The following is a 115,513-nucleotide window of genomic DNA, read 5'->3' as shown; positions in this document are numbered from 1 at the left end:
TCTTACGAAAGTATGCAGTAATCTTAATCCCAAATAATGTTTCTTATAAAATTAACCTATTAATTAAACAAAGTAGTAAAATCATTTTGATAAATAAAAATTATTTAAATTTTTATTGACCACAAAACTGGTACAATTTTATGTATAACAGATTATTTATTTCACTTATTTAAATATTTTTAATTTTATTAATGATATAATTTTTTTACATAATTATTTTTAATATAAAAATAAAGTAAATAATAAAATGTATGCTTAAGTGACTGTTTTATTATTAACTAAAATGAAAATATTAATAACATGAAAGAAATAAGTATAAGTTGAGGGTGAAGATTAAATAAAAAATTCTGTAAAAGTTTTTAAACTTAACTAATATAAAAAATATTTCTTTTATTTATACATATATGGTTATTTAAGAATTGATCTTTTGTGTGGTCATCTTCTGCATTCGCAAACCTACTTTCTGATAAACTCTATCATTGACCACGTGAAGTATCAATGCACGAGCTGGTCTCCATGAAGCGTTGATGCAATGACCTGGCACAACAGGTTTTCGATGTCTTTCTTTTTATAATAGTTTTAGGTTCTTCATCTTCTAAAGAAAATAATATGGAATTAAAAATCATGTGCTTGCAGTATGTATGCCATCATGATAATTTAAAAGCTGAGATTCATCCCCACAATATGTACGATTCCCTCCATAACGTGATCTCGTGGTAGTTGATAACAAGAGTTAAATTTATGCATGACTCTACGTTAGAGTCAACTTTGGAAGATGCATGTGGCTTCACTTTAATTAATGCGTTCAGAAAGTATGAATTCTTTTGTATCCCTGTCGAAATGGAGTGTCTGAGCAAAGGATATGCCCAATGAATAGCACAAGAACAAACCCCCCCTTCTAGGGTAAGTCTCCTCAATTTTATCTTTTAACTAATATATATTAAGGTAAAAAATTGAATCTTAATAAATTGCATAGAATATCTATTTATCAATTGTATTGGACTTCATTAGTTACTTAAATAAAATATTTATTCTTAACATGTATTTCATTATAGGTTTCGTTATTGGTAATATCGAACATACACACACATTTAAAAAGTTAATTACTAGTTCTTAAAAAATTTAGATGTATTTTTCAGTTTTAAATAAATAATATTTAACTATTTATATTTATGAATCTCTTTAATTATTATTTACACACACATATATCAAGATCAAATGATATCAAGTGTCAAATTTAATAAAATTAAATATTCAATTACTTTTTTGTATAAAAACTATTTTATTAATCTTTCAATTTAAATTTTTATATAATAAATTAAGTTTATAAAATTTTATACAATTTAAATATTTATTAATATTTGATTATCTCACTGTATTTTAATGAATAATATATTATTTAAAATATAAGTAAATAATTATTAAAAGCTTACCTAAATTTAAAATGCCCCTCGATTGCATAGAAATCTAGTTAGTTAATTAATAAAAGCTTGAAAAGGGAAGTGTCCGTCTTTTTACTCTAAAAAGGAAAAAGGAACACTTGCTAAGAGTGAAGACTTCTCTTATTTCCACACATACAGCTTTTTCTACATAAGGCTTCTTGCATTATGTAATTTATTTATTTATTTAGTTATTCAAATGTCATTATGTAAATTCAATCAATTTTCTACAAAACTTGCTTCAAGCTTTAGTAGGCGTTCGCTCAACGGCAAGCTAATAAGACAAATTAACCAATATATACCATCTTTGCATTATAATAAGACAAATTCACGCATTTATCTTTGGAATGACACCTTCAGTTGTTCTTCTTAGTATCTATACACAACTCTTCCTGCAAAAGATATCGATTACCATATACTTTATATTTGGTTGCTTATACATTGTAGCTACCTAACCATCAAGTTGACATAAGTTCAACCTTGAGCAGAACTTTTAGTAGTGTTTACATTCGAGGTTACAAAGAATTCAAGTTATGTGTCCTAGCTACAAGCTAATTTTATTGTTTTAAATATCTAGAGAGGAGATCATTCATGAAACCATTTTCTGTTTCCATCCCATTGACAACACTCAACATATAGACATATTTCCAAACGTAGTATTCCATTACTTGAGTCAATCATATGAACCTTATTAACTGTCACACTTTTACTATAAATCCACAACCAACTTATACACAAAACTTGCCCCTATAACAATTCACAATTCATTCGTGACTCTAAGAAGATCCAGCACTAAAGTCTCTAACCCTTACTCATCACCTAAATGGTTACTCTTGCTCCACCTTCCACTCAATTCACAATTCATACAGAGATTTTTTCTTCGATCTCTCCACCAAATATGAAGCCCATTTTGAGTTGTCAAATTTCTTGAATGTAGATAGAAAAACTTTGGGCCCTAGAAGCAAACAACACCCGCTCACTTGTCCCCCTCTTAGAAAGTAAACAATGCATTGATTGTAAGTGAGTTAGAAGGTAAAATATAAGCAAACGAAAATATTGATCACTAGGGTTTAGACTAGCTAGTGATCAATATCTTCTATCTATCTTCCATGAACATGTTTGGTTGCATATGGATTGAAGTACCATATTTCATATCAATCGACCCGCATTGACTCTTACACCTGCTAATGGATCTCAACGTCAAACTAACTATATACATTACGGAGACTTATTGCTAAATCCTTCTTTACGTACAAGACTGAGTAGTTACCTTATCTTTTTGGCCATCTCTCGGCCTAACATTTTGTTATGCAGTTCATCAACTTAGTCTGTTAATGTCTTTTCTTGTACTCCATAGCTTTCATGGAATTCATCTACCTAAAATTTGCACCCTACTATATTCATCCCTTAAGATCACTGCTTTATGCAAATGTTGAATAGGGAAATTGATTAGATACCAATGGACTGTCCACTACTAATTTCTGCATGCTTCTTGGTGATGCATTGATACGTTGAAAAACAAAAGTAGGCCAGTGTCATGATCTATAGTTGACGCTGAATATAGGGCATTAACTTTTGTTAAGCTGTCACTAAATTTGTTTGGCTTCAATGTCTTCTCGATCACGTTAAATTTCGCATTCCTCCAACCATGCTTTTTTGTGACAAGAGCTTTACTGCATCTTTCTATACATTTTCTTAATATATATTTTTTTACTTTATGAAGTAAGTATTAAATGAAAAAATAAATACATTTATTGTCTTAAAAACATGAATAACGTTTACTTTTTTTATATAACAATTATACAAATTTGTCAGTATATAAGATATAAGGATCCAGAAGTATTAATCGTTATGATAATAAATTAGACGCATCCATCTTACTTCCAATCCTACATTTCACGAGAAATCAAACCATTTTTCATGATATAGACTATCATTCAATACGTGACTTCGTTCAAGTTGAGTCATTGACAAATGCATATTTTTTAATTATAAATAATATTTTAATCTCTTAAATACGCACAAATATCCAAGATAAACAAATAGATAACCCAGATACGACAGTAGCAGGGCGTTGTTAATAGACTGACAATGAGTAAAGATGTACGTCGGCAACTGCGCATTTTGGTGAATCATTTACTTCCCTGTTTTCTTTTATTAAGATGTAACGTCTTACGACACATTTCTTATCTTCTAAACAATAATATTTATTAGTTATTAGGGTTTTCAGTATTTTCGTCATAAACAGAAAAGGGAGAAGGGAAGAAAAAAATTATTCTCAAGGTCTTTGTTCTTTAAATTAATGTGTAGATATTCTCTTCATTTATAATTGAAAGTTATTCTTTTCAAGACATTAAACTTCTTTAATCATTATTTTTAAATAACTATGTTTAGTTTTCTTCCAATAATGTTTGTTATACAGTAAATCTGACCTCTCATATCCCACGAGCAATTAAATTTTATATTTATATATCTACAAATAAAAGTCTTATCAATAATGGTTGTCTTGTAACCATGGACATCGATGTGATGTTAAACACAGGAACAAAGACCGATAAATTGGGTCATGGGCAGAGATAAAACCATTTTAAAAATAATTTTGATAATAGTTATTTATTTAATATTTTTAAATATTAAATTTTATTAGTTTAAAATTGTTAAATTATAAGTTAATTTTTAAATAAATATAATCTATAAAAATTATATAAATCAGAAATTAATTGATAATTTATTAAATTTTTAATATTTAATATATTTTAAAAATTAAATAAATACTAATTACAAAATTATACATTTATAAATATTATATTTAAAATTTAATATGTACAATTAATATGAAAAATCAGGTTATTCACCAATTAAATTTTATTATTTAAATTATTAAATTATAAATTTTTAAAAAAATTTAATTGATTATTTAACTTTATAAAAATTATTCAAATTAAACTTAATTTTTATATTTTTCTTAAAAATATAATATTTATTTTTATAAAATAATATTTTTAGTCCTTTAAACTAACATAATTCTCTAAGATATTATTTAGCGTCAATTTTTTGTTAGACCATGTTAATTTGAGAAATTAAAAAAAAATTTATAAAAATGTAAGACAATATTTTTTAAAAAATACTATAGGGAGTACATATAAATTTTACAAATTTTACATTAATCAAATACTTAATTAAGTTTTTTTTAATATATATATATATATATAATTTATAAAATTTATATAAATCTTTAATTAATTGATAATTAATTTTACTATAAAATATTGATAGGAGAATGTTAAAAGGTTATAAAATTAATTTATAATCGACGTAATTTTTTAATCTATATTAAAAGTTATCAAATCATAAGAATTTTGTTAAAAAAAAGTATTGAATTAAGGTGGATATCATGCTCGCCCATAATATATACAGAGCAGGAGAGCAGGGCACAGAGGGTGGTACAAGGGTAAGCAATTAACTTGGGAGAGAGAAGAGAACACAAACAGTCCCAAAAAGAAGTAATAGTACAGTAAGGCCCAACACAGAAGCTATGGTGATGGTGTGGGAAGATCTAACAGTTGAATGCTTTGGAACACACAAGAAGAAGCTGCTTAATGGAATCACTGGTTTTGCTGAACCTGGTCGTATTATGGCCGTCATGGGTCCTTCTGGCTGTGGCAAAACCACTCTCCTCAACTCTTTCACTGGTCTCTCTCTCTCTCTCTCTCCATATTTTTATATATAGCTTTAGATGATTCATGATATCTTGCTTCTCGAAACTGAAGCTCTTCTCTATGGCTATGCTGCTCGCTGTTATACGATGAATTCTTCACTTACTTTATACTAAAAAAGTAAATAAAATAGTCGACCAGGTGAGAACTGAGAAGAACTCTTTATAACTATGTCTACACTGATCAGGTTATAGTAACTTTATTTTTAGTGATAACTGATTAATTTTACATATTTTACAATATTAATTTTTTATGGAAAAATTGATGGTCAGATCACATTTATTTTACCTTATAGTAAGATGATTTTTAAATGTCCTGAATCGGGAAATTAAACTTTACTTTAAGAATCGTGCGCACAACAAATATAATATCTTGGAGAATACATACAACTTTTACCAATTCTCGTATTCAATATACACGTACACAAGCCTTAAAAGTATATATGGTGGGTGTAAAAGGAATTAAATTAAAATTACTTTTATTTCTTTTTACGTTTTTATTTAATATTACTTAATTTTAAATTTGTATTAATTTACAAGTTTGATTACTGCATAGGAATATTCAATTACAATTAGAGAGGTTTAAACCATGGTTTTTTTTCGTGATTTATTTAAAATCCTGGAAAAAAAATTGAGATAAGCTAATGGATAGTGAAAGTAAACACCAATAAAAAGGTTAGAAGCTTGTTAATTTTATAGGATTTTCGTGTTGAAAACTTAACCTTAAAAACGTATTTTTGAGCACTTAAAGTATCAAACTTACACGTTTATATGTTTTGCATTTTCTGTCTTTTTCATGAAATTAAATAGAAAGGTTGATAGATTGATTTAATAGAAAGATTTTTAACTTAATTCACTTTTACTTCTTTTTTTGTGAAGAGGAAAAGAATAATTCACTTTTACTTCCTTTAATTTGTATTGTGTGAGATTTTGGTCTCCTTATAATTTTTTAGCTAAGTTTTACTATTTTAAAACTTCAGTTAATTTGATTTCTCTATCAATTTCCTTCTACTAAAAACTTTAAAATTGTAATTTTTCTTTCAAAATATTAAAAATTAAATCAATTAAATTATTTTAAATTATAAATGGTGAGAATATTTTTAATATTTTGCATTCAAAACTCACTAAGCAAAGCATCAACTGTCATCCAAAATTAAAATATAAATAAATCTAATCTTATATCTTATTATGACTCATTTAAAAATTTATTAAATTTATCTTTGTTTTTTTTTTAAAATATTTTTTAAAATTTTATTCATTATAAATCTCAAATATTTAAAATAAATAATAATAATTTATGAATTTTTAGTAAAAAATAGTTGACAAGCAAATAGCAATTAAAACTTAATTGTAGCAAAAAATAGCAATACTTAAATTTATTTTTAAAAAACACCATATTTTTATTCAAATATTCATTGTGAAAAAGTTTAAGAATACTTACAGTTAAAGATGCTAAATATCAAGAATATTATAACAATATACAATAAATACATAATAAAAGATCAAGTATCCATGCTCAATATTAAATACAACTTAGCAATCCTTTAAACATTAAAGACTTGTTTTGTAAATACGATAAGATAAATCAATAATAAAAATAGAATATAATAAGAGAATAATAACATTATGACATTCTTTTTAATGTTTGAGATAAATAAAAACTAATAAAATAAAATATAAATTATATTAAAATAACAATATTACTCTTTTCCTAAAATTAGTATACATTTTGTTTAAAACTTATTTTTTAATTTTTTAATATATATATTAAAAATAATATTTTTATTCACATATAATATTAAAATTTAATATTTAATTATAATAATTTTATTCACTTTTTAAAATTAAAATTTAAGTTTAGGTATGAAATTATTCTTAGAACCAAAAAATTATAACGAAAATTTAAATTATACTTTATAAAATGATTAAAATGTTTTTTAAAAAATATAATTTTCTGAAAAAATATAGAGTTTTTAAAAATATTTTTATTAAAAGTTTTAAATTTTTTATAAAATATTAAAATTCTATTTTTTAAAAATAATTAATTTTTTTATAAGATATTAAAAATGGTATAAAATATAATTAAAAATTCATCTTATCTCGATGTTCCCTTACACATTATCTCTTTAAAATAAGAATTTGAACCATAAAATTATGATAAAATAACTAGGTAGGATAAACTATTATATCATTTTAATTAACAAACATTAAGAATAAAATAAAATAGAATAACCTATTTTATCTTTTCATCTTATTCTATCTACCCAACAAATCCTAAATATAATAAAACTAAACACAACAAACCTAAGAAATAAACTTATCATTTTTCTTTTTTTTGTCATTTTAAATTAGCAATGACTCCAAAAAATTTAAAGTTAAGAAAGAAAAGAAAAAAAAATAAAAATATGATAAATAATAAAAAATTAAAAAACAAATTATCATTAAAAAGAACAAAAACCTACCTACGTAAAAAAATGTTTTAAAAAAATTCCACGCGGGAAGGAAGGCTTCACAAGTGGAAAGTCCCCAAAGTGAGTAACTGCCCTAGAACTTCGTTAGGCAGGGCCCAAAGAGAGGAACTTTGCTCCACTAAGTTAACTTTGCATGCGTCTGCACATTTTCTATTTATTTAAGTCCCTGAAATTTTAATATTTTGAATTTAAATCTTAGTTCTAAATTATTATTCTTTTTAGCTTAAGTCATTTAGACTTTTCTCTTATCTCATATTTAGACTGATTCAATTCATTTAAATATAAAATGTGAATTTAAATTGAACTGAAACTTCTATTTTGAAGTCCGAATAAAAATTAAATTTTTAAGTGCTAGTTTTAGTTCCTGATTTCTTCTTTGGATCATGATGTGTGAACCTGAACTTTTCTTCGACAAAAACAAAATGGATAACATCTTTTTATATATTTTTAAATAAACCATATTATTCTCAATACTATATAGTGTAGTGTTGATCGAAATATAAATAAGTAAATTGATTAAATTGACTTTTACTTAAAACAAACCAGTAAGAATATCATATTTAATCCAAAATTGAAAAGCAACGAATGTTAACATTTTCTGCAGGAAGACTTCCAACAAATGTTGTAGTAAGTGGGAACATTCTACTCAGCGGGAAGAAGAGAAGCTTCTATTCCAAAGATGTGGTAAGATAACAAAACATACATGTTGCTAAATGTAAATGCCATGATAGGAATAACTCATGTCATTTGTTTAACTAAGATAATGTGGTCATGTTAAAAAAAGAAAGATATAGTTTTTATTATATAATAATTTGTCATAATTGATTATAGAATTTACTTGTTAAATGCTTTTTCTTTTTAACATGACTACATTACATTTTATTATTTGATAATATGAGAAGATTGAAATCCATAATACCTTTATCCTATCTCTTGGTTTGCTTTAAAATATCCACATGTATGAGTGCTCATGTTTGTAGAATTGTTGAATTTGCAGTCTTACGTGGCTCAAGAGGAATTTTTCTTGGGAACTTTGACCGTAAAAGAGACCCTCGCATTCTCCGCAAACATGAGGCTTCCTTCTAAGATGACCAAAGAAGAGATAAATAAAGTTGTTGAAGAGACTATAATGGAAATGGGTTTAGAAGATTGTGCAAATAATAAGATTGGGAATTGGCATTCACGGGGTATAAGTAATGGTGAAAAGAAGAGACTTAGTATTGGCCTTGAAATTCTAACACAACCCCATGTCTTGCTTCTTGATGAACCTACTAGTGGACTTGATAGTGCCTCAGCTTTTTATGTGATCCAAGCTCTATGCAACATTGCTCGTAAGGGAAAAATTGTTATTTGTTCCATTCACCAGCCAAGTAGTGAAACTTATAATCTCTTTGATGATTTGCTTTTGCTTTCAAGTGGGGAAACTGTTTATTTTGGAGAAGCAAAGATGGCTCTAAAGGTACTTAACTGTTTGACTTTGACTACACATACAATGAGTGTGATAATGTTTGTTGACAATTTTCTGAGTTACTAAATAAAGTTTGGGAATAGTTTTTTGCTGATTCAGGGTTCCCCTGTCCAACTAGAAGAAATCCTTCCGATCATTTCCTTTTGTGTATTAATTTGGACTTTGACTTGATTACTGCAACATTAGCGAACACACAATTATGTTTGGTAAGTGTGAGAGCTCTGCAGAGTGTCTATTACCACTCGTATTACCACTCTGCAGAGTATTTTAGACAAAATTTGCCTAAATGGAAGTGACAATGGACACTTGAGAGTGTCTACAGACACACCTAAGACATTGGAGCTTTATTTTTTTAGGTTTTCAATTAATAATGCTTTTGAATGTGGATTTTAATGTCCTAATTGACAGTCTACATCCAATTCAACAATGGAAATGAGAACATCAGAGATCAGAAGGACACTCATTGGGAGTTACAAAAGTTCAAAGCTCATGATTACAAGAAGAATTCAACAACTGAAACCCAATGTAATGATTTGTTAACTCAATGTTATAATTCAAAATACAGTTTTCTTTTTTACACAAATCCCATCTTTGTTATCTTTTATTTACTTACTATAGAAAACCAATTTATTGTTTACCAATTACAAGATCAATCGGGATAAGCATAGAAAAATCACGTTCCTTCTTGAATCCCTAGCTAACTCTTCCTTCTAGAGAACAATTGAAAAATCCATCAATTCATTTTAAACATAAACCATTCAGAAAACAATCAATTTCCTTTTCTTTTCTTCCATTTTTCGGATGGAGTCATTGTCTTAGGTAATTTGTTAAGTGTACTACTTAGCTGAGAGATGCAAAGTTGCAGGAAGAGCAACAAATTGAATCCAATGTAAGGAGCAATAGCAGCTGGTGGAGGCAACTGTGTACATTGACCAAACGATCCTTCCTGAACATGACTAGGGATATTGGTTACTACTGGCTGAGGATAATATTCTACATATCTGTGGCAATCAGCATTGGCACCCTCTTTTTTCATATTGGCACAGATAACTCCTCAATATTGGCTAGAGGAAAGTGTGTCTCATTCATCTATGGGTTCATGATTTGCTTGTCATGTGGAGGATTACCATTTTTCATTGAAGAATTGAAGGTAAGAAAATTGTTCCTTATACTTAAAAAATTATTAAAATCATACTATAAATTTTGCTGCATATCTAATCACAATATAAATTAGGTGTTCTATGGTGAAAGGTCCAAAGGGCATTATGGAGAGGCTGCATTTGTACTATCAAACATCATATCATCATTCCCTTTCCTTGTTCTAATATCGCTCTCCTCTGGAATAATCATTTACTTCATGGTTCAATTTCATCCGGGTTTAACTAATTGTGCTTTTTTCTGCATCAACTTATTTTGCTGCCTATCTGTTGTTGAGAGCTGCATCATGGTTGTAGCATCAGTGGTCCCAAATGTGCTAATGGGCATAGGAACAGGAACTGGTGTAATAGTAAGCAAACCAATTTTCTCTTCTCCTTAAATAATAAGGTTTATTAGAACTTGATGATCAATTTCTTTGATTTTGATTGTAGATCTTCATGATGATGGCCTCCCAAATCTTTAGACCACTACCTGATATTCCAAAGTTCTTTTGGCGTTATCCCATGTCCTATCTCAGTTTTGCTACTTGGGCAGTACAGGTAAAATCGTTAGTGCTTTTGGAATTAAATCAAAACTAAATAAAAATTAAAAAGTGGTTTGGCTTTAGAAAATATTTTTATTTTTATTTACTTTTAATTGAAAAACTGTCACATTATTTTTCTTTTAAAAAAATTGTATAAAAAACAATAAAAAATTACTTTTTTTTTTGTTTTTGATATTTCTTGTACAATTTTTTGAAAATGTGAAATAGAATAAAAATGAAATGATAGTTTGATATAATTAACAGTGAAAGCAATATAAAAAAAAAACGTTTTTGTTTTAAAACCAAACTACCTCTTTCAATACACTAGCTCATGACATTGTGCTTTCTACATTATACAAAGAAGTAATTAATCTCCAATTACCAGTGTTATAGCATTGATGATGAGATTACCTTCAACTGAATGATAATACTTTGTCATGTTCTTTATAACTACAGGGCCAATACAAGAATGACATGCTGGGCGTTGAATTTGATCCTTTGCTACCTGGGGACCCAAAAGTTTCTGGAGCACAAGTCTTAACATTTGTATTCGGGGTTCCATTGGATCATGATAAATGGTGGGATTTAACAGCATTGTTGACCTTGTTGTTAGTTCACAGGTTGGCTCTTTACTTAGTACTTCGGTTTGTGAAAAGACTTAAATCACCTGTGTCATGGTATTATGCCAAGGAAAGTCTACACTTTGCAGAAAGATGTTTACTCAATAAGAAGCCTTCTATCTCTTCCAAGAAACGAGAAGCTCTGCATCCTTTATCGTCTCAAGAGGGTCTTATGTCCCCAAACCTTGCGATATAATAATAGTACTTTGATACGGTGATGTAAATTAAGTGTCAAAATTTTGACATAAAAAAGGACATGCTAGCTAATTTTCATTTAGTCCATATTGCCTAAAGGATATATTAGACACATTTTATTAGTCAACATTTAGAAAATAAACATATCAAATTTTTATATTAACCTTCCAACTGTCAATAATTCCTAATTTACTATCATTCGTTGCGTGGTTAATTGGGTGTGAATTAAGTATGGATTAGTTATTCAAAAACTCTAACGATGCATTTTATAATTTTGAGACATTCACTTAAAGATAAGGATTACAATAATCATCTTTTGTGTTCTGAGTTAATTTTCTACGAGATTCTAACATGTTATAGTCTTAAGTGCATAGATTATTATGTATTGCTGTGTTAACCTTAGTGAACAATTCTGAAATCAAGTTGCATCGAAGGATCAGTAAGAATCTTACTTTCAATAGAGTGTTCTTCCACGACATAACATTCTTGTTCCTACTCTTATTAATAACAATTTGAAAGCAAGAATTTTTTAGACTATGGTGGCAATGGAAACTTAACAAGAATGTTCTTTTTGATATATAAGGGTTGAGCCTTTACGACACCAATTACAAATGTTGGTAACAAGAACTCCTTATGTTGATGTTGGGTATTGAAAACTTGTCATAAGAAAATGACTTCAATTTCATATGGTGGTGAAAAACTAACAATGAAACACTTACATGTTTATTAAAATTCAGTTGCAAATATTCTTAACAAAAGAATATCTAAATGGTGTCCTATATGTGTGGAAGCCAAACATACAATAATAATAATAAAGTAAAACCTCTTAAAATGTGATAAATAGACGATCTGAGTTGCTCATTAATCTATTATGATTTAATAAATTTTAAAAATTTTGTAAGCAGAGGGGTAAAAAATTTGTTACTTTCATTGATAATTATTCCAAATATACTAAAATATATTTACCATAGACAAAAGATGAAACTAAAGTAATAATTTGAAAATATAAGGCAAAAGTAGATAATTAATATTAAAATATTAATGTTAGACAGAGGTGGATATAGTAACAATTTGTCTTGGAGAATTTTGTGAAAAAATTTATAAATTTACAACATCATATTCATATACACAAAATGGAATAGGTGTGAGAGAAAAAAAAAATAGAATCTTAAAGGATATGATGAATATTATGCTTACTAATTTTAGTATGCCTGACAATATGCAGAGAGAGGGGAGGAATTATCTTAATTGCATGTTATATTTTTAATAAAGTATCTCATAAAATTCTTGGTGAAACTCCTTATAAATTATGGAAATGCTATTCTTCTAATTTAAATTTCTTGAAAATGTGGGAGTGTTTAGCAAAGGTAGAAATAAAAAATAAAAAATAAATAAAAAGGTGCCAAATTGTTAATAGTATTTTTATTGATTATACTTGTGATGTGTTGCTTATATATTTTTGTGCCTTATTGATATTATTATAATTGAATCTAGAGATACCAAAGTTTTTTAGAATATTTTTTCTTTTAAAAATGTGATTAATTTTTTCTATAAATGATGTTATTTCAATTCTTAAATTTGTGAATGTATCTCGTTCTAATATTTTTCTAAAAATAGAATGTAGGAGGAGTAAAGACAAAGAACTAAAACTAGTTTTGGATCATATTTCATTACCATATTTTTATACTAGAAGATCCTAAAACGTATGATTGAAGCAACAAAATCACAAAATGTGTTAACCTGATATTTTGGAAAGAAAAATATATTCTGATAAGTAATACTTGAGAACGGGTTGATTTGTCTAAAGGTATAAAATCAATAGGCAGTAAGTGTATCTTTAAAAAAAAAAGGACTTAATGAATCTATAAAAAAATTTAAGGAAAGACTAGTAATTAAAGGTTTCACACAAAAATAAGACACATATGTCTTTCATACCTATTCATCAGTTACAAAAATATGTATTATTAGAGCTTTTATTACTTTGGCTACCATACATAATTTGTTTATACATAAGATGAATATGGAAACAACTTTTTCAATAGAGATTTAAATAAAAAAAAATTGTATTAGTCAACTTAATAATTTTGTTGTTTTAGTATATAAAGAGCATAAAGTGTCCAAAAATCTCTATATGATTTGAAATAAGTACTAAAGTAATGATATAAAAAATTTAATAGTGTTTTGTTAGAGCATAATTTTATTGTGAATAGCTCTTATGCATATTTATATTTAAAATTGATTAAAAATGAATGAGTTTTTATATGTTTATACGTAGATGATATGTTAATTTTTAACACATTTTGAACGTAATAACTTAGACAATTTTTTTTTTAGTTCCAAATTTGAAATGAAGAATTTCAAGGACTCTTATGTCATCTTGGGTATATAAATTAAAAGAACTAAAAATAGTTTTACCCTAAATCAATCTCATTACATTACATTTAGGAAAAGTTAAGAAAATTCAATTGTTTTGAAGATACTCCTATAATTGCAATGTGACATGCAAGTATGAGCCCATAAAAGAGTAATAAAGAAGTGAGTGTATCTCAATTTGAATATGCAAAAAAAATTGGCAATGTTACATTTACAATGAATTATTCTAGACTTGTTATGAGTAGAATGAGTCGTTATACTCATAATTCTAATGGTGATCAATCTAATGCTTTAAATTGATTGTTTAAATATTTAAAAGTTATTATGGATTGAAGTTTGCATTTTTCTAAATTTCCTTCAGTTTTTTAAGGTTTTTGAGATGCTAATTAAGTCACAAATAATCATGAGGTAAGCTCCATTAGTGGGTATATTTTAACCTTAGGTGGATGAATTATTCTTTGAATCTACAAAACAAACATGTATGGTGCATTCCACTGAGGAATTTGAATTTATTGCTTTTAGAAGGTCAAGAAGCAGAACAGTTAAGAAGTTTGTTGGTAGACATACTATTATAGGGAAAACCTACATCAACAATATCATTGCATTGGGACTCACTATAACGTCCTTAATTCTATTATAATAATTTATAATGAGGAAAAAAAAGTGAAATTTATTTATATTCATGACGATGAAATTTAATAAAAATTTAAAATTTTCATTTCTTTATTCAATTTATGAAAAAGTAAAGGTATTTGAGTTGATAAAGAAAGTTAATTGCCATTACATTATAACTGGATAAATAAATTTACATTGAAGCAATAACAAAATATATGCACATAATATCCTTTAAATACAGACGTTTCAGAAGTACATATTACAATCCAAAATACATTAGGACTCGATTTAGATAATTACAAATATCAAAATAATTTAAGTCCTAATGAGCAATTTATCTTTTACACTATGATACTTAAGATATGATTGTAGTCATCATCCTCAAATCAGCCATCTACCTCTTTCAACTCTTTCGGTGTCAGGTCTTTATCATAAAGGTCTCCAATATCAGCAATGACCTCTATACTAGTCACCTGGTCTTGGGTGAACATGACCAATCTTCTCATCTAATCATTAACATGGAAGGTGAAGGTGCATACGTAATTCACTGCATCTAGCATACAGGCTATCCCTTTGTATATTTACAAGTTAAGCAGGTTAAGGGTGTGGTGAATCCTACCACTAATAGGGTAATGAAAAAGAATACTATACCCTCTTGTCATTTCTAAAGTAAAAATATTTTTAGATCTATTTTCACTATCTATTACAAATTTATAATGACAGATCCGCTATTATTCTCTAAATACATAGTTTAGTTTACTATTTACAAGCCATTCAGTTAATCTAACAGGTCTCTGAGAGATAGTCATCCTTATTTCCTAAAAATATTAGTAAGGATGAGTTCTCTGTTCATCACTAAAACATAATCAATTTAAAATATCATAATATCAAACACAATGATTAAAAAAATCAACTAATACCATAATACATTGATTTCAACCACATAAGCAATAAATTTCTCACTCAACAACGCACTTTCTCATACACTGTGGTTAGAGTCTAATGTTGCTTCCTGCATTTTATAAGGTCTTACACAAATAGATAAATAGTCGCTGGTAGCCCATGTACAAAAATACAACATACACAGTATCGGACCCTTTAGCAAAGTTTAGCCAAGAGTGTTAGTCAGGAAATGAGTGTAAGACCATGTGACTCATTTGCGTTTAATAAATTGTATACATATACGAATGTCATTCACCACCCTATATTTTTCTCAGATTTCTAAAATCGGCTCTATCTCCTATACCTCAAGTGTATCTCTATAGCTATTTACACTAATTCCTTTCATCATAATTACTGATAATACACTTTCCTCCATCTTATTTTCATCATTCAATTAAATAAATCTTTCCTAAGGTCACGCACATCCAAACTTAGTTCTAGTCACATATACATAATAAAAATACATTTCATCATTCAAGAATAGTCAAACACTCTTCATTAATCTTACACAAACAACCAAAAATCTCATTTTAAACATATATTTATAAGACAAGAAAACACACCATCGTACTTTCATGAGCACAAAATATATACTATGTTCTAATGATGGGATATAACTCTCTTTACTTGATGAGAAGATTCAGAAGAAAGTTTGTGAAAGAAATTGTCTAAAAGACTAAGCTCTTCCTAAATCTTACAAAGTAAAGCACTTTTTAGAAAGGAGAAAATAGGAAAAATAGAAGGGAGTTTGAAAAATTAAGCTCTGAGAAACTTACTTAAAGTCAATTAGAACAAATATTCAAATTTGGATTCAAGACAAACTAGGGGTTTAGGGGAATGTTTTTGAGCAAGACAAGTGAGAGAGCATAGAGAAATGAGAGAAAACATTGCTTGGCTTACAATATAAGTTTTAAAACAAGAAATCCCTTAAATACCCTTTTTAGCTCATGACTTCTCACTTGCGCGAGCAGACTCTCACTTAAGCAAGATCCATTCTCGCTTGTACGAGAAAATTAGACAAAAATTTTTACACAAGTATTTGGTAATCTCGCCTGAGCAATATGCCTTTTTCTTGAGTAAGAATTGCTCTAGGGAGCTCTTATCTTTCCTTTTGCCTTTTCGCTTAGGCACACAAGCAAAATCAAACCGAGTATATGATTGTGGAGGATTAGGAGGGTCACTCCACACTAGTGGTTCCATTACCACTTCTTAACATAAAGCTAATTTGGTTAAGTTTTGTCTTTCTACTTTTAAACATTACTATAAAATTTGTTTTGTATCATGTAGTAATTTGTAATTTATGTCTATACACACTTTGTATTAATATGTATTATTGCATTTGTTTTAGACAAAGTTAACTAGAAATGCTCCTACTCCATCAGAGTTATTTCAACCTACACACCAACATAAGAAGGATAAGACGTGGGTGGATAAGAAATATGCGCATGTAGATGTAAGTCACACTTTTGTGTAATTTTTTTGTGTTTAATGTATGCTTTTACAGTTATTATCTAATATTATTGTTTCTACCAAGCACAATTTACACGCACGTGGGATAGAGTGACACAAATATCATCTTCTCAAGGAACTTCTCTACCAAATGAGTTAGATGTGTGGCGTGAGGTAATTGGAACAAAAAAGGGAAGAGTATATGGCCTTGGATTAGGGTCCACTGTGGTAGCTGGGAGACCCTTTTATCATGGTTCAAGTTCTTCATCATCTGAGTGGGTAGGAAGAGAGGAATTTTAAGAATTAAAAAAGAAATTAGAAGAAGTTCAAACTAAAAGAGATGAACTTCGTACTAGAGTGGCAAATACTGAGAGAAATATTCAATTGAATAACCAATTGTTACAAAAAATGATGGAAAAGATGAACTTCCAACCTTCTAGTTTACAATCAATGCAACCTATTTGTGAAGAAGCAACAAATAAAGAGTTAGAATCAGAGTCAAACTAAAATATCTAATATCTGTTATTTTAAATTCTTCTAATTTAAAATAAAATGCAGTAATAAATAAATAAAATAAATATGCCACAATCGTAAGGAAAAAGAGAGTGTTATAATAACAAGAAACAATTGGAATAACTAACAACAATGCATATATAGAAACGAGGTAATTTTCCTTAAATGTGTAAAACTTAATGAAATTTAGCTAATCCTCTTACAAAAGAATTAACAAGGAGAGTAGAGATTCATCAAGAAGAATAGAACTAAAACTCTAAGTTGAAGAAAGTATGGTAGATACCTAAATTATTGGTCAACCTAAGACGTGAGATCAAAATATATAGGTAGAATATAGGGGTTGGAATCAACTTACCTTACCTGAAAATAGGTCTCTGAGATTAAATTCTTCATGAGATCTAGAGGGAAATGTGTCTTAACAAAAGATACTACTCAAAGACCACAACTCTTCATAACATAACAGAGTAGATTACTTTCATGAAAAGAAAGAATAGAGAAATAAGAATGAGATTGAAAAGTTAAGCTCTGAAAACTTACTTGGAATCAAGTGAGAAAAGATGCTCAAGCTCATATTCGAGGAAGATTTGGAGAGTAATGAGGTTTTCTCTAAGAACAAAAGAGAGAGAACAAAGAGAAAATGTTGTTTAGCTTGTATTATGAGTTTTAAATCATGGATGTTCCTTAAATACTCCTTTTTCTCATGAATTCTCGCTTAACCTAGAAAACCAGAAAAAATTTGCTACCCTTTGCTAATATTTTTACTTGAGCGAGAAAATTCTTGCTTGAGCAAAAATCTACCTAAGAGCTCTTATTTCTGTCACCCATTTTCGCTTGAGTGAGAGATTTTTTGCTTGAGCAAAAATATGGTTAAGAAATTCTTATCCATTTTTGCTTAAGCTAAAAAAATTTGCTTGAGATAAAAGGAATCTTTTTTTTTTTTAGAAACTCACTCATTTTGAAAACAAAAACAATGAAAATTAGGGTGTTACAACTTTGATTCCTCGTAGACATTCACAAAGACGTCTTTCTTTCTTGGATATAATATAAGAAGTTATTACTAAATATGTTCGCTTAACTACTTAGTATGGACCTAATTCCTCTTATACACCCATTACAAGTCAATCTCAGCAAGAGTTTAACATGTCTTTTGTCTTATACTATATGTTAAGGAGTGTTTTAATAAGAGTGTTACACACATTTTTTTTCCATATGCATCACATCAATATTGTATCTTATATCAAGATAACACCAATATGGAATATCAAACAATATTGATCTTTTCTTCCAAAATTGTTTATCTGTGGTAAGTTTCTATGTCTTCCTAAATATAACATTGATGTATTTCACCTTTGAGTATATTTCTTATCTTGTTAAGGATTTAAGAGCAATTTTAGCTTCGAGAGCCATTAAAAGCCTTTTCTATTCTTTAATATGGGTGATTTTGTTTGAGAAATCTCTAATGCCTAATGTTCATTATCTTCTTTCTATGTTTCAATTGGTGATACCAAGTTCCCTTCATACAAATAAGGCATGTATTATAACCTTCAACATTGTATCCACTAAAGTTTCCATATGCTGCAAAGTCATTAATCGAACAAATAAATCATGGCATGCAACTTAAAGTAATCATTGCAGGAAACATAAAAGACATCAACACTTTCTTCCTACAATGTTTTCAAGTTTCAATCAAGGGCATTAGATAAATATCAAAGTCATTTTCTGGTTGTTTTAGGCCAAAAATCATCATAAAAAACATAACATTTGCATTTCATGCATAATCGATGAGAGAAATTATAAATTACTAACAAAATAGGCCAAAGTTTTCAAAAACATGTCCAATCTCAAAAGATTCTTTCTCAAGATCATGGATCAAATTTTTTAATCGATCGTTCATATCTACACCAACTTCAGTTGTTTGGAATAAGGTAGGAATATCTACTAACTCTCTATGCCATATCTATGTCATATAACTCTTGCAAAATCCATCACAAAGCACATGCCCTCTTATATCCTTAACATTCAAATGTCTTAAATTCAAACACTCCAAACAAGGACAAAAATTTTTTTTTTTTATTATTAGGCACATTTCTTTTAGAAAATTCTGAAAACTCTTTCACCTCATTCTTATACTTATACTCGTCATATGTACGTCTAACATTTATCCAACAATGATCCATAGTTACAAAAATAAAATAATTGAATGGCGGTTGCTTAAGGATATTTCATAACTTATATGACAGAACTTAAGAATATTATTTCTCTTTGAAAGATTAGATTTCTTGTGCTGCTAGAGTTTTGGGAAAGACCTTTCCTCAGCTGTGTTGCTGAAGGTGGAGTCTTTCTTTGTGGTAGGCTGATTTCTAACTTGGAAATCTCTTTAGTGTTGTAGAAAGGAGTCTTTGGATATGGATGAGTCTTATCAAGAGATTTTGGAGGTCGAGGATGGTATCATTCAAGGCTCGGTAAAGCAAAAGGAGATGAATATGTAAGAGTATGCCAAAAGGAAAGCTTTGATTACTCAAGATGTAGAGCATTTGGAGGAAGGTTCACAGAAGAAATCTGATCTAAGGTCTCTACAGGGAGTAGACATGACTGAAAAAAGCAACAAGAAGACCAAAGTAGTAGTCGTCGAAAACGAGGAACAATCCCATACCATGATAGATCTTGAAGAAAAGTGAGGCGCTCTATCATAGGTGTTATCTCCTCTACATCTATGTGTGACGATGCTATTTCTCATAAGGATGGGCTATTAGGGTCAAATAATATGGATTGCATGTTTAATCATAATGAAATAATTTTCTCTGTTATGGATGATTTTAATTTGCCTACTAATTATGATGATCCTTCTGCTGCTATGCATGATAAGGTTTCTCTTTGTCCTAATCTTGAAGTATCTTTAGAGGACTATGAATTATGGTGTTTACCTTGGAAATATAATTTGGTAGTAAATTTATTAGGAAAAATGTTAGTTTTAAATACCTAGAACAAAAAATAAAGAACTTATGAGGGGAAGAATGGGGAAGTTGAAGTTTTAGATCTTAACAATGAATTCTTCTTGATTTGCTTCTCAGAGATGGCTGACTATAGGATAGCTCTATTTGATAGACCATGGTTAGTTTTAGATTACTATTTGCTTGTCTAAAGGTGGAAGTCCTTTTTTAGAACTAGGGATCAATCTTTTAGGAAAGTTGTTGTTTGGCTGAGGATCCTAGACCTTTTTATCAAATTGTATAATGATAAGTTTCTTTGGTAGATTAGTTTTGCATTAAGTACTATGCTTAAAATTGACTCTCATACAGCTATCCAGTCTAGGCATCATAAGTTTGCCAAAATATGAATTGAGATTGATCTCCAGAAGAAACTTATACCTTCTTTTCAAGTCTTAGGTCAAAAGTTCAATGTTCAATATGAGGATTTGCATTTGATATGTTTTTCCTGTGGAAAATATGGCCATAGGAATGATAACTATACTAAAAGTAGGATGTATGAAGATATGGGGCCTCTTATGGGACTCAATTTAGAAAATAATTAGAAAGATGTTATTAATAGTTTGGAGGAAAAATATAATTCTAAAAAAGTAAATGAAAAAGTTGCACTTCTTAAGAAGGGGGAGGACCCACAAGGTTTTGGTCCTTGAATGATAATGAAGCGACCTCAAAGGAGGAAGGTAAGGCGGAATAGGTCTCAGATAAGTGTAAGTAATGGTCTATCCCATACTGAAAAAGTCTCTGAATACATATTTGAGTCTCTTATTAATAATGAGATAGATGACTCATTAGAATTAAAGACGCAAACTTAGCAAATTAGTCCCCAATTGAAATGTCTTCTTTTGCCTCACCTTCTCCATCCCAAAACCATACGCGGTCAGGTCTTAAATAGGTTTTAGAAAGCAAAAAAATTGAGTAACCTTAAAGTCTTAGGAAAGCATAAGTTGATATCTAAATATATTAAACAACATAATAAATTTGAGGCTCAAGTCTCAAGAAGTAGTTTGTGTGATAAATCTCCTGTGTTTAATTCTATCTTGAAAGAGAAAATTAGTAGGGATAAAGAGGTTTTAATGTTAATGTCAATGCTCCAAAATGATCTTAACAATAAATATAAAAAGGGGGGATCTATCTAGGATATTTTAGGTGTGGGTGAGAAACAAAATCTTACTGTATAAAAGGTCAATATCCACTTCCTGATAAACCTCCTAATCTTGATTATGAAATTACTATTATAAACAATTCTATTACAAATGATAATATGTCTGATTTAGATAAATTCTTAAATTTGTATTGTGCTAATCCTGCATAAACAAGCCAATTAAAATATTAACCAATGAATGTTATGTTCTGCAATTGTAGGAGTGCTGGGGGAAAAACTTTTTGCAAATTAGTAAATGACCGAGTGAAATTATACAACCTAGTTTTCTTGCCCTTTTATAAACTAGAGTTAGCAAGGATATAGTTGATTCTATTATAAAAAAGAGTGAATTTAGATTATTGTATTAAAGTGGATGCTTGTGATTTTTTTGGAGGTATCTGATGTTTTTGGAATACTAAAAAGTTAAATATTTCTATGGTTTCCACATATAAATATGCTATTCATTTGAAAGTTAGGATAGGTGGTAATGAGTATTGGCTGTTGTCAACTGTTTATGCTAGTTCTTAAGATCACCTTAGACCTATATTATAGGATGAGTTGATTACTATCAGTAATAATTTAATATGCCTTGGTGTTTTGTTGGGGACTTTAACTATATTTTGTTTCATAACAGAAAGGTTGGGGGGTCCTATGAAGTATAATAATATTGCTAAATTTGAAACCTGCCTTGATACTTATAGCTTAGTTGATTTAGATTTTAAGAGTGCTCCTTTTACTTGGCAACGAGGAACCTTAAAAGAAAGACTGGATAGAATAGTAAGTAATGTTTTATAAAGAGAAAGTTTTCTGTCTAATTCTCTTATAAACGTCGTGATTCCTAAGTCTGATCATGCCGCACTTTGGTTAAAGATTAGACCTTTAAATCAATCTAATAAGTGTTGCTCTTCCTTTAAATTTTTGGCCCCTTCGTTGCCTCATCCTAATTTTCCTAATCAGGTCAAAATGTTTTGGTCTAATAATTGTTCTTGGTTTGAGAATATTGTTAAATTTAGTGATAACATATCTGTTTGGAATAAATTTGTCTTTGGTAATATTTTTAACAGCAAGAAGCAAATTTTAAACAGAATTAATGGGATTATTTGTAAGCTGGCTAGTGATGAGAATAAATATCTCTCTAATCTTATGAATAATTTGTGGTTGGAATATGAACAAATTCTTGATCTAGAAGAAATATATTGGTTCCATCAATATAAGTCTAATTGGATTAGGATAAGGGATAGAAATACCAATTATTTTCATAAGACTGCAATAAACATGAGACACCATAATATGATTGAAGCTCTGAGGAATTGTGATGGAAGTTGAGAATTTAATTCTAAAATTATTAAGCAAATGGTAGTTAGCTTCATTAAAAAGTTATATATGGACTCGAGTTCTAATCCTTGTAAACTCTCTAGTGTTAATTCTTTCTCTCTCCCCATTAAAGATAGTGATATAGATAGTTTGAATAGTTGAGAAAGTTAAGGCTGCTTTATATAATATTGAGAATGTAAAATCCCTTGAATTAGATGGTTTGAATGCTGTGTTTTTTAAATTCTAGTGGAATATTCTTCATCCTTATATTTTCAAATTTGTGCAAGATGTGTTTCAGCAACCCAAAACTTATAGAAATAGTAAATCAAATTGTTATTACCTTAATCCATAAGGTTAATCACCCTGAATTTCTCCATCAATTTAGACCTATTTCTTTTTGTAATGTTAATTATAAAATAGTTACAAAAATTTTGGCAAATAGACTTAAAGGATGTTTATGTTATTTAATTTCTGAAAATCAGAAAAGTTTTATTGCTTGAAGGCAAGGGATTGATAATGTTGTCATCTTGCAAGAAGTTGTTCATTATTTTAATAATATTAAGAACCAAGGAAATTTTATGATTTTGAAACTTGATTTGGAAAAGGCTTATGATAGGCTAAATTGGGATTTTGTTAAAGATACTCTTTTGTTGGCTGATTTTGATAATAAGATTGTTGATCTTATTTACCATTGCATTTCCTCCTCTTTTATGTGTGTTAATTGGAATGGTAATAATACTGATACTTTTTCCCCTACTAGAGGAATTAGACAAGGAGATCCTTTATCTCCATATTTGTTTATGTTATGTGTTGAAAGACTAGCCTATTGTATTAAGGATGACATAAAAGATGGGAATTTAATACCTTTCTCTTTTAGTATAAATAGCCCTAAAATTTCTCACCTCTTTTTTTGCATATGATATACTCTTAATTACTAAGGCTTCGATTGATCAAGCCATTAAAATTAATCAGATTCTAGAGAAGTTTTGTTCTGCTGGTAGTCAACATGTTAATAGGATGAAATCTAGTATTCTTTTCTCACATAATACTGATGGAATATTAACTAATCAGATTAGTGATCTTTAGACATAAGAAAAGTTATTATTTTTTATTCCTACCTATTCTACCTATTAGATCTAGTAATCAACGTTATAATGGTTTAGTGGATAAAATCAAGAAATTTTCTCTTTGGAAAGCTAAGTCTTTATCAATGGCTGGGAGAGTTATTCTGGCCCAAGCTAGTCTGATGAGTATACTTGTTTATTATCTTCAAACTCATATAATTCCTATTATTATATGTAAATAGATTAATAAACTTTGTAGGCATTTTATTTGGGGCTCTATGCAACAGAGGAAATGTCATTTAATTAGTTGAACTACCACGTGTACTCTTAAAGAAGATGGGGGTTTAGGGTTCAAAGATATTTAAAATTTAAATATAGCTTACTTAATGAAATTAGGTTGAAGATTTATTACTTCTCCTAATGATCTTTGGGCTCAAACTCTAATTGCTAACTATAGATTTTAGCTTAGGAGATCTTTTGTTGTGAATAAGAACCAAAAAATTTCAAGTACTTAGAAAGCTTTAGCTCATATCTGGCATAAGTTCTATATCTGTCTTGAATGGAAGATTAGGGATAGAATGTGTACAAGTTTTTGGACTGGTAATTGGGTTCCTAGTTTTAACAATCTTAAGGAGTTTTCTGTTTGCCCTATTCCAGAATCTAATTTTAATCTTCCTCTTTGCTTATTTGCATCTCCTGCAGCATGGAATTTGGACAAATTTAGTCATTTGTTGCCTCCTTATATTTGTCAAAGAATTGTCACCTTAAATCCTCCAAATAAAGAGTTAAGAAATGATATTCCTCTTTGGTCACAGTCTATGGATGGTGAATTTCTATTAAATCTGCTTATTTTTTTCTGTATAAGGATAGTCATCCTGTTAGTAATAAGAATGATTATTTCAAATTAGCCTAGAAATGGCCTAGCCCATATAAGATTAATTTATCTTTTTGGAAAATTGTCCATGGTAAGTTATTAAATAATGTAGAAAGAGTTTATAGAGGTATTTCTAACTCTGATCTTTGTTCTAAGTGCTCTATGGCACCTAAAATGGTTATACATGTTTTACGAGATTGTCCATATGCTTCCGATGTTTGGAATTTATTGATTTCTAATACTGATTGGTATAGATTTTTTAGTGCTGGCTTAAGTAATTGGTTGATTGGTAATCTATCTAAGTAAAAAGCTAATAATATTAAGCATTGGAATTTGATTTTTGGCATTTTGCTTTGGAAAATATGATCTTATAGGAATTCTTTCATTTTTAATAATACTTCTTATTTAGTCCCTTCTTATAGGGACTCCAGACCTTTTTCTTGGCTGAAAGATTTTGCAATTGTTAATTAGTCTCCTCCTCTCATAAGTTATGTTAAACTAAATATTGATGGTTCTGTATTGGCTAGTTTAGGTGCTACTACTTGTGGGGATCTTGTTCAGAGTCTTGATGGAGTTTTCCTTAAAGACTTTATGTGCAAAGTGGGCTATTGTTCTCCTTTGGATGCTGAATTATAGGCTGTTTTTCATGGTCTTCAATTTCTTAGAGCTAATGATTACTTAAATGTAATTTTAGAGACCAACTCTAAGGAAGCTCTCCAAATTATCAAAAATAACCATGACCATCCTTGTTTGGTTAAGAGTATTCACACCCTATTGCAAGATTTACCTTTCATCTATTGTTCTCATGTATATACTAAAGCTAACCATTGTGCGAATAAGTTAGCTCGATTGGCTCATAAAGAACATCTCTACTATAAGGTATTAGTTAGTGTCCCTTTTCCCTTAGTCCACCATATTAGGCAGAATTATTTAGGCATTAGCTTTCTTAGGTCTTGTAATTAATTTTTTCTTTGTCTTTGGGCGTTAAAGCCCTATTGATTAGCAAACAAAAGAAAGGATGTTTCATAACTTCTCATTTTCTTCTCATTAGGTATGACCCTATCCCATTTGAGAAAGAATCTTTCCATTAAGAAATTATAAATTATTTTTTAAATCTTGTATATTATACAAGACCAAATTTCTACAACATTTCACATTAGTCTTCAAGCATACAACTTGAAAGTGATATGATATACCTCAACTAAGTATACACCTAGAGACAATGCAAAGTTTAAGAAACTAAAATTTTATCAAGTATATTATAAGAATTATAAAATAATTATAAATATTCAATGAAAAAATTTGTTTCTAAACTGACCAACTTGGACAATTCAAGATTCAATACAACAAGATGAACAAGGTATTGTATTAAATCTCAAACAGAAAACTAATGTTTAATTTACTAATGAAAAGAAGTGTTTTAAGTTAGGTAGTCATTATCATCAACATAAACAAATCAACTCATTTATAACTTCAAGAACATAGCATTAAGGCCCATTCAAATCAACCTATTTTGTGTTATGTTGCATTTCGTGTCATTCATCTCATAAGTAGGATACCTAACAAGGTATTAGAAGGAAAATAAATATTTCTTGTGTTTTTGGACCATGCTATCCCACATTTTTTATTGCATTCCATTCTAAGATTTATCACACTAGTAATACTATTGAAATTTTACTTTCTTTATTTCTATTTTCAACCTTAATGGTTAACAAAATATTTGAATTAAGGATTTTAGAAAGAAATGCTTATTTGAGTGAAGGATTCAAGACTTATCTTACTTCTCTAAGTCTATTCTTGACTTATTACAAAGGATTCTAGATTATTTTTATGCTACCATTCTTAAACGTCTTTGTTGTCCTTAAACATGGAACTTATAACATATAAAGTATTTTAATTCTAAAGTGTAATAAACTAAGGTACTAAGCTTTTCATTGAATATATTGTGTACAATGATACACTTCAAAATACACAAATATTGCAAGATAAAAGGAATAACAAAATAAAGACACTATATTAAAGCAAGGTTGCATGTAGCAATATACAATTTTATGACATATTCAAAGTAAGCAAAGTGATATAGTTATACTAACTTGAAATGTCATGATTAACTTTTCTTCAACAATGTAGATGAATGTGTATTCTAGAGGTGAAAAACAATGACAAGATCTTCAAAAAGAAAAGAATATTTTACTAGTATCATTGACATTTTTATGTTTTAAATAAGCATAGAAATAAAATATTATGTATTGTACGCAGTGATTTACGTACCAATGACGACTTTTCAACAAGATTCACAAGAATATAAGATTGTAGTGAAAATTCTATTGCTTAGGTGAGACAAAAATGAAAATCATAAAGTACTTTATGTACTAGACGCAAGAGAAATGATTGTTTGAAGGCAGTAAAGTGCACTGATAAACATTTTTCTACATCAGTTGTATAGTACAACTGATGTGAAAAATACTTTTTATATCATTTGTATTATACAATTTATATAGAAAGTCTCTTAATAAAAAAAACTTAAACATCATTTTTACATCGATTACTTTCAAAATCAATGTAAAAAAGGTATTTTCTACTCAATTGTATAATATGTAAAAAATTTCCTCCAAAATAAAAAAAAAAAAAAAAAAACTCCAACTTTGTTTTACATCAATTCTCTTATGATTGATATAAAATTTATTTATTACATAAGTTGTTTACATCAATTATAGGAGAATAAATATAAAAAAAGTTTATATAAATTTTAAAAATGTCACTATGATTTTTTCTTACATTAATTATTTTTTAACTAATATAAAATTTAACAGTAGAAAGTCAATTTTTGTACTAATGTGAAAATGCTACCGTAAAAAACTGTTTTGTGCTGCATAATATTGACGGCTAGATAAGTGGTTTATTAATTGAAAAGTTCGTGAGAAAGCCTTGTAATATATTGAAAGTTGTTATGTCATAGTAGGATAGTAAGTTAGTGTTAATTTGGTTCCAAAAAATAGATAGTAAAAAACCTACCTTGGATGAAGGAGAAAGATCATTAAAAAAGAGAAAGAAAATATTAAAATAATGAAAAATGAAATAGAAAAGAAAATAAAGACAAAAGAAATGTATTAAATAAATAAAAATTAAAGCACCTAAATAAAAGAAAATTTTTATTTATTTTTTGTTTTGAGTGAAAATTTGGGTTATTAGCATGAGTTTATCTGACCCCATTTATCATTACCACCTGCTGTTGTGATATATGGTTTATAACTATTTTGGGTAAGTACTCAAGAATAAGTCAATACAAAAATAATAAAAATTTCAAAGTAATTTATATTTTTTAGATTTTTAAAAAATTAAATAAAAATAATTTAAAAAATAATAAATATAAATTATTTTAATTTATGAGAAGAATTTTATTAAATTTTTTATTCATATAAGTAATAAACTTATTTAACTCAATCTTAAATCTTAATTAGAGCCGATAAAATGGGCCGACCCGATGGATTGGGCCAAAAAAACCTGTTAAATGGGCAGGTTTGAGCTATAAAAAATAAGATCCGAAATTACCTTGATTTTGGCCTAGTCTAAATAAGCCCAGTACTGATAGGACTTTAACTAGGTTAGCTCATGCAGGTTCGGGTAGCCCGTACATATATATTGAGATTAAATTCGGAGTTTTAAGGAGTTTGGAAGGGAATATATTTTAATTTCAAAACCCTAAAATATATGTTAATGGAAAAGAGACCATTACTCTTGATGATTCTAAGCTTTCTCAAGAAGCTTCATGTTCTTAAATTTTGATATTTAAATCTTTGATGGACTTTTTTTAATCTTTGTGAACTTGTTTTATATTTTTGCAGACTTTTTATATGTATGAAATTTTTGGCCTAAAAAAATTTGTGTAATTATGAACTTATTTATATTTTTGTAAACTTATTGTGTGTATAAAAAAAATTGGCTATTACAAAAATAAAATAAAAAAAAAAGAAATCAGTGGCCTATTACATTTAAAAAAAAACCAAATAAATGGTCTAATATAAAAATTGGACCAAAAAAAACAAGTGGTCTATTAAGCTCTTGTAAAAATAACTTAAAATAGCCTGTTATAAACACTAAAAACAATAATAAAAATAATGATTTGTTATTATAAAAATAGTAAAAAAAATGACATGTTACAAAAATGTGAAAAAGAAAAAAAATTATTCAAGTTATCAAGCCAACTCGTAAAAGTTCGTAGCCTTCATAAGATAAAGCTTAATTAATAAAAATATAAACTTATTTTTACCTTAAACTAATTAAACTCAATCCATTTGAGCCCATTACCTATATCAAGCCGGGCAGCCCGTTTTGACATGCTCTAATTTTAATGAAAGAGGGGACACCTTCCAGCTATTAGTACGGTCAAGGTCCCAACATGGCCAGAATTTATTGAAATGGGATTGTATGAGACGAGGGACATTCTACCACTAATGTTTAGGTAAAAGGAAAACAAAAAGAATAAAAGTATTTTTATAGGTAAAGAAAATTAAATAAAATTAAAAATTAAAAATTAAAAATGTTTCAATTTTTTAATATTTTTAGCTTAATTTAATTTATTTTTTTTCCTTTTGAAAGGGTTGAACTGAATCATCGGTTGTCTAATTAATTTGAATGATTAAAAATTAAGAGAATTTAACGTGAACAATTTAAAATTAGAGAGAAAAAAAGTATACCTAAATTAACATATTTGACCAAAAGTACAGCTAAGAAAACAATTCTAATTTTGGAGAGACATTGAGTGAGTTAAACGTATTAAATCATATATGGATTCTGATCAAACTGAGACATCGAGTCAGTTAAACGTATTATCAACTCATACACGTGTAGAATTTGATTTTTATATTTTTATTGAATCACAAGACTGATTGAAACGTTTGTTGTAATAAACGATATAATTTGCGTACATATATACTTTTATACGATATCTATGATCAATTCTTATATTATAAGTTTGATAAATAAAATATTTAGAGAAGTTATTTTCTTTTAAAATTTTTAAAACTAAAATTAATTAAGAATTATTTATGAAATTTATTATTTTTTATAGCATTAATTTTATTTTTATTTACTTTTCTTGTTAATTTTATTTTAATTTTTAAAATAAAATTTTTATTATTTTATGTAAACTTTCACTTTCAAATTTTTTGTGAATATTTATGTTTATCTTCGTAACTTTTTTATTCTTTTATATAAATTTTCATATTTTTCATAAATGTGTTGTTTATATTTATAAAATTTATAATATTTAATTTATTATTTGTAATATTTTCAAAATTTTCAACAACTACTATCATTTTTAGTTTTGTGTAAAAACATCTTCTTCTATTAAAAATTCTTGAATTTATTACTTTCATTCATGTTTTCTCAAAATTTATTAGTATTAGTATGCCTTTCACTCTACTATCTATTATAGTATTATATGTATAAAATGTAATTACTTTTTAACGTTTATATGTTTAGACACGATACAATATATGTAATTTGTCCTTTTGTTCAGAATATCATTATTATATTTATCTAACATTTTTCAGTGTACTATATTTAATTAATTTTATTATCATGCAAATTTTTTAAATTTTTACGTCTTTTAATCTTTATAATGAACTATATATATTTAAGATTTATAATTTTACAGAAAATTTCCATTTTCTCAAATGATCCATTGATATTTAATTTATATTTATATGATTTTTACGAGATAAGTGCCATACACTATTAATTTTATATTTTTTTATAATATTCAAAAATTATTCTAAAAATACAGATGATTCACGTATACACGTTTTATTATACTTAAATATATGATATTTTAATTTTTTATAATAAAAAATTATTTTTAATAATATAGGTTTAAAAAAATGTGTCACTTTGAATATATTAATAAATATTAATTATAAAATTATATATTTACAAGCGTTATATTTATCCAAAACTTGATATGTATGATAAAATAAATATATCACATTATTTGATATTTATAAAAGGTCATTAAATGAAATAACTCTTATTAGAATTATTCTTGCATTAACTTTATCTCCACTATCTCTTAAAATATGCCTTATATAATTATGTATAAATTTTATATAATCTATATTAAAATTTAACAAAGCATAAGATTTTTGTTAAAAAAAATATTGAATTAAGGTGAATATCATGCGCGCTCTAATATATAGAGAGAGCAGGAGCAGCGTGGTACAAGAGTAAGCAATTAACTTGGGAGAGAGAAGAGAACACAAACAGTCCCAAAAAGAAGTAATAGTACAGTAAGGCCCAACACAGAAGCTATGGTGATGGTGTGGGAAGATCTAACAGTTGAATGCTTTGGAACACACAAGAAGAAGCTGCTTACTGGAATCACTGGTTTTGCTGAACCTGGTCGTATTATGGCCGTCATGGGTCCTTCTGGCTGTGGCAAAACCACTCTTCTCAACTCTTTCACTGGTCTCTCTCTCTCTCTCTCTCTCTCTCTCTCTCTCTCTCTCTCTCTCTCTCTCTCTCTCTCCATATTTTTATATATAGCTTTAGATGATTCATGATATCTTGCTTCTGGAAACTGAAGCTCTTCTCTATGGCTATGCTGCTCGCTGTTATACGATGAATTCTTCACTTACTTTATACTAAAAACGTAAATAAAATAGTCGACCAGGTTTAAACCGTGGTTTTTTCTTTCGTGATTTATTTAAACTTAATAGATGGTGAAAGTAAACACAATAAAAAGGTTAGAAACTAGTTAATTTTATAGTATTTTCATGCTGGAAAATTAAACTTAAAAACTTTTTTCGAGCACTTAAGGTATTAAACTCACATGCTTATATGTTTTGCATTTACTGTCTTTTCCATGAAATTCAATAGAAAGGTTGACAGATTGATTTAATAGAAAGATTTTTAACTTAATTCACTTTTACTTTCTTTAATTTGTATTGTGTGAGATTTTGGTATACTACTTTTTTTTAGCTAACTTTTTTTATTTTAAAATTTCAGTTAATTTAATTTCTCTATTAATTTTCTTCAACTAAAAACTTTAAAATTGTAATTTTTATTTCAAAATATTAAAAAATAAATAAATTTAATTATTTTATATTATAAACATTGAGAATATTTCAACTTTTTTGTATTCAAAACTCACTGACCAAAGCATCAACTTTCATCCAAAATTAAAAAAAAAAAAATCTAATCTTATATCTTATTAAGAATCTTTTGACAAATTATTAAATTTCTCTTTATATATCTTTTTAAAATTTTATTTTTTAATTATATTCGTTATAAATTTCAAATATTTAAATAAATAAACACGATGCTCTTTTTTATCAAATATTCATAGATGAAAAAGTTTAACAATATACAGTCAAGAAAAATATCAAAAGCATTACAACAATTCATAGTAAATAGACAATAAAAGATCAAACATGTATGATCAATGTTAAACACAACTTAGCAATCTTTTAAACATTAAAGGCATGTTTATCAAACATGATAAAATAAAGAAATTGATAAAGATAGGATATGAAGAGAATGATAACATTATAATTTTTTTTAATGTTTGAGATAAATAAAAAATTGGTAAAATAAAATAAAATTATATTTAAATAATAATCTTACTCTTTTATCAAAATTATTCAAAATTTTTACTTTTCCATATATATATATATATATATATATATATATTTTATGTACATATAATATTAAAATTTAATGTTAAATTATAATAAATTTATTCAATTTTTTTACTATTAAAATTTAATTTTAGGTAAGAAATAGACTAAAAAATTAAACTACAATAATATGATAAGATAACTTAGTTGAATAAACTATATCCTGCTAATCAACAGACACTAAAAATAAAAGATAAAATATTTTCTCTTGTCATCTTTTTCTTGTCTACTAAAAAAAGTGTTAAATATAATAAAATTAAACGCAATTTTTTAACTTTCCTACGTAACGAACATAAGAAGTAGGCTTCTCATTTTTTTTCTTTTTTCTTTTTTTCTTCTTCCAAATTAGTGATAACTATAATAAATTGGAAGTAAACGAAAAAGGAGTCAAATATAGTAAATAAAATGAGAATAAGGTAAATGATAAGAAAAGAAATAAATAAAAAATAAACCCTCCTTACAGAGAGACAAAAACTCACACTATATATAATAAAAAATAAATAAGAAAAAAAAACTTCACATAAGAGGGAAGAACCTACAAGTGAAAAACTCTTAAAGAAGTCAAGGTTTTTTTTTTTTTGGGCAAAATAAGCAAAATTTAAAAAATTACTAAAATAGAATATTAGTAAAACATATTTCTTATCTAAGATAATTTTTGTCATATCACTAATATTATTCTAGCATGAGACAATACTTATTTTTTTAATAATAAAATAATAAGTGTCACATTTTATGAAGACAATACTTGTTTTTTATTATTATTAAAATAATAACAAACGATAAAAAATAAAAGATTAAAATATATAAGAATAAAGTAATAAGATAATAATGAAGAATACTAAAAAAAATATTATTATTATATATTTTTTTTCTAAAAATAAAGACAAAATTCACTTATTTTTGACTTGTTTGTTTTTTTTAAAATATATTTTTTATTTTAAAAAAATAGAAAATATTATTTGTTAAGGTAAGTTTTAAAAACTACTTTTAAAAATAAGCACTGCCTACCCACTAACCCAATTGATGCTCCATCGTCAATTTAGTTATCTTTTTGTGACATTAGATTTTAACTCTTTCCATAAACATAGCATATCTATACCAATTCAAAGTCCCAACGAATTAAAAGGTATGTAAAAGATAAGTGGTATGGTAGAAATTTGACTTCACCGTTACCCCAAATGCTTGGACTCCATTGGTATCAAAAAAGAACTCTTCATTAAAGGTCTGTCCTTTATTCAAACGATATTTGTTATTAAGATACGACACTTATTTTTATTACTAAAAAATAATAAATCTATATTTAAAATGATATGACCAAAATTATTCTAAACAAAAAAATATATTTTATCAATATCTTATTTTAATTTTTTTTAGTTTTACTCTATTTTGGAAAAAAAAAAAAAAAACCTCATACGGAGTCACAGCTCTCGAACTGGATGTTAGGGTTAAAAGCTCATGACAGCCCACCCTTTATCTTGGGTCATTAGAGTAAAGGGCCCAAAGAAAGGAACCTTACTCCAGTAAGCCACACCTAAGTTAAATGGGCATGCGTCTGCAGATTTCTTATTCATTTAAGTCCGTTAAATTATAACATTTTGAATTTAAATCTTAAATCTAAATTATTATTATTTTTAGGTTAATTCATTTAGACTTTTCTCTTATCTTAGATTTAGAGTGATTCAATTCATTTAAATATAAAATGTGAATTTAAATTAAACTTGAACTCCTATTTTAATGGCCGGATAAAAAATTAATTTTTAAGTGCTAGTTTTAGTCCCCAGTTTCTTCTTTGGATCCTTATGTGTAAAGCTGAAATTTCTTCGACAAAAATAAAATGGATAACATCTTTTTATAATACTACAGTGTAGAGTTGATCGAAATATAAACAAAGTGTCATCTCTTATGAATATGAAGACGACAGTGCGTGGAAAATATTATAGTGAAAGCAACGAATGTTAACATTTTTTGTAGGAAGACTTCCAACAAATGTTGCAGTAAGCGGGAACATTCTACTCAATGGGAAGAAGAGAAGCTTATATTCCAAAGATGTGGTAAGATAACAAACCATACAATGTTGCTAGAAGTAAATTCCATGATCGGAATAACTCATGTCATTCGTTTAACAGATAATGTGGTCATGTTAGAAAAAGAAAGATATATTTTTTATTAAATAACAAGTTGTCATAATTGATTATAGAATTTACTAGTTAAATTTTATCAAAATTATGGTTTTTTCTTTTTAACATGACTATATTACATTTTTATTATTTGACAATATGAGAAGATTGAAATCCATAATAGCTTTATCCTATCTCTTGGTTTGCTTTAAAATATCCACATGTACTAGTGCTCATGTTTGTATAATTGTTGAATTTGCAGTCTTACGTGGCTCAAGAGGAACTTTTCTTAGGAACTTTGACTGTGAAAGAGACCCTCGCATTCTCTGCAAACATGAGGCTCCCTTCTAAGATGACCAAAGAAGAGATAAATAAAGTTGTTGAAGAGACAATAATGCAAATGGGTTTAGAAGATTGTGCAGATAATAAGATTGGGAATTGGCATTCCCGGGGTATAAGTAATGGTGAAAAGAAGAGACTTAGCATTGGCCTTGAAATTCTAACACAGCCCCATGTCTTGCTTCTTGATGAACCTACTAGTGGACTTGATAGTGCCTCAGCTTTTTATGTGATCCAAGCTCTATGCAGCATTGCTCATAATGGAAAACTTGTTATTTGTTCCGTTCACCAACCAAGTAGTGAAACTTTTAATCTCTTTGATGATTTGCTTTTGCTCTCAAGTGGGGAAACTGTTTATTTTGGAGAAGCAAAGATGGCTCTAAATGTACTTAACTGTTTGACTTTGACTACACATACAATGCGTGTGATAATGTTTGTTGACAATTTTCTGAGTTACTAAATAAAGTTTGGGAACAGTTTTTTGCTGATGCAGGGTTCCCCTGTCCAACTAGAAGAAATCCTTCCGATCATTTCCTTTTGTGTATGAATTTGGACTTTGATTTTATTACTGCAACATTAGCGAAGACACAAATATGTTTGGTATGTATGAGAGCTCTGCAGAGTGTCTATTACCACTTCTTTGTGTCTATGTCACTTTTATTTATGAAATTTTTATGTGAAATACTCTCATTATTAGTATGATTATAAGAGAAAGAAAAAGAGTATTTTAGACAAAATTTACTTAAATAGGACTGACAATGGATACTTGAAGTGTCTACAGACACACAAGACATTGGAGCTTTATTTTTTTAGATTTTCAATTGATAATGCTTTTGAATGTGGATTTTAATGTTCTAATTGACAGTCTACATCCAATTCGACAATGGAAATGAGAACATCAGAGATTAGAAGGACACTCATTGGGAGTTACAAAAGTTCAATGCCCATGATTACAAGAAGAATTCAACAACTGAAACCCAATGTAATGATTTGTTACTCAATGTTTATCATTAGTTTTCTTTTCTACACAAATCCCATCTTTGTTATTTTTTATTCACCTACTTTAGAAAACCAATATATTGTTTACCAATTACAAGATCACTAGGGATGAGCATAGAAAATCATGTTCCTTCTTGAATCCTTAGTAAGTCTTCCTTCTAGAGAAAAATTGAAAAATCTATCAATTCATTTTAGACATTAAACCATTCAGAAAACAATCAATTTGCCTTTTCTTTTCTTCCATTTTTGGGATGGAGTTATTGTCTTAGGTAATTTGTTAAGTGTACAACTTAGCTGAGAGATGCAAAGTTGCAGGAAGAGCAACAAATTGAATCCAATGTAAGGAGCAATAGCAGCTGGTGGAGGCAACTGTGTACATTGACCAAACGATCCTTCCTAAACATGACTAGGGATATTGGTTACTACTGGCTGAGGATAATATTCTACATATCTGTAGCAATCAGCATTGGCACCCTCTTTTTTCATGTTGGCACAGATAACTCCTCAATATTGGCTAGAGGAAAGTGTGTCTCATTCATATATGGGTTCATGATTTGTTTGTCATGTGGTGGATTACCATTTTTCATTGAAGAATTGAAGGTACGAAAATTGTTCCTTATACTTAAATTTTTTTTAAAATTATACTATAAATTTTGCTGTATATCTAATCACAATAAAAAGTAGGTGTTCTATGGTGAAAGGTCCAAAGGGCATTATGGAGAGGCTACATTTGTACTATCAAACATCATATCATCATTCCCTTTCCTTGTTCTAATATCGCTCTCCTCTGGAATAATCATTTACTTCATGGTTCAATTTCATCCGGGTTTAACTAATTGTGCATTTTTCTGCATCAACTTATTTTGCTGCCTATCTGTTGTTGAGAGCTGCATCATGGTTGTAGCATCAGTGGTCCCAAATGTGCTAATGGGCATAGGAACAGGAACTGGTGTAATAGTAAGCAAACCAATTTTCTCTTCCCCTTAAATAATAAGGTTTATTAGAACTTGATGATCAATTTCTTTGATTTTGATTGTAGATCTTCATGATGATGGCCTCCCAAATCTTTAGACCCCTACCTGATATTCCAAAGTTCTTTTGGCGTTATCCCATGTCCTATCTCAGTTTTGCTACTTGGGCAGTGCAGGTATAATCTTTAGTGCTTTTGGAATTAAATCAAAACTGAATAAAAATTAAAAAGTGGTTTGGCTTTAGAAAATATTTTTATTTTTATTATTACTTTTAATTGAAAAACTGTCACATTATTTTTATTTTAAAAATATTGTATAGAAAACAATAAAAATATTACTTTTTCTTTGTTTTTGATATTTCTTGTACAATTTTTTGAAAATGTGAAATAGAATAAAAATGAAATGATAGTTTGATATAATTAAAAGTGAAAGCAATATAAAAACAAAAACAAAAAAAGAAACGTTTTCTTTTAAAAAACCAAACTACCTCTTAGAATACACTAGCTCATGACATTGTGCTTTCTACATTATAAAAAGAAATAATTAAGCTCCAATTACTATTATTATAGCATTGATGAGGAGATTATCTTCAACTGAATGCTAATACTTTGTCATGTTCTTTGCAACTCCAGGGACAATACAAGAATGACATGCTTGGGGTTGAATTTGATCCTTTGCTACCTGGGGACCCAAAAGTTTCCGGAGCACAAGTCTTAACATTTGTATTTGGGGTTCCATTGGATCATGACAAATGGTGGGATTTAACAGCATTGTTGACCTTATTGTTAGTCCACAGATTGGCTCTTTACTTAGTGCTTCGGTTTGTGAAAAGACTTAAATCACCTGTGTCATGGTTTTATGCCAAGGAAAGTCTACACTTTGCAGAAAGATGTTTACTCAATAAGAAGCCTTCTATCTCTTCCAAGAAACGAGAGGCTCTACATCCTTTATCGTCTCAAGAGGGTCTTATGTCCCCAAACCTTGCCATATAATAGTAATTTGACATGGTGATGTAAATTAAGCGTCAGAATTTTTACATGAAGACATTAAACATTAAACACCTTTGAGTTAAATATGTTGATTAATTCATAACATTAAACATGTATATTGAGTATTGAATAATAATATTGTTGTGGTGAAAAAATAATAGTCTATTTTATTTTTCATAAATATAAATTTTATTTTAAAAATATCCATGATATTAAATAGTATAATTAGTAATTTGTATATTTAATAATACTAATAAAAAAAGATATAAAAGAAATTTAATAATTAATATATTTTAAATTTATCATTTATTTTTATAATAAAGATAGAAAAATATTTAATTTTATTTTTTATAAAAAAATCGGAAAAAGTATTAGTTATGAATTCACTAATTATATTTTAAAAATATTATATGCTGGTTTTTTAAAAAGAACATGTTTTATCATTCAACAACACCTTTTTCCCATGCTTGAGCAAGCTACAAATTATCAGTCTCAGCTGCAATCGCGTGTAGCCATCAAAGACATGGAGCATTGGCAATATGAGTACTTGCTTTTGTGTCCAACCTTTTTGATGCTGCAACTAATAATTGACCTTTGTCATATCTAATAACTGCACCAAAGCCAACATTTATATCTAGTTTCACAAAATTAGTTAGAGGTAACCATCATGACTAAAATGCAAGAGCATTAGGGATAACATATGTATTTTGTTAAGTTGGTTCCACCACGTACATTAGTTGATGGAACCATTTGTTTCTTCTGTACCATAGTGCTCAGGTAATGTTAAACATGCACATTATAGCCTCACAGCTGATGGATAGAAAGGGCTCAACCACTTCTTGAAATCTACATCATCCTGGACTTCAATACACGGGCCTAGTGGAGAAGCAAACCAAATTTGCTTTGCATCTTCCCAAGTTACCAGAGCATGAAGTGTTGACTCTTCCTTTAAGCCACAAAATGGACACTATTCTTCTACTTGCATCCCTTTTTGGCCCAAATTATGTTGAACTTGGAGGATATTTAGGCATGCTCTCAATATAATATCTTTACAATACTGAATAGTACCTACTTTCCAAATTTTCTATTGTTGGATATGAATTGGATTTGGATTAGAAGTGCCCTCAACAGGATTGTTCTTATTCATAACAAAACTATTCTATTTCCACAAAATATTCACCATCTTACTATTCCTCTTGGTTTCTTATTATACCCAATGGTACTTACAAGGTTTTTTCAACTTCATGGATTGAGAAAATGGAGTAGAGAGCTATTTATTCCATTGCCTATTGACATGATCAATTAAATGCTGAACCAGAAACACGTAGTATAACACTTGGAAGAAATTCGCTGCATTAGGGATCCACTTGTGTCTTCAAATTTTTACATTAACCCTCTTCCGGTAAAACCCTTCCACGATAACCCATTTGGCTACACAGATTCTATTCCATGTAAAGCTTACGCTTGGAATGATTTCCTTCAGAAAAATATTTTTCCCTGAACATTTTTTCCATCATTGAGTTCTCCATTTTCAAAATTCTCCTCCATTTTTCCCAATCCTGTAGGTTTCTTTGGCTTTGGTAATTTGCTTCTGTAATAATTTAAGCACGTGAGGAGAACACAAACCAAAAAGATAGTCCACTTAGGTAGATAGGCCCATGACTTAAATATCATGTCAAGCTTCTTATTCTTAAATATCACATGATTCTAACTATCCAATAATCACTCTTCAATCTCCTACTCCAGAAGCCTTTATAACTCAACAAATCAGCATATTTTGAGTAAGATAATTCTATTTTTTCCAAATTGATCTTTCGGAAATAGAAATTATTGTTTGAGGTCCTACAAGATTTGCTCTTGCGGAAATTATGCTATCATTTGCAATAAATAAAAAAATGCCATGACAAGCACAAGGTAAAATGTTAATTCCATATAAGAATTTATTTGCAATTGCTTTATTAATCATAACAGAAAAAACTTAAGCACAAAGTATAAGCATATATGAGAATAAAAGATCTCCCTGTTTGAGTCCTCACTGAAGAAAGTGAAAATTAGAAAGAGATAGTAATAACGCCCTTCATGATAAGAGACATTCAATGCACCGGGAAGTCAAGTTGTTGAAGAGTACTGTACAAAAAAGCCATTTCATTGTTCCAAGGCTTTGAGATATCAACTTTAGAGCCATCATCATGCCTTTTCTTCCTTTTGTTCTATGTTTATACATATAAAATGAAAAAAATTTAAACGCTATTAAAGTATTATTTGTGATTGATTAATTTTGGCACAAAATACTCTGACTTTCATAAACTATATAAGACAAAATATAATTTAAGCCCTTGTAAGTTTTTATAAATATCCTTTAGACTTGAATACATGTCTTTATCAAGGGTTGCTAATATTCTCAAGTATTTGAGAAGAAAAGTTTTAGAGAGGATAAAAGAATAAAATTTATATTCTAAATAAATATATTTAAAATTAATATTTTTAAAATTAAAAGTATAAATTAGTAGATTAATATAAACTTAATATATTAATATAAATTTAATGTATTTCTTCTTTCTTTTTTTTTCAAATATTCCTTCCCAAACGTTCTTAAAAAAGATTGCTTGGGTCTCCTAGAAGATATTTTGAAGCGAATCAGTAATAATGACCTTTCTAGATAAGAGTTCAAATGACTTTTGTGCAAGTAGAAGGACTTGTACTATATTGAAAGGTGTTAATTTGGTTTTTTCAAAAATTATTAGTAATCGTGGAAAAACTCTCTTTATAACATTTCTAAATTAATGGTGTATATACCTGAGATAACGGAGATAGATTAGTAGAAAAGAGAAAGAAAGTGATAAAATAATGAAAAACGAAATAGAATAGAAAATAAAGATTTAAGAAATGTATAAAATAAGTTAAAATTAAGGTACGTGAATAACAAAATTAAAATTTTTTATTTAATTGTTTCTTTTTTAGTGAAAATTTGGGAAATATGATATGTAACTATTTTAAAAGTTACTTAACGAAAAGGGGACCTTTTCCCGGTGTCAACGAGGGACATTCCATATATATTAAAGGTAAAAAATATAAATTAATAATATTTTTAGTTAAATAAAAACAAGATAAAAAAAATAACTTTTGAAACACGAGGAAAATTATTTAAAAATATGAGTAATAATATTTTTTTTGTTAAAGAAAGATAAAAAAAGATGAAAATTATTTTAGTATAATTTTTAATTTTAATTTTTTTATTTCCTTATTTTCTTCTTTAAAGAAACAAGGGGCAGAGATGTTCAAAATCAAATCAAAAAATTTTTAAACAGTTAAAATAATTAAAAAAAATGAAAATGGTTAAATTGAAAATTAATCAAACTAAAATGAAAATTTTATTTTATATTATATTTTAGTTTAATTTTTAAATCATATTCTTAAAATTGAAATAAAAACGAATAAAACAAAATTTATAATAAATATATTATTTTTATATATAACAAAATTTTAACTCTATTTTATTGTAACATTGTATAAATTTATTACATTATTTTTATTTATTTTAATTTCTCATTTTTTAATTAAATATTTTTTTCTCTAATAATTTATTTTTTACTTATTTATTTTATGTTTTTTGCAACTTATTTTAATTTTTAAAATACTTGAACTTTAAAAATAAATTAAAAATCATATAATGGTAAATGAAAAATAATATAAATTCAATTGATATTTTGCAATTTTGACTTTATTTAATTTATAAATTATATTCAAATTAAATTACATATTATTTTTATATACGATTTTAATGACTTTCTCTGTAAAAATTTAACCAAATCCGTAAACAATCGTAACAGCTGAACTGAATCACTGGTGATTGGTCAGACCCGCATCAAACATAAAAAGCTCAGTCAATTGAACATTCAATGCTCGTGACGTGTGAACAGTGTGAATTATCAGCTTTTATTGCACGACCATAACGTGTTCTGAATCTTCTGCTAGAAATTGTTAAGACCATTTATGGAATCTATACGCCCAAGAAAATCCTTTTTTTCAAATTTTATTCTTATACTTTACGTTACGTTACCTCTAAATTTTTTTATTATTTTTATTTTTATTTTATTTTGTTTATTTTATTATTTAAATTAAGTTGTTATCTTAAAATTTTAAATATTACAGATATAATATACCATTAACTTATATAAATTTACAAAGTAAAAAATATAAATAATTAAATAACACTCTAAAAATATTTATTATATTTTATATATTTCATTTATTATTTATACAAATTAATAATATATAACATTTTATTATAACTAAAATAAACTTTTAAGAGGAGAGATTTAATTTAAAAACTAAAAAATGAAATATAAATAATTAAAAAATTAAAGAGATAAAAATTATATAGATGTAGAACGCAATATATATTAATTACTTAATTATATGTTATCATATTAGTGTAATATTTTAATTTTTAGTAATTAATATAAAAATTATATTTACAGTCTATTTTAATTTATTGACAGATTAAAAAATTTACAGTGCACTAAATTAAACTCTTAATTTTTATTTTAAAAAATGTTTTTAAACTTTTCTTTTATCCCTTTAAACTACAAAATTATTCATCAAAATTTTATATTTAAGTAACAAATATTTCTCCAAAATTATATAGTTAATTCATCTAATACATCTTAATTCTTAATAGATAATTGATTTCAATAATCTTAATTTGGCACAAACTTTGTAGTGAAATGTTGTGAATAATATTATTTAAATAATGTACGTAATTATGAAATAAATATAACTTTTATACAATTTAAACTTTTCATAAAATATTATTTTATTATACTATAGTTTTTTATGATTTAAAATTTATTCAAAATTATTCATATTAATTGAAGAAATCAGTAAACTACGTCAAATTTACAAGACTTAACACTTATGTAACCCATCAATCCAATCCTTCACAGGATTAGAAAAAATGGAATGTATTATTGATGCATGGATTGCAAGAGAATAATAATTAAAAACAATTATAAAAATATAACACTTAAAATAGAAGAAATTTATATAAAAGAGAAAAAGATAATTAAGATCTTAGATCCTCAACAAATTTTAAAAAATTATGAAAAAATAATTGATCTATAAAAATATTAAAAATGATCTCAATAACTTAGGTGTAAAACTAAAAAGAATAGTGTTTTTTTTACAATAAATTAATTTTATTAAAATAATTTTAAAGTAACTTGTTATTTATCAACTTAAATTTAGAATGAGTAAAATTTATTAAACTAACAAATAAAATTTACAACCTTAAATGACTTGGAAGCTTAAATATAGTATAAGTTTATAATTTTAACGTACAATTTTAATATTATATATAGTTTTCATTTAAAATAAAATGATTAAAAGATGTAATACGTTTATAACATTAAATATTATAAATTTTAATAAAATATTATATAATAATTTTTATTATGTGTTTTTAAATAAATATTAAAAAAATAACAATTTTATGACATGTATTTTTATTTTTATTTTTTATAAACAGGAGACATTATTACAAGCGTGGAAATGATGACTATAAGATTATCAGGAGAGAGAGCGAGCAAAGCACACCAACACAAGTTGACGGGAGTGAATAAGGAAAACGAGTAGAAAAGAATAATATCATAACGTAAATAATAGGTAACGGTAAGGCCTATTGGCACCCGCGCAGCGGAGGCCGACTCCTGTCTCCGCACCCTATGTTCTTCCCTGTGAAGAAATTTTTCTCTCATTCCCGTTTTTCGCTTTCTTGCGGATCCTCACAAATTTCTCTAAAAATACATTAAAATTATATTTTTTAAAAGAACGGTACTTTGAGAAAAAATAAAAATGCTAACTGTAACACATCTACTCAATTGAGTATGAAACTTAGGCTTTTTGATATATTTTTTATTTTAAATAAATAAGTAAGTTATTTAAGTATTTTTATATATACTTGACAACCTGCGGGTGGAGGAACTGGTCCCTATCCATGTCCCCGTCTCCGAATTAGCCGCGGAAGAATTTTCATCCCCATCTCTATCTTCACGGATGAAAATTATGCGGATAGGGATGGCAATGGTAGGGTACTACAGTACCCATCTTCATAGCCGCATTTTAAAGAAATACTCGTACTCGACCTCATACTCGCGTGGGTATGAACATTAATCCTCGTACTCGTATCTTCTGGGTACCCGTATACCCGTCTTATACCTATTACTCGCGCTTGTTTGAGAAAAAATTATTTATAAAGAAAAATATGTTTATATAATTTCACATAAGTAGTATAATAATACAAAAATTCAATATGTAGTTGTCGAACAAGGTATAAATATAGATAAAAAAACAAATATTCAAAGATCGTAAATGTTAAATGTATCTTAATATAATAATTTTCTAAACTAAAATTCTTAGAAACAATAAGCAAAATTAAACACACAAGTTATTTTTCAGTGATAATCCTATCTTGTGTGAGATTTGATTGATTGGTAATGTCAGAACGACAACGAAATAGATCTGTACAATGGTTGTCCCTTCGTGTGGGATCACTTAGTAACCTCTTGTGACGGCATTAACAACTAACTCTAATGAATAACATTTCATAGTTATTAAGTTTTAATGAGACAAACATTGAGAATAAGAATAGAGTTAGAGTAGAGAAGTTCAATACTAACAATAGAAAGTTGATACATAAAATATTTTTTTTTTACTTTTGAATTTGAAATTGTAAGAAAAATAATAGATTTAATTAAAATAATATAATATAATTAATATATATATATATATATATATATTAATACTAGTATTTTTTAACTCATATACTATACGAAAGTATTTTATCAAAAATATAAATTTTTGAAAAATTATTTTAGTGAATTAAATATTTCTAATGTATATAAATTTTAAAAAAAAGAATTTGAATAAAAGATAAATAGTTACAATAAAATTTTATAATAAAGAAATATACGTGTATATTAAAAAAATTATACTTTTTTATCTTAAAAAAATTAACAAATAAAAATTAACAATAATTTTTTATATTTATATCTTTTCAAAAACTTCTTTGAATGTGAATAAATAATAAGAATAATATTATTTAGATTTAATAAATTATAGTTGTACTTGTAATACATATGTTGCATCGAAAAATATTATTTTAAATTAAAATATAAAAATAAAATTTAAATATTATTAATAAATAATAATTTTAAGGTAATAGTAGGTGATTGTAAAATTTATAAAATATTTATAATATATTTATTATTTATCATTCACTTTATGATTTAAACATCAATATGATTTTATTAACAAAAATATTTGTGTAAAAAATATTTTATGTGTGTCATATATAAATAATATTTTTAAAAAAGTCAATCTCATATTAACTATGTAATAATTAAATTGTGTTAGCCGAATTAAATGATATAAAATAGTAAATAAATTTTTCTATTAAAAATATAAACCAAAATAAATTTTTTGGTTTACTTTATTATTAAATATATTTTTATATTAATCTTATATAACTTCACATAAGTAATATAATAATACAAAAATTCAATTCATAATTGTAGAATAAAGTTCAAGCATATATATATATATATGCGGGTATGGGACGGGGTGGGTACTTAGATACCCATCCCCATTAAAATTTGCGGATTTTTATCCACACACCATACCCGTACCCGTATAGCGGGTAAATACCCTACCCATTGTGAGTAAATTTTACGGGTGTCCATCGGATACTTTACCCATTGTCATCCCTATCTCCGGAGTCCCATTTAGGGCGGTCCCCGCGGGATCCCGCAACTAGAGATTAATTGACACCCTTATAATTAACACAAGTTAGTTAGCTACAATGGTGCTGGTATGAGAAGATCTAGCAGTGGAGAAGAGAAGAAGAAGCTGCTTAATGGAATCACTGGTTTTGCTGAACCTGGTCGGATTATGGCCGTCATGGGTCCTTCTGGCTTAACTCTTTGGCTGGTCTTTCTTTCTCTCTCTTTCTCCCTATTTAGCTTTCCAAGTTATATATATAATCTTGCTTGTGAAAACTGGACTTCTATTGACAATGTAGCTAGCTTGCTTTTCAGGTGGATTCTTGAGTTTTTTGGTACAATGGATTCTTCATTTAGTTCATACTAGAATACTACTAATGTGTAAAATAATGTATTTCGAGTTCCTTGACTTTATCATGAGTTAAGGTAATTCTCCTGCAATAATAATATTCACATGTCCATATAATTTTTTTTATTACATATTATATTCTTTTTTCTCTTCTTTCTTCTTTCTGACAAAATATAAGCCACTCGATTGTATTTATATTATTGAAATTAAAACGTGGCATTTTTGCTCATTATCTTTCAAAAAATTTACAATATCAATTTTCTATATAAACTGATTTATCTCACATCTCGTATATAATATAAGATAACTTTTTATGTTTGAAATGTGTCAAATAAGAAAGAGTTCACTTTTTAGTTTAACATTTTTACGCTTATAAGAATTTATAAGTTAAAATTATATTTTTGGTCCTTTGAATTTAAGTCAAGTTTTAATTTAATTTTATAATTTTTATTTAATTTATTTTTTAAATTTAATTTAAATTTTACTTCAAAATTTTAACTTCTTTTTATTTAATTCAATTTTAATTATTTTTAAGTAAATTTTATTTTTTTATATTTTAACTTAATCAATTTTTTTAAGAAATAATAGTATTTTAGAGAAATTTTTTTATTTTACTGTTAAGTATTGTTAAATATTTTAAATCACCACTAAATTTAATTTATAAAAATACAAATTTGTTATTTTGTAAATAAATAATATACATATTAATTATAAAAATGAATGAATAATAAAAAAATGTTAAAATATATTATTATTTTTTTTTGGCTAAATATCAATATTTTATTAAGAATAAATTTAGAGTATAAAGGCACTCTAATCCATTACAACTCTAAAGGAAATTAACTATACATGTTAAGGGATTATTAATCCAATTCATATATAAAATCGATCTTCTCAAAGGCTTTACTGTAAGTCACTTCTAAGAACGATACTTAATAAAATTAAATATTTCATTAATATTTAATATATTGTTATTAAAGAAAATATTATTTAGAATATTATTTTGTTGAAGCTAAAATTGTCTATACTACTGCAAATCATATTATTACAACTCTCTTCTATTTCTTTTTTTCACATTAAATTTCATACATACTTAATAATATTTCATGCAAATTTTCATATAAGCATAAATCGACACCAAATCATTCATATACCATGTACCGCAATTTCATGGAGATACTGCAATGCAAAAAAAAGATGTAATATGTCATCATCTTTACTATTACACAATCTACAAACTTTTGAGGGAATCATCAATTCACGTTTGCTTAAATTCCTCTATACTAAACTGCATTAAGCAATAGACGTCAAATAAATATTACTGTTTTCCTCGGCTAATATTAAAAACATGTTTTCTAATTCATTTGAAGAAAAAGAATATGATCCTTAGTGGGCTTAATAAATTGGCTACATCAAGAAATTTTCAAGTCTATTTTTTTCTTTTGTTTGTTTAAATTCTTTCTTGCATTTTTATAAATAAATGTTGAGTTATAATAAATATTATACTTATGAGTTAAGATTTGTTGAAACCAAATGTTAAATTTAAACACTTACATCATTCCATAATTTTGTTTATATAAAACAAAATTAATCAATCTAACCGTTTAATAGTTTTATATTATTTTCATAATTATTCATATTAAATTTTACATAATTTAAATTCTCTAGACATGTTATATAAAATTTGAAATTTATTTATATTTTAAAATTATATTAAAATAAAGTAATGAGATAAAATATATCTATTAATTTTGTTTTTATATAAAATTTTATAAATTTATCTACTTGATAAAAAATTTCAAATTAATAATTAAATTGATTAATTTAATATTTTAAATAAAATTATTAAGTGATATAATTGTTTAAATTTAAAGATGTTACTGTTTGCTATATTTTTTCTACGATGAAATATTAGGGTGAACCTTTTGTGCAGGGAGACTTCGGTCAAATGTTCTAGTAACCTAGAACATTCTAATTAATGAGAAGAAGAGAAGTTTGTATTCTAAAGAAGTGGTAAGCAATGGAACATTATAATAAGATACTACCTTTATTTTTTTTTTTATAAGAAATAAAATAAAATATTTTTATCATAATTATAAAAAATAAAAAATAAATTTAAGATACATTAATTGATAATTTTTTTATATTTTTTTTATTATGTTATTAAATATACAAACTACCAATTACAGTATTTAATATGTGAGTATTTTTTAAATAAAATTTATATTTATAAAAAAATAATTAATTTGATTTTTTTTTAATCCTAATAATTTAATGTCTTTAGATCTTAGTAACCGAGAGAGTTTGTGGCTAACATAAATGCAATGATAGTAATATATCTTTATCCGTTCTTCTAGTTTGCTTTAAAATATCCACATGTATAAGTACTCATGTTTGTCGAATTGTTGAATTTGCAGTCTTACGTAGCTCAAGAAGAACTTTAATAAATATAAATTATTTTAATTTATGAGAAGAATTTTATTAATTTTTTTATTCATATAAGTAATAAATTTATTTAAACTCAATCTTAAATCTTAATGAAAGAGGGGACCCCTTCCAGCTATTAGCACTGTCGAGGTCCAAATATGGCCAGAATTTATTGAAATAGGTTTGTATGCGGACGAGGGACATTCTACCACTAATGTTTAGGTGAAAGGAAAACAAAAAGAATAAAAATATTTTTATAGGTAAAGAAAAGTAATAAAAAATAACTTTTAAAAATGTTTCAATTTTTAAATATTTTTAGTTTAATTTTAATTTTTTTTCCTTTTGAAAGGGTTGAACTGAATCATCGGTTGTCTATTTTGTTTAACTGCGAGTGATTTCCTGGTTCAGACCCATAATGATTCAAACCTCCCTAGCCGTGGGAATTGTCGGTGAGATTTTATTGCACGATCTTTCATTTAGAAATTAAAGAACATACATGTAGAATCTTAATATATGGCGTTTTCATTATATTTTTGTTAATTATTAAATAAATTTTAAGATCAAAAATTAATTTGAATGATTAAAAAATTAAGAAAATTTAACGTGAACAATTTAAAATTAGAGAGAAAAAAAGTATCCATAATTTAACATGTTTTACCAAAAGTACAGCTAAGAAAACAATTCTAATTTTGGAGAGACATTGAGTGAGTTAACGTATTATCAACTCATATACGTCTAGAATTTGAGTTTTATTTTTTATTGAATCACAAGACTGATTGAAACGTTTGTTGTAATAAAATGTTACTTAATTTTTTTATTATCTTATATAAACTTTCAGATTTTTCATAAATACGTTATTTATATTCATAAAACTCATAATATTTAATTTATTATTTATAGTATTTCCAAAATTTTCAATAACTACTTTCATTTCTAATTTCATGTAAAAAAAAATCTTCTTTTATTAAAAATTCTTGAATTTATTACTTTCATTCTTTTTTTCTCAAAATTTATTAGTATTACTATGCCTTTTACTCTTTTTTATATATTATATCTATCATAGTATCACATGTATAAAATGTGTTTACTTTTAAACGTTTATATCTTTAAACACGATATTATATATGTAAATTTATTCTTTTGTCTAAGTATTTCATTATTTTATTTATCTAATATTTTTTAGTGTACTATATTTAATTAATTTTATCATTATGTAAAATTTTTAATTTTTACATCTTTCAATTTTTATTATAACATTTAAGATTTATAATTTTACGGAAGCTTTTTTTTTCCTCAAATGATCCATTGATGTTTAATTTATTTTCATATGATTTTTACGAGATAAGTGGCATAGACTATTATTTTTTCTCAAAAGATCCATTGATATCATGCTCGACCATAATATATAGAGAGAGCAGGAGCAGGGCGCAGAGGGTGGTACAAGGGTAAGCAATTAACTTGGGAGAGAGAAGAGAACACAAACAGTCCCAAAAAGAAGTAATAGTACAGTAAGGCCCAACATAGAAGCTATGGTGATGGTGTGGGAAGATCTAACAGTTGAATGCTTTGGAACACACAAGAAGAAGCTGCTTAATGGAATCACTGGTTTTGCTGAACCTGGTCGTATTATGGCCGTCATGGGTCCTTCTGGCTGTGGCAAAACCACTCTCCTCAACTCTTTCACTGGTCTCTCTCTCTCTCTCTCTCCATATTTTTATATATAGCTTTAGATGATTCATGATATCTTGCTTCTCGAAACTGAAGCTCTTCTCTATGGCTATGCTGCTCGCTGTTATACGATGAATTCTTCACTTACTTTATACTAAAAACGTAAATAAAATAGTCGACCAGGTTTAAACCGTGGTTTTTTCTTTCGTGATTTATTTAAACTGAATAGATGGTGAAAGTAAACACAATAAAAAAGTTAGAAACTAGTTAATTTTATAGTATTTTCATGCTGGAAAATTAAACTTAAAAACTTGTTTTCGAGCACTTAAGGTATTAAACTTACATGCTTATATGTTTTGCATTTACTGTCTTTTCCATGAAATTCAATAGAAAGGTTGACAGATTGATTTAATAGAAAGATTTTTAACTTAATTCACTTTTGCTTTCTTTAATTTGTATTGTGAGATTTTGGTATACTAATTTTTTTTAGCTAAGTTTTTTTATTTTAAAATTTCAGTTCATTTAATTTCTCTATCACTTTTCTTCAACTAAAAACTTTAAAATTGTAATTTTTATTTCAAAATATTAAAAAATAAATTAAATTATTTTATATTGTGAACGTTGATAATATTTTAACTTTTTTGTATTCAAAACTCACTGACCAAAGAATCAAACGCCATTCAAAATTAAAAAAATAAAATAAAATCTAATCTTATATCTTATTAAGAATCTTTTGACAAATTATTAAATTTCACTTCTTATATTCTTTTAAAATTTCATTTTTTAATTATATTCATTATAAATCTCAAATATTTAAATAAATAAACATGATGCTCTTTTTTTTTTTTTGGTCAAATATTCATAGATGAAAAAGTTTAACAACATATACAGTCAAGAATGCTAAATATCAAAAGATCAAATATGTATGATCAATGTTAAACACAACTTAGCAATATTTTAAACACTAAAGGCATGTTTATTAAACAATATAAGATAAAGAAATTGATAAAGATAGGATACAAAGAGAACGTTAAATGATAACATTCTTTTTAATGTTTGAGATAAATAAAAAAATAGTTAAATAAAATACAAATTATATTTAAATAATAATATTACTCTTTTAACAAAATTATTTAAATTTTTTACTTTTCAATATGTGTGTGTGTGTATATATATATATATATATATATATATATATTAAAAAGTAATATTTTTATGTACACATAATATTAAATTTTAATACTAAATTATAATAAATTTATTCAATTTTTTACTATTAAAATTTAATTTTAAATAAGAAATAGGTTAAGAATTTAAACTACAATAATAAGCAAAGATAACTCAGTAAAATAAACTGTATTCTCTAATCAACAAACACTAAAAACAAAATATGATAAGATAAAATATTTTCTCTTGTCTACTAATCAAGTGTTAAATATAATAAAATTAAACAGGAATCTTTAAATTTTCCTACGTAACAAACATAAGAAGTAAGCTTCCCATTTCTTTTTCTTTTTTCCTTCTTTCAGATTAGTGATAAATAATAAATTTGAAGTAAAGGGAAAAAAAGTCAAATATAGTAAAAAGAGAACAAAAATAAGCTTAATGATAAGAAAAAATAATTAAAATAAATGAATAAAAAAAGAAAACTCTCCTTAAAGAGAGACAAAAACTCATGATATATATTTAACTCCACATAAGAGAAAGGAACCTGGAAAGCTCCCAAAGAAGTAGAATTTTGTTTTTAACAAAATAGACAAAGTTTAAAAAATTACTAAAATAAAATATTAATAAAATACATTTCTTATCTAAAATAATTTGTCATATCACATTAAATATACTTCTATTATTTATTTTTAATAATCTTTTATAATTTTGAAAATAAATCACATTATTTTTAATACTGCAGTGTAGTGTTGATCGAAATATAAACAAAGTGTCATCACTTATGAATATGAAGATGACAGTGCGTGCCATGTACTGAATTCCTGAAAATATTATTGTGAAAAGCAACGAATGTTAACATTTTCTGTAGGAAGACTTCCAACAAATGTTGTAGTAAGCGGCAACATTCTACTCAACGGGAAGAAGAGAAGTTTCTATTCCAAAGATGTGGTAAGATAACAAACCATACATGTTGCTAAAAGTAAATGCCATGATTGGAATAACTTAGTTTAAATCCTGTCATATTGTTTAACTAAGATAATATGGTCATGTTAGAAAAAGAAAGATATATTTTTTATTAAATAACAATTTGTCATAATTGATTATAGAATTTACTAGTTAAATTTTATCCTATCTCTGGTTTGCTTTATATTCACGTGACATGAGTGGCCTTTCTCTTTGTACATTTCTTTTGTATTTCAAGTCTTATGTGGCTCAAGAGGAACTTTTCTTGGGAACTTTGACTGTGAAAGAGACCCTAACATTCTCTGCAAACATGAGGCTCCCTTCTAAGATGACCAAAGAAGAGATAAATAAAGTTGTTGAAGAGACAATAATGCAAATGGGTTTAGAAGATTGTGCAGATAATAAGATTGGGAATTGGCATTCACGGGGTATAAGTAATGGTGAAAAGAAGAGACTTAGCATTGGCCTTGAAATTCTAACACAACCCCATGTCTTGCTTCTTGATGAACCTACTAGTGGACTTGATAGTGCCTCAGCTTTTTATGTTATCCAAGCTCTATGCAACATTGCTTGTAATGAAAAAATTGTTATTTGTTCCGTTCACCAGCCAAGTAGTGAAACTTTTAATCTCTTTGATGATTTGCTTTTGCTCTCAAGTGGGGAAACTGTTTATTTTGGAGAAGTAAAGATGGCTCTAAAGGTAAGCAGTTTCAGTTTGACTACAAAGACAAGTTTAGAGTGCAATAAATTTGCTGAATATTTTGAGCTACTAAATAAAGTTTGGGAACAGTTTTTTGCTGATGCAGGGTTCCCTTGTCCAATTAGAAGAAATCCTTCAGATCATTTTCTTTTATGTATCAATTTGGACTTTGACTTGATTACTTCAGTACTAGCAAGAACACAATTATGTCTTGTATGAATCTTGATGCCCTTTTTAATTTTTATCTTTCTTCTTTTTGTCAATTGACAATGCTTCTAAATGTGAATTTCAATATACTGATTGGCAGGTATCTTCATCAAATTCAGCTATGGGAATGAGAACAGCAGATATTAGAGAGAAACTCATTAGGAGTTGTAAAAGTTCAGAGCTAATGATCAATGCAAGAAGAAAAATTCAACAACTGAAACCCAATGTATAACTTTGTTAATCCGTATTTATTATTTCTTAGCATAACAATTTTTTTACACAAATTATACCTTGATTATCTCCATTTATCTCTTTTTGTAAACCAATTTATTGTTTACCAACTACATGGTCAGTTATAATGAAGCATAGAGAAATGATCTTCCTTCATGAATCAACTAGACATTCTTTTGGATAAAATTTGAAGAATGAATCAAATCAATGCAAAATCCATGCATCAAATCATTTTAAGCAAAATACCAGTTCAAAAGCATTATTTTTCCCTTTTTGTCTCTCATTTCTCTTTAACAATTTGTTCTATGGAATTTGCAGGAAGGGCATGAAATTGAGCCCAAATTTGGTAGCAATACCACATGGTGGAAGCAACTATGCACATTGACCAAGCGATCTTTCCTAAACATGACTAGGGATATTGGATACTACTGGCTGAGGATAATATTCTACATACTTGTAGCAATCAGTGTTGGCACCCTCTATTTTCATATTGGCACAGACAACAACTCAATATGGGCTAGAGGCATGTGTGTATCATTCATCTATGGGTTCATGAGTTGTTTGTCAGGTGGAGGATTCCCACATTTCATTGAAGAATTGAAGGTAAAAAAATATTCTTTTTTTATTTGTATTTAAAAGGATACTAAAATTCATACCGTATTTTGTTGTGCATCTAACAAATCCTAATGAAAATCAGGTGTTTTATGGAGAAAGGTCCAAAGGGCATTATGGGGAGGCTGCATTTGTTCTATCAAATATGATATCATCGTTCCCTTTCATTCTTGTTCAATCTCTCTTCTCTGGAACAATCATATACTACATGGTACAATTTCATCCAGGTTTAGTTCATTGTGCATTTTTCTGCATCAGCTTGTTTTGCTGTCTATCTGTTGCGGAGTGCTGTTTCATGATTGTGGCCTCAATGGTGCCCAATGTCTTGATGGGCTTAGGAACAGGAACTGGTGTATTAGTAAGCAAATCATTCTCTCTGCTCCTCATAAGTGGATCTTTTGTAACTTATAAGAACTAGATATGATTAATTCATTTGATTGGTTTGTTGTAGATTTTCATGATGATGTCATCCCAATTATTTAGGCCACTACCAGACATTCCAAAGTTTTTTTGGCGCTATCCCATGTCCTACCTCAGTTTTTCTACTTGGGCAGTGCAGGTACAAATGTACAATGCCTAGTGCTTTTGGAATTTTACGGTTGGTTTGAAATTGAAGCTTTTTTTTTTTTTTAATTTCTTTTTGTAAGAGAAATTGTATTTGTGCAACTAATTTTTTTTTATAATTTATTTTATAATTTTAATGCAATAAGGAGGGAGATAGGCACAAACGGGTTGATTTAAGCGTCCTAATCTTTGTATGGAATAAAATTTCTGCCGAGAAAGCTAGCTCTCTACATATATTTCCAACTCGAATAAGATATGTGAGGAAAACATCTATAGAATTATTGAGAGTATTTAAGAATGTCTAAAATATATCTTATAATATTAATTTTAAGGTGTCTTTAATACTATAAAAATTGTTGTATTCTTTTCAACTACAGGGACAGTACAAGAATGACATGCTGGGGGTTGTATTTGATCCTCTGCTCCCTGGAGACCCGAAAATGACCGGAGAAGAAGTCCTAAAAGTGGTAATTGGGGTTCCATTGGATCATGACAAATGGTGGGACTTAACAGCATTGGTCTTCTTATTATTTTTTCACAGATTGATTCTTTTCTTGGTGCTGCGCTGTAACAAAAGATCAGTGTCACCCGTGTTGTGGTTTTACTTATGTCAAGCAAAGTCAACTCTTCGCAAAAAAATGTTTACTTATTAACAAATCATTTATGAGAAATACCAGTAACTACTCTTTTGAACATGATTTTTGTGATTGGTCTATTCTTAAAAAAATTAAAGTACTTGTTTTATAAATAATTTTTAAAAAATGTTTTAACGTTTTAAAACATTCACCAATCACAAAAAATTATGTCAAACTGTCGATTTAGAAGGGTATTGTTATTATTCCTCAACCTTCTGTGTATCACTTCTATGAAGAGGGTGTGATTTCCCCGTACTCTGCAAAATAATATTTGTAAATTATATGTCTTAGTATTGTAACAATAAGAGCTGTTACATTAGAAAATAATCATTTTGCATCTTTGGTTTTATTTGTGGATCACATAAGAAATATATAGAAAAATAACGTAAGAGACAACAAAATGTTGAGAAACATGATTGAGTATAAAAGAAAATAAGGACTGAAGTGAATCAAATAAATATTATTGATGAAATTAAATCAAGCGATACGAAAGTCCTCATGTCATGTGGTTTATATAAGAAGAGGAACTAACTACTATTAACTAAATATAACTAACTTCTGACTACCGCCTAAAAGTATATATTAGAACATTTAGCTTGAGATGAGAGTAGTCTAAATTTAGATCAAAGAAAAATACGATGAATAATATACATTGATCAACAATATGTTGGAGAGAAATAAACGAGTCAAAAGCAAAAAAATATAAAAATGAAAGAAGATGATTTTAGTGAGATAAAATTTAATTGTAGTTAAAAGAATAAGATAAAGTATACTTCTTTAACATAAATTGACACATTTTGTCTATATATCTACAAATTTCAATATAATTTTATTATTTTATATTTTTTTAACTAAAATTAAAATTGCAAACTCGCACACTTACACTTTTTGAATAGATAAATTTTTAAACTTTCGTTTTTGCAAGTCTTAAAAGGCAAAATTACAAACCCTCTAATATTCAACTACTCAAGTTTTCATTAAACTTAAATGACTGTATTATAGTAAGTAGACCCAAAATTAAATCTTATATTTATAATTTTTTTACATTAATTTTCCAAGTTTTTTAATGTAAGAATAATGTTGTTTATTGTGTAAATAAAAATATTCAAATAAGATTATATAAAATTAGTGTTGAAATTAAATATGAGTGAATAAATCTCACATTAAATAGGAATAAAACAATTGAACAATACATATAGGTGACATAAATCCACCTTTCATTAGTCTTAGGATTTTAGGTTGAATACATTATCCAAATTTGCTTTATGTTGCTTGTGGTCCATCAATGAAGATCTTCCTAGAATTTGTTACCTCACGTTTGTCCCAACAATTAAAACATCAATCCTTGAATTTCGTCAATTAATGGAACAATATAGAGGAGACTTACCAAATATAGATACATGATTAACCTACTAGAGGGAGTATTGACCTTAGTTCCTTCCACTATTAATTTTAAATCCAAATAAATATATTACTTAAATTAATTAATAGATTTATTTATGCACTCCATCTTAATCATGAATTAACTTATATATATTTAAAAATTACAATTAATTATAACCCATTAAAAATTATTAAATAATTTTAACATATTCTATGTTACAATGTATAAAACCATGGTTGAATAATCTCCAACATGTATTATAATGTTGTCCTAACAAACAATTGCCTGTTAAGAGTTTCAAAAATTGTTACCTATTTTTTATTTTAATAAATGGCCATTGATGCAGTGTGACAGGGAAAAAATTGTTGTCTAAGAAGCAATTACCACCTAGACAAAGGACAAAAAATGTTGCGAAACCAGAACTTTAAACAATAAATTTTTCCCCGTAGGAAATATTTTTTTATTAATCAGTCTAAACTAAAAAATAATATTGTAGGAAATACTTTTAATTATTTTTCTTAAAGGAATTATTTACATCAAATTTGATCACATTTCATTTTAATCCCGTATTTCAAATAACTATATGACTAAAAACTATTTCATTGCCAGGTTAACAAATTGTAAAGTAGAAAGGGTATCATTCCATTTTCCATATTGGAACTTATTCAATTCGTATTCAGTGTACATATCTAAAATTAACGTTTCTTTACATTTAACGCTTCAATTCATCCATGTCAACATTTTTTTCTTAATTTATAATTATCACATTTTCATTATTTGTCTCCAAGGCAATTTTTTTATAACTATTTCGTTCTCATTATGTGTTTTCAAAGCTAATCAACCTTTCCTCTTTACATGTTCCTTTCAATGGACTTATTGAATACTTTTCAAGGCTATAAGCTTAATTTTCGAATGCAGCCAATCATAATTAATTCAATCGTCCTAAAAGCCAACATTAACCGCTTCAATTGGCCAATTTACGGGTAAAGCAAGGTACCACGGTATTGTTGAAATTTACAATATATATATATATATATATATATATATATATATATATATATATATATATTACAATAATAAAAAAAAAAGGGTATTGAGTTGTGACCTAAAATGTTATATGTATACAGAATATATCCTAAATATCAAATTTCAAGCCATGTATAAATGGATTATATAATTTAAATAAAATTTGTGATACTTAAAAAATCATAAAATAAAATAAAAAGCTACATAATGAAAAATCAAATAAACAATCAAGTCTCCATTTCAGAAGAAGAAAAAGAAGTTCCTTAGATGACACATTTTGAAAATTTATTTTTAGGAAATTGATAAAAAAATTGGGGAAAAAAATATAATGAAGCCAAATTTGGTTTTCACTTGCACATTAGTAAAACAAAACTAAGATAAAGGATACGAAAATGTTTTAAATAAAAAAGCTTGAGAACGAGGAGGCATCTTAGCGTAACTATGGGGAGGAAAAATATTCAACTTTCAAATTGATGACCATCGTTTCCGGTTTAGTTCCGATACTATTAAGTATAAACGTATTGCATCATAACTATTTTCCCACGGCATTAGTATGGCTAGAAAAATTTTATCTGAGTTTTGGTTTATTAATCTATAACTAGGAACTCATACACCCTTTCTAATCATTTACGTCAAACCAAAATACTTATTCTATGTTAGAATTCATGTTCAGTTGTTCTTGCAACTTAAATTTCACCAATTTGGTGTCCCCCAATCATAGAGAGAAGGAGAGGATGAAAGGGAACACATATAAATTATTAATTAAGAGGAAGAAATGGTTGCTGAAATGAAAAGTCAATAATGCTCAGCTAATCAAATTAAGAATCTTCCAAAATGTCCACATCCCCTGAATGCTCACTCCCAAAGCATTCTTATTTTTAATTCTTGTTTTGAAGCGCCTGCATATTACAAATATTGATAAAGGTATATTAAGTTATCACAAAACATCTACTGAAGAACAAAAGAAAAAGAACTCATCGCAGCACAGTGTATTGATATAAATCTGATGGTTTTCAATCCACTATGCCCTATTTACTAATAAGAAGTTTTACCTTCTAATGTTTCAGTGCTGGTGATCATCCCTTTTTAATTCAAAGTACATAGTATCTCCTGAGTCTCTTTTTAATAGAGGATGTCACCTTTATATATTATTAGCAAATATTTCATGCATAATATGTATATATATATATTTGAAAATTTTAGAATTATAAAAGAGATATATAAAATTAATTTCAGAAAAATTTTAAAAATAAAATATATAATAAATTCAAAATCATTTAAACTCAATTTAAAATAAACACATTAAGAGTAAAATGTGTTAATTTTAATGGATTATAAATTAAATTAAGTTACTCTTAAAAGATTTATTCTTTTATTTGTTCATAAATTAATTTTTTAAATATAATTATTCTTTATTAAACTTAAATGTGAAAAGAGATAAAATTATAAGAAAAAAACTAAAAGTGCAATTAAATTTAACTCAAGATGCAGATTAATTAAGGTTTCTACTAGCTAGTACAATCAATACTTTATAGATAATGCATTATATGAATACCTTTATTATTTTACTTTTTCAATATTACTATTAAAATACAAGCACGATCTAAAGTATGGAAGAAAAATAAGCTTAAATCTCTTTTAAAAAAATTTCTTAATAATTTAATTAGATTCATAGCTTTCTTATTTAATTATATACCGATCAACTTATTATTAATTCATCAACGTAAAATTTTATTATCTAACAGTTACAGTCATTAAGTTTTTCTCATTTATTAATAAATCTAATATATTTTTTGTTTTATAAAAAATATTAACATCAGCTTGTTATATTAATTTTAAACATATAAAATTAGTAGATTTTTCAATTAAAAATCAACCATTTATTATTTCTTTTTCATGATATGGAATGTTGGGTTAGGACGAAAAGATTCGACCAGGACAAGTAGTAAAGATGTTACTAAAAAGGAGATATATCCCATCGCCACGAATGGATCTTATTGCCCTTAAGGAGCCTTCTTGCATTTCTTCAATGTCCACACACTCCTCATCATTACACTCATGCACTGTCCACTGCTTTGTCATTCAAACTTACAGTGATCAGAATCATCAAAGGAAATTAAGTGTTTACCTTTGAAAACAGTAGTTTATAGCTATAGGTTTTAGTTAGGCACGTAAACTTTCTTAAGTTCTCGAGTTTTATGAATCCACTTATAGTTTTTATTTTCAATCCCCTCCTATATTAAACAATAGCCTCTGTTCACACTTAAACTAGTTCAGAAATGTGGAAAAAAAAAAATAGCTGTAAAAGTTATTGTTTCTAATTTAAATATATACATAGGAAAATAAAGCTTAAAAAATGTAATTTTTCTTATGTAGATCAATAGAGGGTCCTACTGCTAATAATAATGTTACTCTCATCCTAAAATACTCCAATTATATATGGATCACGGTACACTAAGTCATAAAACATGTTATATAACTATTAAAACAAAATAAAATTACATGTCACAAAACAAATTAAGGTGCATAAAAAATTCAGCAATATTAACATGTTTAGACCAGTCTGATACTCCAAATGTCTGGTACCTTAGGCGGCTACATATATATCCAGTGGACCATTCCATTCTGACATTAAACAATTAAGCAATTCATGCATAGCCGAATTTTCAGCATGCTAAACTTAATTAGCTCAATAAATCACGTGTCAAAGGAAGTTATGAAACATGCTACTAGCTAAGACCATTGAGCAAAAAGAGAAAAGGATTGGATATATAGAACACGCTGTCCTACAATGAACAGTATAAAATCATTATGATTTTGAATTAGCCACTAAGTTTTTCGTTCTGTTCATGAAAATCCAAAAAGTAGGAATCTTTGCAAATTATAAAATTACAAGTTGTCGCTCTTAGAAAAATATAAGAATAATATATATATATATATATATATATATATATATTTTAAGGAAAAAAAAAACTCCTATTGAGATTAACTCCTTCATTTTATAAATATTTTCAGCTTAAACAGAACTAATAAATTAATTCAATTAATAAGGTTGGGAAACATTAAAAAAAAAAAGTCCATACCTCGCAAAATATTGCATATATACTTTTTCATCTGATTATCTATTCTCTCTTCTGAATCCCGTGGAATTACCTGTGTGTGAAAAAGAAAAACAATTATTTCATATATAAAATCTATTACCAAAGAGAAGCTTAAGGGTATGGGTAGGTAGAATTATGAGCGCCTTAATTTTAGTTGGCACTGTTTCGTAGTATGAGGGCAACCGTGTAAAGATATTTGCAACTCACATCATTTTCGTCTCAAATTAAAGATGATTGACTTACTAAGGGATGGAAGTCAATGATAATTCCATTTGTACTCTCTTCTATTTTCTTCTCTCACTTTCTAAATAAACAGTAAATTTTATTCTTTTTAAATGTTCATGTCGATTTTTATTTTTCTGGAAAGAAAATGAACATTGTAGTTTTTAACAAAATTAGTATTATTAACCAAAAGTAATTTATTTGAAATATGTCCGAAACCAAAATAAAATTAAAAGTTAAGACAAATATATTAACGTAACTTTTTATATTTTGTTAAATATATTAAATTATTAATTATATTCAAATTTTCTTTTATATCAAGATACTATATTATTTTTTTAATTAAATATTAAGTAATTATACTTTAAAATTATATTATCTTTTAAAAATTATTGTTATAAGTTTATGTTATTTATTTATATTAAAATAATTTATACAATACTAATGAAAGTTGGTTCAAATTGTAATTAACTTTGTATTGCTTAAGTAAAGTTTTATATTTGAGTCCTTTGTATGTAAAAAATATTTAATGGTAGATTCACTTATCATATATAAGTACTTGTGCACGACTAGATCGGATCAGATTAAACTGAATGAGATTAAACTTAATGAGAAATAAAAAAAAAATAACTTATACACTAGGTGAGATATTAATCAGTTATTACAACGTTGGAAGTCCCTGAATTCTTACCTAGCCCGTGTAAATTCCAAGACAATTTATTTATGAGACGGTATTTTGAAATCAAACATAATTTAATTAACATTCAAACATTTAATTACATGTTAGAACCATAATCAATGTCGTGAAGAAAATGCAATAAATTTTTGAATCAAAGAAACATGAGTATTTTTTTTGAGTTGTGTGATTTTAATTTTTCATTTTTGGTCTACACAATAGATATCACTTGGACATAATTATATTAAATTCAAGCAGAAATACTATAGATGACAAAGATAAAACTATTAAAGATATTTTTAAACATGTTAGATATTGTTTCATACTCGAGACTGCACATTAACTTAGAATATAAATTAATCTACATGTTCATTTATTTTAATTTTAAATATCGAGTCAATTAAATTTTACTATTTTAAAAATTAAATAAATATAGTCCCTTGATTTATTTTTCTTTTTACTTACGACACCCATGTTCAGGATCTTAGTAAAATTTTGATAAATTTTTAAACGGGTCTATTGGTTCCAGTCCTTGTCTTTGATAGTCCTTTGTTGCAGGATCTTTTAATTGCATTAATAAAAGAAATTTAGCGTGTTTGAATTAATGTATATCGAAGTGATAAATTCATGCATGTATGGCATAAAGTGATTTAGTTAGAGGGACAGAAAGCATGAATTGGTAAATGTTGTGCCTTGTCCTCATCAATATAATATTTTATTGCACGCGGTTGGCTTTATCGAAGGAGAGGATAGTCATATTTGAATGGAAGAAAAAATGAAGCTGGAATAGCACACAAAGTCAACTAAAGTCGCTTCCTTTCATAGAAAACCTTCAAAGCATTAGATCACGTTGGAGGAAGAAATCAAACCCAACTGCCAGTGAAAGCCTTGGATGGAGGAATTTGCACGAAAGTTTATAATGAAACAAAAGATGTATACATTGCAGAAAGTATCAGCACACCTAAATGGCTTAAACTAACATTATTTTCGTAGAAAAAAATGTTACTTTGAGACAATCCCACCAAACACTCCCACGTGCAAAGTTCACCTATTCTCTCCAATCCCCCATTCAAAATTTTAACAATAATTAACCTTTTTTAATGCGATGACGTCTCTCTCATTTTTTTAATTCAAGTTAGTCAAATTGCTTTATGGCATTTAGAAAAAACATTATTGGCTATCATTTGGTACGTGTCATTTAGTTGTGTAATTTTAACTATGGTAAAAGAAAGGAAAGTGATGAATGTGCATGCCATGAAGCCTCGTGTCTCCACATAAAAAAAGGGGTAAGCTTAGTGCGTACGTTTCAGCTATTTATTGACGAAGCTAGGAAGAGAAAAGAAGGAAAATCATCAAGCTCTTGCATTTCTCATGAACTGTGGAGTCGTGTTGGGTTTCTATTGTTGGGGTTGGGAGTTCTTAACTGCCCTTCTTCTCTTCTCCTTTCATATCAAACCTTAGTTCATCATTCTCTTTCTCCTTCTCATCTTCTTCTTAAGAAACCATTTTCTTTTAGACAAATTAAAAAAAAGGGAGGAAATACAGAAAAGTTGAAAAAATGGAGGGAGCAAGTGATAAGGGGTTGGAATGTGGAAGGAAGTGCACTCCACCACCGTTTTTGTTAAAGACATATATGCTAGTGGAAGATCCAGCCACAGACGACGTCGTTTCCTGGAATGATGAAGGGACAGCGTTCGTGGTGTGGCAGCCAGCGGAGTTTGCTCGTGATCTCCTCCCAACACTCTTCAAGCATAGCAACTTTTCTAGCTTTGTGCGCCAGCTCAATACCTATGTAAGTATTTATACAAATACACCGTATATTGATCGTATATTTTAATATTTATTGCTTAGTTTTGTTATTTTTAAAAAATGATTTATTCCACTACTCTGAGTAAAAATTAAGATGTATAAGGTGAAAAAATATAGATGATTCAGAGTGAATTAAATTTAATTGTTACAAGATTGTTTTTATATCGATGATAAATATGCTTCAATTTTTTTACCTAAAATATGGATCTTCTTATTTTAGAAGGGTTAAATTAAACGCTTCTAAATAACAAGAGAACACTGGACAAAATGAAAGATAACAAAAGAGAAAAAAAAAAAAATTGAGTTTTCTTGTTTTCTTGATGATGGAACAGGTTAGCGGCTTTGCTTGTAGAAATGAAGAGTTTCATTTTAAGTTCTCATTTAAGAACGGATGTAATTAGAAGATAGAAAATACTATAAAAAAAATTAGAAGATATAGCAAATATTTTGTTTGTATTGTTCAATATCATCGTTATATTATTTCGGGTGGAATAATTCTATACTTAATTATAATTTATTTTATTGTATTTTTATATAATTAAGAGACATATAAGAGAAATATATATATAAATTTTGTTAATCTCAACCTTCTAAGCTGAGTTTAAGTATTTATAAATAAAAAATTATTATAAAAAATATATACAATTATTATATTTAAATTATAAAAATATAATAAATATTTTTTTAATAAAATTTTATTATTATTAACTGCTTATTTTTAATGTTAAGAGTTGAAGTTAATAAAACTTAATAAATAATTATATGAAAAAAATAAAAATAAATTATAAGAAATAATTTATATAATATAATTAAACTCTTCCCCCTTGACTGTGGGAAATTTCCTAGAAAGGAGCGATACAACATTATAAAACATTAGAATAATAATGATATGAATGTTTTCTACCCTATGTCTGGACGGAGCCTGTCCAGGTAATGAATTTCATACGTACTTACTCATCAAATTTCAAGTCAAGCACATGCAAAAATCAGTCTTAGTGGGCGTACAGGTGCAGCCGTGCTTGACTTATCAACATTTTTTCCGTTAATTAAATTTGATGACAACAAAGTACTCATGCCCACTTTTTTTTCTGGATGAAAATGTTAAAATGTTTAATTTTGGGTCTTCATGACAAATATTTACCATCCATACTATTCGTGTATGTATATTTGCATATATTCACACACATATGTATAGGAACAAACAAGTCAACACCATAAACTAGTCATCAACAAATATTAAAATATGATGCATAGATTATTATGTACTGTTTCTTCACATCTCTGATTTTGATTTTGGTGCACATTTCATTCTTTTCCTTTACATGTTGACACAGAAACTGAAGTTGATGTATTATCTATATTCTTCATATATTTATATATTTTCATGTGTAGGGCTTTCGTAAAGTTGCAACAAGCAGGTGGGAGTTTTGCAACGAAAGGTTCAGGAAAGGTGAAAGAGAATTGCTATGTGAGATTAGGCGAAGAAAAGCTTGGGCTAGCAAGCAACAACCTAATGCACCAAACCAAGCCATAGGCCAAGATTCTGATGAAGATCAAAGGTCCTCATCAACCTCATCATCTTCAGGTTACACCACTCTTGTGGATGAAAACAAACGACTTAAGAAGGAGAATGGGGTGTTGAGTTCTGAGCTCACCAACATGAAAAGGAAGTGTAGGGAACTTCTTGATTTGGTTGCCAAATATTCATCACATGTAAAGGATCAGAAGGAAGAAGATGAAAGGCCAATGCTTTTTGGAGTGAGACTAGATGTTCAAGGAGGGAGGGAGATGAAGAGGAATAGAGCTGAGCTAAGTGAAAGCGCAAGCATTATGCTGTCTCAGTCTTGCAAATAGAAATGCTACATATTTAGGAGCTTAATTAAAACTATAAATATATACAGATACTGAAAAGTAATAATCAAATATTTGGAAATCAGATATTTGATTAATTAGATAGGCCCGCGAAGAATATTTTCCCCTCCATGGTGTTGTAGCTACTTTGGAGATAGATCATATTTGGTGCACCAAGGAGTTAATCAATTAAACTGTGAAGACACCTCAAGCATAGTTCTGTAATTAAATATGTAATGTGATTTAGGAAAATGATGCACAACTAAAATACAATTTGTACACTTATTATTTCCCCTTTTTTTATATATTTTTCGCTTTTTTCTTACCTATTTCATACCCAAAATGGTGAGTGGAAACAAACAATTTCCATCAATTAGTTATTGTTGTGTAATAATGTGCAAAAATAAACAGGGCGTGTATGGTAAATTAGCATGTTCTATGTACCTATGTACGCTAGACACTTTAGCTCCTATTTTGATAGAAAAATACCTAGGAACTGGAGAACTACAAAACATGTTATGTTTGGAGAATTTAGTTTTTACTCCTTTTTGAAAATTGTTCTCGATATTAAAGAATAACAAAATAGAAACTTGCGTTACGGGTGTTCTAGAATTTTTGTTTCCAAAACTTTAGTAATGTCTCGTGAACACTTCTTTAGGTAGATACTCTAAAAGAAATAGAAAGAGAAGGCAGAAAAATCATAAGTGATATAATGTAATAAAATTAAATAGATACAGTCTGTGATTATAAGCGTCAGATTTAATATCATTGACTTTGTTAAATACTGAATATCTTAATTCAAGTAATAGTTTCTATCGTAACGATATTAATACCAGAACGGTATTATTCACATAATCCCAACACTAATCTAACTCATATAAATCATTATCATTATGTTCTTTCTCTCGCCACTATTACCAAAGATAATTATTATCTATTAATTAAATTAAATTTATTTATTTAATTAATAAAATAATTTATAATATTAATATATTTCATCTTTACCTTCATACATTATAATTCGTTAAAGTCAATGTAAACTTTGGTCATGTGATATAAATATTTTAAGTTAAATAAAATTTTATTTTTAAATCAATCAAATATTTTACCCTTTAAAATATATTATTTCAAATATTTTTATTTTAATTATTAAAAAATTAATTTATTAATTAAATTAAAAAAATATGATAAAACAATTTATAATTTATTTTAAATTATTTAGATAATTATTTCATTGATTAACTTAAATATCATTTTTTTAAATATTTCTCTTCTTAATTAATAAATAATTAATTTATTAACTAAGTTAAAATTTTATTAATATAAACATTTCTACTTTTACGTATTATAAATCATCAAAATTTTTGTATACTAACATTATTTTAAATTTTATGCAATATAAATTTATTTTAAAATTAATTCATGTTTTAACTTTATTTTATTAAATAATTATATTTATTAATTAACATAAGTATATTTTTCATTCTTTAAATATTTCTCTTTTATTTAATAAATTATTTATCTAATAATTTAAAATTTAAGTCATATTATTTATTTAATAAATTATGCATAACTTACGTTATCTTAAATTCTTTGTAATATAAATTTTTTTAATTGATTTACTCACTCATATATTTCAGATTAAAACATCTTATTATTATTATTATTAATTTTTTTATTTTTTTTTTGTAACAATTTACAGTATAAATGTATGATCTTCCTTTATCTTTCGTATTATTTATTATAAGATACATGTATAATTGTATTATTTTGTATTCTAAATATTATAATTTTATAAAAATAAATTTAATCTTAAAATAAATTCTCTTTTACTATAGCTTTAAATTAACAATTTTTTTCATATTTTTTAGATAAAATTATGTGATTTTAAATTTTTGTTGCACTTAGGATATGTGGATAGGAGTGAGAATCCAACCCATTAAGTAAAATATTTTTTTTCTAAAATATTAATTAATATTTTAGTAAATAAATTATCTTCTTGTAAAAAAAATAAAATAAAAAATTATTGTTTAGGACTTAAATAAATATATATATTTTTATGTTATAATACATTTGTTCAGCTAATTTGAGGTAAGTATTATTCAAACTAACATTTTATAGTGCTAACACCTTCTTTACACATAAATGACTCTCAATTTTAATTTTTTATTTTAAATATTATTTTTAATTTTTTTTAAATATTTTCTTTAAATAAATTTTGGTGATGACTCCTTTAATTTTTTTTAAAAAAATTTTATTCTTAAAATATGTTTTATTTAAAAAAATACTCATTGTTTAGCTACAACCCATGTTACAACAACTTGTCCATTAAAAATTATAATTTGATAATGTGATTTATAGAAGAAGGTCTAGTCTATTAGTTCTCAAAGAATTTAAAGGTTGAACACAACAAATTTTATGATAAAAGTTATGCTATTAACAAGTAAGCCTAAAATTTTATTATAATAATTATTTGTCTTCTTAATCATCTTTAGTGTTCTAATTTTATTTGTATAATTTTTTAATTATATTTGATATTCGAGCCTAAATTATATGATTTATAACTCATCTATTTTGTTAATTATTATAACTACAAATTATTAAAATGAGTTTAAATATGGTTGTGATTTTGAATAATCAATTAATTAGAAAGTTAGTTTATTAATGTGGTTATTGAAGGCAGTTAGCATAAGAGACTTATTTATCTAAAGAAGATAAATTTTTGAACTCAACATGTGATCATTGAGTAGCTCATTTTTAAAATTTATACGTAATATTATTAAAAGTGTATTGGTCTATGAAATTTGTTTGTTCAAAGAGAATAAGTTTATGAACCCATTGTATGTTATTTGATAAACTTTACAAGGTTTTGACTTTGATGATTTTAGTTTACACATTTTGTTAAAAAAAGAATGTGTAATTATATTGATCTATGAAATTTGTTTGTTCAAAGAGAATAAGTTTATGAACCCATTGTATGTTATTTGATAAACTTTACAAGGTTTTGACTTTGATGATTTTAGTTTACACATTTTGTTAAAAAAAGAATGTGTAATTATATTGACCTCATTATAATAGTTTATATTAGTTAAAGCTATGTATTGCTTTTATTATATATTATAATGCATTATCAATTTTTTCATTATTAATATATATTTTAGTTTATCCTGTTACAACTTTATTGATATTTAGTTATAATTTAATATTAAAAATATTTTAATATATAATTATTACCATTTGAATATAAAATACATGGAAAATGCAATTGATAATTGAAGAATGACTAGTGAGGATTTTGTTTAATGCATTTGCCTATTAACCTATGATCTATGATTTTAGATACAAGTGAATTGATTCATGTATAAGATTTTTTTATAAATCGCTACAAGTTGTTATTATCAAAGTGAGAATGTTTGTACTTATTTGTGGAAATTTTTGTAATTTGAAAAATATTTTTAATCCTTGCAAGTGTTGCCTAAGGAAAGTAATTGTATGTTTGGGTTAAAAGTTGAAAATAGATAGAGTTATTGAGAGATGCACTAGGTTGAGAAATTTGTTTGCCTAAAGAGAATAACTTTTTAAGTTTAGTGTATGTTATGGATTGATTATTTAAGGTATTGACTTAGATAAATAAAATTAGTTTGTGTATTCTACCCAAAGAAAACTATACTATTTTTTTGGCCTCATTTTGATAGGTTATTTCTTTCTTGAGCTATATCTTCTCCAATAATATATTTTGATGCATTTGTGTGTTGTCTTTACAATGATTTTTTTTTTTTTTTATATATAAACAATTGTTAATTCACTTAGCAACTCAACTCACTAGAGGTATTGATTTGGATAATGACCTTAGTTTGTTCATTCTACCCAAAAGAAAATGTACTATTTTATTGTTCTCACTTTGATAATTTACTTTTTTGAGTTATATCTTGTCTTACGATATATTTTGATGCATTTGTGTTTTTATTTTGACAATAATTTTTCTTGTTTATAAACAACTATTTTGCATTAATTATAATTCTAATTGAATAAACAATGATCAAAATCTAGATTTCTCTTTAAAAATTATTTATCATATTTTAATTTTGAGTAAGGATAAGCATATAATCAATAAGTGAACATAAACAAAAGAAACATTTAAGTCAATGAGAGATGTTTGGTAGATTAAGTCTGATACCTATCTTTAGACAGATTAAGTCTGATACCTATCTTTAGACATCTTTTAAATGACCTTTTGAAGGGTGAGTCACTTAAGAAAAAAAAATTGATGAAATCTATAAATGTTAAAATTTTTAAGCTTCCTTGTTATATTATTAAATTAAATTGTTATATCACTTAAGACTATTGTTCTCCTACTCCACGTTCTTACTATTGTTCTTTCAACAATTTTTTTAGCTGAGACTAAAGTTCAAATTATTTTAATAAATAATGAAGTTAATAATTATGTTTATTCTAAGTTCAAACCACGGTAGTATATTATTTAACCTAATATTCTTTTAATATGAGTTTTTATAAAGCTACTAACGAAGTACTTGTAGAGTTCTGAAAGGTTAATTCTGATTTCAGAAACATAATTCTTGTTGTAGGTGTAAGATTTCATAGCCATACCAATAATAAAAATAAAATTTTGAATCCTTTTGAGTAAAAGAAAAAACTGACAATAAAATTAACTACCACCTAAACCTCGGACATATTAAAATGACTACACATCTTTGGTTTCTATTCCATAGGTTCTTGCTCCTAGGTAAAGTTGTTCCTAGGTAAAGGTTGTTGCTATCTTCTGAAAAATTAACTGTTAACTGCACAATAATTCTAAAAGTAAAAATAAAATTTGAAAATTTAATTATGGAATTATTGTTCACACGCTTTTGGAACTCTTCGAAAATTAATTTATGATATTATGGCTTTCAAGCTTTTAGAATTTAATTTTTGAAAATATAATTTAACCTATTTCTAGAAATTAATTCCTGAACCTATGGTTTGTTAGCTTCCGGAACTTAGTTTTAAAAAGTAAAGGAAATTCTATTTTTGAAAATTAATTTCCAGCATTATGATTTACAAACTTCTGAAACTTAATTTCTAAAAATATAATTTAACCTATTTTTTGAAAATTAAAATCCAAAAATGGTACTTCTAGAATTTATTTTCCAGAAGGAAGTAAAATGATGACAAAAGAAAAACAAAAAACAAAATGAAAATGACGCTAATAAACACTCCTTGCTCTTCCCAGTTCTTACCATTAGGTATTGGATTCATACCACAAGATAAATTGAATGAAAATATTATTTTAGTCCTTAAAATATTTGGGGATCAATCATATTAATCTCTAAAAAGATAAAAATAATTATTCATTTCTAAAAAACTTGATTAATCTAATCCTCTTTTGATCCTAGTCTGGTCCTTGAAATGGATTATATTAATTGGCACTTTCATTTGTCTTAAAAAAAAGTTTTAATCATTCAAATTTTCACAACTTTTTTCATTTAATCCCTCAGATTTTTTTTTTTCATATAAGTCTTACAAAAGTCATCTTTTATTTTCATATATTTCCTCTATTAATAATTCATTGTTTTTTCTAATATCTTCCTATGTAACATTCAGTTTAATTCATATAATATAATATAAAGTTTATGCGAGTGATAATGTGTCATCTATTTCTTTATTTTCTTTATATTTTCAGATTTCAATTTCAAAAAGTCTAAATTTAGTTAACTTAAAAATTTCATTTAAAAATATGAAGAATATAATGAGACATCCGTAACATGTCTCGATTAAATTATACAAGTCAACTAAGATATTATGCAAACAAATAACAAAACTAAAATTGATTCCAAAAAGCTAAAGTTGCTCTAGCGAAGTAAGATTGATTGTGTGTCTTGATGCTACAAATCTATTTACAATTCAATGGTACTATAATAATCGATTCTACAATATACATGGCCATAAAATCTTGCCGTGGGCCCTATGTTTAACTCTACCCGTAGAAGTAAGAATGTTGTCATTTGATACATCTAACTCTTTGTAACCTGCTGCTCTTCATGAAAGAATTTGTGAAAAGAGGAAACCTCACGAATTAGCTGCAAAATGATTAAATATTGTCTCCAGAGTTGACTGGCTGATGCTGTACTCCGCAATCCCCAATCTATTTCTGTAATTGATATTTTGCATAGAATTTAGTCGTTTTGTTTAACAAGTGCATGGAAAATAAATAACAGCTCCTTGTACTTCACCTGTTTCCTTCAAGAAGCCCAAAAACATCTGCCAGGGAAAAGTCCTCACTATATGGTAACTGCATTAAACAAACAATGAATTACTATATGCGTTGTAAATCAAGCCTGGATAACTACATGCATATAAATATGCAAATGTTCTGTCAATGACAAAACAAAGTGAACATGAACAGGGGACCTTCAACTATTGAGTATTGACATCATTCAAGATATTAAAACAGTCAAGGACCAAATCTCCTTAAGATTAAGGAGTTGGGTAAAAAATCATATTAGAAAACTAAGCTTAACTCGCTTCCAAAAGTTATAGGAAGAGGGATACCCAAGCCCCTTATAAAGAATATCCTAGCTCAATTCCTAACCAATATGGGGCATCTTAATAAATCATGAATGATTTTATTATTTTATATCTCTACCATGCCCCCCCTCCCTTTAAGAAGTTGGGTAAAAAATCATAATAGAAAACTAAGCTTAACTTACTTCCAAAAGTTAGCTCATAGGAAGAGGGATGCCTAAGCCCCTTATAAATAATATTCTAGCTCAATTCCTAGCCAACATGGGACATCTTAATAAATCATAAATAATTTTTTTTTACTTCTCCAAGTCGAATCCTATGGTAAATCATTCGCTTGTAATTTTAATCCTACTATATTTTCATTTACTTCTTATCTATTATTAAAAAGTCTATAGAAATAGTTCTCACCTCTATCTTTGATCTCTCGATCCGAAACCAAAATTTATCCTTCTTCATCATTATTATGTTTAACTTTATCAAAATCTTAAGATTTTCTTTTTCTGTTTTTGGCAAGCTTATAAATCTTTCTTTCACTATATTTTGTCCAAAGATCTTGATAAAACCCTTCTAAAGCCGTAAAAAATGCTTCACTTACTGCTTTTTTTATCGTAGATTGGAGAGGCAAAAAACAAATATTGGTGAGGAAGGGAAGAATGGACGAGGAAATATAAGTGTACAAGAAAGAAGAAGCTCCTAAAATTAGCTTATCTAGAAGCTCTTTTTCTAATGCCTTCATTAAAAAAACATAGGCTTCTTTATGTTAGAAATATGCAAATATGGAAAGATGTAATTATAGTAATGTTGTAATTAGGGAGATGATATGCTGCATTTAGAGAAATAATATTTCTGTAATTATGGTAATTAGGTAACCATAATATCTCTATAATAAATTCTTGTATCAATGCTCCTAGTATAAATATATGCTTCGGTGTGTAGTTGAGACACAGCTTCACTCAATGTTCTTTCATTTTATTTTCTCTTAACATGGTATTAAAAAGCTTGGTAAAAGCGATGGTGAACAATGATGTCAGAACAGTACGCGACAGTGAACAATGACGTAAGAACAATACACTGATAGTGAACAGTATCGCCGAAATAGAACAGAGACCAGAAATTAGAAGGAAAACATGATTTCTAAAAAAAAAATTCAACCGATGAGCAGTGGGCCCACCGGATTTCTGCTACTCCTAAAGTTGATGCATCCATTTTTACTAATTATATCACTGCCTCACTTTATATGGAGAAGCTTGACGGCCACAACTATGATTCTTGGGCCTTCGACATCAAACTTTGGCTTAAGGGCTAAGGCTACGCGGACCACCTTATGACCAAGGAAGACTGTGGATATTGCTGACCATGAAAAATGGAGTAAGATCGATGCCCAGTTTTGCAGCATCATCAAGTCTACCATTCATCTTTCTTTGCGCCAAATTTTTCGTTCTCATGAGACTTGTGAGACTACTTGGGTACAGGCTAAGGAACCCTATACCAATGATACTAAGTGTCTTTACGGTGTATGTCAAGATCTCATGAGTGTCATTGCTCCTCGCCGTCTTGATGAAACAATGTTTGAATATTTGGGTAAGGTCAGTGGTGTTCTTCATGACTTTAATGAACTCTTGCCTACCACCGATACCCCTGCAAAGGAATTAGACCAACGAAAGACCTTTTATGATGCTAGCCTTGTATGGGCTACCTATTGATTACTCTATGGTTTGAGATTAGATTTTGAGCTCTCCTATTGTTACTACTATGAATTCTACTTGGTCCACCTTACTTCGCGTACCGCCCAAGTCTCCTTCTAACCCAGATGTGGCTCCTGTTCTCGTTGATCCCGCTGCTTTGGTCTCTTAGAATAGTAACCGTAATCGTCCCTGCAAACCCAGTAAACGTCGTCTTAAGTGTGACCATTGTCACAAACTTAGTCACAAGAAAAATGGACATCATAGTGATTGTCTACCAATTGACCAACAGAAAGAAAATTATGTGGGAGTTCAGATGAAACAAGAATATTGTTAAAAGTAGGGGTAATATCTCCAATAGCAGAAATTGGAATAATATTACTGTTATCAACCTGAATATGGTCAAAACCATGATATGGACGAACATGTTTAAGGAAACTGTTGGAACTGGTCATATAATTGGATGCAGCAGAATCAAGAAGCCAAGACTTAGTATGTGGAAGACTTTTAACTTGAATCCCCAATGCAGAAAAGGTTGAGATAATCATCTGTTGCACCATTTCAAGCGTAAGAGCAACAGGTGTAGGAATATGTAGAGGAGCAAGTTCAGGTGTGGCCACATTTTCATGCTGATCAGCAGAGGAAGGGACAACATTGGCTTGACAGGTAGTTGGTTGATGTCTTGACAGGCGAATGGAGCACTCTTTGATTATATGGCATGGCTTTTTGCAGTAATTGCAGATTTTTTTTGTACAGTTTGCAGCAATATGGCCATAGTTCTTACAATTGAAGCATTGAATTTACTCATATCCCTATTGTTGCCCCTTCCTTGAGCTGTAAAAGCCACCTGGGAAGCAGTCAAAGTATCTTATTCAAGAGTGGTTTGGCTGAAAAATGTTCTTCACGAAGCAATTCAGCAAAATAGGTATCCAGGAATGGAGTAGGGTCACGACTCATCAGATTAGAACGCACATTTTTAAATTTTGAACGTAGTTTCATCAGAAACTGATCACGCTAGCTGGTCGCATGGACTTCCAACACAATAGGGAGAGACTCTTTAGAAACGGAAGCACACACAATTTCAGAAAAGTCAGCCCAAAGATTTTGAAAATCAGAGTAATACTGCTAAATAAACAAGTTGCCCTGAGTGTAGTTAGCAATCTCACACTCCAATTGAAATCTTCTGGCTGAATTAGGATGGTAAACCTTCTTCAAATACTCCCACATAGACTTGGCAGTTTTATGAGAGCATAGATGAAGAACAATTTGTTGATCACAAGACCCAGTGATCTAAGACATTAATCTAGCATCCTTGATACGCCATTGAGCCAGTTGTGTAGGGTCTTGAGGTGTTGGTACAGTGCCATCTATATGACCCCATAATTCCTTTCCAGTAACAAATAACCTGAATTGAAATTCCCATAAGGAATAATTCTTCCCAGTAAATTTGACACAAAACTCAGAAGTGGAACCAACCATGATGGGAAAGAAACAACCAGAGCAGACCAGGAAGAAGGAGAAAAAAATTCTGCTGCAGCCTCAAAGGTGCAGAACCAAGAGAATTCAAGAAGATCAAAGGCAAGACCAAGATGTCAAATAAGAGGCTAGAATAAGAAAAAAAAATTCCTGCACTCAAATATCAAAGTAAAAAAATGGAAACCTAGAATGTAGGCTGTGATACCATATCAAACTTACTTTGAGTGGCAAAAGATATCTACTGCTTGACTTTTCATTCAATATATAAAGCTAGGTACAGAGAATATTATGCTGAAATCTAGGCTAAATTACAGGAACTTCTAGACTATTATTAGGTAATTCTAATCTATACTATTAATGGCTGATTCTATCCTATTTATGGTAATACAATAGAATAATAACAGCTGTACACATTAATACAAAAGAATAGTAATGGCTGTACATAAATACTCGAACTCTCCTTCATGGTAATGTTCCTTATCAATTTTGGGCCAACGCTGTCCTTATAGCCTGTTATCTTATCAATCGTATGCCCTCTTCTACTCTTAATAACCATGTATCACACTCTGTCTTGTTTCCTCACCAGTCCTAACATCCTTTACCTCCTCGTGTTTTTGGGTCTAGGAGTTGACAAACTTTCGCCTCATGCTCACAAATGTATCTTCTTTGGTTACAGTTGATCACAAAAAGATTATAAGTGTTACTCTTCCACCCTTAAACACTATCTTATCTTAGCTGATGTTACTTTCTCTGAGTCTATTCCTTTCATTGGGTCTGAATCTTCTCCAGCACCTTCTTAGTCTGTCACATCTCTCCTATTTGTTCCTGTTGTTTTTCAACCCCCAGAGACATCCACCTCCACCAGATATGACTCCTCCAAATGCTCTTCCTCTGCGTCTTTTACAGGTTTATCTCCGCCGGCCCCACCCACCTGTGCTACCACCAGCTAATGAAGGGACTCTATCTGACTCATCGCCGGCTCCAACTCATTCACCTCTTTCGACCTTGCCTTCTGAGACTGATCTTCCTATTGCTCTTCGCAAAAGTATACGTCCCACTCGCAATCATTCTCTTCATTATGTTGCTTTGTCATATCATCATTTATCTTCCTTTCATTATATGTGTCTTTCGTCTTTGTCTTCTGTTTCTATTCCTAAACATTCAGATGAAGCTCTTTCACATCTTGGTTGGCATCAAGCTATGTTTGATGAGATGAGTGCATTTCAGAATAGTGGAACTTGGGACCTAGCTCCCCTACTAGCGGGCAAATCAGTTGTTAGATGCCAATGGGTTTACACAGTTAAAGTTGAACCTGATGGGCATGTTGATCACCTTAAAGCTCACTTGGTCGCACAAAGGTTATACCCAAATCTTTGGCTTGGATTATGGTGACACTTTCTCTCCAGTGGCCAAAATGGCGTTTGTTCGCTTATTCTTGTCCATGGCTGTCATCCGCCATTGACCTCTTTATTAGCTTGACATCAAAAATGTTTTTCTTTATGGTGATCTCATTGAAGAAGTCTATATGGAGCAACCTCCTGGTTTTGTTGCTCAAAGGGAGTCTTTTGGATTAGTCTTTCGTCTTCGAAAATTCCTATATGGCCTGAAACAGTCTCCTAGGGCATGGTTTGGCTGATTCAGCACTGTAGTCTAGCAATTTGGGATGACTCGGAGTGAAGCAGATCATTCATTTTTCTACCGCCATTCACCCACAGGATGCATTTACTTGATTATTTACGTCGACAACATTGTTATTACTAGTAGTGATCAAAATGGCATTATACAGATAAAGCAACACTATGTCACCATTTTCAGACAAAAGACCTTAGCAAACTTCGATACTTCTCAAGAATAGAGGTAGCACAATCAAAAAATAGTATTGTTATTTCTCAAAGGAAGTACGCATTGGATATCTTAGAGGAAACAAGCTTGATGGGTGCTAAACCTGTGGATACTCCTATGGATCCTAATTCCAAACTTTTGCCAAGTCAAAGGGAGCCTCTTTCTGACCCAGAGAAGTGTAGGAGATTGGTTGGGAAGCTAAATTATCTTACTGTCACTTGTTCAGACATCTCTTATACAGTTAGTGTGGTAAATCAATTTCTCAATTCTCTCTGCGAAGGACATTGGGACACATTGATTTGCATCTTAAACTATATCAAAGGAGCCCTAGGGAAAGGACTTATGTATGAAGACAAGGTTAGGTTACTCTGATGCAAATTGGGCAAGTTCTCCTATTGATAGAAGATCTACTTCTTGCTATTGCATTCTTATTGGAGAGAATTTAATTTTTTAGCCACGTGAACTTATCTGGCTAAAACAACTTCTCAAATAACTGAGATTTGGAAACATTACACAAATGACATTTATTTGTGATAACCAAGTAGCCTTGCATCAAATCCGGTATTTCATAAAAGGACAAAGCACATTGAAATCGATTGCCACTTCATTTATGAGAAGATCTTATCGGAGGACATCACCATAAGTTTTGTCAATTCAAATGACCAACTGATAGATGTTTTTACTAAGTCTTTGAGAGGTCTTCGAATTAGTTACATATGTAACAAGCTTGGTGCATATGATCTATATGCTCAAGCTTGAGGGGGAGTGTTAGAAGTATGCAAATATAGAAACATGTAATTATAGTAATGCTGTAATTAGGAAGATGATATGCTGCATTTACGGAAATAATATTCTTGTAATTATGGTAATTAGGTAACCATAATATCTCTGTAATTAATCCTTGTATTAATGCTCCTAGTATAAATATATGCTCCGGTGTGTAGTTGAGACACATGGATTCACTCAATGCTCTTTTGTTTTATTTTCTCTGAACACTTTATTTTTTTAGAGCTTTTTAAGAATTATGCTTGGCCCAACTCCTTTTAAGGAGAAGATGAATTCTAAAAAGCTGGGCCAAAGTCTGCCTAATTGTGATTCCTTATGGTAGTCAACCCCTGTACATAGTGATGACCCAGGCTTCTAACGTTTAATGAACACCTTTCTCTACAATTACCAAAGAAATGGAGAGAAAATCCAAGAATTGTGGAATTTTTGTATCTGCATGGTGTTAGTTTCCCAGAAAATCTGTAGGTTAGAAAGTGAAGCTAGTCTACAAATTTAAACGGTTAAATTATAGAGACATACATTCAAACACAATAATTTTTCAATCATAACATAGAATTTTCCCATCTCATTAAAAGAATGGAATGTGGTAACTCAAAAATACCTGATATCTGACACTCAAACCATTGCATCCTTGACATCTTGCTCCACGAAATGAAGAGAGAATAAATGAATTGATTTCTGAGAATTTTTGTTTGGACAGCCACCACTCAGAAAATACTGGCAATGGAATACCACCTAGATCACCAACATAGTAGAAAAGGGGAAATTAATACTAGAAGAGAATTTCCGCATTTTTAGATTTAGAGATTAATAATTTAATATTTTATTGCCATGGACCAACTCTCCCAAAAGATGCTATTAGGTGAAGGCTCAAGATTGATTTTATCTCTAACATGTACGAAATGTGTGTCTGCTTCTTCAGCTTTCTCCCTTTTCGGGGGGTAGGGGCGGTTGAGTGGTTCATAAATGAATTAAGCAAGAACAATTTACAAGGAACTTTATATACTATGAATTGTAAACAAGATATTTAGTCTGTTTAAAAAGCTGATGGAAGTTTGAAAAGCATAATGTGAGTTTAATTAATACATACAACGCATAAGTGGAATTTTCACAGCCTAATCTACACCTAAGGTTTGTAGGTTGTACTTGTTAAACCTGCAGGTATAAATGTATTGAGCAATATCTAAATTATGTACATGATGGTTTACTGACACGCTATGACAGAATCATGCAAAAATGACAGTAAAAAACTGAGTAACTAACATAGATTTCCCAATGTTCATCAAATTTCAAAAACTTTCTCTGCTTCTGTTTTCACACTGACCTACCTTATGCAAGATTTAAGGTGGCTTCTGTAACTTTGAAACCAAGAGGGGACGAGAAGGGACATTTTTTTCCATTTCATAACAAGAAAGCAGATCATTATACTTTAAAATGAGGGGAGAACTATATGGTTTACTCTAAAAATTAATTGACAAAATCAAAACATAACATATTTGGAAAAATAACACATGTATATATCAAAATGTGAAAAAGCTTGTACTACTGAACAGATACATTGAACACAAAAAGAATTCATTCAAGAAAACAATTGAGAGATGAGATCCATGTCCTTTTTCAGGTACAAACACATTTTCCACCAAGAAAAACCATCATTAACTTGCTGCAAAAGTTTCAATGATATGAAGAAGAAGGCCTTCAATGGAAAATTCACTCATACCATCTCGTAAAAGTTGTTCTGATAACTGTTCCTGAGAAGCTCCATCGTAGACAGGTGTACAAGAGATTAGTGTCTTTACTCTTTCTTCATTGTCAAGCCAGCGCCCAATTAAGCCAATCATTTCTCGTGTCAAACTAATCTCTGCAATGGAGGTATTTCCTGAGGTAATGGAGTCTGTGCCCCCAATGCATATTTCAAGGTCATTAAGTAAGCTCCTAGGATGAGAAGGGACATCGAGAAGTATTTCCTGAATAGCTTGGCAGAAGGTTTGCAAGTCCACAGAACTCACTTCAGTAGGTTTTACCTGGAAACAGGGAAACTAAGAATTACACAATTGAAGGAGCTTTTAAAAAGGAAAAATGAACCATTAGTACCTCTAGCTCCAGATAATTGCCAAATCTTGTTTTAAGATGCTGTGGACTTCCTATGCATCGTAATCGTCCACCAACCTTCAGAGAAACACAATATAAAGCAATGGGTATATGCTTGTGGGTGCAAGCCAAGGCTTCAAGAATGTGAAGAGAAATAAAAATAAGTTTGTACCATTATCCCTATTCTGGTACATAAAGCTTGAGCTTCATTCATGCTGTGAGTGGTAAGAATTACAGCAGTCTTTCCTCGTCTTGTTGAGATCCTAGATATCACATCCCACATGAACCTTTTGGCAATGGGATCCATACCTAAAAGCATGAAAAATAAGAACTGACAGATAATCATTTTGCAATTCATCAAGCATAAGAAAATATGCAATTTGTCTCACATAGCTAATCTACATGTTAGCTTCAAAAACTCTTGCCTCAAACGAGAGGTCCAGTTGCTTTGTGTCAAAAATCACAAGACATAAGTAACCACCCATGAATGGAGAACATGCCCCTTCACTTCAAAGCTCAATGGGCTTGATACATGAACAATTAAACTATGCAGAAACTACTTTAAAACAAAATCTTGACTTAAGAATTGAGGGCAACAAGAATTGAATTCTAGACCACTTGGTGAACTGATATTTCAAAGCATGTCAAGGAACCAATTAAACTAAAAGTTTAGGCTTTTAGTACAAGTTAAAAATCGATAAAGGCATTCTCATCACGTTTAAAGATATATGATATTTGAGAATAAATGTTATTTTACCAGTGGATGGTTCATCAAGAATGACAATAGGAGGATCTCCAATCATTGCAATTGCAACTGATAGTTTCCTTTTATTCCCTCCACTAAGTGAAAATGATGGTTTATTAGCATGCTTCAATAAGTCAAACTCTGACAACTTTTCCATAACAACCTGTCCAAATAAAATAATCATAGGCAATAAAGGACAATATATAATGAGTCAAGATCCATTGACACTAGATGTTAAACTTAAATATTTACACCACTTAATAACTATTTATAGAATACAAAATTAATCAATCCAACTCTTAAATCATCTTATATTATCTTCCTGATTATATCTATCAAATTTCATGTAATTTAGACATTTGTATGTTATCTAAAATTTGATATTTACTTATATTATTAAAAAATATTATCCATTGAAATAAAGTAATGCAATGAAGTACTTAATAATTTCTTTTCATGAAATTTTGTAAAGTTGATCTATTTAATAAGAACCTTCAAACCAATGGTTGAATTGATTAATCTTACATTTCAATATTTCATAAAAAGTTATTAAGTTGTGTAAGTATATAAGTTTGACACCTGGTGTTAACAAATTCTAACTCATAATATATAGCAAATAAGAATGAATGTAACATTGAAAATGGCTCTCATATTTTTAATGATCAAAATGGCAAGTATGTCATATGTGGATTTTCCATTACATCATAAAGCAAACAGCCCATCTTTATTAAGCTCTAAAATTTGGTGTGCAAAGTATCTATTGGAATCCAGTAAATGAAGCATTTAAAGCATAATTCTCTTTTGTTTGAATCTGTTTCAGATCTAGGATCAATTTGTTGAAAATAATGGTATTTAATGTACTTAAGAAACAGTGTGTCCATGTATATCGTGTGTATATACATTTAGTGTTCATGGGTATTAGAGTCTTGAATGTTGCATCACTTATTATAATCTTAGGGAATAGGCTGTCTATTAAGAGACTATATTCCAAATTCAACAAATTGGAACAGAAGTGAGTATATCTAGAGAAAATAGTGAAGAATAGGAAGTTGCTTGTCTGCAATTCTGGCTTGCATTGTTAACTATTATCCTTTAGACCAATGTTAGGCTGCCATTGAGCGCTTTCAAGTCATAAACTGTTTAATAAATTACTATTTTGAGAGACGGGGAATAGTTAGTAGGATGAGAAAGTTCATATTTATCTTAAATACATAAATTAATTCAAATTATAAGTATTTTATGCCTTTCAGATCTTTTACATCTTGCATAGAGGATTAATGCACCATTACCAAAATAGTTAAAAGATATAAAAGACGTATTCTTGTATAAAGGCGATTAGATGGGTCAATTTTGACAATACTGAATAGGTTTTTTCCATCAGCGAATCATGACAGCCAATCAATATCATTAGCACAAAAATAATTTTCTCTTGATGTAATGAAGTTTGGTTTGTTCCCTGTCTCATGGCCAACACATTTTTTATTTTGTGGTGAAGAAGTTAGCATTAAGAATAAAATTGTTCAGAATAACTGATTGATCACTAGCATAATGTAGTGTTTAATGCTTGTGTTAAAATATTTATTAAGAGAAATCTTCACAGTTCTTTAAATCATATTTCATTTCAATAAAATTTCTAGACTATATAAGGAGGTGTAATGTCTATTTCTATATGGGTTGTATTTGCCTGGCTTTTCTATTTACTTTTTAGCATATTAACAGGATGGAAAAGGCTTTTCTAATTTTTAAGGATGGCAGTATGAATCATAAAATGATTATTCAAAAATGAATATTATCACTATAATTTATCCCAACCATAAGAAACACTACTAAAGTGATTAGAAATTGCTTACACATACATTGTCTATTGCATAATCTGGAACACCTTTTATTCTAGCATAAAGCTCAAGATGCTCTCGGACAGTTAAGTATTCCAACAAAGCATCAAATTGTGGACAATATCCAATCTGAGAGTGAAAATTAAGATAAACAAAGAAAGGGTCAGGGTAAATGTTTATTCTATGATTGTATGCTTCTGCTTATATTTAAGAAGAAAAAAGCACATACATATTGTCGAGCAGCCTTGGGATGGGAGCATATGTCTTTGCCAAAAATAAAAGCAGTTCCATCAGAAGGAGATTCTTCCCCTGTTTGGAAGAGAAAAACACAACTTTTAGCAATAAACCCATAAGAAGCATAGAGAAATGCCAAGTTTACAGTTATTCAACCATGAGCAATTATAATTGTTCAAAATCTATCAAAAGTTTTTCCTAGCATCACAATTCATTCCGTCAGTTTGTCTGAAATAGAAGCCTAAGCTTATGCAGCAAACAATCATAAAACACATACTTATTAGCCAAAAAAGGTCAGAACAAAGTATTGCTGAAAATTTTATTATTCAACCATGCAGATTTTAACCATTTTTTCCTCTTTGATGGGTTGTCAAATTCTTCAATGGCCCCTTACCTATATTGGTGTTCCTAATCCTCAGGCCCATTTCTTTTGGGAGCCTGTCATTATAAAGCTATCTAAGAAGTTAGATAGTTGGAAAGGTGGTTTCTATTCTTTGGGTGGTTATATTACTGTTCAGTCATCTTTATCTAATATCCCATTGTATTATCTCTCTTTTTCACAAATTGCTGCTCAGAGTTAAGATTACAAGAGATCTTCTTTGGTCCTGTCAGTACTAACGGATTTAGAGCAGATCACCTTGTTAGCCAAGAGATTTATAATATACCAAAAAAAGGAGGTTTGGGTCTTGGAAACTTGGTTTCCAAAAACATTGTTTTGACAGCTAAATGGTTTTGGCCTTTTCCTTTACAGACTACCTCATGGGATCAAGTTATCCAAAGTATGGATATCACTCTAGAGGGATGCCAAACCTTTGGCTAATGGTTCTTTCAAATCTCATACTTCATTGGTTTTGGATGATGGGTCCTGTATTTGTTAAGAGGCCTCACATTAGCTAGAAAAAAAGAAAGAATATGCCTTATAAGGGCTTAGGTAGTCCTCCCCCTCTGAACTAACTTTTAGGAGTGAGTTAGGGGTAAGTTTTCTAATATGGTATTAGAGCCTATCTAATTTGAATGTTAGACTGCCCACAGATGTTTAGCCCTGTTGAGCCACCTACAGATGTCCAATCTTGCAAACTTTACACACCAGATGCCTAGTCCTAGTCATGGAGGGGTGTGTTAATATGTCATACATTAGTTAGGAATAGTGTTAAAATACTCCTTACAAGGGCTTGCGTAATTCTTCTGAGCTAGCTTTTGGGAATGATTTGGGCCTAAGTTTCTTAATAGTATTAAATTTTGAGATGATTTTTGAGTGGATAATGTACCTCTTTCTGATGCACTTCCTAGACTTTTTCATCCCTCAAATTTTGCACAATGCTCCTAAAATTTCAATTTTATTCTTCATCTCAGTCTACTATTCTAGAAACTTCACATATTTAAAAATAGTCTCTTTTGGTATAGCTGAATTCAATCCATCTTTCATCAAATCCAGACATGAGGATTTAGTCTATTGACACTTCAGATTTATCTTCTTGCAAATCCTTTTTCCAGTTTCTCCCTTCTTCTCTCAGTAATGCTTCTTTCCTGTTGCATGAGTCCATTTGGTAATCAATTATGCCCTCTGGCTCCAATGTCAAATCTTTGTTGGTTTTGATTATTGTTCTAACTTCTAAACAGGATTAATACTAATGAATTACTTCATATTCAAACAACTTTAACTGCTTTATCCCCTGATTACGGTGTTATGTGCAGATTGAGTTCTGAAACTGGTTCTCATTTATTCTAATTTCTAACAATGCTTAGCAGTCTCCCTTCTCTGGAATGCCTAGAGTGGTATTTTTGGTGAATATGCCCAAGTAATCTTCACCAGTTACTGTGAGTTAATTTTAGACAATTTAGCACTAGTAGAAATGCTAAAAGGTTTTGGCACTGTTCTCAATGTGCGTTTCTTTAGGGTGTTTGGTTCAAAGAAATGCAAGAGTCTTTATTGTTTGTCAGCTGTCTCTTGAGTTCCCTTGATACTTTATGGCACTCCACTAATTGTCTTTTTAGGGTATCTTCTAGCTTTACAAAGTGATTGTCATCCTATGTTGGATGCTTCTTGTCCTTAGTTTCTTTTCTTAGCTTCTTGGTCTTGAATTCTTCAGTTAGAGTATTTCTTAACCTCTCACATTTGCACCTTTCTCTTCAATCTTAAATAATTTTTTGTTTATATAATTGAAAAAACAATGCAGGCTTTCAGAGGTTTTAATTAAAAATTAAAATTGTTAGCCAAAGATGGGCATATCACATGTAAGACAACTGTACATAAATCTGATATACCACATAGCATAGAAATAGTAGTGGTCTTTCCAGCTCCATTTGTTCCTAAAAAGCCAAAACATTCTCCTTCCTGAACGGAGAAAGTTAATGAATCAACTGCAACCTTTTTCCCGTGATACTTCTCCTCAGAATACACCTTAAATTCAGAAAACATCACTACAATTAAGAACTAAGGAGAATTGTTTTCAAATGTGAAACAATTTTTTTTACAAAAGAGCATGTTGAGGTAAATAAAAATAGCATGTTGAAGTAAATAATCATATGAAATACCTTACGAAGATTACGCAAGTAGATAATGGAATTGTCAAGGGAACCTGAAAGTACTCTATTTCTTTCTGTTTTCACATCTACATCTTCATCATGGTCCATAGAAACAGTTTCAGAGGACGGTTCTAACAGAGGTTCCAAATAAGTAGTATCGGGCCGGAAGATATTAATATTTTCACACCACTTCTTGATCATCAATGAAGTCAATTTGAGAGAAGGAAAAATTTCAAGTGCGAGCGTCAACAAAAAGTAACCAAAGCTCTGTCATACAAGAGAAAGTTGGATGAGATAAAGCAAAATATGTGTCTCGTTTTATATGTCTATGTATGTGTTTTACTCAAACTATCACTTATATATATGAGTTGTGTTAGCATCAGCCCTTTGGAATGATTTAAGCAACGAAACATAAGTTTTTATTGAGAAACGTGGTACTTATTATATTTTTGTATTTCTAAAGTAAAACTGCTTTTTTTTCTCCATAAAAACATTATAGTTTTAGTTGCTTATAAACAACTGTTAGGACTGCCATTAACAAAACCACTTATATATATGTCTTTGCATTTTAAACTTTGAAACTTAGAATATAACAATTAGAAATACAATAGCAGCAAAGTTAGATGAAAAGTCTTGCACCTCAACAGCAAGATAACAGATAGAGGCACCAGTAACATTCCAATCAAACACCCCATCACTTGTTTTATCTTTCATTCCTTGCCGCAGAAGAGCTAATGAAGCAAGACCATCAGCAAAACAAAATCCAGGAGATATTCTGAAGAAGTTCTGAAAGAGAACATCAAATGCATATCGTTATGTAGTGATTACCACAGTCAATGCACAAATAACAATTCAAGCATCTAAAACACTAGTTGCATATCATTTCCAATAGCATTCCTTTACTTTGTACTGATTTATAGTCTAAAATTCTAAATGATGTTGATATTTAACCCAAAGACACCAGTTGTGCTTATCCTAGAAGCCTACTTCATCTGATTGAAAGGTCGTTCAATTCCTCCTCTTATCTATAACAGAGACAACCCATGGAGGTGACCACTTACTAAATAACAGAAAAGAAATCCAGATCTATAACTGATCACACAGAATAGAAAGAAACATATCTATATCTTAGTATCTACTTATAATGGCAACATTCCAAGCATTAAGTAGAAAGCAGTGACAGTAATAAATGGTTTAGGAAGGATTTAATAGGAATCTAAAATGCTAAAAATACTCTGATAACATTTTTTCTGAGAATTAGAGTAAAAAATAAAGGGTATATTATACCTTAAGAAAAGAATTGGCACTCATTGTGGATGGCATGAGTCCCATAACAAATGAGATAACCATTAGTATCAATCCAGTGAAAAAGTGGACCAGGAGAACCACGTTCTGTAAGACAACCGAATACCTTAGACTTTATAAAAGTGATAACTAACAAATGAGAAAACAATGTCTTTCCATACCTGAGCCATAGTATGGTCAAAAAAGAAAAATGTAAGGCAATAAGTTGATGATGCAATTGCTAGTCCATATTCCAAAAGCATGAGGATTGTTGGTAACAAAGAAACCCCTCCAACAAATTGATCCAGACCTACAATAATATTTAATATGCAGTCATTAGCATTGAAATTTATGATACTGTAAAACAGAAGCCAAACAAGAGGAATAAGGTTTGGATGTATTGTGGTGCATCAGGAATCATACTTATAATGATCTGTACCCACAGTCTCTGAGAAAAATTCTGGTTTGGGGGTGGGGAAGTACAAAGGTTCTAATTTATAAATGGCCACTTACCACAAAATCTTAAACCTATAGTAGGCAAGCTGTTCAAGAAATCAAACATATCAATCAAGTCTTGCAAAAGCTTTCAAGTGTGATGTATGTGCAAATGAAAAACATGCAACCGTATTGCCCTAAAATTTAATTGATATTTAATATACTGATAAAGGAGAGAAGCATCAAGATTTGTACAAGACAATCAAGGAGGCTCTTAACACTATATCAAGAAAGAGTTTCCCTAAAAGATCAAGCACTTAAATGAGGGCTAATTAATTTCCTTTCCTTTAAACATCTCTCACAAACAGCAAAATGATACTCTCGTGTGTTTTTTATGCCTTTGTTTCTGTCTCTCTCTTCACTTGACGAAAACATTAAGGATCCATTCCCATCACAAAACCAACAACGCATGTTGAACTTAACACAAAAATGCCACATATTTTGTTAAAGATGAAGATAGAAGGATTAAAATCAGATTTCCTGCTGATTTATTCAACAGAAAAGAAGTTTTAATTGAGAGGACAGTGGTAAAATACTAGTACAGGGATGATAAGAAATCCTGAGGTCGAAGAAAATGCAAAACAAAGTTCAAACTTATGATTTGCAGGCTCAATCAAACATACAACGATCAATGAAAGGATAAGCATGATAAGATAAGTTGGAATATTTGACTACATTCCATATGGCATTATATAACAACACCTAAAGCGATGTAATAAATACCAAAGAATCTTTTCATTTTTTATATAAAAAAAGGGGTGAATTTGGAGCGCGTGGCTCCCCACCAAGGGGACTCTAGGGAGGATAAGTTTGAACCCCGTGACCATGATGCATGTGTAAATTGCATCTCATTTACAGAGTTCTTCATGCATTTTCATGTTTTGTTATGTCTAGCATTGATTTTACGGATTACTACATGTTTTTGTATGCACTTGTAGGTTAATTTTGGCTTTAGAGAGGTCACAAATGTAAGTAGCCAAGCCTACAACTACCAAGAGTCATGATAATTTTAGGGGGAATGAGGAAAATTCAAAAGAAGAGGAACCAGTGAGGTCCATTGGTTGCCCACAGAATATTGCACCCACAGAACGAAATGACAGCACCGCAAAATTTTATGTGCTCTTTCTGTTTTAGACAAAAATACCCCTCTGAAAACTTAAATCTTTTTTAAAGGAAAACCATAACAGCAAAGAAGGAGGAAAACAGCAAAACAAAGGATTCCAAAGAGAGGAAAAAGGCTTAAAAAAATATCAAGAATGGAGGGTCCTGGGGAACAAAAACATCAATGTTCATTTCCCTAGCACATTAAATTTGCAAATAAAAACTAATTAATGATCATTATGAATGAATGAGAAACATACCAAAGATGTAAAAGAGAACTATGGCAAAAGAAGCTGGAAACAAGAAGCTCACAAAGTCCCAAACAAAGGTAGAAGCCCAATATGAAAGGATGGAAACCTGATTAGTAAGTTCAATATCAGATGAATATTCAAAACGATACAAAATAGCATATATTGAACTTTGTTTCTTTTGAAAAACATAGATACCCCACTGATTAGTTGTTGCTGCTTAGCTTTCACTTCACGTTCCTGCATCAATCAGTGTTTACAACATTTAGCACAAGAAGCAAGCAATCTTAGAATGTCATTAGTCTTAGACACCCAAAGAGTTAGAAGTTTCCTCTGGCAAATCATTGCATGTAAAATAAAAATTGAAAATGAAATTCCTCAATCTATCTAGGATTGCAATGACATACTTCAGTGAATCATCAATAAGTAATTTGTTCTCTATTCTACAAATTTCTTCAGGAGAAAAAAAAAACTAAATTAAAAAGATCACATGATGGAAAGCAGTGTAACACAACTTACCTTAACAATTGAAACGGCAAATGAGGCAGGTATAAAAGAGAAAGCAATATTCACAATAATTGCAGCAGAGAAAGCATCCAGGTCCTACAGAATTAAATCCACAGTTTATCAAATATTTAATTTTTGAAGAGCATAGAGGGGATTATAAAACAGTATTGATACAAATGCAAAGGTTGCTGCTATATTAACCCATTATTATTTAAAATTGCTGATAAGCATCCCAGTCAGTGATCACGGACATCACTGGCCATTATGTGCTTTATATGGGAAAATATGAAAAATTAGAACCACAAAAGAGTAAAAAACCTTCAAATATGAAAGGTGATATTCATTGTCACTTCTAATTGGATCATGCATCATGATACTTTAAGGATACCCGCTTCAATGAAGTAAAACAAATATTAGCTTACATGGCGTTGAATGCGTTGGCTTTTTGTTGTTGGTAAAGGGTGGTTGCGTGTCCGAATTGTCATATTTATGTCATGAGTAGCGAGTCTAAGAATTGCAGAATTCATCAAATTGATAAATGTGGGACCAGCATGTTGACAAGAACAGTTGTGTAATACAGTGTAGCCTAAGCTTCCATCATTATTCTGATCATCCATCACAATTGCCCCATACCTGCATATCAAAAGGCATAGCAATAAAATAAAATATCCTGTCATCATCATAAAAATTGTATTCAGTTGTTACTTGTTTTATCTGGGTTGATAAGTTAAACTATAATTAAACAAGCACATATATTAGTCCTTCATTATTCACTTGGAAAATAGCTGCATAATTTCCATCTGCACAAATGTTGAAATGCAACAACAGAAAAATAGCTTAAAACAAATGCCACTATCCATTAGATGCATAAATCTAGCTTAAAAAAGAAAGTTCTCAGACATAAGAGAACTCAAATTTTGCATATGTAGCCAATCTTATTATATAACTATTGTTGGAATTATGTAATTATAGTAATATTATAAATAGGGAAATTAGTACCTTTGTAATTACAGTAACTTCTTATTTTGTATCAATAGTTCCTATTATAAATATATGTTCCGGTGTGTAATCAAAACACACGGATCCATCCTATGTTTCTTGTTCTCTTTTCTCAACAACTATAAATTGTTATAGTATGATAAGGAGCAGCAGGGGATAAAAGCAATTCTTTGGCCTGCACCCAATAAAAGCCATAGACATATATGGTTCTTGAAAGAAGTGTAAGCAAAACTATACTGGGGCATGCACCTAAGAGCCTATGGCTTGGATAGTTTGGTCCTTGTCAAAGCACCACTACTCCTAAAATTCCCCCACAAGCTTGAAATATTGACAAAGTATAAACTCACATCAAGCTTTAACCAAAACTATACAAATATATGAATACAATTTTAAATTTTGGATGGCCAGCAGCAAGAAGAAAACATTACACAATAGTTACTTGAAAGGCCTAGAGATCATCTATGATCTCTGCAGTAGAAGTATATCTGTTTCACATCTATATTATAATCACATCAATGAACAAGAAGAAACATTGGTTTTAGAAAAGGAAATGAATCATTTTAGGTATGAGGTTTGACCAAAATAATTTCAGCATAAACGCAAAAGTTAGCATATGCAAGACTTAAAGCTTTTCTCAAACTATCAAGATGGTCCTCTTTGTGTTTGTTGACAATGGAAATCTGTAGAAGAAAGGAATTCCTATATAAAATACTCGGAAAAAAAAAAAAAAGGGAAGTAGAATCAGGATTCCTCCTAATACAAAGAAAACACTAACAAACAGAGCCAAACTTCAGGTCAAAATGATTGGTAAGATTCATTGCTTGAAAAACTTGTTTTTTTTTTCGGGGGGTCCTCTTTTCTTATATTCCATTCCTATTTTCAAATAGATATTGATTTTCCTATATAATAAAAACAGAGACAGAGACAAAGAATCCTCTACAATAAAATCATAGACAGAGATAGAGGAGGAGGAGGACAAATAATCTTGTCCTCAGGGCTGCCCCCATATTAATATGGATTCTAAGATAACACCACCTATATTCACGGCTAGCACTACAAATTCAATATAACTCCTTAATTGTTTGACACTTCTTAGAAGGAATAGGACAAATACTATAATCTTATCTCATCCTCAGGGCCACCCCAATATTAATATGGATTATAAGATAACAATGCCTTAATTGTTTGAAGGTTCTTAACAGGGAAAAGCAGCATGAGATTCACGTTTTCACACCTAGATTGGTAGGATTCATTAAAGCTAGACATCAAATATTCACTCATTGAAAGTAGAGCAGGTCCCAGACTTGGCCCTGCTGCTTCAACTGCATCAGCTAGTGCCTTTTCTGAATTAGGAAATCTGTATGAGCTTGGCTTGAATTTTTGAATCCACCCTCCTTTGATATTTTGTGCTACCTTCAATATAACACAAAATCCAGTAAAACTTAATCAGGATGCACCACAGTCCATTTTTGGGCAGCAAATAAGTCAGACAATAAAGAAAGCATAAAAAGATAGAATCAACATTCTGTGACGAACCTTTACAGCGATTGGAAAAGATAGATTAAATGGAATTGGACCTCCTCCGCCCCCTCCACTCAATAGAGGGTTAAAATGAGAAGTTGAAAGGGTCAGTGACTGCTGATCAGGATGGGGCTTGAGCATCAGAAATAGGAGGCCAATAAACAAGAAGACAGAAGGAATCATTAGCTGGAAAATAATTGTTTTGTGATCTCTCCGAGCAGATATTGCCCTTTTAATAAATAAAGCTTTAGAATGTTGCCAAAATGTTGACCTATTAATGAAACAACAGCTACAACACTGCACACCCAAGAAGTTGATGAAACTAACAACTGTAGCAAAAATTAAACCACATGCTCTTCCCACCATGGTAAACATGAAACCAAGAATCTTCTTATAATTTCCAAAAAGTTTAAGGTAACTTATTTTTCCAGATGGACAATCATTAGAAGGAAAAGAAGCCAGGGAGTCTGATATATGCGAACGGTTATTTTCTTCGAAGCATTCAACTTCATCATAGTCACATCCTGCAACTCTCAAGAACACCTCCTCCAGAGTTGTTACAGATATACCATAGCTTTCAATACCAAAACTATCTTTGTCACTAACGCCACTCAATTCCATGTTTGAAACAGGTTTTTTCATACAACCTTCAATTTCCCTAAACATCCTCTCAAAGGCTGATGAGGATGCCACAGGAAGCCTGAAAGAAATCTCAGTTCCGACCTGGAAATGCATATCCATAAGACAGGATATAATGGAATCAGCAATCATACCATGTATAACTATGAGAAAAAAGTAATTAGGGTAAGAAGTCATTTTTAAATAGAGTTCAAGCTTGATTAAGCATTACCACCACACTGTTAATCATTCAAACTAATGCTCAAATACATTAAATTATATAATTATTTTTTGGGTATCATATAAAGTGAGATAGACAATTAAATCCTCCACAAGAATAAAGGGAAGAGAGGAAAATTAGGGCTTAATTTACTGGTAAATATGAACTCACCAAATTTTGCTCAACAATCAATTATCATCTTGACAAAACTAGCATATCCAAGTCAAAAGTTATGATTTCTCTTTAACTATTTAACATGTAGAAAAAGTCATGCAAGTTAGCACACATAACTATGGTTTATCTCATTCTCCTGATATGTGGAGTGTGACTCTGATTCAGTAACACCTACAAAGTTATTTCTATATTGCCATTCAGTCACTAAGACATGGATTGGATTTTCAAAGTGTATGATGAATTCAAAGTTGGAAGCAGTTTGCTCATGCTCATAGATTTTGGCGTGAACAACCAAACAAGAATGACAATATTTTAAAGCAGTGTGCTATGCATGGCACTCATTGGTGTCTGGCTGGAACAAAATGCTCATGTTAAGAAACTTGGGCCTAACTCACTCCCAAAAGCTAGCTCATAGGAGGAGGACTACCCTAACCCTTATAAGAAGTATTTTGTCTCTATTCCTAACCAATGTGGGACATCTTAACAATTATCATTATTTTGAGGATAACCAATATTTCATCACAAATGCACACGTACATACACTTCGGAACAGTGAAAAGGTACCTTCAGAGGAACTCCACCACACCAATTTGAATTTTAACATATACATGTACATTAACATTGACAAATTAATACATGTAGTACGGCTTGATATTAACATGTATCTCAATGTTTTTTAATGTGAGAAAGTACCTCGCTTACACATGTTGCTGATGGAACATGACGGTACACTATATCACCAGCTATAGAAGCAGCAGGAGCTGACTGAAAGGACAAGGATAAAAAGAAATCCAAACAAAAATAAATAAATCCTATCAATTATGAAAAATTAGTGACTAAAGGAATTAAAGACAAAATGATCAGCCAAAGAACAAACCTTCACAAGAGTCAGAGTATAACCAACTCCATAATGATGCTTCAAGAAAAGGGAGCTGACGAAAAATCAATACAAATATGGGGAGAGTGAGACTGAGAGAAAGAGTGAGTACAGTTATATCAAGATTATAAGGAAAAGGTAGCTTTTTATTATGCTTCTAGAAACAAGTTATCAGAGGGTTCTGATCACCTAGCAATAGTGAGAAAACCACATTTTGTCACAAAATGTTGGTGTCCCTATTACTTGTGTAAGATATAATACTGAACTTATTTAAAAGGAAAATGGCTTCCCTACAATGTAAATTTCAAAAGGGTACTATTTCTGAACTAGGCAGATCATAATACAAATATCAGAAGAAAAACCATTGTGAGGTCCGCAAATCTACAGTGTGCCTAACTGCCTATAGTATATCAAGCTGTCTAGATAAAGGATTTAACCTTTGATGGAGTCTACTCAGATTTCCAAATGTGTTTGTGAAGAGTAAACCTCTTTCTAGCAGGAATATTAAAATACGACGTGTTCTTCAAAATGCTCCAAGAAATAACAATATCTGAGTGAAAATGAAATTAACCTTCCACAGCATTTCAGAGAACCATTGGCCATGATAGCTATCCGATCACCTAGCTCATCCGCTTCATCCATAGAATGTGTAGTTAGCAAAATTATCCTGCTCTTCTTAATTTTTTTTATTAACTGCCATGTCAAGCGCATCGAGTATGGATCCATTCCACTAGTAGGTTCATCAAGAACTATAACCTGCCATGTAAGTCCAAAAGATTCCAGTTTTGCACAACATATGAATATAAAAATATGTGCTTTCAATGAGTCCTACCTTACTGTTTCCAATCAATGCAATTCCAAGAGACAATTTCCTCTTCATGCCACCAGATAGAGCTCTCACAATACTGTTGATTTTATCAGCCAGGCCCACCTGTTTATGCGATAGAAGTTATCTAGCATCATGTTGATTGGATTGTTTTGCTAGTAAGCAGTTGCAGTAGGGAACTAGTTATTGATAAGTTTTGAGGCTAGCATGACTTGGACAAGCCTATGGTTGTCTTGTCTATCTGTCAGCTGATCATGGACCCTGCCCCCAATTCAGGTTACAACAAAGATCCATACAACTTAGGATTGTACACGATATTTTATTGATTAGTAACCAAGCTGAAACCTAGGCACAAGCTTCCCTTGAAAATCTTTTACAAGTGTAATCAAGCTTAACTATTACACTTCAGCATAACTTTGTAACAGTGTGTACTTAAACTGTTTTAGACTTTATTGATAGAAAGGAAAAAGTTTATTAGAGAATTAAGAGTTTGAAAAATAAGATTAAAAGACTAACAGTATCCAAATTCAATAGATAAACCTACATTTTGACCAACTCTCCCTGAAATGATCAACAAGGCTTTCTCAATCATACTTACGGATGTTTGTGGTAAAAATAAAAGTTGTTAGAGACTTATAATTATCAAACTCACCTCATCAGCCATATTGGTAACAACACTGTCCAATGAGTGTTCCTCCACGCCCTTTAATGTGGCAAATAGTTCTAAATGCTCTCTAACCTGGGTAAAAGCAATGAAAAAATTCAACATATCATGCATTGCAAAATATAAAGGTGTTTATAGCACAAAAAAACAGTAATATTGCAATCTAAGAAGAATCAAAAGTTAGGGGTATGTGTGCAAGCATAATAATATCTGTGAAGAAAGAAAGTATCTTTGAGAGAAAAAAAAAAAAAAAAAAACACATTTTAATGCAGGAGTGTATAGTACTGTGCATCTCAGGGTTGTTTATAATAGGGAAATTGACCTGTACAATCTGTAATACAAGCAGTGATGGACTGGAAAATTTTGGGTGGTGGGGGCAACAACAATGGCAACATATGCATGGTAGACCGTAGATATAGCATTTAATATACAGAAAAAATGTAACAAAATAAAATAATTAAAGAAAAAGTTACAATTATTTCCTATACAATAGCATAAAAATGTGTCACAGATCTACAAGATTAAGTTGCTTACATATAATCACAACAGCTACATAGCAGAGGAGATGCAAATGCAAAATGGCTGAAAGCCCACCAAAATTAAACAAAAAAATACTCCTAGATGTCAGGTTATGAATTAGCAGTGTACTACAATGCATGCATTTAGTTATAGAAAAAAGGGCAATGATTAATATTCTAAAATCAGCATTCAACAAATATGTAGATTGCAGTAATAATATTTAGTCATACTACAGAGAACAAAAAAGCATTCAACAAAAAAGCATGCTTATACTTACTGTCAATTCGGGAAAGAGTATATCATGTTGTGGGCAGACACCCAAAACTTTCCGTATCTCATCCTACAAAACCAGACAATTGTATTTTGAATGAACACAAGACCAAGAGAAAATTCTCAACAAGAAAGGGGAAAGTAACAATAAAACAATTTCAGAAAGAAGATATCCATGTCTGGCTGGTCAACAGAGAAAAATAAATAACCAAATCCAAATTGAGACATATTATACCCATACATAAACATTATTACATCCTTATTAGAGGAGTTAGTCTCTTCCCCAATATACACATCTAACTGAGTGCGGCTTCTGTTTGGCTCTGTTGCAACTAAACTGGAGTGGTCATTTTCAGTTAGTTATCAAATACTATACATAACTGTATAGTATTTGATAACTGTTAAGAGACAATCTTTTACATCAATACAAGTTTAGCTTCTGTTTTCAATTCAAATCTTCTATTTTCTCAGTATATTCTGGAATATTATCATGCCTGGCATCCCTGGAAACTATGGTTTGCAAGTCAGATTAATCTATTGCTACAAAAGACGAACTAAGTAGTAAAGAACATTTGAAACCTTATAATAAGAAAATAGATCTACCGGTGTTTATTGCTCCACCTTTTTGTGCAGATGATGTTGTTAATACTAACAGAAAAACTTGACATAAGATTTCCAAACTTACTTCAAGTAAACACTGTCCATGAAATATTTCAGTGCTGTGTTATCAGTCTTGGCACAGGTTTGGATTAGTAGATTGCGTGTTCACAAAAACTTATAATTAAAAGCACTGGAGAGAGAATTTTTGGCTGAAATGCTGATTTTATTTGAAAGTTAGTATACAAAGACGTGATTACCCTCTACTTAACAACATATGACTACATTCTTTTACTTTTGTCTTAATCACATAAGACTTCTGTAATTACTGAGTAGTCCTTAAATTCCTCACCAAATACTATTTAGGACTATGAGCTACACGAGACTATAGTTAAGAACTTAAACTTACAATATCTGATACAATGTTCTTTCCAAACACCAAAGCATCCCCAGAAGTAGGAGGAAGGAGACCAACAAGCATTGAGATTGTCGTGCTTTTCCCAGCTCCATTATGTCCTTGATAGCAAAAACAAAATCATTAAGCAATGTTTGGTCCATAATAGATATGGATGAAGCTTATTGATGAATATAAAAGCAAATTAAGAGTGGAGGGTGAGATATCCTACTAAAACAATAAAATCAACATACCAACAACAACAATAGCAAGGGGGAAAAAATCATAACGAAGCAGACTACAATCTTCCAAAATATCAATCAAAACCATCCTCATTTAACCATCAACTAAGAAAAATCCTTATTTATATGTATACATCAATGTAGAGCACTATACAAAAGGGTCTTGTTTATACTGGGAAAGAATAGATCAAATGCGTGCAGTACAATAGCATAAAAGTAACAAAAAAAAAATTCAGTAACAAATTACTAGAGCTAAAATCTCCAGTCTCAACGCTCCCTTTCAAGGTACTGCACATATATCATCTATGTCAAGTATGTTTTCACAAACATAGCTAACCCAAAGACCTGTACAACACTTAGTGATGCTAATTGATCTTTGAATTGACAAAATCAGTGTAGATAGACAGATAGAATCTAACAAGATCTCTCAGATGATATGGCAGTCCACCTTTCTATATTTGGTCATCAAGAAATATTTAGTTGAATCCAATTCTCCATTTCTAATGTAAATGTTCAACAATTACCTCTCCATTAGTTACACTATCGCTTTATTATCCTCTAATCACTATGCTACATTAATAGTTTTCAACTTTTCATTAAAGCATTAACAATTCTTTTTGCAATGAAAGAACAAGAGCACCAACTGAAAATTATTTTTTGAACTAAGACTTAAAATTGAATAAGTGAACAAGTCATTAAGGCTTAGTAGAAGTAGCACACCTGTACACCAGAATAATATAAAGGCAGTTTTGTTCAAAACATAATGAGGGGTAGAAAGGTAGAAGATGTCAGGTGTCAAGTGTGATGTCAGGTCCAAAACTTTGGCCATAGAAGTGATCTGGCCCCAATCTCAGTCCAGACAATCTAGCCTCAATAGTCTTCAATTCCAAATGCGCTAGCCATGGCATTTGTTCTAGATACAGTCTGGCCTACCAGTCTCCAATCTCAGATGCTCTTCCCCTATCAATCATCAATCGTCTCCATCCAAGCCACCCAATATGTCATGATGTTTTCTTCCCACCAATGATCATCCAGGAGACATTTTTTCATTCACCAATGAGTCAGACTCATACAGTGATGAATTGGCCAAAACTCACACCAACCTCCCATTGTTAATCATATCCCTGTTGATTACTCCTATATCACTAAAGAATCATGACGTGATGAATTCCCACCTTGGTCAAGTAACACTTCAATCAGTTCTTCAAAATGATGATCATTAAAACCGTTTTGTTGAGTTGTCTTTTCAACAATGCTTATCTCTCCAATGTCTCCAGAATCATTCAGTTATTTTTCCAGCCACATTAGGTGGAGCCACATATTATATTTTTCTTTTTGTTAAAGGATTTAATAGTAACAATAAAACAAGCTTAATGATTAGAAAGCTTTGGCTTGAGGGGATGTTTTAGAATATATGAAAAAAATCCAATAACATATTGATTACATCTACAGTAATTTACACTATTTTATATTATCTCTTAGAATTAGTCATCATGTTTACTTACTATCTCTTAGGATTTTCCTAACATTTCATGGTTAGCCTGCTTCAGTTAGGATTATGATTATGATTTAGTATTTATATAAAAAAAGGGGGTTAATGATACATGTTTTACAAGATGCACAACACATCATATTATATCTAGTTAAATCATTTTCAGAGTATTTAGTCTTTATTCTCTCCTTTTCTCTCCTCTATACCTAAAACCCTATAATATCAATAGTGATTATGTGAAAATAAGTTCAGAATAAATGTACTGACCTAGAAGAGCAAGAATCTGATTTTCATACAGTGTCAACCGTAATGAGTTAACAGCACAGCAATCTCCTTTCTTCGTAGCATACACTTTATGCAAATTCCTGATTTGAATGCACCTAAACATAAAAAGAAATAATAACAATCAGAAAGAGACAATGAATCATATACCAAATCCATGCACTAGAAATGTATATCATATACCTGCCATCAAGCTCCTGTTGTTTCATGTCCAAGCTTATAGCCTCAATGGCAGGTTTAGAAGCATATTCCCTTGAAAGATTCCCCTCTGACTCAGAATTCTTACAGGATATTTTAACTTTATGACTGAAGGAACAATTTTTTACTATTTTTTTATTCCTCCAGAAGTCCTTTTGGAAAATAAAGCTCCATGGATATCGATGTCCATACTCCCTTGGAAGAACCTTCAAGACGAGCAGAGTTTGATTGGTTTTATCATTCACAAGGCAGAAAGGAAAGACAATGCTTTAAAGTAAAAGAAAAAAGTAAATCTGTAAAAAATTTACTAAGCATCTATTCTGTAGTTGCCAACTGAAAACAATTTTTTGTACACTAACTGTGTAGACTGTAGACACAATAGCCACACTAGTTTGTGGCTACAAATGGCTCAAGATACTTCCTTCTGGAAACATACGTAATTACCCTTGACCTTAACTTTCTTAGGAGGATTCCGATGATGAAATGATAATGGTATTGTAATGAATTGAGAGAATTAAAATCCAAAAAGAAATGTTGAAGGAAAAAGACAAAACTATGAGGACTTGCTGAAAAAAAAAAATCCAAATTTTGTATGTGTACACATGTATCCGTGCCCTACAGATAGAGCAAGAGATAATAGAATGATTCTGTTGAGACTGGTGTTATAAACATAAATAATTTAACTTTGCAACATTACAAAACATTATGGGAGGACTTTCTCCCAATTATTTCCTTACACACTTCTGCTCTTTAAAAACTTAAATGAAAAAATTATCATACTAATCTGAGACTGTTTTCTGTTCCATCAATAAATCCAAAAATTAGTAAACTATAATTTTTAAACAAATAGAATAACAACAACAATCAAGTCTTATCCCATTAGATGAGATTGGCTACATGGATCATACAACGCCATTGAGCTTAGTCAGAAACCAAATTTTCAGGATTTGTTTTTTAAAACAGAAATAACTATTATTATAAGAAGAGAATTTCCTTACTTTCTCTCTAGTTTTAATTTTCCTAGAATCCAAATGTTTTCATGGTTGTTAAACTCACGAGTTATCTACTAAACTCAAGTTTACAATTTCAGGTTCAGAAATCATGCCAACTTGGAGCTCTCCAAACTTGTTTAGACCAGGTCAAATCGATCAAACTCAGATAGACTCACAACTTCACAACTGAGTTAGCAAGTTTGCTTGTGCTGCTGAAAAAAGCTCAAAACAGAACTGTTTCATTTAAGGCTTGTCCCCTTTTTCTTGTTCTGTGCTCCATAAGACCATCATACATGTTATTTATTTCTCCTTCTATCTCTGACATCTGAAATTCACACAAAATATCTCCTCACTCCCACTAAATTCTGCCTCTCCAACAAGCATTGTTTGGCAAACTTTGCTGCTATAACAAACCTTCAAAGAAGCAACCTGATATCTGTGACAACCTCCAAACTTGTAATCTCTTATTCAACATCCAACAACCACATCTTCTGCTCAACATCATTTGCTCTGCCTTCTGGATGGCCCAAAAAAAGCCATAATCAACGTAGCAGCAAGAGCCCATTTCCAGTTCCATTTGTTTTGTGATGCAGGGGTTTTTTTGTTACTCTAAGAAAACCTCAGTTCATTTTTTCACATTTGACCGTCAGATAATTTGATTGTTCTTGGTGTGCTTCCCTATTCCCATTTTCCTTCTGTGTGTGGTCCTGTTGTTGAATTGTTTTTGGCATTTTTCATAATTAATAGAACCATGATTGACCACTTATATATGATTTTAACTTGTACATATCAGACTTTGTTATTTTGATATGCTATATTATGAAGTTAGAATGTTATATTTTTACTATTTTATGGATTGTTTTCTGGATACTGAGTAGGTTTCTTAAATTCTATTTTAATATTCAGTAAACTCTTACAAGTTTATGAGTTGAGTTCATGGAACCTCCAAGAATTTACCTAAACTCTTGAGAAGTAAGTTTGACAACCTTGAATTTTTTATTTACAGTGACTCAGACAATAAAAAGAGAAGATTTTACAGTAACTAAAACGCGGAGAAAATTGTCACAACAAAGAACTTCACTTATGAATTATATTTATGTCATGGTTGTTTCAGTATTCGCTCATTGTTAAAATTTGAAACCAGAGAAAATTGCCAACCCATCAATTAGTTAAAGCCAATTTTCATTTTCTTATGTGTGAGTGAATACACATATATACATACACCCACCTAAACACATGTATATATGTCATATACAACTGAGAAAGAGAGAGGAGGGAAATATATCCAAATGGAAATACACTTGAACGCTAAGTTAAAAATTAAAATTTTAATTATTCTTATTCAAGAAGAGAACTATTTAGAGGTACTAGAGTTTGAAGTGCAATAAATATAATTCTTAAAGTGCCTTCACTCAGTTATAAGTTACATAATTTAATACATCAGCAAATTTGTCAAGCTTCATATGATTCTTTTTAACTAGTAAGTAGCAAAGGGATGAAACAGACTTCATCTAGACAGACGCAGGCTTCCAACAAGGAGACAAGGAACACTGTAAAGTCATACACTTCCATTCTAGTCCAATTACTCGATTAGTCTAATTTAGAGGATATATTCAAATAACTAAACACATACCTTATCAAAATAAAGTCCAATTGCACAATATAGCAGGGTATCAAATATCATCATTATAAGACATGACAAAAAGTTCACTCCAGATGATGCCTGCAAGATAAATATATTAGAAATTTTAGACAAAAAAGTAGGTCATAATAGTAATGGGAAGGATCTTATTGCTGAAACCCACCAGCCATATGTTGCTCCAACGAAGTCCAACATGAGCACGTTCATAATCAGCAAAGTTGACTGAACCCAGAGCAAAGGCAGTAGGTGAAAGCAAAGAAGCAACAACCTTCAAGATCCTGTAATGAATAATATCTACACTTAAATATGAAAATTTGAGACTATAGAAGTACTAGTTATTGGAAGGACAAGCACTTACATAGAAACTCCCTCATCATTGACAGTGTAATAGGGGAAAAAGGCACCAAGAAAAGACAAAGTTCCAACAGCTACAGCTGTTTTGGCCCGTTTGAAAAACGTTGATATAAAAAATGAGAGCATGATTGCACTAAGCCCAAAAACGAAAAAGTATGCAAACACCAGTGTCTTATCACTATACTTGAATAAGTTATTCATGGTGCAAGCTGTTAGGATCCCAGCAGAAATCGCAAACTGTACAAATCAAATTATAGAAGAAATTAGTACACATAATAATATATTGACCTAGAAAAGGAAAGAATCAACTCATCAGAATGTGTCAGTCATACAACAATTTTCAACTTACAAAACTTCTTGACTCAAGGAATTGAATCAATTTAACAGAGCACCCACCCAAACAATTTCATGTACTCTATATCCCACCAGTAATGATGGCAACAAAACAACCACCTAAACTAATCAGATTTCTAGAAACAAGAAAGAAAACAAAAACTTTTTCTTTATTTTAAAAGATTTATTATAATTTATAAGAAATGGACTAGGTCGAACTCAAAATCAAAACATAGCTCAAGGAATTCTATATTATTAAAAACCAAGCTCAAGATCCAACTCAAGCTTCTTATACTATATTAGTTATGTTATGAATAACTATAATAGACTTATTAAGATTAGAGTTTATGTTAGTATTATAATAACGAACTTAGCCCATTAAAGTTACATATGTATCCTTATAAATATAAAGGTCTCTACATATTGTAGAGTATCTATTTATCTAATTCCAGCACACCAATCTATCTTTCTCTCTCTCTATGCTCTATCTTTCTTAATTCCTCCCAACAAAAAAAAATAACCAACAGCTTCAGAAAAGGTCAGCCATGGCTGCTGTGGGGATAAAAAAAATTTTCAATGGCCAGAATATGCAATAATTCGACATTTACAGTTTGAGTACGGCTTCTAGCCATTGAGACAAAAACCCAGGCAGTTCCATCACTGTTTGTGAATATACAATGTTTGAACGTGATGTGCAGGATGTGCAGCAAAGGAGTTGTTACAGAGATTATATCTCTTTCTAAACTTACCGATGTTAAGCTGGATGGGGATGATACTTTTGAGAATATTTGTATTTCCATTATTAATATAGTTACCTTCTTTCCTTTTATATAAAAATCTGATTGATTATGTAAATAATATAAATAGGATTCAGCTGTAATTACTTATACTTAGTCAATCCCTACAATCAAGGGATTTAGTTTATACAGATTTATAATTATAAGAACCGTTGAATGACAATGAGAAGACTAAGTTTTTACCCTAATTATTTTTCTGTCTCAAGTAATACGAACTATATGGAGTAGAAGTATTTGATTGAGATTAGCCTGGGTAGAATAGGAAAAGAAATTGTGTACAAAGATCATGGACATGCACAGATAGAGGCGTTTTCTGATGCTGATTGGACAGGATCTATGGACAGAAAATCTACTATTGGATACTTTGTGTTCTTGAGAGGTAATTTAATTTCATGGAAAAGTAAAAAACAAAACGTTGTATCTCGATCGAGTGCAGAATCAAAATACAGGACGATGTCTCAGACTACCTAGGAGTTAACGTGGTTGAAACATATGTTGGAAGAGATAGGATTTGACAACACTAAGCCTATACAACTTTGGTGTGATAACCAAACAGCGATATACATTGCCTCAAATCCAGTTTTTCATAAACAGACAAAATATATTGAGATTGATTGTCACTTTATTTAAGAAAAAGTTCAGCAAAAGCTTATATTCATCTCTTATTTTAGGACAGGCCACCAACTAGCAGATATGTTTACAAAGGCTTTAAATAGGACACGTAGCAATTATATTTGTAATAAGCTGGATATGATTAATATTTATGCTCCAGCTTGAAAAAGAGTATTACGAATAGCTATAATAGACTTATTAAGATTAAGGTTTATGTTACTATTATAATAACGGGCTTGGTCCATTAGGTTACTATTATAATACATTGTAGAGTATCTATCTATCTAATTCCAGCGCACTAATCTGTCTTTCTCTCTATGCTCTCTCTCTTAATTCTACAAGTTATAACAATTTTATAAATATAATCATTATAATTGAGGGAAGAGGAGTGTCTTAGAGTAACAGTAAGATTGTTGCCTTGTGACATCAAGATTATAGGTTCAAATATGGGAAATAACCTCTGTTTACAGGGGTAAGGTTGTGTATATCTACCCTTCCCAAACCCCACACGGTGGAAGCCTTGTACACTAGGTCACCCTATATAAATTGTACTTATGAAGGATTTTTATGGGTTTTTAAATAAAAAATGTTGAAAAAATATAATACTTAGATGAGCCAGAAAAAGCAGTTTTTGTGCTATCCTTATAACCACTAGTAGCTTTTGAGGGGTAAAAACAAGAAGTGCTTTTTTTTTTCCCAAAGTTATTCAAATCCACTTTTAAGATGCATTTGGGTAAACAGCTTAATTAAAAGCCTATTCAATAAGATCTTATAATATAAGAGCTTATGTCATAAATTTTACTTTGAAACATACAGAAAAAATGCTGAAAATAGTTATTTAACTTATTTTAACAAGCTCTAGCAAGAAAATTATTGAAATAAGTTTAAAAGAGTTCAACAGTTATTTTCATAAGCCCTAAGAAACTTTGTAGAAGCCCTTCCAAAGGCCCCCCTCAATTGATATCCAAGTTGAGCTTATCAAGCTCAAACACCAAGGTGCATGTTTAGCTTAATTAAGTCTCATCTAATATTTCAACTGAATATTATCAACCTTCAATCAAGCAAAGTTAAGTCTATCATGCCAGCCAATCAAATGCCACCCTTAATAGATTTAGGTACAAGTATAACCCAAGCTTAGATGTAATTTCCATTTCACAATTCTGATTAATTCTTCTACCTTGTCTTCCCTTTTAAGAATTTTTGCCACGTTAAGCCACTTTTAATAGAACATGCCTAGGACCAATTATCCTAATTAAGCCTTTAGGTTAGGCCCAAAAAGGGTGTAATCTCCCTTACACTTCATGCAAGATCCCGTTGTGCATGATGAGCTGACAATATACAAGTCTACTTTCTTCTGTACTAAAATTTAATTGACCACTATAGAATGGAAGCTTTTAGGACCAAACTCTTCACTCACTGCTTGAAGGCCTAAGCATTGTTTTATATTTTTAAAACAAAACAAAAAAAAAAAGAAGTATTTTGGATTTTTTGTGTGGTACTTTCATATGCAGAAATACTATAGGCCGCTGATTTGTCCGTCCAACTTGCCTTTACATTTTCATTTGGTTGCATTTTGTTTATGTTAAGAGGATGTCTAACCCTTTAACCTTTGTTTTCTAATAAAAGAATATGTATTTTTGCAAAAAGATAAATTGAAAGAAAGCAGATTAGAAATCATTTTAAAACAAGGAAAGTCACTGTTAAAGTCGCACATCAATTACACATATGGTCAATTAAGAACTTATAAAGGCTAAAGCAATCCTCACCTTACAAGCTAACGTTTGGGATTGAGTTGGGCCTTGACCCAAATTTAAGATGGTATCGAAATCTATCATAGATCTGATATTGAGCCACTCTTGACTTGACTGGAAAAAATAAACTAACCCAACAAATTTTTCAGGTGCAATTAACCTAGCCCTATGGATTTCATATGTCTAATCTTGAGTTGGCAGGGGCAGGGGCAGGGGCATTGAAGTCCCGTATCAACTACAAATCTAACCAAATAAGAACTTATAAAGGTTAAAGCAATCCTACCATACAAGCCAACATCACAGAACAACAGATCTTGAGAAGTATTGAACTCTGCCCTACTGGACTGTTCTCATTTAGGGTAATGGAGGTCCCTAGTTCAATCTCAAACAGTTCCTAATTCAGATTAGGCTTTCCAATTTATTAATCCTACCAGAGAGCAAGTGTGTGTAAAAAGGTAAACACACACACACACACAAAAAAAAAAAAAAACTATAGTAGATAGAATAGCAAAGATTTACCTGCAAAGCATATGTGATAAACCAAGAAAGATGAAATATACCATCTTTCAAGCCCATCATATAGAGTCCTTCTTTAATCTTTTGTTCCTAAAATATAGCATCAACAAATTGGGAGACACAAACTTAGTAAGAAAGGATGACCGTTTACATCTCAAAAGCATTTAGAACTAAGGTTAATATGACAGTAAAAAAAGGAGGAAAACCAAATAATGAAGGACACAGATAATTCAGAAAGCCAATACTAAACATAAGATAACCAAACCTTCTCAAACACAGAATAACTGATCAGACGAGAAATTGGATAGAGAAACCCCAGTAAGTACCTGCACATCAAAGTCCACATAAAATATATAGCTTGTTGGAGATATGATCGAATAATATTCCGCAAATATAACAAAAGTTTCAAAGACAAGCTTACAATATTCCCATGACTTTCTTTATGATTGACTGGAACTGGTCATCAGTGTACTCTCGGGTAGGAAATGGAGCTATTCGTATGGGAGTGGGGTTAAACTGAGTCCATGCATTTTTCAAAGAGAAGTTAGAATCATATAAGCCTGGAAGAATATGCTCAACACCTTCAGCACTTGGATTTAAGTCAGGCTGCTGAGCTGTCAAAATTATGAATGAATCAACCATTTGCTGGAGCTACAGAACCAGAAAATATAATTGCATTATTAGTGTAACAAAATATGGATGTTAAATTCAAAAATGGAAGTCTTATGAAAATGCAGATTTATAAGAGGGGAAGCAAGACTGAATATTATAAGTTTAAAATGCGCCAAACATCAAAGCAATACATTAGAATCACTCCATGTAATATTAAAAAATCAAAATAACTAATGAAAATTTATTGTTAACAAATATAAAGAGTGCCATAAAAAGAAACTTCACAGAAATCCTTAATTTCAAATCAAAGAGCAAGAACTCATTCTGGTGTGTTTTCTTCGTGTCCTACTTTCAGTTTCTTACTCCCTCAACAAGGAAAGATTTTTACTGGACAAGCCCACTTGAAACTTTAAAATCAAACTGAAATCAAGTTTTAGTTTGGAAAATGCTTCATAGGATTAGCACCACCAATGGATTGTTGAAGATTTTTTAGGCTTCTCCAGATATTTGTGTCATTCACAATTTGGAAGCAGTGCATTTATTTCTACATTGTTGAACAATTACATGCATTTGGAATAACACATGGTGTCCTTGATGAAAATTGGATGCTCCCCAACCTTTCAAGCATTTTCTTTTGGTTAAGTAAAAAGGTTTTTGTGGAAATGAGGTCATGATTCTGTGGCATCAAGTGAATATGCAATTCTAAGGTGCACTCTGTTTGAGTTGGACCATCTTTCCACCCATACATTTGCTTTGCAATAAGATTGTGTTTGCGGCTTATCTAGGGTTCTCTGCTTAAGACTTGTTCATCTTTGCAATAGGATATTATCCACCTTCATTGCAAAGAGGTGGAAAACCCATCATTGAAAAGTTTATAAAAATAATTCTCTTATCTCTCTTTGATATCTTGATCTACAGCCGAAACCTTTCCCTAGTCCATCTAACAGCCAAGGTAGTTAAAATCGGAATTTTACTTCAAATCATTAAGGGAAGTAAAAATTGTAAATCGAATCATAAGATTTTACAAAAATTATATATACATGAATATAACTTCAAATTCTGCATATAAAATAAATAGCTGAAATTAAAAAATATATATTAAATCACTAAAAGTACTTAAATAATCCATATTCCATAAGAAAACTATCAAGCATAATCCATAATGTAACAAGTTAACAACTCAAAATAGCCAAATCACCATGTTTTTGGCAAATTACAAAGCACAAACATCAAAATTAAATAGGAACTACTAACTAGTAATATTCTAAGATGTCTAATTTAACATTTGTGCCACATTAAAATCATAAAGATCCACCATATGGTATTCATCTTCATCTCCATCAACTTCATTATCCAAATTTAGCATATCAACATCATTCTCAACAGCACTGTTTCCATCTTGGTTTTGGGCTAAGTTTTCATCTCCATCCAAGTCCAAATTGTGTATGTCCAAATCCAACCCTTCAATATCTAACCCTTCAATATCTCTAACATCATTTTCTGCAATTCAATCATCATCAGATGAAACATTATCAAGGTCTAACTCACGAGCTCTCCTAAGTTGCTTTTCTTTTTTTACTAATTTTGAATTAGCCATGACAAAGACAACATCATTCATTGTCTTTTGCTTCAAGCGATTTCTCCTCTTAGTATGGACCTAAACACATTCAAACATGTATAAGCAATCTGTAGGCTTGTAGAATGTAGATAATTGAAAACAACTTCACTAAAAATCTTACCATCTCAAATGCACTCCAATTACATTCACATCCAGAGGAACTACATGTTAAACTTAACATACAAATGACAAACTTTTGAAGCTTTGAATGTTCATCTCCATACGACTCCCACCAATCAGTTGAGGTCTTTTTTTGAAGCGTTGCTCTAGCTAAGGGACTACCAAAAAACATTTGTTGTTTCTTGAAATCATCAATTTGAAAATCAATTTTGGCCTATTCCTCAATATCGGGCATCATCTTTGCCATACAATCATACAATCCTCATTTAACTTCAAGATCAACTGTAAATCTAGAACTATAATGTAATTGAGGGTTGAGAAAATAGCCAACAATATGTAAAGGCCTACGAAGTTGTTTGTCCCATCTATTATCAATGATATTGTATAAAGACATGTAACTAAAAAATAAATAAAATGGGTTAATTTTCTAAAAATGAATAAAAGACTACTAAATTTGAATTTTAACTAAATTTGATAGATAATCAATTACCTCTTCTTGACACCATTGAAAGCTATATGGATAGCTTCTTTAGCTTGGTCCATTGTCTCATAAACAAAGCTCATGGCTGGCTTCTCATCTGAATCAACCAAACAAAGGACTTTAATTAAAGGATATGCATCCTTTAAACAAATTAAAACATTCTTCCAAAACTCATTGTCCAAAACAACTTCCTCTACCAATTTTTCTTCTCGTCCTAGAAAACTTGTTGGACTTCTATTCGTCACACGAGAACATTCTTAAAAGAGCTCCTTTGTTCTCATGAAGGCATCCCAAAGTTAAATATGAAGTGGCAAATCAAGTGATACTTGGTCTCACCAAATCTTTTTCTTTTGTAAAGCGTTGTAATAATGAAACAAGAGAAGTCCTTAAATAAATATAAGTTGTGATTTGTCTACCCTATGGAATTGTTTCCTCATGTAGGGGTATTTTTTTCTCAAAATCTTCAAGCATTAAATCAATACAGTGTGCAGTACAAGGAGTCCAATATAAATTCTTTCTTTTCTCCATCAACATCTCTTTGACAGCTTTATAATTTGCTGCATTATCAGTTACAATTTGCACTAAGTTTTCCTCACTAACCTCTTCCACAACTTCATCAAGCATTTTAAATATGTTATCAGCTGTTTTGGTGATGTGGGAAGCATTAATTGATTTCAAAAATACTGTACCTTTCGAGCTGTTCACTAAGAAATTCAGAAGGGTTCTTCTCCTTTTGTCAGTCCACCCATCTGTCATTATTGTGCAGCCATCATTATTGTGCAGCCAACACTCTTCCAAACCGCCTTATGTTCTTCAATAAGTTCCATTATCATCTTCACTTTTTGCTTCAAATACTTCACTCTAATCTCATGATAAGAGGGTGACTTAAATCCTGAACTGTGTTGTGCAATTAACTCACACATGGTAGGAAATTCTTCATTTCTTGCCACATTGAAAGCTATAGCATTGTTGTAGAAAAATCTTACAATTGCTTGACATGCATCCTCTCCTATACCCTTCTTGAATATGCTGTTTATTGTGGCCTGTGAACCTACACTCCTTTTCTTGCAAATCTGTCCGATCCCAGCACTCTCAACTTCAACACTTTGAATGGCTTTTCTCTTTTCACCAATTTCCAAAGAGTCATGTCTGTTAGCTGCTTTTTTCATCAAGGAAGTAATAATCTCCATCATCTCCTTATTCACGTCATCAATAACAGATTTGCTAGCTTCAACATTTTGATTTGTTTTAGCCAAGTGGTGTTTTAGGCGATAAATCCCTCCATTTAGTACCTTTTGGCAGAATTTGCATTGAACCTTCACAGTTCCTTGGACTGAAAATCCATATTTCCATCCCACATCACCCTTGTTTCCACGGGCATTTTGGGGAACCAACCTTTGAGGCATGCTTGAAGAGCCCATAGCAGTGGAGCTATCGGTTGCAGTTGGGAGTGACCCAGAAATGCCACCCCCTGAACTTTGAACATTAGCCATGTTTGAAGCCATCCTCAAACAAGATGAAAAAAACAGAGGAAGAAGTTAAAAAAACTAACAAATTGTTGTCGCCTAGTATGGTCGGTTTAGGGTTCCACGAAGAAACCAGAGAAAGATGAAAAAATAAATAAATAAATAGAGGAAGAAGAAATAAAATGGTCGCCTGGTCTGGTCTAGTCATTTTAGGGTTCCATGAAGAAACCAAATGAAGATGAGAAAAAAATAAAAGGTTGGGGCAGAGAAATCACGAAGAAGAGAGGTCAACTTTTGCTAACAGTGCACACGAAGTCGTTCTTAACAGGTCTAGGGCTAGACGAAGAAGAGAAGAATGTGGGACTTCCTTCGCGCCTAATTAAAAAAGTTGAATCGGGCTCGGGTTATAAAGTATTTGGGCCGAAATCCAGATCTGATCCACGTTTTTCTGAAATCGGCAGCAAATTGGGATTTTACCGATTTCATGATCCGAATCGCGATTTCACCTTGCTCTATTTTTGTTGCGCTTTGAATCGTTTGGCTGGGAAAAATCGTAAAATCGTAATTTTACGATTCACATCCCGATTTTAACTACCATGATAACAGCACAACACTAAAATAAGCAATTGAAGACTTCAACTTTTCACTTTTCTATTAAAGGTGTTATGATGTCTCACATTGGCTAGGATTAGAGCCAGAATACTCCTTATGAGGGTTAGGGTAGTCCTCCTCCTTTGAGCTAGCTTTTAGGAGTGAGTTAGGCCCAAGTTTCTTAACAAAAGGCATGCAAGACTCCATAAATTTTAACACCTCTCTTAAAATTTCATGCAATTGAGCTCTGCATTCTGACTAAACATTCGAAAATAAAACAAAAAGCATAATCCCACAATTCACCTTTAAGATTCAACCGAGACTATCCTTCCATGAATAGTACTTGCTTTAAACCAGGACAAAAAGTCTGATAGATTCAGGCATAAACAATCAGATCCCAAAAGTAAGAAAATAATCAAACGCCTTATTTTCTTTGAAGAGTAAAGATAGAGTGCCTTCAATACTGATCTTTCTATGCTATATATATATCAAACACATAATAATATTGTTTTCTAACTCTTTCTTTTACAAAGCTTGTAATAACGAACAATTGACAGTTGCAACAGATATAATCAACCAGTGTTTTCAGTTCTTTTACCCAACAGTAAAATTCTATATCCACAACTTATTGTAGTTTACATGTCATTTAAAAGATACATTTCTTGTTAATTCACAATAATACTGATACTGTAGGTTTAAACAATTGCAGAAAGTATTTATATCCCTTGGTCTTTGCTTTTCAACGAAAAATTCTTAAAAACTTAAGAATCTTGATACTTAATCAGTTAATCTTTTCACTCAACACTTTTTGCACACTAATATATCCACATAACACATGCAGGCCTGCAGCAGTTGAAAACTAACTATCCAATTTAAGTTAAAGCAAGAATCATCACAAGGTAACAACCCCCTTGCTAATTCAAATATAATAAAATAAGATTAGACATACATTTCAACAATTAAAATACACAGCCACAAGCTATTTCTTCAAAAGACAATTTCAATCTTTAATAACTAGAGGTAATAAAAGAGAGGGGAAATGAAACAAGAACTAAGAAATTGAATGAGAATAAAGCAACATACTGTCAAAAATCCACTGAAGCTGTATTGCATCGTTGGTACAGCACTAACACCAAGTTCCAAGTCATTGAGAAAAGGGCCATTTGTATCCATTATTGTTGTAACATCTGGAAAACCGGAGAAAGCCCACGTATGATTGAGGCGTATACTATAATCAAATGATTGAGGACCTTGTTCATAAAATACAACTGCTCCTTTAATTTTGGGATTTGAACAATTCCTAAACAGGTAGGAGGCAAACCAATAAAAATAATCAGAAAATAAAAGCATATGTTTCCATGACACTAGATAATACAAAGCTATAATCTAGAAGAGCCAGTCATATGAATAATTTCCATTTTTTATGAAAAAAATATATTAGAAAAAGAAAGAAACTACAATGGGGGAGAAGAGGGAAAAAAAGTGACTATATTTTTTTTTGCAGCAAAAATATATTACAAGATCCCTGCACCATGATCACTCCACATAAATTTGTACTTTGTGCATGCATAGTAATGAATTTGTGTTGCATGAATATGTGGACATTTATGTTGAGTAATCATGATTCGGGAATACTAATATATTTCTTTGTGTACTTTGTGCATGCATTTGTTTTAATATTAAAACAAATGCATGCACAAAGTACACAAAGAAATATATTAGTATTCCCGAATCATGATCACTCAACATAAATATCAACGTATTCATGCAACACAAATTCAAATAAATGCATGCACAAAGTACCCATGGAACAACTGAAATTTCAACTTTACCACTGAAGATTTATTTGATAGCAGGCTGTTTACAAGAATGAAGCATATAAGTGCAGAAGGTAAGCCAGAATACTAATAAGAAATAAATCATCTACAAAGCAACTTAAACCCCAGTATCCCAGAACTCAAATTATGTAGAAATCTCAAAGTTTGTCCTACATTGATTTGTCAGCATCCTTCATCTGTCTGAGTTGAGCAACAAGAAATGCTTTTATTTGTCTCATATCCAATGGAACATAACAATAACATACTATTCCAGTAGTTTATAGACATTCAAATGCAGCATAAAGCCTTCATTTCCAAAATTGGCAAAATGATTTTACCTTGCTTGACTGCAGGTACCATAAGCATCTGATCGGATGTAGGTTTCCAACTCTACCTCATCTTTGTATAGTCTACTAACTAGCTGCATGTAGGAACTAAATTTCAGTTAGCCTGGATCATGACTACTTTTCAGAAGATGACTGGACAACACACATTCACACACAGAGATCTATATCTGCTCAATCTACAAATTCTGAAGGGATGAAGGTTCTAAGAGAACTTGCTTTAAGATCCATTTAGCTGCATGAAGACACTCCATAAAAGAGTTTGCAATGCACTTGCTTCAATACAATAACAATCATTGAAAATTTTGTCAAATTATTATTCCTCCTATAACAAAATCCAATAAAAATTCTGGTTTGATGTCCTGAAAAACCAAGCTTTTCTAAAAGTATAACAATCACTAGTTAACTTATTTCAAATACCAAGATTTTTTTTTTTTTACAATTAAGACTTGTATAAAACGAAAGAGTGCAAAAAGTAAAGTGTATTTTATGATAAATCCACCAGATAATCACAATCTGGATCTTTTTAATTATTGTTTTTAGAAATGATTAGCTTAAATCAAAATGCACGTAAACATCTAACACAACAAAAATCAATTCTTATCCTACTAGGCAAAATCAACTACATGAATCACACAACATTATTGAACTCAGACAAAAACTAGATTTTCAAAAATATTGTTTATCAATAGATTTCTTTTGATAATTTTCTCTAAGATTCTTCTGTGTCTTCCTTTATCTCTTTTTACCAAACTATAAGTCATGTCATCCACCCTCCTTGCTAATGTATCAAATGGTCTTCTCTACATGACTAAACCACCTTAAACGGTTTTTAGTCATATTCCAATATTCTCAGGTATACGATCACTTCTTATTCTATCATTTTTTGTGTGACCACTCATTCACCTTAATATTCTCATTTTTGTCACTCACATTTTATCTCATGTTGTTCCTTTAAGATTTAGCATTCACTACCATATACAATAGTTGATTGTCTTGCAGTACAATAAAATTTTCCTTTCAAGTTAATAAATACTTTGTAGTCACAAATAATTCTTAACGTTTTTTCTACTTTAACTACCCAACCTGTATTTTATGAGTAACATATGTTTGAAAAATACTTAATTTAATTGTGTACCCCAAAAAGACCAGTGATGCCAACCTAATACTCTTACAAGTGACAAAAAAGAAAGATAAGAAAAGAACAACAGAAATCAAATTTAATATAGAAGCCAAAGATATGTATTTCCCACCCCCACCCCAAAAAAACAGGGAAGAAGCAAGCAGCCAGAATTTGGAGGGAGTCAAAAAGCTTCACCCACATATCAGGATTAAACTAAGCCTAGAAAAACACGTAACATTGAGAAAATAAATGAAAAGTTACCTTCAAGAGTGGAAATTTTATTGACACCACATCTATCATCAGTTTTGTTTCCTTGGTATCCGGTGTAAAAGCTAAATACTCTCCCTTAGCCAACAAGGATTCCAAAAATTGTTGAAAGTTAGGGGATATACCTTGGCCCACTTCCACAAACATGTCTTTTTGAATGTGCCTGTTCCATTTCCACATAAACTTTACTCATAAAATATTAAACATGAAAGATGTTCAGGAAGGAACAGCATTTTCTTCCATTTCCCTCCACATAGACCCCCATTTACTTATACTTTCTTAACATAATATTCAAAACGAAATTCAAAATTTGTATAACAAAAATAAATAAATAAAACCCCTGCATTACACTGTCTTAGTTAGTTCTCCATCATACAAAAGAGTGCAGGAAAAAAATAGCACAGCCACACACACACACACGCATCAAACCAATAGCAAGCAAAACAATGAATAGAAATACTGACGGTTGAGCTGGATGAATTTGTGTATCCACTTGTGTCCTTACAGCTGCTAACAGCAACAACACTATCGTAGGGAGCAAAATCTGCCATGGATTAAGTTATACGCATCAGAGTCCCCGCATTCATGAATCATTCTTGGCCAAATTGAAATACAATCCGAAGAGAAACAAACACACAAGCGCAAAACTTTAACATATCTTTAAAATTACAAATATCTATGAATACATACCTTAAAAGAAACATCACATAAGTAAGTAAAAACTATCAACAAATAATATCAAAGGTCAAAGCTATAAAAGGAAACCATCAAAAAAAAGAAACAGAGAAAAACAAGTGAAGATGATCGACCAAAAACAAACATGCGGAATCGGTCCAATTAAGCAGAGGACAGAGCAAATAAACAGAGTGAGAGTAAGGAACAGGTGAGAGAAACACGGAGGAAAAAATGGAAGGTTGAAATGGATAAGAAGAGGAAAGAGAGAGAGAACCTCAGCGGCAGTTACAAAAGGATGACGAATTTTGAGGAGCCAGTTCTTACGAAGCATAACCTTCAACTGTCTCCACCCAGTTCCCATGGCTGCAAAACCCTAGAACCAGAAGCGTTCTAGTTCTAAGGGGAATGCGAAGGAGATCAAAAAGTGAAGAAAAGAGGAGAAGGTGTACTCTTCACGACGTTCAACTCACAATTTGGCTTGGTCCGAGTAGGTGGAGGTGCTGGTTTTTAAGACTAACGGAAAATGCCAAGACCCAAAAGGCAAAGTTGCACTCCTATTTTTTTCTTTTTTCTTTTTTCTTTTTTCTTTTTTCTTTTTTCTTTTTTCTTTTTTAATTAGTTATTACTGTTATTACTTAATAATACCGTGCCAGAAGTGCAACCGAGGGGAACGAACAACTGATATTCGGATAAGTTCAGCAAATAAATAATAGTATTTTATTTATTTGTTAGTTTGGGAATACATGAGGAAATTAATTGAGTACGATATTTTAGATGTTTCGGTGGTGGGATCTGTCGTTTGCCAGGTTCAGT

General features: G+C 29.7%; 5 protein-coding genes across 5 annotated transcripts; 4 read left to right on the top strand and 1 right to left on the bottom strand.

The window, feature by feature from the left end:
- The first annotated feature begins 4,980 nt into the window (after nt 1–4,980).
- LOC113862167 (ABC transporter G family member 15-like) lies at nt 4,981–11,590 on the top strand. The gene is made up of 9 exons (XM_027495291.1): nt 4,981–5,131; nt 8,230–8,309; nt 8,623–9,084; nt 9,177–9,299; nt 9,502–9,618; nt 9,959–10,243; nt 10,328–10,600; nt 10,683–10,790; nt 11,231–11,590. The coding sequence occupies exons 1-9, from the start codon at nt 4,981–4,983 to the stop codon at nt 11,588–11,590; spliced, it is 1,959 nt and encodes a 652-aa protein (XP_027351092.1).
- A 19,585-nt stretch (nt 11,591–31,175) lies between these two features.
- Nucleotides 31,176–37,955, top strand: LOC113862166 (ABC transporter G family member 15-like). The gene is made up of 9 exons (XM_027495290.1): nt 31,176–31,326; nt 34,509–34,588; nt 34,917–35,378; nt 35,471–35,593; nt 35,859–35,975; nt 36,308–36,592; nt 36,677–36,949; nt 37,032–37,139; nt 37,596–37,955. The coding sequence occupies exons 1-9, from the start codon at nt 31,176–31,178 to the stop codon at nt 37,953–37,955; spliced, it is 1,959 nt and encodes a 652-aa protein (XP_027351091.1).
- A 12,086-nt stretch (nt 37,956–50,041) lies between these two features.
- LOC113860882 (ABC transporter G family member 15-like) lies at nt 50,042–55,469 on the top strand. Its single transcript, XM_027493429.1, has 9 exons — nt 50,042–50,192; nt 52,210–52,289; nt 52,543–53,004; nt 53,095–53,217; nt 53,312–53,437; nt 53,761–54,045; nt 54,140–54,412; nt 54,506–54,613; nt 54,996–55,469. Exons 1-9 carry the CDS (start codon nt 50,042–50,044, stop codon nt 55,269–55,271), a joined length of 1,884 nt encoding a protein of 627 aa, XP_027349230.1. The 3' UTR covers nt 55,272–55,469.
- Nucleotides 55,470–63,018: 7,549 nt separating this feature from the next.
- Nucleotides 63,019–65,325, top strand: LOC113863643 (heat stress transcription factor B-3-like). Its single transcript, XM_027497289.1, has 2 exons — nt 63,019–63,454; nt 64,864–65,325. Exons 1-2 carry the CDS (start codon nt 63,221–63,223, stop codon nt 65,323–65,325), a joined length of 696 nt encoding a protein of 231 aa, XP_027353090.1. The 5' UTR covers nt 63,019–63,220.
- A 5,555-nt stretch (nt 65,326–70,880) lies between these two features.
- Nucleotides 70,881–115,189, bottom strand: LOC113861436 (ABC transporter A family member 1). Its single transcript, XM_027494243.1, has 40 exons — nt 114,975–115,189; nt 114,490–114,569; nt 114,020–114,188; nt 112,630–112,712; nt 111,558–111,774; nt 106,008–106,237; nt 105,852–105,912; nt 105,590–105,676; nt 101,582–101,814; nt 101,387–101,501; nt 101,215–101,304; nt 98,575–98,795; nt 98,377–98,489; nt 96,391–96,497; nt 95,392–95,454; nt 94,584–94,670; nt 93,938–94,036; nt 93,677–93,861; nt 93,102–93,160; nt 92,922–92,989; nt 91,232–91,939; nt 90,930–91,108; nt 89,119–89,329; nt 88,709–88,792; nt 88,388–88,429; nt 88,202–88,298; nt 86,528–86,655; nt 86,349–86,453; nt 85,701–85,847; nt 85,071–85,328; nt 84,801–84,936; nt 82,531–82,610; nt 82,323–82,430; nt 80,479–80,629; nt 79,894–80,030; nt 79,725–79,799; nt 79,351–79,654; nt 78,232–78,365; nt 71,553–71,611; nt 70,881–71,470 (listed from the first exon to the last, which is right to left on the bottom strand). The coding sequence occupies exons 1-40, from the start codon at nt 115,059–115,061 to the stop codon at nt 71,389–71,391; spliced, it is 5,679 nt and encodes a 1,892-aa protein (XP_027350044.1). The 5' UTR covers nt 115,062–115,189; the 3' UTR covers nt 70,881–71,388.
- Nucleotides 115,190–115,513: the final 324 nt, after the last annotated feature.

The sequence above is a fragment of the Abrus precatorius genome, unplaced genomic scaffold, assembly GCF_003935025.1.
Source record: "Abrus precatorius isolate BTA unplaced genomic scaffold, Abrus_2018 Scaffold3, whole genome shotgun sequence".
Taxonomy (NCBI): Eukaryota; Viridiplantae; Streptophyta; class Magnoliopsida; order Fabales; family Fabaceae; genus Abrus; species Abrus precatorius.
Note: the sequence above shows the minus strand (reverse complement) of the source record. Positions and strands in the feature narration are given on the sequence as shown.

Bases quoted from the DNA above. Each gene is read 5' to 3' on its own strand.
- LOC113860882 (XM_027493429.1), top strand. From the start codon at position 50,042: ATGGTGTGGGAAGATCTAACAGTTGAATGCTTTGGAACACACAAGAAG. The intron at 52,290-52,542 runs GTAAGATAACAA...TTGTATTTCAAG, and splicing joins GTTTCTATTCCAAAGATGTG to TCTTATGTGGCTCAAGAGGA. The intron at 54,046-54,139 runs GTAAAAAAATAT...AATGAAAATCAG, and splicing joins ATTTCATTGAAGAATTGAAG to GTGTTTTATGGAGAAAGGTC.
- LOC113862167 (XM_027495291.1), top strand. From the start codon at position 4,981: ATGGTGTGGGAAGATCTAACAGTTGAATGCTTTGGAACACACAAGAAG. The intron at 9,300-9,501 runs GTAAGTGTGAGA...CCTAATTGACAG, and splicing joins CGAACACACAATTATGTTTG to TCTACATCCAATTCAACAAT. The intron at 10,601-10,682 runs GTAAGCAAACCA...TTTTGATTGTAG, and splicing joins GAACAGGAACTGGTGTAATA to ATCTTCATGATGATGGCCTC.
- LOC113863643 (XM_027497289.1), top strand. From the start codon at position 63,221: ATGGAGGGAGCAAGTGATAAGGGGTTGGAATGTGGAAGGAAGTGCACT. The intron at 63,455-64,863 runs GTAAGTATTTAT...TTTCATGTGTAG, and splicing joins TGCGCCAGCTCAATACCTAT to GGCTTTCGTAAAGTTGCAAC.
- LOC113862166 (XM_027495290.1), top strand. From the start codon at position 31,176: ATGGTGTGGGAAGATCTAACAGTTGAATGCTTTGGAACACACAAGAAG. The intron at 35,594-35,858 runs GTATGTATGAGA...TCTAATTGACAG, and splicing joins CGAAGACACAAATATGTTTG to TCTACATCCAATTCGACAAT. The intron at 37,140-37,595 runs GTATAATCTTTA...TTGCAACTCCAG, and splicing joins TTGCTACTTGGGCAGTGCAG to GGACAATACAAGAATGACAT.
- LOC113861436 (XM_027494243.1), bottom strand. From the start codon at position 115,061: ATGGGAACTGGGTGGAGACAGTTGAAGGTTATGCTTCGTAAGAACTGG. The intron at 98,490-98,574 runs GTATATGATATA...TTTTATGTTTAG, and splicing joins CAACAGGAGCTTGATGGCAG to GTGCATTCAAATCAGGAATT. The intron at 71,612-78,231 runs GTATTTTTGAGT...TGTTTAATGCAG, and splicing joins GTTTGAGTGTCAGATATCAG to TTACCATATAGTGAGGACTT.